Source organism: Peromyscus eremicus, chromosome 4, assembly GCF_949786415.1.
Source record: "Peromyscus eremicus chromosome 4, PerEre_H2_v1, whole genome shotgun sequence".
In the NCBI taxonomy this organism is placed as follows: domain Eukaryota; kingdom Metazoa; phylum Chordata; class Mammalia; order Rodentia; family Cricetidae; genus Peromyscus; species Peromyscus eremicus.
This window is the reverse complement of record NC_081419.1, coordinates 111,534,782-111,678,960: the sequence shown is the minus strand read 5'-3', so window position 1 is coordinate 111,678,960 and position 144,179 is coordinate 111,534,782.

The window sequence follows — 144,179 nt, the reverse complement described above, 5'->3', positions numbered from 1 at the left end:
AGAACTCTGGCTTTCTGTGCCCCTTAGGAGGCATCAGATGGGGATCTCTGATAACATTACTTTGGGAATAAACATGTAAACCACATTGGTTGAGTGAACGGTGATGGTCTTAATGAATGAATCTATCAATCTATCAACCCAGATTCAAGAGTGCTGGTTGAGATCCACCTCCACCACCCACTAATTATGAATCAGTGCTCATCACTTACCTCACCAGGGCTCGGTTTCCCCCTCTGTGAAAACTGGTTCACCAGATCTCCAGTGAGATGCCTTATATGCTTAAATTCGAGGACCCCATGGCCAGAAAAATCTCTGAGATCCCATCTAATTTTAGGATTCCATGAGTCAAAGGGAACAGATGATCTTATCTTGCTCACTCAAGACTGCACTATAGGGGGGATGCTTAATTGGTCTAATTTTACAATGAATCATCATTAAGCCTCTAGGCACTGTAGCTGTAGACTGTGATTCTTCTCTCTAGTGGTTAAGACTCATTTTACTCCTAAAAGCTTTGTAAAATATTATCTTCCTTACTGTTGTGAATATAGACAGCAGAGCCTCAGACAGACTGATTCATAGCTACTGTTTCTCAGGCTCATAACTACAGACGACAATCAACACAGGCCTTCCTTGCCTTCAGCTTTCTTTCTGCCAGCAGACTGTCTGGACCTTGCCCGGACAGTCTCTGAGCATTAATGAATGCTGCATTCACTTCACTGGATACCAGAATGACTAACCCGGAGAGTATTTGGGCAGCCTGCAGTCAATGTCCTCTTATGCCATCTATCCAATTTTTCTCATGTTGGCTTGGACGTGATGACAGCACATCGAATGCACACTTCTCAAGGAGAAGTGTGAATGTGCTGAGGTTCCTGAGCACTGTCCATGGAGTCATGGCTGCTGAATGATTTAGAGAATTGTGCTTCATTGAAACCAATGTGTTAATGTAGTCTTGCAAATCTCTAAAATACCTGTGTATTAAATGTTCTTTTCAGAGAAGGAAAAATTACTTCAGATGTTTCAGATCGTTTACCGATAGGTCACAGGTAATTTTAACCCGAAGACTATTTTTTGTTCATAAAGTTTTATTGGCAACACCACTTATCTACAAAAGTTTTCTTAGTAAAATGGTAGGGCTGATGAGACATAACAGAGTGTTTGAAATGAGGAGCCTAATATATTTACAATCAAACACGTTGACATAAACACCTTTCAAAAAATTGGTTTCTTTTTCTCTGCCCTCTTTCCTCCTATCTTTCCTTCTCTTCTTCCTTACTCCTCATCTTGTCCTTAATCAGTTCATACATATTCAATTATCAAAGCAATGAAATGAATACTGTGAGAAATGCAATGAAACAAAAAATCAATCCCCTTTCAAAACATTTCCGAGCATCAGCAATCATCTTGTTGCAATTGTTTATCTTCAGAACCATTTAGAAGCTTCTCTCCTACACATTCTGGCCTTAAGGAAGGAAAGAGAAATGTGTTAAGGACCTTCTCATCGACTTCATCTTAGCGAGCCACTCAGATACACATAAATTATATAAATCTATTCAACTTCAAAACAACAGGGACCATTATTTCTAGTCTATTCTCTCTAGTGAATACTGAAAAACTGTAGTTTCTGATCAACCAAATTCCATAGTATGCCTCTTGAGCTATCTTTATGGGATATATTATATATATTATTATATATGTGTAGCTATATATATATATATATATATATATCATTGAATATAAAATGAGCTACCTTTATGATGCATATATATCGAATATATACATTTAAACAACCTAATGCATAAATACTTCTGATGGATTTCTAAGTTATGTTTGCAATTTTTTTCCTTTAAAACAACTATTAACTGAAAATGTTATCAATGTTCATATTCTTGGCAGTGACAAAATAAATAAATTACAATTAAGATTTTGCCTGAGATTTCTTCATGTAAGTAAGAGGAGAAAATTCTCATAGCAATTTACTTCCTTAAGTTTTCAAATATAATTTTATTCAATGAATTTAATCCCAGCTGCATGTCTTAAAGCTGTGATATTCCCAGGAATTGGAATGTGACTAATTTTCATGTACAGTAAACATTTTCCCCCACATAGTAGCAAATCTGAAACCTACAAGTTTGAGAAGCAGAAATAACATTTAACTATGCATTACTAATAGTTATAGACCACCTTAAGCAGTACTTTTTCCACAATTCATTCCCAAGGAATGCAGTCATGGAACATGTTTGTTATTCACCTAACGGCTAACACAATGGATGATTAAGCTCAGTGCAAAACACCATAATAATTATTATTAGCAAGTAATAATAATTATATCTCTGGGGAACTGTTTCTCTACTGTTTGGGTGTAAATAAATTTAAGACTGTATTTTTTGCTCATCTGCTGAGAACCGATTCTGTCGCTTTTGTAAATTATTTTATATTAGGATTTTACACACTAGCAGCAGATCAAATATCATTGCTTATAAAAAGTGGCTGGAAAATGCAAACCTCAGTGTGCAATTTTTATTACCATATTTCAGTAGAGTGAACACACGATAGAAGAAGATTAATTAGATTTAAGATAGGAGAGTCCAACTTAATTTTGCCCCATTACTCAACATGCCTGGAAATTATACTTGGTGTGTGGGATTCTTCCCTGAGGGGAATGGCCAGAGCCTCCTCCCCATGCGGGTGAGGATCTGGAGGGGGATGTGTTTGTCTCCTTGTACTCATCCTGTTGTGTACATGCAGAGATCTATTTGTGCCAGAACAGCTCTGTGTTGCCAGTGGGAGTTCTTTTCTGGCATGAGGTTGGCAAGATGAGGACTGGCCCCCTATGTTTAAGATATGTTGGCATGAAGCTGCAGCTTTGATTGGAAAAGTCTGAGTGAATTCCATACTGATTCTGCGGGGGAGAGAGAACCCATTACAACCAACCATATATGCAAGTAGATTCTCCTCAATGCAAATCAACTGTAATGTAACCAATAAAAAAAAAAAAAAATGGGAGGGGGGCTCCTGAGCTGAGTCTGCCAGCATTCCAGAGGAGGCTTCAAGTCCTTTCTTCTCTAAGGAATGTATCCTATCTCCTGAAAAGCCTTCCTTTTTCTTTATTAAAATGCTTTAAACACAAGTACTCATCGTGTAACTCCTCCCTAGTCCTTTTCAGTTGGTAACTTCATAGAACATTCTGTGGGCCACAGAATTTGATAGTGAAACTCTGCAATTCCTAGTTTCCCAGTGTGCAGACTTTGAAAGACATACATAAAACTGTGGGGAGTTAAACTATTAACTGTGTGCCCTACCATCAAAAGAGGGCCTAAGCATTTGGAAATGTGGTCCCATGACCTACACATTTCCTGGCCCGTTCTCAGGGTGTGTCACTATTAGCCTGCCTCTCACAGCAGAGCATGGCTTCTGAGGTCTAGAAGCATTGTTCTTCAGTAGTTTGATTGTATCATGTGCTATAATTTACATCCTGATTTCCTTTTCCTTCCGGTGGCCTGAAGTCCTTCCAACTCATCTTAAATGCCTTCACCCTCATGTGGGTTCCACAAACCTAAGACATCACAAATTTGAGAAAAGTGGACTACATCACATCTATCTACTGCTTAAAAAATTCCCTATAATTTCAAAAACATTAAGGTTTAAAAATAGTCTGTGTAGACTGATGGCAAAATCACATCCACAGCACCAGCACAAAAACCAAAGGAGCTTAGAACTGAGTCTGTGTGCAGGGTTCTCTGATGTCACACAGACTTTGCCCACAAATCCTATTGAACCTATGTGGACTGTGCACATAGTCCTAGGGTCCCAGGGTCCCTGGGCAACAGTAATTCTGCCCGTTGAGATATGGAGCCCACTTTCCCATTCCCCTCTCTCTGTGCACTTGCATACATGTCTATACATAATATAGATATGTGAATATAGTATTGGATCAGTTACCTTCCTCATTGCTGTGCCAGATGAGAAGCAGCTTAAGGGAGCAAGAGTTCTTCTGAACTCATGAGTTGAGTGCACAGTCAAGGGCAGAGTGCTGTGGGATGGTCTGTATGTCAAATTGCTCTGATTGGTCAATAAATAAAACACTGATTGGCCAGTGGCTGGGCAGGAAATATAGGTGGGACTAACAGAGAGGAGAAAAGAAAGAACAGGAAGGCAGAGGGAGACACTGCCAGCCGCCAAGATGACAAACAGTATGTGAAGATGCTGGTAAGCCATGAGCCACGTGGCAAGGTATAGATTTATGCAAATGGATTAATTTAAGCTGTAAGAACAGTTAGCAAGAAGCCTGCCATGGCCATACATTTTGTAAGCAATATAAGTCTCTGTGTTTACTTGGTTGGGTCTGAGCGGCTGTGGGACTGGCGGGTGTCAGAGATTTGTCCTGACTATGGGCCAGGCAGGAAAACTCTAACTACAGCAGAGTGGGCATGGCAACAGAAGTGTGAAGCAGCTAGTTGTACTGCATCCATAGCCAGGAGACAGAGAGAGATGGGGGGCGGGGGTGTTCAGCTCACTTTCTCTTCTTTTACTCTTTATCCAGTTTCAGATCTTACCCCATGAGATGGCACAACCCATAGGGCTGGAGATGCATCTTCTAGATGACTCTAAAATCAGTCAAGTGAAAGGTCACCACTGTGCATGCACATGTGCACCCACCCACCCATCCACACCCACCCACCCACTCACACACACGTATGTGTGAGTGCTCATGAGTTAACACTAGTTGCTATTAAGAGTACATGAATAGTTTAAGATGTTTTCTTTTTACTCTTAAAGTAAGCTGTACTTTTTAAGAACCTTTTCCTTCTTGTGGTGGTGTTCTGGGCTTGTTCACTTACTTATGTTTTTCTCAAGACTTATTTATTTTTATTTTATGTACTTGAGTGTTTGCCTCGTGTGTGTGTGTGTGTGTGTGTGTGTGTGTGTGTGTGTGTGTGTACCATGTTTAGGGAGTCTAGAAGAGGGCATCATATCCCCTGGAACTGGAGTTATGGACAATTGTGGGCTATAATGTGGGTTCTAGGAACAGACCTGGGTCTTTTGCAAGAGCAGCAATTCTCAACCATGAAACTGACTCTAGGGTCCCTTTTTATTTTAAGATTCATTTTTATTTTTTTTAAATCTCCTTCTGTGTGTGTGTGTGTGTGTGTGTGTGTGTGTGTGTGTGTGTGTGTGTACACAGCAGTGTAGGTGGGCTGCAGCTGCAGTTACAGGCACTTTTGAGCCACCTGATGTAGGTGCTGGGACCCTAACATGGGTCCTGTGCCAAAACAGTACACAGCTTGATCGTTGGACCATTTCTCTAGTCCTGTTTTAGTTCTTCTTTATTTTGAAGTGGGATCTTGATAAATTTCTAAGGTCTCTCTCAATCTCACTTTTTGGTCCAAGCTGATCCTGAGCTCTCAGGGTCCTTCTGTCTCAACTTCACAAGTTTCATATGTACTGGAGTTACAAGCATGTGTTACTATATTTGTCTCTTAGGCATTTTAAAATTAGAACTAAAACCTTGATTTTATTTACTAAATGTTAAACAATGTCTGCTAGTATATGGTGGTCTTTCTGTCCTAGTTTTATTTATGCTTCCTTTTTGTCCCTATACTTTTTTTTATCAGTTAGCCAGATTTTTATCCATCTTATCTATCTATTCAAGGAATCAAATTTTGTCAACCTTGATATCCTGTATCTCCTTGTCTTTTTTGGTTATTTTATACCTTGTGGAATATTATTAAACCATTGTAATGGATACTTTTTAAATTTTCAACCTCTATTCTTTACTATTTTTTTCCTGAAATTCCACCAATTAAAATTCTAAATTATTTTGGGTTGCATATTTTAAAGATTTGGAGAGAAGGCTGATAACTTTCCTGCACTAGTATTCTGTGCTCATGTTCCTGCACTAGTGTTTTGTGTAAACTCTCTTGAACTAGTGTAACTTTCCTACACTTTTGTTCTGAGGTAACTCTCCTGCACTAGTGTAGCTTTGCCTGTGTCTTCTGTCTATTCTTTATTCTTCTCTTATTACTTATATCTCCCTATGCTTCTATTAATTGCTGGCTTAAATGGTTTAAACATGTACCATTAGATTCACAGCTATTTTTAATCACATCTTCTGAGTTGAAGTTATTTTTATTATATACTGACTCCATCATGTCCTCTTCATCATATCTATTGTTTTTAATATACCTATAATATCCCTTACCCAGGACATTGGTTCCTCTTGTCCTTGTTACTAAATTCCTGATATGAGCAACTTATAGGATGGAGGATTTATTTGGCTGATGGTTAAAGGGAGACAGTCCATTATTACAGAGAAGGCATGGTAGCTAGGGCTCTGCCCATGATGCCTCAAGCTGCACTGGATCTTCGGAAACATCTGCGCAATAACAAGCAAAACTGAGATGATGACTATCAGTACCTGTTCCTAGGGACTCATTTTTGTTTATCTGCTTCACCTCTGAAGTTTCTGAAATCTCTGCCACCAATTTGGGACCAACTGTTCAAACATATAACTTGTGGGGATATTTCAAACTATAACACTCAACTTTCTTTTCTTTCATATTGTATATGTGCAAACATATACATGTATTCTGATAGTTTCAATAATTGGATCATATCAGATACACAACATAAGAAGATGCCATTCTTATACAAAGCAACATCAATAAGCCCTGTGATGGTTAATATTGTCATCTCTACAATCACCTAGGGAACAAATTCTCCGGGCATTACTGTGAGGGATTATCAAAATTAGGTTAACTGAGATAGAAAGATCTGCCACTGTGGGTGGTACCATTCCATTGGTTGGGGTACTATTCTGAATAAAAAGGAGAAAGCAAGTTGAACATCTTCCTCTATGTCTTGAACACAACAAAGCCAGTTGCTTCAGGTTCGTGTCACCATGAGTTTACCACCATGGAGAACCCTTGGATTGTAATCCAAAGTAAACCCTTCCTTCCTTTCTTAAGTGGTTGTTGTCAGGTATTTTGTTGGAAGAATAAGACAAGTACTTCAGATACTTCTCCTCCAGGAACTCTATATCAGATCTCATTAGAAGTTTCTTTTATTCCAAGCTGATATTCCTAAATTTTAATAGCTCATTCTACTTACATTTAGACAAAATATGTACATTTAAAATATGTTTCAAAATGTTTTTTTCCTCCTACTTTCTTGGGTTCTTCTTGCACACTTTCAATTTTATTAGCATTTATTTGAATTCCCCTTATAGTATCGTGGAAATATACCACAGTATATCCTTATTGTTATAATAAGGATATTATATTTAGTATCCTTATTAAAGTATAAATTAGGTCAACAACTCAATAGCCTTTTAGAAAGTACAAAGTCATTAAAACGTTTTTTTTTCCCTTGTTCATATTCCAATTAGATCTATTAAAGTTTGATAATTGAATAGTACTTATCACCTTTTAGTATACTTAATCACAGCTATTTGGTATGTTTTGTTTGAATTTCCCTCATAAATAATGATCTAGATTTTCAGTTATTTGTCTATTGTCTTGGGCAATTTTTTTTATCTTTTATCTGGGTTGAACTGGCTTCTTTCTTTAGTGTGGATTCACTGGTGACAAATACATTTAGTTTTTGCTAGAAAATATATTTAATTTCTTCCTCCCATTGTCTGATGATGAGAGTTATTTGTCTTAGTATACCGAGGATGGGTCATCCCTCTGCTATAAGCTTTCATTGGCACCATAAAGCCATTTGTCAGACTTTTAAAGATAATTTCTCTTGCCTTTTTGCCTGTTTTCAAGACTTTTATTTTCTCTTTACTTCTTCAATCTCACTGTATCTTTAATACATGTAACTTTATTTATCGATATATAGTTCTTTTAGCTTCCACAATCCTGGATTTTTTCTCTTTCACAAATTCTAAGAAAACTTCCAGTTATGGCCTGTTCAGATACTATCTTTCTATTATATTTTTATTCATTTTTAAAGAATCAATTAAAGGTCTCTTCAAACCATCCTTTCTGCTTCTTCCTGTCTCTCTTGCCTCCACTTGCCCTCTCTTCCTACTACTTCTGGTCTTCTGAAAATTACTCTACTTTACAGCAGAAATCTGCATTTGTCCATTGGGCAATGGCTCTCAGGATAGAGCCAAGCTTTGTTTCCTGCATAGCTCATGGCTTGCAAACTTTCCCTTCAACTATCTTGCATATGAGGAATGACCGCTGTGCCTAACTTTTTTTTAACAACTCAACAACTCCATCCTCTTTATTTGTTCCTCATGTAAGCTCAAGGATCTGATACATTTGATGAGTTTAAAGCATTCATAAGAAGCAATGAAGACATTGATTCAATTTTGACTATCATACTACATAGTCCTTGTAACACCATATGAACTCTACACTGTCATTTTTATATTTTTATATAATAAAACTGGATATTGTAGATAAAACATCCATATAAAAATTAGGAACTGGTAGAGCTTGAAATTAAAATGGCTATTTCTGGAGGTTGAAGAGATGACTCCAAAGTTAAGAGCACTGGGCTCTTCCAGATGACCCAGGTTTGATTTCCAGCACCTACAAGGTCACTCACAATCATCTGTAACTCCAGTTCCAGAGAATCCAATGTCCTCTTCAGTCCTCCATGAACACTGCATGCATGGATTATGCAGATATACACTCAAGCAAAACACCCATATGCATAAAACAAAAATCAGTAGATTAAAAAATTAATAAAGAACATATCCAGCTCCTGAGCCCCCTTCTGAAGCAGAGTACTATACAAACATGTCTAAAGTGTTAAGAAAGACTTTAAAAATATCTTCAGGATAGCAAAGAGGGAATGGCAAAGAATTGATAAGTAATCAACAGGTAAATCAAATAAGTCCTGCATGTTATAACAAAAGAGCAGAACACCTGCACATGCACGTGTGCGTGCGTGTGTGTGCGTGTGTGTGTGTATGTGTGTGTGTGTGTGTGTGCATGCATGTGCGTGTGTGCATGTGTGTGTGTGCATGTGCGTGTGCGTGTGCGTGTGCGTGTGCGTGTGCGTGTGTGTGTGTGTGTGTGTGTGTGTGTGTGTGTGTGTGAAGGTCTGTGCTTGCCACAGTGTGCATGTCATTTACTATTTAGGCATTCTTTCCCAATCCTGGTCTCAAATCACCTTGTCAAGCAGCCCTCCCTTTCTACATGTGCCATTTGACTGCATCATTAAACTTAATGATGGTTCTTGTTAGATGCATGTTCATCATCTATGTGGAGTCTGAACGGCTAGGAAGGCTGTAAGATGGGACTCTTGCTATTTTCCACTAACTTCAGCTCATCAACGCTGCAGGTTCCAAGGTTTACAGTGAGTTTTTCTGAGGCCATGGTTGGGTAGAGAATAAATGGAAGTTCATGGTGGTCTTATTTCATCTAGTTGTTGCAGGGGGCATTTTGGAGCCTTGAAGTATAGCTGTGTCCAATTCCTATGCCATCCTTACATATTGGGGCATGGAAGATGCATAGAAGACTAATACCCTCTTTATTCAAGATAGCCTTTACAAATGCAGAATGCACTTCCTAGTTTCTAAGTGGAAGGCAGGAAGTCTTCTTAAGGAGACAAAAGGATCATTGCCTTCTAATAGTCTGTAAGATGCTTGATTTCTCTCTTATCTTTATTAAGAAGCTACTAAGAATCCATAGGAAACATAATATTGTCATTACTTCTTCCTTTCTTTTTCCCATGAGGCCCAGAACAGGTCCAGCTCTACAATCTCACAAAACCAAATGAAACCCATACCTGGTGGTTTCCTTAGAGTGACTCCAGCTAAGCCTTTGCATGACAGTAAAATCCAACAAAATAAATAAATGATTTTGTCAAGGTCATGTCTTCTTTATGACAGTAGAAACATAAGAATCTAGCTCCCTAGACTCCAGGCCAAACAGATATTTGTGAGAAGTCTGATAATAGGAGGATTAAGCATTCAAAAAGTTACAGGTCCTGAAATGCCTTTCCAGAGTGACAGTGAGGAAATGTACTTCATTGGGTAAGCCCTGTTGATTCTTCGTAAATCTTCCTAGTGGTTTTTCAGTGGGATAGGTGCATGACCTAGGATTCATGGTTAGGTGTCCTGTAAGACAAATTACTAAACGGTCTTATTAATTAAAAAAAAAAACCCAGAGCCAGATTTTGGGGTGAATTCTGAAAGATCAGAGAAGCAGAACAAGCTACAGCGAACCTCACCTCAACAACCCTTCATCTGATCCTGTTTCCACGAATCCTCAGACTGAAAGCTTCTGAGTCCTCACGCAAATGGATCTCAGCTGAACTGCTGCTAAAAGCCTAAAAGCTTAAAAGCCTTGATCCTCATGCCTTATATACTTTTCTGCTTCCTGCCATCATTTCCTGGGATTAAAGGCATGTATCTTTCCCAAGCAAGACATAAGATCTCAAGTCCTGGAATTAAAGGTGTGTGCCACCAAGCCTGGCTCTGTTTCCAGTATAGCCTTGTACTCACAGAGATTCAGAAGGAATGCTAGGATTAAGGATGTGTACCACTACTGTCTGGCCTCTATATCTAATCTAGTGGCTGTTCTCTGACCACAGATAAGTTTTATTAGGTTATACAATACATTGGGGGACAAAATATATCACCACAGTGTTCCTCCCTCGTTTCAGTATTGTTCAGAAAAATAGTAATAACCTTACAATGTGTTTGAAAGTCTCCCTCTATTCATTTCTTAACATAATTTCAAGATTTGCTCACTATTTTTTCTCCAATCAGCAAGCACTCCATGCTGTACTGCATATCTGTATATTTTTATTTATTTTCTTTTTCTGCAACTGTTGGAAATCACCCAAAGTGGCAATCATTCTGGAGATTCGGCTAATGCTAAGTTTGTCCTGCGTTGACTTGAGAGTACTGCATTTCAATTAAACAAGCTCTGAAGAGGAAGAATTAGTGTGAAAATGGAGATAAAATGAAGGCAAAGCAATAGGGGGGCCTAAAAATTCATGTGAAAGACATTAGTCTGGCCTACAATCAAAAATGCAATATGATACCAAAGAACAGAGACCTGGAAACAGAACTTTAGGCAAAGGTATCAGTTTTATTATTTTCAGTAATACCACATAACAAATGTCACCAGACTCTGGCTCAGAACAGTATGATTTATTGTGCTCCTATGTCTTTGGGTTAGAAACTTAGGTTATGCCGACTTGGGCATGTTCATGTTCTCAAGGGACAGTAAGCCACTGGCTGATGTAGGATGGCCTCTTCAAAGACAGCTGGAGAGACATGACACTATTTCCCCTGTTTTATTATCTAGAATGTTCTTCAGGGTGTGTTGTCATGGTTGTGAAAAGCAAGCACAGTGTGGGCAAGTAAGTGCATGAACGCACTGCATGTTTTAAGCAGAATGGTCTACTATCCTTCCAATGATTGTGCATGTCATTCCGAGAACAGCCAAGCATCAAGGGCCCTACATCTTGGTAGGGGGACTTCAATCCCAGAGATGTTGTGAGAAAATAGCAGAAGAATCATTAGAAAGTTCTCCAGTGTTCTAGAAGGAATGAAATATTCCATTGAGGGGCCTAGGTTTTGAAATTATGCATCCATATGTACACATTTAACTCTCTTTTTTGTCATATATGCCTTTCAACACTGTCCTGAAAACATTTCATTAGACTCCAAAGATGATGATTGAGGTGGGCTTCAAGCCCAGTAAAATGAGATCACAAGGAAAATGTATCTTGAGTTCACTCAGAATCATCACCAGGAAAACATGATGGAGCTGTTGTGCATAGGAAAAAGGAACTTCTCACCTCCTTATCTCAATTCCTAGACTTTGTCTGTGGGATTAGAGCACTGATTTTTCTGCTTCAGTTTATCCCACTCAGACCTTTGCCAGTGCCAAAGAAGTCTCTGTTCCTTAAAGAGACTGTGACTACGTGGGTCCAGAAGCAAACCTGGCAAGGGAAACTCAGTCATTCACTTCCCCACAGTGACAGGCATCATGACATAGACTGTGGTTCCAAATGTCTCTCTGGCCACCTTTAAACCAAGCCCAAAACTAATTGGTCCCATCTTTCAGTGGCCAGCATGCCTTAGTAATCCTGTGCAGAGCTGATTGTCACTCAGAGAGGACAAAACCTCATGTGGGCACCTCTGTCTGCTTTCTTCATGCCTATTGGTCTAGGTGCAAAATAAAACATAATAAAGGAAAACCAAAGGCTTGCTCATCTCCTGTGACTCTACAGGGGAATTCCAATCACACAGAGAACACCCTGTCCCTCCCTCCCACCATTTCCACCCCACACAGGAGGAACAAGCCTGGGGGAAGGACTCATTTTCCTGTTCCACTATTTGTAAGCATATTTTCCAGATCAGTCCTGACTTTTCAATTTCATAAGGCTTCCGCATCCCAAGCAGTGCTAGGATTGGTATAAGCTCACAACAGACTTACTCCTCAAAGGTAAAATGCTTATCTGCCTGAAGAGAAATAGAAAATGCATGGGTGACAGAGAGAACTTCTGCACTGTTGGCAGACAAACGGGGTTCCATGCTGATGGTAACTTTGGGGTAGGGGGTAGGAGTTTTTTTCCACAGGTTCTTATCAACAGGAAATCTAACTACAGCTAATGCAGCAGGACAGCTTGGCTAGGCTCTGGAAACAAATGTTTGAGAGCCCTTAAGATAACTGTCGCTCACTTTCCAGACCCATTAATCACTGGAAAGCTGAATCCATCCAGTAAGGAGGAAGCAAAGAGGGGGTTATGGGATACATGTCAAACAAATCATGATGTTGTGTTAGCACCAAACACAGAAAACTCCAGTGAGAGGCAAACTGTTACATCCTTCTTGTTCTGAGTGTGTGTGTGTGTGGTGTGTGTGTGTGTGTGTGTGTGTGTGTGTGTGTGTGTGTGTGATACAGGAGACAAAGACAAGCAGAAACATAGAGAAAAGGCAGGGAAAATTTAAAAAAAAGACAGGAAGAAAGCTAAGGATGCAGGCTTGTAATCCTAGCACTCAGCACTTGAGAGAGTGAGGCAGGGGCATTTTTATGAGTTTCAAGGAAGCCTGGGCAATAGTGTGAGGCCCTATCTCAAAAACAACAACAGACAAACAAAAAGCAGAGTGGACAAGCTTAAGACCTAAAAAAATAGCTGGCTCTGTGATCCCAAACTGTAAACCGTGTCTCTTGATCCCTTTCCTTTCACTCCCATCTCTAGTAGGGATTTATTACCCTGTCTGGAGGAAATCAGAGTGAGAAGGCAGGAAAGACACCCAAAGAGATAAAACTACATATATACCCTTGTATTCCTGCCATCTGCAGAGAGCAAAGCAAATACTGGAGTGCTCCATCTTTTCTATTAACTTTTAAGAAACCTGAAGTGGTTGTAATGTTTCCTAAACTATTTTCCAGCCAGAATTTCCCAAGTGCATCTAATTGCCCACTTTATCACCGGCACTATCAGGTAAATGGTGTTCCACCTCCGCTAGGCCTGCTGAAGGTTGACACCCAGGACTTGTCAGGCAATGGATCACAGAGCTGGCATGGGGGCCCCTTGTTCTGCATTCCTGCAAGAGGGTGACAGTAAATTATGACATCTGCCAGGAAGTTCTGAACAAGGCTGTGTGACCGGATGCACCTACCCTACACATGAGGAAGGCTTTTAGGATGTGACTGGAGATGTGGCTGAAAACTCTTAAAGGGACAAAGAGCCTCTGTCCTCAGCAACAGCAGAGGAAGATGATCCCTGATCATGTACTTTACTCTTTGATGACGTTTAATGGTCTATTTTTATGTTGGAGTGAATAATGTCGCCTGGCAGTTGGAAAGTGTTCCAGATTTTAGATTCTGCTTATCCAGTCTTTCAGAGCTATTAAGAGAGCAGCCAGTATCCTGCTTTCTGTCTAGGATAAAGAAACTGATATTAAACGAGGCTAAGTGATGCCTTGACTTTGGCCAAAGGGAAGCAAAATGACATGCTATAGTTCACTTCCAAAGCCTCTAACAATCCAGTCTTCACTTTACTAAAGTCTTTATCTTCTTCCCCTCCAGAATTGTTTTTGTTCATTGTAACTTAGGAAGCATGAGTTATGTTTTTGAAAATCATGGCTTTTAGCTCGCCTTTACAGAACTTACATTAAAACGTAACATCAAAAGCAAATATGCAACAACAAAGAAATCCAGCACACATGAAGAAAGCAAGTGAGTGACAAGATGTATTTTCAGTGAATTTTCCCAAGGGATGTGGTCTACACGTAAAACCACAGCAACAAAGCACAGACGGTGTTGGTGATACAGCTCAGCAGTTAAGAGCACGTGCTGCTCTTGGAGAGGCCTCTGTCTGGGTTCCAAACGTTCACATAGCAGTTCATGACTATCTGTCCTGACACTTCTAGGATTCTTCTTCTGTGGTCCTCAAGCACTGCATGAATGTGGTACACATACATACAAACTGGCAAAACACTCATGTGCATAAAATAAAAATAAATAAACTTTTGTTAAACGAGGAAAATACAGAGGCAGCTTCATAGGAATAGCATGATACTATGGTTGTATTTGGGAACAAGACACATTGCCCACTGAGAGTCTTATGTTTGATACTCATATCTATATTCATTGTACCAGAGATGAACATTGGTATTATCAGTTTTCCACATAAAGTGGACAGATCAAAAGGAACAAGATTTGGGTTTATTCCCATCTTGGAACTGGTTTATTGATAATGCTGAAGGAGGTTCTGAATTTCTCTCGAGTTTTTGTTTTTGTGTTTTGTCTCCCCACCACACCCTCTAAGCATGTAGGTAAAACCAGTTTGTGGGAATACAGTAGAGAATAAATGAAAAGGATAACCTGAATATTAATGTGTGTTTTGAACAATAAAATAATATTATTTCCCACTACAATAACCTATTGTTTACTGAAATCATATCATGCAATTAAGGATTAAAAAGAAAATATTAGTATTGATTTTATTGATGAAAGACTGGGTAAAAACAATGTGGTGCAGATATACAATGAAGCGTTATTATCTCATAAAAGGAGTGAAATCCAGCCACACAAAGAAACATAAATGAAACTGGAACACAGTCTGCGAAATAAGGCAGGCACATGATGACAGTTAGTGCATGCTCTGTTCCTAAGTAGAAGCTCAGAGTAGAGTTCATAAAGGCTAGGAGTGAAATCTAATGTCTAAAAGTTTAAAGAGGAACAGGAACAGGAGATTAGGTACCAAATACCAAGTTGTGTGTTTGTGTGTGTGTGTGTGTTTGGGGTGTGTGTGTGTGTGTGTGTGTGTGTGTGTGTGTGTGTGTGTGTTAAATTAAGTTATGCCACTGGAAGTGGAAATATTCCTCCCAAGAACCATAGATTATCTAACAAAACCATAGATTATCTAACAAAACCCTGGTACCTGGGGAGTCCAAAAGACTAGCAAAACAATAAAAGTATTGCCATTGTCCCCTTTTGCCTTCTAGAACTTGAAGATAAGACCCCATTGCTGAAGACTCCACATACTTCAGACACATGTCTTGGAGAAGTTGAGCTGAAATTTACCTGGAAGCTTCCTCACTGAAGACCAGATCTCTTTTTCATGATAACTGAAGGTACTATGCAAGCTGCCAAGGGAGGAAAACAACCAATAGTCCTATCACTGGATCAATGCTTATGAATCATAACAATAACCAGTGTGGTAAGATATCCCAAGGGTGAAATGGTGGCACTTACATCATGAGATCACAACTGCGGCCTAAGACTGTCAACTCAGCTGAGTACCTAGGAACGATGAGGTCACAGACCCTAAAAAGAACCTTCTAGTGCCACTTTCCTAAACCCGTAGTATTTCTAACTGCACTCTAAATACTTATCCTATGACCACATGTAAGTGGCTACACCCTTCACCAGAGAACTTTCTATTTCCAGTAGATTGAGATCATTACAGAAAACTACAAGTTGTGAAAATGCAGAGAACAATTGACTATGGGGTTCTCAAACCCACTGATACATTTACAACACAACACTTACACCTAAGGCTCATTATGGAAGGAAAGGCATAGAGATAAGAGCCAGAGGTTCAGGACATTTTCTCTGAAATAATATCTTCTATTTATGAAAAAGAAGCTGCACCCATGAAATTTCAACAGCACAGTCACCAAAAGATTTTCACAATGACAGCACAAGTGGATGTGCCACTGTAGATGACAAAATTTCAACAGCCCTCAACGCTCTATGAAGAGATATAGGCAATTAACAGATGCTGAGAGAGAGAGAGAAAAACTTTCTTCTCCAGGGACAAGCCCCCTGAAATCCTATCCAATCACAAAAAGTCAGCCTAAACACATATATGAGAACACTAAATGGCCTCAGTAGGATGTATATATATATAATATATATGTGTGTGTGTGTGTGTGTGTGTGTGTGTGTGTGTAACAATAATAACTAAAAGCTCATGAATTTGAGAGAGAGTAAGAGGGTATATGAGAGGAGTTGGAGGGGAGAAAGCAAGGAACGGAAATGATATAAACAGTATTTGTTTATGAAATCTCAAAATATACTATATTTGTAAATATACATGTGAATTATGCAAAGTAATGACCAATATGTGCATGTGGTATAATATATACATATGTGTGTGTGTATGTGTATATATCCAAATACAGTTAAGTAAAAAATATACTACACTGTGATACATTTTGACAAAATCATTTTATGAGCTTGTTTAACAAATGATGAAATTTTTTGGAGGGGAAATTCCAGAAACTTTAATGTATGCACTAGTTTTACACCTGGAACTATTTATCTCTGAATGCCAACAGCTTTTTGTAATAATAGTTCAACATAGAATGTCTTGGAAAGTCTTTTCCCCCTCTGTAGTTTTTGGCAGCATTGGAGAGAAGTAAATAGTTACCAAAGTGACCAGGAAATAGAAAAGGTGACCAGTCAGCATAAGTGTACATGACAAGCAGAACAACTCTGCTCACCACAATTAGAACCCTTAATAGCCCTAGAAAAAAAAAGATGAATGGATGTGGCATCTTCTGGCCTTCTTTGCGTCATGGCCAATATTTCAAAACACCAAACAAATGCCATCTATGTGCTCAAATGCCTCGTGGGAAACTTGAAATAAATATTAAAAATACACTTAAAAAATCGAGTGGTTGTCTTACCACCCTGAAGCATGTAAATAAAGGCTCTGCATTTCTTTTCCTCTGTTAGCTAAACCATTGGAGAAGGAACTATTGCCATGGCTTCTTCAGCACTGAGAATTTGTATAGATGGAATGGATGTGCAAATAGAATTAATATGCAGCATTTGGTGCTCTATTAAAAACATTCACCCGTTTGAAGTTCTGCTAAGAAATTAGCTTTCTGGGTCCTTAGTCTAGATAGCTCCTGGGCACTGTCTTCATTCTAAAGCACAGACCTCATTCACTAATAGATTCTGTGAATCTGTCTTTTAGGAGCATGAAACTCATTAGAAACATCCCTCCAGAGTCCACACTATCCACGTCCTTCATTACAGTTGTTAACACATCACGAAAAACACAATAACATGACCAGAATGGACTCTTCGGTTTTTCAAGTGGTTTGAAAAACATTGTCCTTTCATTGTTTTATGAAGGTTCCATAATTTCTTGGGGTTTTCCAGCTGCTTTTTGATGGCTGGCCCTGCCAGCCACTCTTCCCAGACAGAAAATGGGATGCTCGGTGGTGGCTGTGGTAAATTAATAAGGGGAAAAATAAACAGAAGGTCTTTTCCCATGTGCTTTTTTTTAAGTTTGCAAGTCTGTTCACTGTACAGTTAATTTGGAGCTTGCAATGCAGGAGCCCCGTGTGGCTTCACTAATCCATCATTCTCTTCTGATGTTGTTCCTTCCTTGGAGAGTCCACAAGTGGGGCTCACAGCAGGCAAGTGAATGGATAGCCCTCTTTCCAGGTTCCCACATTCTTCCAGGACATCTGGGCAGCTGGATGCAAGCAAAGATCTACCATCTAGTCCCATAGGTTCAATATCATCTAAATTAGTGGTAGGCAAACATTTTCTATAAATAGTCATGTAGTAAATAGTTTTGACTTTGCAGGCCATATGGTCTCTATCACAGTTATTCAGCTTTGCCTATGCTTCAAGAGAGTAGCCATACATAGCACATAAATGAGTGACTGTGGCTAGGTTCCAATAAAGCTTTATTTATGGACACTAAAACTCAAGTTTCATATAATTTTCATGTGTCGTGAAATATTCCCTTTGTTTTGATTTTTCTCAACCATTTAAACATGAAAAAGCACTCATAGCTTTTAGACACATAAAAAGCAGACAGTGACTACATTTGGTCTGCATGGCAGAGTTTGCTAACTCTGAGTCTCGTTTACTTCTTCAAATTTATGTCTCCAGCCAATACTTAAGTTTTGAAACTCGTAATTGGTTGTTGGTTTTTCTACAAATTTATCTCATAAAGCCTTCAAATATGATGTGGAAGTTATACTTCTGGAGCCTCCTATCAGAGAAACTAACATCATAACTTTCTATAGCAACCCTAGAGACTATAGTTAGAAAACAGCTAACCATTCTTGAGTGTTCTTTTTATTATACTCTCTAATATAGCCCATCACCAAATTCTGAGGACAGAGTTTTCAGATCACGTCTCAATATATTTCACTCTCTTCCTGTTGTGGTTTGGATCCCTTTGGTACCTTGATTCCCACTGTTGCAATATGAAGAGGTAGAAACTAACGACAGGTAACTAGGCTAGACAAGTTATGATGGAGGGGGTCCACGACTGGATTAGTGGCTTTATGAGAATGGAAAAAGGGGTATGTTTTCCATGCTTCTGTGCTTTCATGGCACTGATATATGATACGCACATGCTGTGATATTCTGCCTCAGCCTCCCAAATGCTACCATTGCGGGTATGTGTTATTAGGTCCAACTTAAGCTCTTGACTGTGAGGAAGTTCTAACTCTGCAGGTTTCCTTGGGGTTTGCTGTGCCTCATTTTTTTTTTATTTGAGGAGACACTGCTCAGACTCACTATTCTAACCATATGCATTGATTTACTCATTAAAGTGGACAAAGAAACTCACACCAGGCTCAGGCCTGGTGACACTAAAACCTTCACCAGGCCTCAGCACCTTGATGTTGGGTATCTTGGTCTTCAGAAAAACTAACTGAACATAACTTAGAAACACTAAATGATTATAAATCACTCCTGTATGAGATTCTATTTATAGCAACATGAAACAAAGTCACTAACATTCTCACGGTCATACCGTCTTGTTTTCTGCTCTAGCATGATCAACATTTCCTGGAATAATACTTTGCCTGTTCTCTCTGGGTGTGATCTTTCTCCAGTTCCTTGCATGGCTGACTTATACCCATCTGTTAAGTTGCAACTCTGTTGTTATCTCTCTGACTGATCACTCTCATTCACTCTTTTCACCTTGATGATCTTGTTTGTAGACTTTATCCCAGCATCTAGTAGTTATGGTCGTCATTTCCAAAAGCTGCTTCTTTATCTCTTTTCCACAGGGAGCATAAGATTAGTTGAGGATAGAAAATTGTCCTTTAGATTCACTCTATTCATAAGTAAGTCTAGCTCAGAATTGGTGTGTAAAGTAAATGAAGTAATATGTAAACCAACCAATAAAAATTTGGAACCAATCCTGTGAAATGCAAATGATACCCAGAGGAACACAAAAGTCACAGCATAGTATCTATTTTATTTTTAAAACATTATTGTTTTTCTCAACTTTCCAGCAAGTAAAAGAACCCACAACTACTTTCCTTACTAGAAAAACAACAGAAAGTAAAATATTAATAAAAACAAATTCTATCCTGCTAAAGTTTTTCTGTAGTTTTCTAAACTGTGTCCTTGAATTCTGCATGATTACACTGGAATGTGGAAATTCTTCAACATCTAAGGTAAACAAAGACAGGGTAATATACCACCAGGCTGCTGGCACCAAGAAAAGCTGTCGTAGACTCATTTATCCCTCAAAGGGAGCTCTGGGGAAGGCCTGGGGCTTTGGCTGACGAAGTGTATCTTCTCTGTTGAGTCACATTATCCTCCAACCCTATTCTTTTTGCATTTCTAAAACCAAAAACTAATTTGAAGGATAATTAAGCATCAGAGCTAATATTCTTTCCATATGTGGAGAGGGGCTTTGGCATGGTCTGAAGTCTTAGAAGGATAGCCAGTATAACAGTCACTTTATAGTGCCAATTTACTTCTATTTGAAATAGATCCCCCCCAAACAATTTCTTTTTAGGTTATTAGAAACAAACAACTGTGAGGACACTTACAAGGATATGCAATAGTATATAACCAAACAACATATATAAAAATTAAATATTAGGGGCCAGAAATATAGCTCTGCAGGTAAAGGTGACTACTGCCAAGCCCAACAACCTGCATTTAAACCTCAGAACACACATAGTGGAAAGAACCAGCTCCTATAAGCTATCCTCTGAACTCCAGGTGTTCACCATTGCACATATGTTGCTACACACATATAAATGAATACATATATAAACATGCAAATTTACATGGAATATAAGAAAATACATAGTAATTCATATGCCATAAAATTCTTATTACTTTTAACAGAATAAGCTTCAGGGTTTGGCAGGATTTGGGTGCTTGAAAGAGGAAAAAAAGGAGAAAAGAGAAATGAAATGTAACTTGAGCAATTCTTGACTATGAACTCTTCTGATATTCTGATTTTTTTTTTTTTTCGAGACAGGGTTTCTCTGTGTAGCTTTGCGCCTTTCCTGGGACTCACTTGGTAGCCCAGGCTGGCCTCGAACTCACAGAGATCCGCCTGCCTCTGCCTCCCGAGTGCTGGGATTAAAGGCGTGCGCCACCACTGCCCGGCCGATATTCTGATATTTTTCCTCATTATGTTCAGATGCTTTCTAAACATGCTAGTCAATATTTACCAGATTGTACTGCAATGGCCAACATATTCTGTAACCAAGAGACTTAATAGCTATAAAGACTTATGAAAATTTATTTCTCCTTTGTCTTGCTGTGATCCCTGCACTGGACTGCTCAGCATGTGTTATTCAACAGAGAATCCAATAAGAGAAAGTAGTGTTTCTTTGAGATTTATCTCTTCCTAGAAAGAAGAAAAATGGCAATGATAGGCTCGTTTGTGATTCAATACTTCAACATGGTGTGAGTTTCTTAGTCCACTTTAATAAATCAACTCATATTGTTAGAATAGTGAGTCTGAGCACAGTGTCTCCTCCAAAGAAAAGAGAGAGGCACAGCAACCCTCAAGGAAACCTGCAGAGTTAGAACATTTTTACAGCCAAGAGCTTAAGTTGGACATAATAGCATATACCTGCAACTCTAGCATTTTGGAGGCTGAGGCAGAAAGATCTTGAATTTGAGACCAGCATGGATTAAGAACCAAAACTTTGTCTGTATGAAAGTTGAGGAGGAGGAAGGAGAAGAGAAGGAGGAGGAGGAGGAGGAAAGAAGAGCCAAAGGACTGAACATAAAAAAAAACAAATTTTATTTTTAACCAAAATTAAAAGAAAGATTAATATGAAAAATGTTATTTTTCTTTCATTTTTGAGATGATAATGTAATTATATTATTTCTCTCTTTCTACCCTCCAAACCCTCCCATATACCCCTCTTTGCTCTCTTTCAAATTTGTGGCCTCTTTTTAAAATTAATTGCTGTTACATGCATATTGTATATTATAGTTTTTTTTGAATAGTTTAAGATGGATTGAAATTCTGGTAGAATTCTGTTGTGAATCCATCTGGTCCTGGACTTTTTTTTTTTTTTTTTTTTTTTTTTTTTTACTTTTTCAGTCTCCTCATTTGTTATGGGTCTGATTTGGTTGTTGACTTCTTCTTTGTTTAATTTTGGTGGTTTGACTAAATCTAGAAATTTATCCTATTTTTTAAGGTGTTACACCTTAATAGCATGCAGGTTTCTTTTTTTTGTTTTGTTTTGTTTTGTTTTTCGAGACAGGGTTTCTCTGTGTAGTTTTGCGCCTTTCCTGGGACTCACTTGGTAGCCCAGGCTGGCCTCGAACTCACAGAGATCCGCCTGGCTCTGCCTCCCGAGTGCTGGGATTAAAGGCGTGCGCCACCACCGCCCGGTGCATGCAGGTTTCTTAAATATCCCCTTATAATAGTCAGGATTTCTTCAGTGTTGCAATGTTTTCTTATTCATTTCTTATTCTGTTAAGAACAAGAAATTTGGGTCCTCTCTTTCGGTTAGTTGGGCCAATAGTCTGTTTATCTTGTTTATATTCTCAAAGAAATAGCCTTTAGATTTTTTTGATTCTTTGTTGTATTGGTTTCTTATTTCTATATCATTGATTTCTGCTCTGACTTTTATTATTTCTTGCCATTGATTGGATTTGGGTTCAGTTGGTTCTTGTTTTTCCTAGTTTTTGAGCTGCATTATTAAGTTATTTATTTATGCACTTTCTGATGTAGGCACTTGGAGCTATATTTCCCCTTGCAGGACTGCTTTCAATTGTGTCCTGGAGATTTTGCTGTCTTGTGTTTTTGTTTAGTCCCAGGATATTGTTTATTTCTTTCTTGACTTTTTTCTTTGAGCCATTTATCATTCAATAATGAATTGTTTATTCTCTGAGTTTCTGTACTTACTATCAAGTTTTGTTTCATTGTGGTCAGATAGGATACAAGGTGTTATTTCAACATTTTTGAATTTGTAAAGATTTGTTTTGTGTCCCAGGATGTGGTCTATTTCAGAAAAGCTTCTGTGTGCTACTGAGTAGAATGTGTATTCTTTGGCATTTGGGTGGAATATTCTGTAGATGACTGCTAAATTGATTTGATGTATGGTGTCAGTCAATTTTGATGTATCTCTGTTCATTTGTGTGTGTGTGTGTGTGTGTGTGTGTGTGTGTGTGTACCTATGTAGATGTCCTGTCTATTGGAGAAAATGGGATATTGAAATCTTCTACTGTATTGATGTTAATCTATGTCTTTAAATCCAGTAGTACACTTATTTCAACGAAATTGGTGTCCCAGCACTTGGTGCATATATGTTTAGGAATACTAATGTCTTCTTAGTTAATGTCCCTAGTTTTGAATGAAGTGCCCTTCTTTTTGTCCCTTGATTAGTTTTAGGTTGACATCTGTTTTGTCACATATTAGGATAGCAATGCTGCTTACTTCCTGGTACCATTTGATTAGAGAACTTTTTGTTCATCTTTTTACTCTAAGGAGGTGCCTATCAGGCTATCAGAGTCTTTTAGGACTTGGAATGCTTTGTTCAAAGTTCTTCTGGTGTTTAAGCTTCCACAGGGAAATCAGATTTTATCCTGAGAGCTTTTCCTTTATATATGACGAGGAGGTGTTGTTGTTTTCACCTGCAGCTTTCAGCATATTTTCTTGGTTTAGTTATACTTAGTGTTTTAAGGGTAACATGTTGTGGGGATTTTCTTTTCTGATCTTATCTGATGCTCTGTGTCACTTTTTTATATGTATAGGTGTGTCTTTTCTTATTTGGGGGACATTGTCTTCTATGATCTTGTTGAAGATCTGGTCTATGCTATTGACTTGGGATTCTTCTCCCTTGTCTATCTATACCTATAACTTGAAGGTTTGTTTATTTCCCAAGATGTTTCATGCTTCTTCATTTTGGTTTGTTTTATTTTGGCTTTTTTCATATCCTATGCTTATTTGGTCTACATCCTCTACTTTGTCTTTCAGTCCTGGTAGTCTGTCTTCTGCTGGATTCATACTACTTGTAAGGCTTTCTTTGAGGTTTCTAGTTGACTTATTAGATTTTTCAGTTCCATATTCATTTCAGTTTGAGACTTCTTCAAGGTTTCTATCTCCTTACAAATCCTATTCTGAAGTGCTTCATTGTCTTCATCATTCCCATCAGTCTTGTATATGTGTTTTCTTGAGCATCACTCAGCTATTTATTCTCAAGTTCTCTCTTGCTAATTTCATTGATCTTTGTGTGTGTGTGTGTGTGTGTGTGTGTGTGTGTGTCTTCTTTAAACTCCTTGAATTCTGTAATGTAGTTTATGATTGTTTTATAAAATTCTGTGTCTTAGAGTTCTTATTAGAAATTTCATAGAAAACATTTCTACAGAACTTGTGGTTTTTGAAGAGAAGATATTGGCTTAATCTTTCATATAGCTGGTATTTGGGGGATGAAATCTGGGCATGTGAATTTCTTTTGTTAATTATAAATCTTGTATGGACATAGCAGATTGGGGTAAAGAGAAGCTGTATGGGCATATTGGACCTATAGTTTGGAAATGGCTTGGGTGGAGTAAATTCAAGTGGTCAGAGAGGACTGAGCTGGAACATGGAACATGGAACAAGCAAGGAACATGGGGGTAAATTTGGCTGGTTAGAAAGGTTTTATGTGGCATATGGGATATCTATGGATTTGAGAATAGGTAGGGAGGGTCATGCACAAGACTGGAGATCACTAGTGGCACATGCAGGGGAGGCCAGAGTAGGGTGGGATACTCCATGTAGGATCTGAGCTAGATCAGGCTGGTTGGGGAAATGGCATGGATGGGGAGGTCAGGGAGACTAAATTTGCTAGATCTTGGAGAAGAAAGTGGGTTATCTAGATAGATGGAAAGATTGGATGTGGTTCAGAAGGGACCTGTGTGTTGTGGCAGGTAAGGTGGAAACCTAGAAATTGGTTGTGGTACAGGTGGGAGTGGCCCCACTAAGCTGGGCAATGGATGTGGAACCTGGGCTAGATCTGGTGAGTTAGGAAGAAGCTATGGATGTGGAGGTCAGGGGTACTTACTAGAATAGGCTCTGGAGCAAGAAAATGCTCTTCAAAGATACAGGACCTAAATACTTGCTATAAAATAACCAATCTTTAACAATAAAGCATTGCTTTGCAGAAATAATGGCTTCAGATACTTAGATTAATGGAAAATGCTGGTTTTTTAAAGTAGCAAATAAAAAATGTGGTTTGGGGATAGAGTTTCAATGACTGATATGGCATTAATAGGACTGGTCACAAAGGTGGAGTTAGTTAGTGTTAGACTGATGGGTTTGGGAAACAACCACCATCATTCTCCTTAAACAACAAGCCAGCTCCCACTCTGTGATCAACATGATTACACTGAGCCCCAGGCTAAGAGATTCTCAGTCTCCTTTAATGAGACCACAATATAGTGATTAGGTATTTGCCTATAATATATGAGATTTGGCTATCCATAGCTCTCTTCCTTATTTACTGTGAAACTGAATGTATCTTTGAATGCACATAGTCATCAGAACCATACAGAAACCCCATATTCCAAATATTACTTATTTTATCACCATAAAATTTGAATACTTTACTTAAGCATCTAGAAATGTCTCCTGTTTCATTGATCAATAGTAGAGTCTAACAGCATTCCACTAAGAAAGCCATGGAACTCACTAAAGGACACAGAAAATTTGATTTAGGAAAGCTCTGGAGATATGGTCACAGCATGGTTACTAGGGTAGATAATAACATATTTTACAATTGAAAATGTTGAGAGGCCTTATACACTAGCACCACCAAACACTGATCAATATATGAGACATCAACATCAAGCATGCTCATTAGGCTGACTGAATTAATTTACAACAGTACATATATCAACTATAATATTGTATGACACAAATATATACAATTTCTATTTGATTTTACTTGTGTAAAGCTGAGGCTGAGGAGAAATGAAACGTGTATTTTTGTTTTCATTTTTTAAATAAATTGAAACTGAGTGAGTGAGGTTTTGTCTTGTGTAGCTGAACTGGTAAGTGGTGGTAGGCATGGTGATCAAGACTCTTTGCGAAAAAGAGACCATTGGTGTGTTAGCTGGAGTCTTGGTGTCTGTGGCATTCCATGGTGATAGAAACCTGAACATTTTTTTTATTGCAAAGTAACATATTTTCACACATAGAAATATTAAAGTATTTTCCCCCAGTAATCTGAACACTATTGTCCTATTGTTACTGAAGTTTGTTTTGTTTTCATTTCAAAGTACTTCTATTGGTATGAACAATGCAACTGAGTGAGGACAAACTAGTTCAAACCTCTACATGAAATAAGCAACTATTAAAGTAGATGACTGAGACGTGACTGGTTGTTTAATAAAATTTAATAGTTCACTGGGAAAATTAATGACTCATTTGAATGAAAATGTTCAAAACAGTTATGCCTATTTCATGAAAAGCATGCTGAAAAGGTGGTAAGATAAATTCCACATGGAAACGTACACCTTCTAGTCTGAACAACATGAAAACACATAAGAACATGTATTTGTCTCTGAATAAATTTACCTCACATTCAATGTATAAACTGTATTCAAAGAAAGAATAAAAATGGTAACAAATAATATACATGAAAACCAAAGATTTCTGTCTCCTGTTCACTCTGTTTTCTTCCTGGAGTTGCCCATATGGAGAGGTCCAGAAAGCTGTTGCTGCTATAGCGACAAATGGTACTGAAATGGGGTAGGCAATATATACAACTGCAAGGGTTATTATAAAAGACTGTGAAAGAGGGACAGAAATGAGAATGGGGAACCTTTAGAAACAGAAGTGTCACCAAGATTTTAACATCATCTGGGTGCCTTTACAGAATTCATGAATAATAATAGTTTGTTTTCAAATATTCTTCCAAAGCTTCAGATAGGGTAACATGTTGGTGCCATGGATAAAGATCACTTTTCATTTGAAAATTCAGTAGAAGTTTAAACAAGAAAAGGTTTCAGATTCAAAGGGCTTATCTCTGAGGTGGCTAACAATGAATCTAAGCTTGTCTATTCACTCATGTAAGAAAACTTATTGGGTACCTAGTATGTATCTGATATAGAAGATGTGAAAGTAATGTCATAAATATGATCCCTAACACATGGTAAATAATCCATCTTCTGAAAACAATATTGAAAAATTACCTATGGAAAAGCCATTCATTCAAAATTCTTCAAAAATCCTTTTCACAAATGTGAAATGCAGTAGACTGATTATAAAATGACCACTGGGGAAACAAAAGTGTAAATGATGAGATACATTATACGTTTAGTTGAATGGCTAGAAATCATTTCTTTTTAAATTTGACAATGGGCCAAACTGAAAGACATTTGCTTCCAAGCCCTATGGCCTGAGTTTGATTCCTGGAACCCATGTGATGGAAGTAAAGAACCAATTTCCTCAAGTTGTTCTCAGTCCTCCATATATACATCATGGCATGCATGTATCCAACTTAATTAACTGATAGATAGTTTTAAAAATTGATGATGTCGATTTCTGTGGAGCAATAGAATCTTTGGTTCACTGGTAATATTAATGAAAACTATCGTGACTAGTTTTGGAAGAGAGAGTTGGACAGTTTCGTTCCAGTACTTTTTCTTATGGATATTTATTTAATTATATCAAAAACATATCCATATGAAACCTGCATATAAGTGTTTATAGAAGCTTTTTCTTAATTATCCAACAAGGAAGTCAGCTAACATGCCCTTCAGTAGGCAAGTGGATGCCTAACTGTTATACACCCTAGGTGATATAAAGCGATGAAGAGATTGAAAACACATTGTTAAGTGGAAGAAGCCCATCTAGGGAAATTGAGATAGTGCAGTAGTTAAGGGGATTGGTTCTTTCAAAAGACCCAGATTTGATTCCCAGCATTCACATGGCAGCTCACAACTATTGCCTGTACTCTCCACTCCCGGGGGTTCCAGTGTCTTCTGACATCCACAGTAACTACACAAACTTGCAGGTACTTGCAGACATAGATGCAGACAAAACATGCATACACACCAAATGAAAATAAATAAACAAACTTTTTTAAAAGGTTGGTTTAGATAGGATACAGTTTAGGAGTCCATTCATATGATAATGTGGAGATGACAAAATAATAGATTCAGGAGAAGGATCAGTGACTGCCAAGGGTGTGAGTGAGGGGAGAGACAAACAGGTAGAGTGTAAATAGACAACCTAAGCAAATGTTAAAACAAGTGCTAACCTTTTCTTCTTTGTCTAAAATGCAAGTGACTGAGCTCACAGCTTCAGCTGCACAGCCTGCCACCCCATACAGTGTGAGTTAAAGTGAGTCTTCTTTCTCAGGTTGCTTTGTGTCAAGTGTTTGGTTCAACTGATGAGACTAGTAACTACCAGGGAGTTGTTACATAGTAAAAATAATGAGGTTCTATGTTGAGTACATAGTTCAGTGGCAGAGCACTTGCCTAGCATGTAAAAAAGACTTTGGACTTAATATTCTACATTACCGTAAAGAAAAAATAATTAAATTGCTTTTATTTGGTGGATACCCATGAATGGCTCATTTTAAGATCCCTAGATACTTTCTGGCTCACCATGTAAATGGCAACCAAATTGGCTTTCAGAAAATTGATTGCTTGGTGAGTTGTTTTGTCTAGTGACATAAATTTCTGAGAATAGATATCCTGCCCAGTTTTTCTTGTTATAGACAGAAAAGATGTAGGTTCAGGAGAGATAGAACTTAGTTCAGGAATTTTCATGAAATAAGAAACTCTCTAATGTGGCCAGGTATGTGCACTTATCTTTAGACCTTGAAGAACAACTAACCTACATCACTAAAAGGTATTGAAGAAACTTTAGTTTCCCATCAGTGGTCACACTAAGAAGAATTATACTAAACTAAGTTATCATATTTTGTGTCATGGACTTGATAAATAAGATTATATTCCCATTCTCGAGGGTAAAGAAATCTGGGGATTTGTGGAATAGTGTAAACAGGTCAGGGACCACAGTTGGGAAATGGATGGAAAGCAGCTCAGAGCATCTTTGTTAGCTCCACAATGTCAAACAGTGTGAGGAGCACCACAAGCAAGACTGATGTCCTTGGTGTTTTCTTACTGAGTTCTAAGACAGCATCTCACATTCCTCTTGGGAACTGTCTGATGATGTCTGCCTCCACTCTTGGTTCCAGGGCAGGAGAAACTTGAGAGGTGGTGTATGTTATTACAAACAATGTCTTTTGTAGATTGGTATGAATTCTAGATTATTATCTGATAAGAGCACACTTCCTAGAATTCAGAATCAGGCCAGTGACCCAGAATAAGCCCATATTAAAAGCTCAGAGAGAGATGACTTAAATGAAACATAAGGTTTTCTTCCATTGATGGTAAGGCCCTAGACTCTCCCTATTATGTGGGGACAGACCCAGGGACATAACGCCTAAGGAAAAGTCTTAGAAAAGTAAGAAATATTTGAAAGTTTTATAAAAAGTGGGGCTTAGGGAAAATTCTGAAGGGCTATCACAGATGGACTGCTTCATAACACCTCTCTGGCTGCTCCATATTTAATGGACTGTTACAACTATATTAGAAATTTCACCAACTTCAGAACCTGTCTGTGAACAGAGTGTACATCTCCCAATAGCAACATCCCTTTGCTGAATTCAAATACTTTGAACATTTTGATATTTGGATATCAACCTGATGATTACAAGGACAATCCAGAATGAGACAATCCAGATGAGAATAATGAAATTATGCTTAGGATATCTGGGCATTTTATCATTGATTTTCTGTTTATGTCACTTAACAGTTTATACTCAGTGGCTAAGCAATGCAAGAACACAGGGCAGAATTAAATCAAGAATGTTTGGAAGCCATGAATTATAATTAATCTTCTTCCCATCAATAGCTCTGTTTTTGTATGTCTAAATAAAGATGAATAAGTGCAATGACATACATGACATTCTGAGTTTCCACAAATGTCATGTTTTGTTTTTTTTTTTCTGGGAAATTCCAAGTATTAGATTCTTCTTACAAAACCATTTGAGGATTATGTTTACTTTGCTACTGTACTATTTGTGGCCTTGGTCTATCTATGTGACTGTCTATCAGTGAGATTGTTCATTAGTCTTCGCTACTAGTGACATTTTCTGTGACTTTTATTTCCCCAAATCACTGAGCTTGTTTCTCCCAAACACAAGATAAATCTGAATCTAATCAATAACTTTACAAGGTTTGAAAGAAGCTGGAGAGGAACCTGTGTTATTTATAGCCAAAGGGCTCTTGTAGCAGCCTGAATTAATACATAAACCAGAGAGAAAAAGTGCACTGACGGTTACCTGGGAAAAAGAGGCAGTGTAAGCCAGAATCACAATGACTTAGAGATGGGAAGAGGTCAGTCCAATCACATAATACTTGCTATTGTACTCGGGTTTAGTTAGAAGCCAAATTCAGGAAGCACATTCCATTGGACTAAATAAAGCTTCGATCATGTGTAAAATTTCCAACTTGAATAGGCAGTCATCCTATCACTCATCAGACCTGATGGCTCGATGCAGTTAATGGGTGTAATTTCTTCCTCATATTTCTATGCTTTTATTGTTTCATTTTTATTATAGGAATTCAAGCATCTTATTAAGCTTATTATTTTCTGCTAAGTCTGGGCTTAAGTAAATAGAGTTCTAAAGGGTGTACATGCAAATATGTTTCCTTTAGATTGTCAAAAGAATGGGACAATCTGATTTGACTTAACTCTGAGATTAGAAGAAAGGAAAAGTGAAAAAAAATCCATGAAGAACTAAGTAAAAGTAACATGAGAGGGTATAAAAAAAAACTCATTAGAGGAACTGAGAATGAGAATGTTTCTATTCTAGAGATTCTGATTCATCAGTCTCAAAATGGAGTTCAGAAAACTGTATTTTAAGAAAGCACCAACTTTTTTTTTCCTTTTCATAGAGGAAAACATCATTATAATTCTTGGTAAAGTACATTAAAAGTGTCCTTAAATTGTTTAGGGAGAAAGGAAAAAAGAAAACAGATAAATGAATGTTCTGATTAAAGCAAATTAGCCAAAAATACTGAATTTCAGAAGTTGTCCTTGTAACATTTTAAAATTGATCTGCATTTATCCAAGTTGCTATGTGATCCCAGATTTTGGCTGGCTGCTGACCATAGCTAGCTTGGGACCTAAGCAAGTATTCATTATGACAGGAGGGGGGATGCATATAATTCTATTCACTCTGGGAGATTTTCCATGGCAATGATACTCCAAAAACAAATATACATAAGTCCTAGAAATATATCCCAAAGTGATGGCTTGCCACTCGGGAAGGGGAGGGACTTTATTAGCTCTTCTTAGGGATAGCAATCAATTTCCCAAGTGTTTCTATCCCAAATTCTTCAGAATTTCCCCCGATACAGATTTGGAAGTAGAACCTGAAATAAAGATTCAAGAGTAAATAAATGTTCTTAGAAGTGATTAGAAAACAGCTAGAGCAACAGAGAACCGAATGACTGGAAGGAAAAAAAAAAAGGCCAAAACAGTATGGCTGTTTTTAGTCAAGTAAAGTACTTTGGACAATTGAGGCTCAGTCCTGAAAAGGAGTTGTGCAAAGCTTCAGAGCACACGCTCCAAGGTGGGGCGTGAGCTGAGCTGGGATGTTTGCACACTTTCTGTCTTGGTCATTTGTTGACGACTGTTCCAATGGAAATGAATCTCCTGAGTATTCCATCCTACCCCTTCGATGAGCAAACCAGGTTTCTGTGGTCACAGTGATGCCTCAGATAATGGTACATGCAAGGGAGAGCAAGCACAGAAACTACCAGCTAATGGGATTTGAGATATCATCTTGAAGTCAGCCACTCTGCACGGTATAGAAGACCACGTGCAGTCCTGCTAGGCAATAATCATGTCTTAGTATATCAAAATGACTCTTCTGGGAGAAAAACCAAGCTAGGTAGAAAGGTATAGAACTATCTGGCTTTCCTAAATAATAATCCATAAGAAAAACTTGACTTATCCCAGTAATCAGTTTTATTTGGTGCTAGATTACTTGGATATTTATTTGAAAATCTTTCTATAACTATAAAATGCAACTTTTCTTAGTTCCCAAAGTTGAGAACATTCTGTGTGGAAATGTTATTGGCACTTCTTGCTCATATGCCTGAGCTGTGTTGAAGTGCTGTTGGGGGCTTTTCGCTCACACTGTGATACCCCGATTTATGCTAATTAAATAAAATTAACCTTGGGTCAGGAGGCTGTATTATCAACTAGTAGACAGAAATAATCAGAAACCATCAAAGGGCATCTAGGACAGACAGACAGCAAAAGTAGTAGCTCAGGGTTTTTTTTGTTTTTGTTTTTTTTTTTTTTTTTTTGGCAAAGTCGAAGTAGGGGGCTCCCCGGATGCCAGCAAGGAGAGAGGGTTCTGAGCTCACAGTCTTTCACCCCAGCCTTTGAATCTCGAGGGAGGCTTATTCATAAGCAGAACAATAGAGAATTAGTTAAAGCTACCTTTAGCAGAAGGGAGAGCACCAGTGCCTGAGGGAGCAGAATTTCAGCCATGTTGTGGCCTGAGCAGCCCGGCCACTGCTGGCGAAGTAGGCACCTAACCTCAGAGTTGCAATTGTCGGCTGAAATAGCAGTAAATTAAGGAGCAGCCACTGTGCCGAAGCTAAAACAATAAAGGACTCTATTCCAAGTGCAGATTTCATGGTCGAATCCTCAAGTAGCTGAGTGCCACAAGTCAGAGTGGAAATTCCAAAGCTGAATGGCACGGAGCAGTACTCTTTTCATCTGGCACTAGACATTTATTTTCTACTTATAAATGGCTTGATATTACCTCCTGTTAGTTTGTTCACATCTGAAAAACATTAGTAAAAAATTGTTAATTTTTCATTATAAACATCTAAAAAAAGATTATTTCACATGTATGTGTATGCAATGAGCATGTATGTAGCACTACACATGTGAAAGTTCCTGAGGAGATCAGAAGAGGGTGCTGGATCTTCCTGAACTGGAGTTACAGGCACTTGTGAGCTGCCTAATGTGGGTGTTGCTAATCAAACCGAGGTCCACTACAAGAAGGTTAAGAGTTCTTGATGGCTGAAGCATCACTCCAGCCTCCTCATTCTTAAAACTTTCAAAAGTTCATTGAAACGCTTCACTCTCCTTCATAAAACAAGAAATGATAAATATCTAAGAAGCGTCATACACATGTCAATCATTTTAGCACAGCAAGAGGCATTTCATGTAGCTTCATAGAGCACTGGGGAAGCAGTCACATTTGTTTGACAAAGAGAAAAGGAATTTGATGTTATTTTTAATATGCTCAGTTCCTTTTCTTAAAATCTTGAAGGAGTTCCCACAGCTGCACAAACTACAGCTTCATTCATGTAGGTCAAGTCATTATGGTGCTTGTGGATTTGATGGCCTAAAGCTATAGGAACAGACTCACACGCTGATCTTTTTACAGAATATTTGCAAACTCATCAGATGGAGACAGCATAAAAAAAAAAGTATATAGCCAGATTCAGATTTCATTTTACCTCAAATCAGTTAAAACTGCAGAAGACTTCCTCTGGTGTGCTTTGTGGACCAGAGCAAGCTACTTTGACACTTGACACACACAGACACACATTCAAGGCAATACCATACCATGTTTTAATTGTACCTTTAAATTAAATTTATTTTTATTTCCATTTTTCTCTTTGCCATCCAGCAATATTTATAAATTGCAGAAGGAAGTCGTGTCTACAGTCTTGCCTGGGAACATTTTTAAAAGTTACTTAAAATGCTACCAGTTTAGCAATGAGATAATATTAACATATCTAAATTGAGTGTCAGTTTCCTAAAGTTTATCAATGCTGTGGTCTCTGTTATACCAGATGCCACACACTGTCATTAAAATCTATTGTTAAAACATATTTTATAAAATAAAAGTAGTTTGATTGCAATACTGTTGTTTGAAAATGAGAATAATTTTACAGCTCAGACTTTTCAGTTTATTTGGGAACTTTCTGGATTGTTTCTTTTAAAGACTGAAAGGCCCAAAACACTAACTACAGAGATATTTATGTCTCTTAAAGATAAAACTCTGTTAAAAGTGTCCAAGTTAAAAATATGAGATGATAAACAAAGTGGGGACAGAATGAATTAAAAAAGATACTGATTAAAAATATGATAGAAGAAACATTTGTATTTTGCCTCCATACTCAATCTCTACATTTTCTCCATCCCTTTGACTACACAGATTAAGAGCAACAAAAGATATACAGAGTGCAAGACAGAAAATATTGAAAACAAAATAAACCAGAAGATAAATATTTAGGGAGATGGAGATGCTAATTATACCAATTTGATAATAACACATTGCACACATGCATCAAATTGTCAGTAATATACCACATAAATGTTAAGGAACAATAAAAAATGCAAAGAATAAAATATAAATGAAAAAGAATGGAAGAAAATAAAGGAAAGGGAGGAAGGGAAGAGAGTGAGGGGGAAGGAAAGGAGGGAAAGAGTGAGGGAGGAAGGGAGGGAGGGAGGATAATTCTTAGTCTTAATTTTATTACCTATAAAACGATGATATTGGGGAAATGATCTCTAAGGACTCATATAATCCTAAAGTGTTAGTTTTTGCTTTTTAAAGGAGAATTTGGCTTAGCTACTTATTATTCATTGAAGAACGTCTAATATCTTTGGACTAAAAGAGCTCATTGTAAAATAGCTTGTTTCTCTTTTTTTTCTGACACACAGATCAACTTATCAGACCACCAATATTTTATGGACAATCCGAAGTAAAATAGGTTCTAGGTGCCCAGGTTACCTAAGAGTTATTTGTTTTAGAAGCTTAATGGACCACAATATCAGTGGGCCCTTCACCCAGCTCAGAATTAGTGATATTGTCAAGCTTCAGGTGGAATTTGCCATGGAACTTCCTGGGAGCTTAAAGGATAATCCTGTCTCATGGTGCACTGCTTAACTTATATATCAATAAGGGACAACAGAGAAGTGTATTTAGCCCTACCACTAATGCCAGTACAGATTCAGAGGCATCTGTCTTCTGCTTCCACCTCTGAGTTGGGCTGAAATGCAATGCTAGGGTTATGAGACAGCATGGTGCCTTATCCATTTTTATTTAGAGGTAGCAGAAATCATTTTGTCCAAAATTATTTCCTTCTGTAAAACACGGCCCTGAGGCTGGAGTCAACTCGTTCATCTGTTCCACTTAAGTAGCAGAGAAAGTATATCTAATTTAGCATCTTCACATAGAACATTTGCTTATCATAGAGAACATGATAGGACATAAACTGTCTCTCTTTTTAAAGGGGTGTTTAGGTATACTAGAACTTGAACATAGGACCCTTAGCATGCTGGACAAGCACTCTACCACTAAGCTATATTCATTGCTCATTTTTCTCTTTTGTTTATTTTGAGACTGAGTCAGGCCAAGATGTTTGAGCAGGACTTCTAATTCTCCTGTTTCAGCTTCTTGAGCAGGTGGGATTTATAAGCCTATACCACCAGCCCTGGCTGAACAGTTGCTCTTGCATTAGCCCATCAAGTTATGCAAGAATCTTGGTCTGAAAAAAGTCGTACGTGCTCTGCTCTGAAGTATGGATATAGTAATCACCATTTCTATAGGGCTTATAACTCTTGTTGATACTAAAGATTAATAAACTAAGACTATAGAGTAGTACTTAGCTACTTCTGCTCAATACATCCGTGTAATTCACCAGTGCTGCTCGGCATAGCTGCAGTTACTTCTGTCTTATTGAGACAGGTAAAGTAGAGCCATCTCCCCTGGGATACCAGGTAGGAGTTCAATTTTATTCAAAATTTGCTTAAAATCACTAAGTGTGGCTGTTAAGTTCTTTGAGTTCTTATTGACACACCTCATCTGCTTTTCATTTTCTTGTAAAAAGCAAAGATGTTGAGGGATGGGGTAATTTGACACCCTCATTGACTGTTGTTGTACAGTCCTTTTCTGCTGTGGATGCCATAAGCAGCCAGCTGGATGACCCTTAGCCAGCACCTCCTGAAAAGTTCAGCCACAGGCAGTGCTATTTGGAACGGTTTCTATCAGACATTTTGCTGTCACAAGTCATGGTTAACAATAATCACACTGATCGTTTCCACCCAGGCCAGAGGAGAGCACATTCTCTAGGTTCTAGCAGAATGGAAAGACAGTACTAAGAGTGGTATGAGACAACCCTTTGTTTGCCTACCAGGTGTTCTACTGTTGGTGCAAGAACCCCTTCTCTTGATATACAAGTAGACTGTTCAGGCTCATTTAGGGACAACCTCCCATATTGCCTCCCCGGTATTGCAACAGTAAGCACAAGAGGCTGTTCTTGTCCACCTTTAGTACCATAGGTACTAAAGGTAACACGCAGAAAGAAGCAACAGAAGCAACAGCAATGGAAGAGGCAAAAGAATGAGAGTGGTAGTGATAGCCAAGCCGTTGACAAGCTAAACTACAAAAGCAACAAGGCAGCCAGCTAAGAGACAGATAAAGGAAAGGCACAGCTGAGTGCCTAGCAGTCTGAGCTTCCGAAGCAGCAAGGCGGCCATCTTCTTAGTGAATGAAGAAAAGACAGCTGAGCAGTTCAGGAGAATCATCAGGGAAGGAACAAGGTGTAGCTAGAGTTTTCCTGACTGGCCCATAGTCAGGACAAATATCTGACACCCGCCAGTCCCACAGCCACTCAGACCCAACCAAGAAAACACAGAGACTTATATTGGTTACAAACTGTATGGCCGTGGCAGGCTTCTTGCTAACTGTTCTTACAGCTTAAATTAATCCATTTCCATAAATCTATACCTTGCCACATGGCTTGTGGCTTACCGGGATCTTCACATGGTGGCGGCTGGCAGTGTCTCCCTCACCCAGCTTCCTGTTCTCTCAATTCTCCTCTCTGTTAGTCCCGCCTATACTTCCTGCCTGGCCACTGGCCAATCAGTGATTTGTTTATTGACCAATCAGCAACACATTTGACATACAGACCATCCCACAGCAACAAGGGTCCTATAGCTGTAGAAGAAGGCCAGAGGTTGAAAAATAGAAGATGGAAAGAGCCAGAGAAATGAAACTACGTGTCCTGACCACTGGAAGAGTTCCAGAGAGCTTCCAGGTCTACAGAGTCAATGGTCTCACACACCAAGGCTTATGAGTTGTAACACTGGATGGTGTCAAAGGCTAAGACACCTCAATACCAAGGTCTGACTGGAAGCAGCAGTAGTAGCTTCTAGCACAGGCAAAGAATCTTGACTTCTTTGGCTGGCATGAGAGGTGACACTTGTAGAAATGTCACCTGCCGATACTCAGTGCTGTCAAACACAAAGGCATGATAAACCTGTCCAAGGTCAGAGCTTAGAAAGCATCCTCTCTGACAGAGCAGAAGGACCTAGCCAACTCTTTGGTAGCATCATCCCTGCATAGCTTTTTGTTACATGACTGTGTCAAAGTTCTTTTCCCACCCCGCAAAATTATTAAAAGCTACAGCACAGTCTCAACTTTTGTCATTGTGAATAAAGATACACTCTTGCATAATGTATGTATGTATCTGTTTCTGAGAACATATTTAATCCCAATAGAATACCTATTTGCTAAAGAATTGTTATATTTTATCTGTACTAATCATTTCCCATTTCCAGAGTATTTGCATTAATTTATATTCAACTATCAACATGCAAAAATCTGTGTGGCTCAATGTTCTCAACAAGAGTTGATATTGTTTGTCTTTTTCGTTTAGTCATGCTTTTTATGTCATCAAATTACCTATTTGATAGACAGAGTGAATAAATACATATAAAACCATTCACCTAAATAAAAGATATAGTATTTTTAATCAGTGTGTGGAAATCATTCACTTGATCATTCCATCACTACATCAGTGAAATTCAAAAAAAAATCGAGAAATATTTTTAAAAGAACAACTAAGAAGTAGAAGTTTCTCAGGAAAATTTAGAGAAGCCCTCCACAGTCTTATGTTTACCAGAATTACCTTGTTTCTGTATCTTCCTCTAGTGAATGCCACATGTTTTCCAAATGCCCAGATCCAAAGTAATTTAACTACTTTGCTTCTCAACAATGACAATAGCAATAGTAACAACCAATAAAAACAATCTGAATAATTAAGTAATTGAATTACACAACATGATTTAATTCATTTCTTTCCTCTGACTCTGACACTTGTGGAATAAAAGTAGGTTTTATTCTCATTGGTACCCAGTGAAGAAGACATTTGTTTGAGATGAGAAACAATGTGGCCAGGTGATTCACTAACTGCGAACAATTCAAGAGATCTGGCATCTGAACCAAGCATTTGACTACTCCAGCATCAAGCCTGTCTTTGCCCTCTACATAGCTCTGCTAGTGAGGGCACATTGTGCTGTTACAGATCCTTTGTGCAATAACCTATTGATTTTCATTTTGTTTAATTATTGTGTTAGAAATAAGATCAAGATGGTATTTCTCTCATTTTACAGCTAAAGAAGGACAAGCTATAGGAGAAATTAAAATTTCCCAATTTTTACAGTTATCAGTTTACCAGTAGAAGAAACACATAGAGAAACTTTACCACCCTAAATTACTTAATGTTCTAAATTTATGTCTACTAAAATAGTCACGTCTAGGAAGAAAGGGACAGACACAGCCACAAAACGTGTGACACTTTTCCTGGAGTAATGATTGCCACTATACTTGCTATAATCTTAGAATTTCACATTTCTCGGTGTTTAATTTCTTCAATGTAGGCCAAGAAGAAGCTGCATAAATGTTTGTTGAAGACTTACACACAGATGACAATTCTAGGAAGCATTCTGATTTTTAAAATTGAGCAAATAAAGTTTAGACATTATTATAGTTCTTTCTCTAGCCTATATAACTTAGTAAACAAAATATAACTGTATATTTATTAATGGCCATGTGACAAATCCAGACTTCCAGATCATAGGGGCAAAAAATACAGATCACCAATTTTAATGTAACAATAAAATACCAACTTCGGGGAGTTTCAATTGGTGTGCAGACCTTTTATAGCTTATTCTCCTTTTTGTTGTTTGATGGAAGGGAGAGTGACAGGAAAAGAGTTTGCTAAATGTATTCACTGGGTCTTCCTGTGAAAAGGAAAAGGAAGGTAGAAAATCTCCCAGGGTTTTCTGATTCTAAAGCCAAACACAAACTAAAAAGCTTTAATGTTTCTCTTGTTAATCCTTCCAACTGCTGTGGACTAAATATAAGAATGAATAAATCAATAGTCTAGGTAGAGATCGCACAAGAAAAGAACGAGATCTTCAGTATCTCATCAGAGTGAGAGAACAAAGTCAACTGGAACAATATGGCATATCTAACACATCACCATTCCCCAATCTGGACCCATCATTCTGTCAACAGAAATGAATGTATAATGTTGTTTTCCTGATTGTCCATTGTCCATGTGGCTTGAGCCTCCTTGGGGGCCAAACTCCTTCACTTTGTACTGGCAAAATCCTAAAACCCATCAAGTAAGATCTCGATATTCACAGGCAAATTAGTAGATGACAGACACAAGATGTAATTCTTTTTTCAGAATTACACATTTTGATCAATTGATTGTATAAATTAAGTATAACACTTTAAAATATGCCAAAAATTTCTAAATGTTATTGGTAATCTTATCTCCTTATTGGGTTATCTGGTTTGGTTTCAAACTAAAAGATGTCCAATTTTAAAACTTGACATTACAGCAGCTGAACATTATTTTTTAATTATTCCTAGAGAAGTTAAATTTCCTGTGAAGTGAACCATTTTTGTACAATGCATATAGGATTTGACTCATACAATTCTGATTTACATGCATTTTTCAACAACAAAAAATCTATCTCTAACAAATTTCTTTATAATCCAAGTAGAAGTAACTTACATTTAATTTAAGACATGAGAGTACACTCTAAGGAATTGCAAGTGCAATAAAACTTGTTCCTAGTTCCAAATATGTCTGAAAACTTGGAAACAAAAGTCCTTATACACAAAATAACTCTTGCTACCCATTGAGAGAATATTCCTCTGTTTTTGTTTGTTTCTTTCTTGAATAATAAATTTCTTATGGTTTATCAAAGTATGGTCTATCTGTTGAAGACAAGGTCAACTAAATATAAGAATGAATAAATCACTAGTGTAGGTAGAGATCGCACAAGAAAAGACTGAGATCTTCAGTATCTCATCAGAGTGAGAGAACATGATTAGGCAGGAGAAGACATTCCATGCTCTGAATTCTGGAGAAAGGTAATCTTAACCTTTGCTTTGCATGGACTCATTAAAGTCTGCCCTCCCCAATTAGAATGAAAAAAAAAACTGTGACTGTATTTCAGAAATGTTTCTTTGAAGATACTGTAAAGAAGTTGTAAGTGGCCTTTGGTTAGTTGTTCATATATGCATTGAAGCATATAAATTCAGATAAATAAAGCAAAAGAAATGTGATGACTATTCTCCCCAACATTAGGTTTGTCTTTTTCTATTGGGAGATAACAGAAGAGAATAGACAATAAGAAGAAAAGAAAATCTGCTCAAAAAAGGAGACAGTACAAACCCAGACCAACATCCAAAGCACCACATCACGTGGAAATAGTCAATAAGTAATAAGAAACACAAAGTAAGTGCCCCCTAATTTACGGCATTGATTTCTTGTTTGTTTCTTTTTTAAGTAGAATTATTCCCGTAGCTGAACTATAAACAAATAAGGGGTGATATATGTTTGTTCAAAGATGTATTATGAACATCTAGACATGTGCCTGAAACACAGACACTCAAACACATTTATTAAATGCAGGAAAGAATAGAAGACACCATTCAAAGAGTGGAGTCCACATGTTGAACTTAAATTGTGGTATCTACCCATTGTAAAACAAACACATTTGACATTGCTGTACTTAGGAAAGGAGCCCAAAACCTCTCCTCTTTTGGACATCAACATATTTTATAGGAAATTGTTTAACATTAGACAAAGAACTGGAAAATCCATTAGCTCAAAAGAAGTGTCTGAGGATTGTGAATCTCTATGACAACTAAAGATGAATATAGAATTAATCTTTGTGGTACGTGTTCTACACTATGCAGAATTCTCACATCTCCCAAATATAGTATGTTTGAGCATTTAACACATAGCATAGGCTTATGAAACTTCTAGGAAACATCTAGTACACACAGCAATTATTGTCAATTGGTGCACATTCTCATTTATAACACTTCTCAGTCAACAGCAACCAATAGATCATTGAAACATGTATAGATGTTAGGCCTACTCGCTGTGATCTGTAATCAAAAACCTATGCTTTTGTGAACTTGAATTTCCTGAAGCTCAGAGCAAAAAATGGTCAGTGCCTCATCTATACCTTCTCAACACTTACAGTTCCTACATCACAAGAGTTCTCGGTACAGCACACGTATCTCTGATTGCACACATTCTCTGGCAAGGAGAATACACCCAGTCTCCACCTATCATAGAGCAGAGCACGATCCCCACATGACTTCCTCATTAATGATAGACAAGAGCTATAGGAAAATGTCCCACTTTCTTTCTCTTTGGTGCACAATTCCAAGATACGAGTCACAGATTATCTCGGTTTCTCTAAGCAGAATGATGCTCTATTATCAATAGTGATGACCTCCCCCAACAATACACCTTTGAGTTGCCCCCCCTTTTCCTGTCTCATTCCACATTGTTCATAGTCTTGGAATCACACGCCAACTCAGGGGGTAGATAATCCCAACTTAACATAAATGTACTCTATTTACAAGGATAACAGAATCTATCTAAGGGACTGGAGAGATAGCTCACTGGGTTAGAGTGCTTACTGTGTAAGCATCAGGGCCTGAGTTTGGATCCCAGAACCAATGTAAAAAGCAGGGTGTAGCCAGATTCCCACCTGTAACCCCAGGAATAGAGACGGGAAATTTTATAGAGGCTTTCTCACCTTCAGCATAGTGTCAGGTTCAGTGAGATTTGTTGTCTTAAAGGAATAAAGCAGAGATTAATAAAACACTTGCCCATGTATACATATACACACATAATCATGTGCATCTATACTACACAGATGTACACCAACACATACACACAGGCACACATGTATGGTATAGATAGATAGATAGATAGATAGATAGATAGATAGATGTGATATGATATAGACAAAAAGATAGATTACTGAATCTATTTTTAAAAGACAATTACTAGTTTTAAATACTTTACATTGGATTGGATTTTTGTATATTGTATACAAATTATATATATTGAGATTGATATTGTTAGAAAATGCTATATGTATATTTCTAATCTTGTTCAAGATACTGTACTTATACAGTTCATTTAACAATGTAATGCAATTTGCTAATCCTTGAATGTTATTATTACCAACTATTAGGATATAAAGAAATGAAAGTTAGTAGTTAGACATCACACTTGAACTGGTAGTCATATTAGGTATGTTTTCAAGATCGAGCAGATATATTTTAGATAGACAGGTCATCTTCAAATCTTTCATGTTCTTTCAGAACATGGCATTTAAAATGTTTTAATAACTTAGAAATTTTTCAATTTTTATGACTATGAGACATGTCAGCTCCTGGCAGCACCAATCTACTTCAGAGAAGATATGGGCATTGAAGAAACTGCATATGGAATTAACTTTCATTGGGGCAAAAGTTAGCCACTGGACAACAAAGTGTCCTTGACTTGACTGCTGACAAACAGGACAAAATGTACAGACAGGACACAAAACAAAGGATTACTGATTCTTGCCAAGACAAGTGTGGTTGTAGATTTAGCAACAGGCATCTTCTGAGGCCAGGACAATATGGCACCATTCCTGAAGAGGCTTTTGCAATCCGGAAAAGGTACAGAGCCCCTTTCTTCGAAGGCAGCTGAACTGGCAGTGGACCGATGGCTTCTGATGTGCATTGGAATAGCAGCTGAAACAGTTATTCTTGAAAGAGTAACTAAGCTGATGGAATCTAATCTCTCAATGGTGGACTGGCATTTAGTAACAGAGATGAAGCCACCCACAAGCCAGGAAGAATGGGATGCAGAGAAGAACAGGATGCCAAGATAAAGCCAAACACAAGCCAAGAAAAATGGACAGCTGAATTTAAAAAACATCAACAATTTCCAGAATTTAAAACCCTGAATCATGACAGGACTATGGTGATATTGTGTTCCCCAAAATATTGTGTAACCTAATAAACTTATCTCAGGTCAGAGAACAGAACAACCACTAGATATAGAGGCCAGAAAATGGTGACACACACCTTTAATCCTATCACTTGGGAGGCAGAGATCCATCCAGATCTCTGTGAGTTTAAAGCCACATTGGAAACAGTCAGGCATGGTGACTCATGCCTTTAATCCCAGGAAGTGAGCCTTTAATCCCAGGAAGTGATGGTAGAAAGCAGAAAGGTATATAAGGTGTGAAGACCAGAAACTAGCCTGGTTAAGCTTCAGGCTTTTGAGAAGCAGTTCAGCTGAGATCCATTTGGATGAGGACTCAGAAGCTTCCAGTCTGAGGAAATAGGATCAGCTGAGGAACTGGCAAGGTGAGGAAGCTGTGGCTTGTTCTCCTTCTCTGATCTTCCAGCATTCACCCCAATACCTGGCTCTGGGTTTGTTTTTATTAATAAGAACTTTTAAGATTCACACTACACAGGACACTGGTGGAATTCAGGTATTTCTGGCACATGGACTACTCTCACCAAATGTGAGGTCTAACTGTAGGCCTTATGTACATTCTACTTCACAAATGAGTCTGTCAGATATACTAAGCCTATAGGTTGAAGATGATGTCCCAATGCTGCAGAGAAACCTCGAGTGACTGTCTAGGTAGCTGGCTGTTTCTGTCAACTCACAACTTTTTTGGAAGCCACTTGCCTGCACTTCCTGGTTTTTTTGGGTCCCAGAGGGAGTTAAAGATTAGATAGTTATAGTTAAAGATTAGATAGTTATGGTTATAGTTTTCCTTGTTAAGAATTTCAGAAAAGAAACTCACTAAAGAGATGTAAGTGTATAAATTTGAATGACATTAGTTGTAACTTTTTTCCTTTTTTCTTTTTATTAGAATAAAAAGAGGAAATATGGTGATGTTTTACTTGTGTTGAAATGTGATCTTATTTGTATGTTAATAAATAAAGTTGCCTGGAGGTCAGAGCTAAAACACACCATTTAACAGAAGTCCGGCAGTGGTGGCATACCCCCTTAATCTGATCACATGGCAGGCAGAGTCTCTGCATAGTCAAGGACACAGCCAAGCAGTGAGCTGAACCTTTAAACTCAGTATGAACCATAGAGACCTGGAGGTCTGTATAGACAGGCAGTGACAAGAAAATCATGTGGTTGGGTTTAAAGCCAATGAAAGGGTAGAACAGAAAGGCAATAAAAAGACAGGTCACACAGGAGAAGGTCTCTCTCTCAGGGGAAGGACAGCAGCGACTGGTAAGCTAAAGGCTATTTGCTAGTGCTCTGACCTCTTGAGAATTTAACTCTGCATTTGGCTTTGTGTTTCTTATTTAATAAGACCGTTTAGAATTACATCTACACACATGTATACAATCTGCCCTGAACTTAACACTAGACAGAGAAGACAGGCACCAAATAACAAACAGGGTAAACTGGGCTGACTGAGAAAAATATACACTGTATTTTAAAAAGGAAGTAGGAGTTTTTCTAGATCTCATGTGACATAGCAGATTTCCAGCTGGACATGGGAGGGGAGAAATGTTAGGCGTCAGCAAAGAACACAGAGCATTTCTGGACTAGTAGTTGAAGCAGATTGTGTGCACCAGTCCGGGGAGTATTGTCCATAAACCTACTGGCAAGCAGAAGGGTCCACTATACATTATCTTCTGCTATTTTCTGATTGGTTGATTAATGATCCTTCTATCCCAATCCCCTGCAACAAATCAATTATTCTCAGTTTGTATGTAACCAGCACTGTTATTCCCACCTGGCCAGAGTAAATAGCTAAAAGGAAATAACCAATGCCATTATTTTTTTTACTGGCCAGAGCATCCACTGCCTCCCCTACCTCCTACTTGCAACCATTGGCTCTCAGGTCCCATTTTTCTGAATAAGTACACTTATCTGAATGGCAGCTTTTTCCCTTGGAGATTGTTCACAGACAGTCAACAACTAGTGACTAAATGACAAGAACAATGAGTGAGTACAAAATGCAGGGTTTCCCCAGAAGAGCACAACTTCTGTTCCAGAACTTCCATAGGGTCAAGCAAGATAATATAATGTTTGATGTCTTCTACCAGCTTGCCTTGCTTCCCTGTACTTTCTCATGAAAATATAGCCTCAGTAAGACACATACCCTCAAACCATGGATCAGAGAAGATAATGGAGACCCTGTATGTTTAATGGGAGTAGAATATTTTCTTAAGTCCCCAGGAAAAGGCTGATGATGCCCATAGTCCTACTCAGACCATAATTAACTCTGTGGATATCACGGAAGGATTTTTCACTTTTTTCAAGATGCCCACCCGCTCCCCACCAGGCTTTGTCAGGCTCTTTTATTAATCTAAGCCCAATAAACTGGTTCTATCCACTTAAGTGTTGGCAAGCCACTGGCAAATACAGTGAATGTGACCTCTGGCAGAAACAAACCTCCAATAATGGTAGCACAAAGGCATTGGAACTGTTCTTTGGGCCAAACTTCCCCACCCAAATGTGCTGGAAATAATGAGCAGGTGACTTTCGGAGAGACCAAAATATGGATCCTCAGGAAGGCATGGGAAGACAAGAACCATAGAGCTGTTTATAGACTGAATCTCAGGATTAATGGCAGCGATTAACATCTGAGAGGCTCTTGCTCTAGGTTCTGACTACTCATCTGCATCCTCTCTTAAACTCAAAACAAAGCACAGTCTCACCAGCACAGTCTCACCATACCAAATACCAAGTAAGGTCACATAGGACCATTAATAGAACATGGTATTCTTTTATTTTCCTTTTTATTTTCTATCAAGCATTCCATTTCAAACTCCCAGTGACATTTGAGATCCTGTTGCTCCTACTCCTACTTAGGGTAATGAGGATTCTCTCTCTCTCTCTCTCTCTCTCTCTCTCTCTCTCTCTCTCTCTCTCTCTCTCTGTGTGTGTGTGTGTGTGTGTGTGTGTATGTGTGTGTCTAAAATATTAGTGTTCAGTGAACAAAATATGCTTCAACACCAGCTGAAGATGATATGAGCAAAAAAATGCATCTATAGTTTAGGCATACTAATCCAAGAAGCAGTGCTGTGTCCCTTTGAGGAGCCCAACCCTAAACAAGAGGTCAGATTTTGAAGTATGCAGAATGGTATGCTGTACCTCATGACCCTACGATTCCTCTCTTAGAAGTACATACCCAAAATACAAGTTGGCAAAAGGCATGGATCAATGTGTTCATACAAGTGTTACTTGTAAGAGCCCCAAACTGGAAGCTATCCACGTGGTAATCAGCACCAAATTATTTTATACACATACAGTGGATTATTGTACAGAGCTAAGATTGAACAATTTCTACTAATATTACCATATGAACAGATGTCAAACACAATGTTGGCTAAATGAAGAGAAACAAAAAGCAAAAAAACGATCTGTAGCATTACTAGTGTAGATAGTCTCATTTATCACTGAGGAAGTGGAAAGCAGAACTGAAGTAAATGTGCTGAGGTAGATCTCAAACTCATAGTATTCTGGTTATTGATTTGGGCCCTAATTCCATGGGTGTGTGCTGTGGGATGTTCTGTATGTCACATGTGTTGCTGATTAGTCAATAAATAAAACACTGATTGGCCATTGGCTAGGCAGGAAGTGTAGGCAGGACAAGGAGGAGAATAAAGCTGGGAAGTGGAAGGCTGAGTCAGAGAGACACTGCCAGCCACCAGGATGACAAACAGCATGTGAAGATGCCGGTAAGCCATGAGCCATGTGGCAATGTATAGATTAATGGAAATGGATTAATTTAAGCTGTAAGAACAGTTAGCAAGAAGCCTGCCACGGCCATACAGTTTGTAACCAATATAAGTCTCTGTGTTTACTTGGTTGGGTCTGAGCGGCTGAGGGACTGACAGGTGAGAGAGATTTGCCCTGACCATGGGCCAGGCAGAAAACTCCATCTACAAATGGCGTCCAACGTGGTGGCAAGAGTTTCCAACTAAAACCTGAGAAAAGATTCTAAAACGGAGCTAAAAACAGTTCCTAATTGTCTCTCTCAAATGAGCGGCAGCTGTAGGTTTGAGCTACTGGTGGGTTCCAAGCATGTGCACTCAACCTGCTGTATGGCAGGAATGAGGCCTCTGCAAGTGGCACATTAAGCTGCATGGTGGATTTAGCCTTTGCTAGTACAAAACAAAAAAAAGAGGTTTCTGGGCTACAGGCTGCTTGGATAAAAGCATAGACCCATGGTAGCTCCCAGAGCTGGTGGTAAAGTACCAAGGCCATGTTGGGAAGCTGAGGTGGGCGGAGCCAGCAGCCACAGCTGCTGCAGTTTAAAGCAATAAATTTGCAATAAGACAGATTCAGATGTAATAGTTTACAATGTGTGTAAAATATACGTAAGCTTGAAAGAGACAAAAAAGGTGATATATACAGTTATATAAACAAATACATAGTTTTAAAAAATAAAGTCTTTAAAGAGACAATAAAATTAATATAAAAAATAAGCCATGTAAAGATGAATATTACACAAAGAATCTGAATTGTGTTGTCTTTGGGATTTTTAACTGCAGAAAAACATTTGATTACAAAAGCTGTTGAGTTAAACCAAAATGTATATTTTAAAGATACCTTGACTTCAAAATTTGGATGTAAGGATATGTTACTTTGGAAAGGAGACTCTGCTTTTGTTCCCACAGAAAGCCAGAGGCTATGGATTTATTCAAGATTAAGATACATCAGGTTTGACCAGCCAAGACCCCATGAAAGGTCTCCGATGACACCATGGCCCAGATGATCCAACATCCAGAATGGTTTCAAGGCAACTGGCTCAGACGATACAGCCTCACGGACTACTCCATGATCCTAAAATTTTCTTTGTGTCTCCATAAGATACAGCACCCCCCTCCAGCAGGAAGTAGTAAGAGAAGCTACGCCCAAATTCCCAAATTATATGTAATTTTACTTTGTTAAGGTTAAAACCTTCCTTTTTGAAAAAAAAAGGGGGGGAAGTGCTGTGGGATGTTCTGTATGTCACATGTGTTGCTGATTAGTCAATAAATAAAACACTGATTGGCCATTGGCTAGGCAGGAAGTGTAGGCAGGACAAGGAGGAGAATAAAGCTGGGAAGTGGAAGGCTGAGTCAGAGAGACACTGCCAGCCACCAGGATGACAAACAGCATGTGAAGATGCCGGTAAGCCATGAGCCATGTGGCAATGTATAGATTAATGGAAATGGATTAATTTAAGCTGTAAGAACAGTTAGCAAGAAGCCTGCCATGGCCATAGAGTTTGTAACCAATATAAGTCTCTGTGTTTACTTGGTTGGGTCTGAGCGGCTGAGGGACTGACAGGTGAGAGAGATTTGCCCTGACCATGGGCCAGGCAGAAAACTCCATCTACAGGTGTGTTCTCTTTGAAAAAAATCATTAAAATGCATGCAAAATTTCTGTGCCCCTCCATGTATTATTCTTTAAATAGTAATGAAAAGAATAGCTTATGCAACTGAATTGGATAATACATTATTTCCGGTAATTTGAAAGTACCATTCTTATCTGAATGCTGATAATCAAGTACTAAGTACTTAAGTTCAGTACTTGGTGTTAGCAGGAAGCTTCTTGAAGATGACAGTGGGAAGCACTGTGAACCTGTACAGACCTTGATGCATGAGATTCAGCAGGAAGTCCAACAGCAGAGTTTTTGTTCTGGCTCAGCTCAGCTTCTGGGGTAACATTGCCTCCTTAAATATTTTAGAATTATAAAGAAATTTCATATGGTATATCAAAGTATAAAGTTTTAAGTTAAGAGTGGACTCTGAGAATAATTAATATAGCCATATATTTGCAGATAAGAAAACTAACCTCAGAAGGTTAAATAATTGACCCAAGGTCACACATGTGGTTAGTAGAAGTTCTGGGAGGAGATCCAAGGTCCTGATCCCTCCTTTTCTAGACCACACAGCCTCCTTGTTTTCCAGAACTTCTGAGAGACTCCATGAATACATCTGCCTCTTATAGAATTTTTAAAGATCAACTCATTTTACTCCCCGTCGGTACAACATATAGTCTATGAACTGGCTCAGATCCTTTTCTCCAATCTGTCAGCAATCAACAAATAGATTGTTGCCATTTCTGCTTCAATTTAATGGTTGATTTTAATTAACACATTGTTTCTGTGTTCACTAAAATCTATTAGCTTACACAAACAAGCCTAAAATCAAGAAATATTCTCAAGAGCTAAGACAATTGAGGCTTGAGGGTAAATATTCAAAAGCAACAACCCCTTAAGAGAATCACAAAGTCTTCGGGATAAATATTTCCTGTCTTATGCCTGCTACAGATATTACCAAGCCTGGCTTCTTTTCAATTCATTCTGTGGAAGATTTTTAAGTGCTACACTATTGTGGCTCGACCCCACACCTTCTCAAGTCAGAAAAACTGGCCATAATGTCTTGGTATCTAGGTATTTTTTAAGGTTTACACATGACTCATTGTACTTCTATGGGAGGCTTTCTCCATTCTTTCTCTCCATGATCATCATCACACAAATATTTAACAAATAAAAATTAGTGGCAAATAATTGTATGCACCAAAATTGACTGTCTAGTTTTACCCAAAGTATCATTATTGCTCTGTATCATGTATTTGTACCCTGCTCATTTGAATGGCTACAACCAGCCAGTAAACGTTTTCATATTTGTGGGTGTTTAGTATTTCTAATAAAGCCATTCAACTATATACTTTTGAGATATAACACAGCATTTAGTAAATATCCTTAAACACAGGAAAAGGAAAGAAAATCAAAACAGAATGTGAAAAGAGTCACATAAGAGTAAACTATATTTAGTCAATGCTCTAGATAAAACTTAGAGGATGCAGTAAGAGACAGGGAAAGTTACATTTATGATTCAAGAACAGATTATCGAGTCAAATCTCTTATTACTTGAGTCATGGTACAATAGAGAGACAATTTTATTGTTATATCCCCTTTTGTATCCAATAAACATATAGCTTTGCCATCAACAAAGAACACACACACATACACATAAAATCTTGCCTCGAGCAGCTTACCTAGTGAATTTATGGATAGACAAATAGACATCATATAGGATACTATGATAAAATTCAAGGGCGTGGTTTATGTATACTCTGCCAAGTCAAGATTAATCATGCAAAGCAACTCCTGAGGTTAAGTCTTACAGGATAAACAGGAAAACTAGATGCGTAGGAAAAATAAAGACAAGGGGGAGAAAGTAAGCAAAAATGAGATCAAGCAAGAGACAGAGTGGCAGGGTTCATTAGGTGTATGATGGGAAAGATGCTTCTGAGTTGACAGAACTTCCCAAGTTTGACATGATATGAACAAGGAATACATGAATCTCATAAATTACTATTCCATGCTATCTCATGTACACACATAAATCATGAGTTCCTGTATCTTTATAGACACATACAAACATAAAATGATCCCTTTTTAAAGATTATTTAATATATGATATTTTTAGCCTTGCTATGGTACAAAATCTACATGTATTTTGTAGAAACCATATTTCAAATTTGATTTTTCATTTTTCCTGGGCTAGTATTATGCAGTCCAATATTCACATGATACTGGGACCAGACATCAAGTCACACGTCCCACAATCACACAATCACATGAGTAGACTATCATCACTCCACAGTGCACAATGTTTTAGATTGTTTGGTGTATTCAATATATTTTCAACTTGTCATATTTTCAATTTAAGATGGGTTTATCAGGTCATAACTACATCATAAGTCAGGGAGTATCTGTGTATCTATCCCATTTCCTACTGCAAAATAGGTTCTCAGACATGTTTCTGGTTGAACACATTTCTTCTAGTTCTATCATATCATGACTGAGGAAACTGACATCCAGAAAGATAAAGTGAGCAATCCAGATCACCACTATTTATGGAACCAGATATTGAAACAAGATTTTGGGAACCACTATTTACTTTGTCATAAAACTCCATATACCAAATGCTGAATTATAAGACTCTAGCCTCCCATGAATGTATCCTAAGTGTATTGGTAAGGAAAAGTTTATTTAATTCTTGATTTCCTAATCTAGATAATAGCTCCTGTCATTATAAATTCACCAGAAGGAATGATTATGAACCAGTGACTCAATGATTCAGAATTATTAATATAGTAACTAGCCCAATGCAAGTAACTAATGCTTTAATACAATTATGTGTTTCAGTTTTTATAAACACAATTAAGTCAATAATTTACTCTGATTGTAGTGGACATATTGATGCTAAGGACTCATCAAAGATAAAGAGAAGGAATTTAAAACTCCTATGTAAACAGCATCACGGAGCCACAAAGGTATCATCACCAGTGTCCCATCAGCCTTCCGGCACCAACACTTAGACACTATAGTTTATTTCTCTTAGACTCATGCTGTGAGCACAGAGCACATAAGGACTTCACAGAAACAGTTTGATACTACCTTCAAATAAGGAAGACTGACAATAGCCCATAAGTTGTTGCTCACTTCTTAAAGGTTAATATTGAAGCTCAATCCTGTTTCCTCTCAATTTTGAATCTGAAGGGGAAGCTCAATAATTTATATCCACCTCCCTTACTCCACCCTCAAATGAGCTATACATTATATTCTTGTGTCTACACACCACTGGATTAGACACCAATGCAATATCCCAAACATGTCACATGTTCTGGCATTAGTGAAAGTTGGAAATAAACACCCTAGGTTCCCCACTCAGGCTGGACTATGGGGTTGTATTCTTTAGTGCAAGGGCTACTCAAATACCAATCATTCATGGAAGCAAAGGAATGAAAGGCTGGCCAGAGGCACAATCTGGTACTCTTCACAAAGAGGCGTAGTTAATGCTGACAAGAAGTTCAATAGAGTTGGGGGAAAATACCTGGTAGGATTTTAAATAAGGTGCCTTAAATACTAGGTACACATGTTGGGGTCTTTCTAAAAGCTATGAGGAGCCATTGATGGTAAACAACCAGGGTTGTTTCTAGGAACAGCTCTGGTAGTAGGGATGGCTGGAATAATGAAGATAAAAGGCAGAAAGAAGAGCCGAGAAACTCTTGCACACATCTGCAGGCTTTTTATTCAAAGCAGCACCAGCAATGTCAGTTTGTTGAAACTACAGAATTCCAGGATGCTTCCAGACCCACTAACTTAGAATGTCTTGTTTATTGAGATTCCCAGCAGATTAAAGCATAAGCCTTGGATTGAAAATGTTGCATGTCTACCTCTTAGCAAGGTGGAGACCATGGATCTAAAGGAGGCTAGATCGCAAAGAGCTTAGACTGGCCCAGTGCTTTGGTTGAAAAGCAAAGGAAACATAAAATTAGCATGAGAGATAGAGAGAAACTCTGATAACAGGAACTGTTCAAATACTTAGATGCTTATACAACTGGAAAACAAGAACTTCTCAGTACTACGCAAGCACATCTGGATTGTAGCTGAGTTAGAGCATCTGGGCTCTCTCAAAGACTTGGAGAGAAAAAGAAGCTACAGCATAGCTGTAGTGAGGCTGTGAAAAACAAGTGTATCTACACAGGAACAGAAGATACAGACTTGGGGGGAAGTGCTTGTGCTGGGTGCCTAGTAGTTCCAACTTGTGGTATAAAAAGAAGGCAATTTATGTTCCATGATGGAAGGAGGATGTAGAAGTTTGGCTGATAAGTTTTGTGTGGTGAAAAAGAAGGGAGATGCTAAAAACTGTATTTTCATTTCTAAATCACAAAACAGCCATAAGATGGTTCCAACTGTGTAAATATTTTACATCCATAAACCTTAGAAAACCTTACATTGCTGATGAAGCAAACAAAAGGATACTTAATTCAGCAAACATGCCCAGCTAAAACTGGCGATGTTAGTATCTCTCGAGTGTCAGGCATTTAGAAATAAGTAAAAGGTGTTTATGAAACATCTTCTAAAGTAAAAATAATTTAAGCCAGGCGGTGGTGGTGGTGCACGCCTTTAATCCCAGCACTCGGGAGGCAGAGCCAGGCGGATCTCTGTGAGTTCGAGGCCAGCCTGGGCTACCAAGTGAGTCCCAGGAAAGGCACAAAGCTACACAGAGAAACCCTGTCTCGAAAAACCAAAAAAAAAAAAAAAATTTAAAATTCCTAAAATGCCTATTATGAACCTCATAACTGGATGAGACAGACTTCTACTATTCCCTCTTAACAGTGAAGAGACTGGGTTATTTATAGGCAATTTAACTCCACCAGGCAAACGGCAGTGTCAAAACCAAAAGTGGTCCTGTTTGATGATAGCAGAGTCAATTAACATAGCTACTGCACCGGGCTGCATCTTCTCTCTTTACTCACATCTCCATTCCATTGTCTAACTACAAGATATCGCTAAGTTCAAACACATCAAATTTTTACATATACAAAATGTGACTTACAGTATTATTCTGTTCCTTCTGGCCCTGTCTCTAATTCAGAAATTATCATTATTAAATATAATTTTTAAAATATCAAATTTGATTTAATTTGCTTATGGGCACACAGGGTTCATGTACCAAGGTGTTTCTGTGAATGTCATAAGGCAACTTATAGCAATCAATGATACCCTTTCACCCTGTGGGTCTCAGGTATAGAATTCTTCTCAGGAGGCTTAGAGACAAGTTACCTTTGCAAACCACTGAGACATCTTGAGTCCCAGAAATCATTTTTATGAATAAAAAATTATTAAAAGAAAATTTTACTTGGAAATAGCAACAGGGTATTATATATTATGGTAAAACTGGGTCTTGGTCTTCTGTCCTAATATGTAATAGTATTTAACAGATTGACAGTCTATAATAGCCCACAAACTTTACTCTGATGAACCATTCCATTGACGGATTCTCTAATATAGGTTCAAAGATTTTAAAAAATTGTCTCTATGAAAGTAACTATAACAGTGGGTGAGTAACTTGCCTTATACAAACAGCTAGCTAGTGAAGACAAAGACAAATCTGAACAAGGAAAGACATATCCAAGTATCAAATGTACTATAGCCAACATCTTAATTATTGTCTCTTTATTTCTTCTTACCCTTCACATTTTCCCTTTTCTCATTGTTGTATGCAAATCTGACAAAAGCAACTTAAGTAAAGAAGGATTTGTTTTGTGACATTTTTTTGAAGGGTGCCTTTGGCTGTGATAAAAGTAAACAACTTGGGGATGGATACATGGTTTATTTCAACTCACAACTTGCAACTCCATTGACAAGAGAAGTCAGGGTAGGAACTCAAACAGGGCTGCAACCTGGAGGCAGAGCTGATGTAGATACCATGGAGGAATGCCACTTACTGGCATGTCCCTTATCACTTGTTCAATCTGCTTTCTTATAGAACCCAGGATACTAGTCCAGGGATGGCACCCCTCGCAGTGAGCTGGGTCTTCCCACATCAAACATTGCTCAAGAAAATGCACCACAGGTTAGCCCAAAGGCCAGTCTGGTGGAAATATTTTCTCAACTGAGGTTCCCTCATCCCAAATGATTCTGACTTGTGTCATTGACAAAACTAGCCAACACAAAGACAAAAATCTATCTTGACAGAGAAAGCATGGCAGCAAGAGTATGAAGCAACTAGTCACATCTAGTCAGTCCACACTCAAGAGAGGCAAATGCTGATGCTCAGTTCACTTTGTTCTTTTTATTTAGCCTGAGACCTCAGTCTGTGGAATGTACACCCTACATTCAGGATAAATCTTCCTCCTCAAGCAACCTGTCTGGTAACATTCTCACAGAAACAACCAAACATGTGTTCTTTGTGTGATTCCAAATGCAGTCAAGATAATTAACTAACATCCCTACTATGTGTCAGTTTTTTCCATCTATAAACCAATGTCAGGAAGAGCAGGTACCTATGTCTTACATGGGGGAAATAAAGTAAAGTAATATCATTCCATGAAGAACACATAGCAAACACCAAATGATATGGCAATAATTGGATAAGTAATTGAGACCCAAAAGTGAAATTCAAAATGGCAACTCCTCCTTTGTAAATCGTCTACCAGACTGCAGCACATCTGACTCTGTCTCCATCTCTCTCAATTGTGGGTTCAAAGACGAAGCCCAGTTTGGCAGAAAAAAATCTCTCCTTTCAGTTTTCTTTAAATGAGCTCCAGAGGGCTTTTTTCCCTGACCATGATTATTTACTCTGGCACTCAAGAGTTAGCAGCAAGAGCTATGAGCAAAAACCTCCAAATCACATGGATATCAATAGAAAGAAGCCTTCCAAAATTCCATATCCTGCTTATGCCTCAAATCCAGAAACATCCCCTGACCTCCTTTTAACACTGACTGATGACGATGCAGATATTCCAGGCTGCAGCTCCCTGCTCACTACAGCCTGTCTGAGTTTGTTTTGCCCCAGGACTATTTTTGCTCACATGGTTGTTCTCAGCCGCAGACATTCAGTGGAAACCAGAGAGATCCAAATACTTGGGAGGAGCCCATAAACAAATGTAGGAAGAAGTATCCAGTCTGACCATGGCGCCCACAAAAGCTTCTGAGACAGAATAGAAGGGGCTGGGAATTTGATCCCTACTAGTTGAGAACTTTTCTAAATCTTTCATTTTAACTGTTTTACTATATCGTGCTGGGATAGAAGGATGGACACCAAGAATAGGAGGTTCGAGACAAGCTTCTTTATAATGTTTGCATAAATATGTGCAGGTCCAAAGATTTTCGTTTCTGGAGTCTATGCAAATCATTACTTCCCATTATTCTTAGAGAAATGACAAATTATCATTAATTTATTTTCTACTTTAAAGGTCTTGCAAAAAGAAAAAAAAATAGGCCTTTAGTTTAGAAACTTCAGAAAACTATCAACCTAACTTACAGTGTATTTTAATCAAGAAAGAAAGTGTGTGTGTGTGTGTGTGTGTGTGTGTGTGTGTGTGTGTGTGTGTTCATCTAGACTAGCTGGCCAGACAGCCCCAAGGACTCTCCACAGTGCTAGGATTAAAGCTGCTCTCCACCACACCCACTTTTTATGTGCACACTGGGGATCAAAACTAAGTCCTCATGTTTGTGATGAAGATACTTTATGAACTGAAGTGTCTCCTCAGGCCAAGACATGGTTTTAAGAAATCTCTAAACTTCATATGGTGGTACAGGCTTGTAACTCTACCACTAGGGAGACTGAGGCAGGGGAACATATCAATACCAACCTGGGTAGTATAGTATGACATTGTATAAAATAAATAAAACTAGAATTCTAAACATTAATTACTAATATCTATTGGAAGATCAAAGAATAACCTAAACTCCAGTTTACAAATATCTAAACACTAATTATAGAATTAAATCAATGTGTGGATTTCAGAAACATGGGAAATGACATGGCACAGTGCCACCTAACTGTCTCTTCTCTCCCACAGTATTGATTTCTCTCTCCTTTCATCCCCACTCTGCAGCTCACTGGGCAAGAAGTGATAAAAACAAATGGTAATATCAAATAAAGGAGGAAATTCAAAGAACCAGGCTGTTAAAGCTCTGTTTTTTGAACCATAAAGTGAATTTCCCACTGGCTTCATTCATTCCAACACTGGTTTGTCATCTTGGAAGGATGTCCAGCCAGAACCCTCCAAGTCTTGCAACTTAGAAAAATCCAGTGGTGAAATTGACCATCCTTCCTCCCTCACTTAATGAGAAAGTAGGACTATAAAGTTTAAATAAGTAAGTTTTAAAAAAATGTGAGAAAATTTAAAGGAATCCTCACTTTTGAAAGTACCCAACTCTTTAGACATGTGTCTATTAAGTACACCTTTTAAGATGATGAGAAAATAGCACTCATCCCACCAAAACAAAATCAAGTTACAGAACATTTTCACCTTTTTGCCTTCAACAAATGACTTGTTTTCCCATGTGAACAATAACTTCATTGTTTGCACCGAAGTACAGTACATGACTGGTCATGTTAGGAAGTGCATGGATTGTTGTGCTGTCAACATAGTTTTTTCCCACATACCTATTATATCTAGGAATTCCTTCCAAAGTTAAAACCTAAAGAAAATTCACATCAGTTTTTATCTGCTTTCCTTACAGAGTTCTGGTGACATTGAGACTAGGAATGCTTAGTAGTGTGAAATTATTATATTCCTTTTATTGGTACAAGTTTCTGAACTTTCATAAAAGTTGGTAAAAATTCTGACCTGACATACTTTGCAGGTTATATTTGAAGACAGTTACAGTTTTCAATAACAGTTGAGTGTGTTTGCTTGTTTAGAAATATATGAAGAAACTGGAAATCTTTAGGCCTGGCATAAAACACCTGTAACCCACCCTTTTCCTCCTCTTTCTCATAGTACTTAACTATTCAGAAAAAAAGGGAGCCCTTAGACACCAGCTACATGTGATCTGGAAGACTCTATTTTTTAGTTAATCTAGAATTAAAAAAATAAGATAATTTAATTCTAAATCACTGTCTATTGAAGTTCAGTTGGTAGCATGGGACCTGAAATGATGATTCTGAACTCTGTCAAGCATGGCACTGAGACACACCTGTGTTCTGTTTATTGATGCCCACATAGAGCAAATCACAGTGAGGGAGTTTAGGAGTGTAGTACTCACGTCCAGCCTCAGTGCCAAACATCAACACTCTCATAATACTCAGGATCAGTTAACACAACACTCTTGCCATATGGACCAAGTACACTTTAGTACATACCCTTCATTTTTTTCTGCTTTTTGTATCAGTGCTTCTCTTTAGTTTCTTTGAACTTTAAAGAGACAAGGCAACATAAAAATAAAATTTACCTATAGGTCTTTGGTATGCTTAGAATTATAGAGCCAGATCAGATTTTTGTTAAGACTGACACATACGTGCATAAATATGTTTTCTTGAACTCTTGCCAATATCTATACATAAATAATGAGTAAGGATTCTTGGGGGAAATAAAAACTTGTCAATCTGATTATTTCTTCTCCTACGTGAGAGACAGGAATGCACCGAGGTTGACTGTTCTTCTCCACCTCATTCTTCCATTCCATGCTAGCCTGGGCATGCTCTCATAGCAGAGGCAGAGTTGTGTCATTAGAAATGGAAATACACAAGCAGAGTTGATTTTCAACCTCTTATTGGCTAATACTAGTCCAAATGACTATAGCCAGAATCAAGAAGGAAGCATTCAGCTCCATCGCCTTATATGTCAAAGGGTATAGATGCAGGGAAGGGAAAGATTTGGGGCCACTAATGTGCTATCAACCAGTTTGCTGAAGGCTTTTTTGCTCTATCTAGAGAGAAATCGTAAGTAGGCAAGAAATCCATCAAATGGTAAACTCTGGTAGTTCTTGTTTCTTCAGTTTTGGCAGCTGCTAGCAGCAGCAGCAGGCATGTGGAGACAGCAGCAAGAAACAGCCTCCAAGTGTTAGTCTTTGTGTAGGCCTAGGGTATGAGTATCTTTGGCTCTACTAGAGTTGCTTTCTTCATGTAGGTCTTATGTAATGAGGCCTTTGGCCTTTGGCATCTCTTCTTTGGCTTCTTATGCTTTTAATAACCCCTCTGCTTTCTAATTGTCTTTATTTCTCTTCTTCCTGTCCAGAGATGTACTGCTGCTTCACAAACTGGCCAGTGGTATATCAGGATCATTCAGTCACAGGTGTTGGATGCAGGTGGGATGCCAGGCAGATAGGATTTCTAGAAGTTGGGCAACTCGCAACTTGCCAACTGTTAATGAGTGAGTGATTGGGAATTCAGGATCAGAAGCCAAGTAGCATTGGACCTAGACAGTACTGGGCAATATTTGGCCCATGTAATGTCTTCAGCATCTTCATTATGTCAGCTCAAAGCTTTCACTTATTTAATTTTTAATTTCTTTGTCCTTGTGATCTTTCTTTTGCCTGCTAAGTCCCAAGTGCTGAAAGTAAGCGATGAAGGTCACCCTTGAGAGAAGTTTTCCTTCAACCAAGTAGTGTACTAGTATAGGTAAGGCAGGAGAGAATTTCCTACCTGACTCCTTCAGTAAATATAAGCCTGTGTGTATAGGAGTAGGAGGCTTTGAAATACTCTGCCATTTATCTGAACCAATCAGTCATTAGGTTTGTCTAATCACAACCACTTGGTTAGGATAATCACTCACATCCTTTTCTCTTAGCACCAATCACAGTCATTAAATGTTGTGTTTTGGATCAGTCACATCCCTGGCCCTTAGCACTAGATAGAGTAGTTCCTTAACCATGAAGAAAAATATCTCCTCTCCAGCAAAGGTAGACATGGGGCATCTAGGCTTGTGATGCCAAAAAAAAAAAAAAAAAAAAAAAAAAAAAAAAAAAAAAAAAAAAAAATCAGGTATAAATTGCTTCAAATATCCCAGGCTGGGGTTGTACCTCCTGGATCCAAGGCAATCATCTGGAATTTTTATGTAGTGTCTCAAGAAGTCCTTAGAGTATTCAAGATGACTTCTACTGGCATAGGGTTAGTCCAGATGGCTGTTAGATGGATAGAATTTTGGCTCAATGAAGATCAGGTAGTAGGAGATAATCTAATAGCTATTAAGTAAGGAGTCAAATTACTCTATCCCAGTGTTTTCACTTATTTATAGAAAAAATAATTGTTATATTATAAACTTACTGGACACATCCTAAACACAAATACTGACATTAACAGAGCTATAGCACTGCTGCATACCTGGCCAGTACCAGGAGAGTTCCTATGGTCTGCCTTGAATGCAGTGAATGCCGGCCGGTCACAGAAGGACTCCTAGTTACAGATGATAACGCTGAGAATCAGAGATAGAATTGGAGGCAAAACTACATCACAGGTCTCCAGACATACAGCTTGGTCCTTATGTACAATAACCATGGCATTTATTTGACTCAAGATCAATGAAATGGCTGATAAGGTAGTCAATGGCCAACATCAGTATTACAAAGCATAACCTGTACTCTATAAAATAGGGTCCCAGAATACTATATAAAATATATTTGAACAGCTTTGAGCCTGACATGAAAAACTTTATTTTCTTCTGATGTTTTAGGAGTTAAGATTTTATGATATTCAAGAGCCTAATGCAGGCCAGGCTACAGCTGGAAGGAGAGCAGCATAAGTTGTGATATCCAGGCCCTTAAAGTTGCCAGGTTTAGCAAATAAAAACACAAGACACCCAAATAAATCTGAATTTTAAAATCGAAGAGTAAAGTTTCAATGCAAGTATGCCATGTGCCTTTGGGGGAATACATTTATACAAAAAGTCATAACTTACCAAAATACAAATGTATCCTCTATTTTATCTGGCAACCCTAATCTGCTAGGAGATTAAGATGCACACAAACCATTATTAACAAGAGTGACCTGTAAATATATATAAAAATAATAATGAAAAGAACCCATCATCAATGGTGTTTTCCAGAGAATTGCTGTATTAAAATTGAGGTTATTAATTTTGTGATGAAGAGTTTGATAGTAAATATATCAACATCTTCAAATGCAACTTTCTCACAGAATTCCTTGGAGTGCATATAAGGCAATTACTTACCTTCTAGGGCCTCAGTGATTAGGACTTGAGTTTGTAAATGTCAGTGGGGTCACTCAAATTCTGGAACTATTGTAGGCATCTGTACAACTGGAAAGTGAATAAGGGGCAAGAACTGTTTCTCACAGCTCTCTGGGAAGGGCTGCCTTACATCAGGTATGTGAAGGACACACACAGACTTATGGTCCTAACCATTGCTTCTCAAGTCTTTCAGAATGTTCTACTGGCAAGGAGATGATATTGAGTGGATTCAGTTTTATGCACTCTTTAGGACCTCCATCTGCGAAGCTGAGGACTCCTGTATCTGAGCCCAGTGATTGAAGGCAAAATGAATGAATAAATGAATGATGGGTGAGGATAATCCAAAGTTATGTAAAAAATCAACTAATAAATAAAGTATATATAAACATTTTTGTAGGTTGAATTGTAGACAAGATGAAGAGTTAATGTTTTTCTGGTTCTGTCAACAGCTACCAGCAAGAATGAATTTTTTTTTTAAAAAGCAAAGCACTACCAACAATAAAAGCTTCCTCTTAAATCTGGCCAAGCTATTTGTTAAAGCTGGTTCATATTAAATGTTTGTTAATTCAATTTATAAAAGTCAAAGCCCAATGACCACTGTCTGCTGCACACAATGAGGGCTGTATGTATATAGGTGGGCAGTGGGCCAGTTTGCGGTGTTATATGCACTGGTATCTTGTATATAAACATTGTTTGAATCTCTAATAATCAAAAATTTTAAAACTCTTTATGGCTCTAATATCCTTACAATGCAAAACAAATATTGAATTTCCTGTGTTCAGTTCCTGTGTTCAGGCTGTGCGCCCTCTTATTGGCAACCAGATGGATATGAGCAGAGTTTGCTTTTAACATTTTCTTTAGGTCAAAGTTTTCAGTTCTTCTTGGAACAGAGAAATTGCCTGTGAAGGAGAACAAGCTCCATGTTGTAATTTTTTTTCTAAATGACTTGGATGTTGCATTTCATACAGTTTCTCATTTAGATGTTTATTTCTAATTAGATAATGAATACATATAACTGGAACAAACAAGTGTTTCATGAATATTTTAGGAATTACTTATCTTTCATAATATAACTTTATGGAAAATAGTAATAAATCAAAATAATGTTAAAGTATTCAGGGTCAATTATTTCCCAAGAAAAAAAAATCACTTATCATACATATTAATATATACTATAAGGAAAGTCACTGAAGGGAAGAGAAAGAAAGAGAATCTTCATTTTGTTCTCATGGTCTCTGTTTACTCTTGAATTTCTACCACACAATTTTGTTACCTTTCCCTGCATACAAGTCTTTAGGAAAATAAGAGATGTTGATATTAGCTCTTTCTCACACATTCATTCCAGAGAGTCTTATGTGTATCTTCCTGATATCCTCCACTATGATACATAAACTGTACAACAAAGAATATTTGCAAAGTCTTCAGCAGATAACAGTCTATGTCTTATGGACACACAGTGGCTTTTCCATGGATTTTACCATTTGAAAGAAGAAGAGGGGCCTTCTACTTTACAATGGTAGGTCAGTAGTCAGTGTATGTCACTAGTGACTACAGGGAAGGTGATCTAAATGAAGGGCCACTCTTCTTTTTCTTCAAGAATTATTTAACAAGTACCTACTCTATGGCCATGCTTATAGAAATTTTTGTTCTTGATTCTGAGTATGTTTGTATATCTGTGTGTGTGTGTGTGTGTGTGTGTGTGTGTGTGTGTGTGTGTGTGAGAGAGAGAGAGAGAGAGAGAGAGACAGACAGACAGACAGACAGACAGACAGAAAAAAAGAGACAGATGGGCAAACAGACAGACAGATGGGCAGAAGCAGAGAGACACAGAGAAAGACAGAGGCAGATAGACTGTAGATTATATCATCAGTTTAACTTTAATAGCTCCCGCTGGAATGTCACTCTAAATGGCCCACAACTTGGCATTTATTATATAAAGGAAGGGGACAATTAAGAGATTAAAAATCAAAGTAGATGTCTTATATAATGTGATACAACAAGCAGGTTAATGGACTGTTTGCTGTTGGTGGTGGTTCCACCGTTTTGTTTTCCATTGTTAACTGGGTTGCCATAATATTCTGTGAATGTCACTTAGTTTTCAGTTGAGGACATGCCTACATGATGACTTAGGCATGGGGAAAATGTGTTTTGTTGATGAGAAACTTATCTGTATGCAATACTCATGTGGACTTCATTCCTATTAAAATAAGATTCTGTATTTATCCAACAAGTTGGAATTAAAAAAGATTCCTTTGCACTAAAGTCATCCCTATATCTCATTTTGAGATCTACCCAAATATCTTAGAACAAAAGAGAAGCATTCAATCAACACTTTGACAAACTCTGACATGTTGTTTTCTTAAAATAAACATGTCTTCCTTTGCTGTCTTATGCCCACCTTTTATTTAACATTATTTGAACAAGTACTTTTCCCTTTGAACAAATGTCAGAGCCACAATCTGTGACAAATAAGGCTATTCATACCTCTCTTATGAGAAGTTTCCAGTGATCAAAAGATGAGGGCCAGATTCCAAGAGAAGCCATTGTGGAATTGATCATCTGAAGACCAAATTCCAAAGCCAGTTTTGCTTCCTCCATGATTGAAACTGGACAAATTATTAGCTGTCTTAAACCTCAGTTTTCAATCTTTAAGGTAACAGTGGTTTCGGTCTTACAGTTTCCTGGGGAGCCACAGAGCCACAGAGGATGTGTGGAAAGACAACCAACCACTATGTATAAATATCAGAATACTTCTATAAGACTTCTCAGTGGGTAGAATTGTGCCAGAGTCTTGAGAAGGTAACTGTCAAAGAGAGTTAATAAACTACAACATAACAATGTTGAAGAGTATTTCTTATTAAAAAAAAAAATTCTAAAAGGGTATCAATATTCGAAAGAATTTAGATCAATGATGAAACAGTTTTACTCTATTAATTTTAATAACATAAGTTTCTTTGTTTTAAATTACATGCATAATGAGATTAACTTAAAAACAAAAATTATATATGTATATATAAATGTGGAAATTTTAGCATGTATACTAAACAACTAGACTAACAGAAATAACTACGTTTCAGTGTTTAATTTTGCTCTAATCTCAATAATCATGTTAAAATTTTAATAATAAAAATAGCATAATGCTCATTATAAAATATCTCAATATAAAAGTCTGTAAGAAATATTTTTTGTTTCTTAGAAAAAGGCATAAAGGGAGTTTATTTCTTTTTTGAAAGATCTTAATCAAGATATAATGTTATGTTTCTTAAACCATAGTATAAACACCCCCAGGAGAATGGTAATAAGCCAACATGTACATAAGCCACAAATGCTTTAGAAGATCAAGTTAACAATTTCTGGAAATTTTTTACATAAGTTTACATGTTTATAGTGATGGCAATACATATCTTATTAAATATCAAATGTGTATTTACCCTTATAGTAAAACATGTTAAGAAATGTTCTATTCTGATAAGCCTTTTCCTTCAATTACAGGAGCAAGGTTGAACTTCTCTGCCAATAAGCCCCTGTAGAGTGCTTTTTTTTTTTTTTTTTTTTACTAATGACAATATTTTCAATAACAGTGGAAGGGAAAATGCTGACTTTCTCATGCAACCATATATATCCTTCATTCAAGACCAGAATGGAATACTAAAATAGGACTCACGAGACACACATTTAGAAAACCAAGTTGTTAATTGTTCCATTACACTAAAACAAAATTCAGTCTCAAATACGGAACACAGAACACTTGCCTTGGTAAGCCTTGAGAATGCTTATTAAAATAAAGATGCTTGCCTACAACTCAAGGAATGATCACTTCTGAAATGGAACCTTCATGAGAACTCATTAAAGAATTGTTATATCAACACATTAGCATAGTAAATGTGGCAAATAATTTAGGATGTTTGAGGAGTCTGCATTCCTACACAGCATCTTCATACAAAGCAATTTTATTACTTCTTGGAGAATTCCACATAATGTGTTTGGGTCATATTCCCTTGCACTCCTTCCATACAGAGTCCTTTCACTAACTGACTTTTTAACAAAAGCCTAGTGGTAGCTAAACTACTAGCAAATTTTAGAGCCAACTGATGTTCATCATATGTTTGGAATACAAAAGCTCCAGTTATTGTTCTAAGAGGACTGTTGATCATTCCAATTAGAACCTAACTCATTTGGAAAAAGTATGACATCCACCAGAGATGAGCTTTAAGAATTACTATAAAGAGGGTTAAACATTTTCTAAGATCCCTCTTGTATCTGCTTAAATATATGAATTGCTGTTTGAGTAGACACCCCACATTGTCCTGTTCTTTCACAAAAATCAAACTTCCCAGGCTGTTAAGAGATGGGATATTGTATAACCAACTAATTTGCAACCAGCCTTTATCACTACAGATCCTCCCAGGATTGACAAATTGTTCCCAAGTAGAATTTTGAATGGGAAGGTAAGATGCAGATGTTTTAAATTATATTTTCCTCAAACTTAAAGGACCAGAGAATCACTGTTGTAGGTAGCAACTTCCAAGAGTTGCCTCTGTATCCCCTGATCTAAAGTATTCTGTGATCAAGACTGATCAGAATCTTCAACCTCCTGGGAGCATAACAAAAAGAAAAAAAATTCAAATTACCAAAGAGGAGTCTGCAGTTTAAACAAAGCCCCCCAGGTGATTTGTATGCACATTAACATCTTACAAGCAATGCTGTAGAATACATTTTGAAAACCAGAGCCAAGAATAGTGACAGCAATATTTTTAACCTGGAAAATTTCACATATCAGTCTCATAGTTCAATCACCTTGGCCCATGAAAGACTTCAGTGTTCTTTATTTTTTCCCCAAAATCATCTGCTCTGGACCAGAGATTTTTCTCAAGGAAAATTTACATCTGAAGACAGTGTATAAAACAGCATTTATTTTTATTTTTATCTTATTTATCTACTTATTTTGCAACCAAGAGAAGCATAGATCAGTGCTACCGTCTGTAGCTTTCTTGGCCTTGGGACAAATTTTATTTGCACTAAACATGTCCCACAGAATCAGAGTTTTGTCTGCCATTTTAATCTACTCCACTGCAGAGGACTAGCCCATTTCCCAGGGAACGCATCATCACATCATAACTGAAAACTAATCAGAGACTTTCCAAATTGCTATTCCCAAACCACTCAGAGTCCCAAGCACAGATTCTGAATCAGGTGCGTATGAACCATAAGCAGGGCTTGTGTTGTGAAGGAAAAGATGAATCCCAAATCTTAACAAGCAAAGTCCTCATGTTAATAAAAGCCATGCACGGCCTCAAGTCCATGTAAGGTAGGGATCAGCCTGCAAGAAGAAGGTTCCCATCGGAACCTTCCCAGCATACAGCCATGACTCATGCCCAGAGCCATCTTGTCCCTGCAAGAAAACCATAAATCATCACCCGTTCTGAAAAATGATGCCAAAAGTGCATTTTATTCAAATGCATTCCTTAAAATAATTGCTGAGAAAAGAGTACAAGTGTATTAAACTGACAACTGACTCTTCAGCCTGTACATCTGGAGGGAAAATATGTCATGCAGTGACTAAGTGAATTCTAGAGATGTTGGGAATTCCTGTGCATGCTAAGGTCCAAGAACTATGGAGCCTGCTTCATTCTTTTTGAGATGAAACTTTTGTTATTTCTGTTACATCCAGTAAGTGGCTTTCTGAGTTTTCTAACGTAAACTCTACTATATTTACTTTATTTTTATTGTTTATCTTTCTCTCCTTTTAACCAACAGTATTAGGGGGAAATGCATGTATTTGTGCACAAAGATTCCTATAAAAACCTTTTCTTTTTATTCCCCTATTCCCCTCATCAGCATTCACACAGGCCCAGTATATTTCATAATCTTAAAATGTTGTTCTCTTCTTAATACACCTGTTCAGCTATCCTCTTTAAATACGCAACTATTACCTCATCTTGCCTAATCTTTTATACATTTCTTGTTCTCCAGAAGCAGACTCTGAGGAAAGGACACAAAGGTGAGTAATCGTATCTTAAATTATTCTGCAAAATGCTGAGGAAGTAGTGGAGTTATACTAGGGAAGAGCAGAAAGTTCATGAAAATTCTATTACCAAGCCAGTCAGTCACTCTAAGAGATGATGTGATATCTTATTTTCTGTAATGTCAGCTGAGAGTCAAGAGTTTGGGGTATTTAGTTATAAAATCTCTGACAGTCATTGTTTGGGAGCTAGTTCTGGGTATACTTCCTTTTACTATCACTTGACTTGTGCTTAGACTAAGGGTAGTAAAAACATTAGAAAAACAAAACAATAAAACCCCTTTTAGGTATAGTTGTTCATAATAAGCCTCCTCTGGTATATGGACATAAAGGGATAGGGCAAGATGTCCACAGTATCTTCTCCATCTCATTTTCAATTTTTCACTCTGGCCCCCAAAGGAGTTCCTACTGAGCACTAATACAGCCAACACACAGAGTCTTCTCCAGAAATTACCCTCCCCCTCTTTAGTTGTTTAAAGGCCATTAGCCATGACTTGCCTCCTTCCTGAACTCTTTTGTCTCAGGCGTTCATGACAACACATCCTCTGGGCCTACTCTTTTTTTCTGGTGCCCCTCCTTATCATTGTGCTGGTTCATCTTCCTGCAGCCAAACTTGGAAGGTTAGAATCCTCAATTGTACAGAGGCCTTGCTAGATGAGCTCATCTGTTGTCACAGCTCAAGTTACTTTCTAGCCATATCAAACCTGTACAAACTTGTATCTCCAATAGTCCAGAACTCTTGACAAGTGAGGTTGATGGCTCCTGTGTTAGCAGTTGTCTCACAATTGCTTCCATTTCAATAAGCAGAACTAAATACCACTTTCTTCTCATAGAATTAAATAATGGCTGAACACTTCCTATATCTATGAATAATACCACATTCCATCCAGTTAGTCTGACTTTTAAGCTATAGTCAACATTGACATAATATCTCTATATCCCGCCTCCATACTACACATCTTACTGGACTTTACCAGTTGTGTCCCATCAGCAGATTTTTATTAAGTCTATTGACTCAAGTCCATCATCCATATTTTACCAAGTGATCTCCTCATATGAGTTTTTCACTATTATTCAGAATGAATTTTTAACTCTGATGACATCATTGCCTGCAACATTTGACTCTTCTTGGCTTCTGCCCCATTAACACTACTTTCTACCTCCCGTTTCCTGCCCTGTCTGCACTTCCCTCTTCCTGGTTCTGGAAAGTGTCATAATCCTTCTGGCCTCAGGATCTAAATATCTTCTATACATTTTATATTGAAGCCACTTTTCAGCACTTGCTCCCCTTTACTAACTTCTATGTATCCTTTAGAAGGAAGCCTAATATGATTTCCTTAAGGGAATCTCCCTGGTTTTTTGGTTCCTTGAACTAAAGGATCAGTTCTCCTTCCTTTCTACTTTTTTTTAAAGACATCAACTCATACTCTTAGCCCTTACTATAATTAACTGCTTGGGTAATTAGTTGCCTGCTTCAGTGTAAGCTCCCTGAGAACAGGTACTATGTCAATTTAATTCCGGTCTAAATATTCAGCAATTCCTGGCACCTGGTAAAATTCCTTCCTGTATTGTGCAAATGCAACAATTCCCGACATGCAAGATTACAATAGTTACTCAATGAATTTTTTTTTCTAAGCTCATTCACAATTTCAAAAATCTCATTGTTTTTAGATTAGGTTATATTTGTTCTTTGTTTTATATTCTACTCCTTTTCCAGAATATAGGATACTGGGCATCTAATAATAATGGAAAAGAATCTATATTACTTTGTTAGTTTGTTGTAGTAAAAGTCCACAGATCTGAGTAGCATAAGCAACAGAAATTGTTTTCTAATTCTAGAGGTAGAAGTCTGAAATCAAGATTGTTGGTAAAGATCATTCTTTCTAGGAGGTAGGGGAGAAAGATATATTTCTTTCTCCCAGGCGTGTCATTTTTACATTCACATGGCATCCTCCTTAAATGTGTCATTGTATTTCTTTTTATAAGAAGATCAGTCATATTAGATTAGGGCCTATATTAATGAGCTCCTCTCATTAAACATATCTGCAATGACCTAATTGCAAAGTAAGTTACTGAGCATAAGATCTTTTGACATAGGAATTTGGGAACATAGTTCAGTCATCAAAGTGGCCAATGGTTTTAAGCAGGTGAAAGACAAGGATTAGCCTTTGACTACAGATAGAGTGTGTTGGCTGAAGGGTGGAAAAAATACTGGAGGAATAAAGAGTGAAAGTCTAGAAAGCTATTGGATCTTCTAATGACAAGGGAATACCTATGCATACAGTATCTCATAAGCGTTGTCAAGAATCCAAGCCCTATTCTGCTGAATGCCAGTAGAATGAACGTCAATCCATAGGAGTCAGTTTTCATATTGGTAAGATGGTGTTTTTTTAGAATCAAATAATATGTAATGTTGAAGGAAAGTACCAAAATAAGGATTAGCTATGGTTTAACTTACAAACTTGTATCCTCCCCATCTCCAGTACCTTATCATAATATTCGGATTAGAGAGCAAGGAGAAAAAAAAAAAATCAAGTGTTGAGAGTAATTCATATACAAAACAGATTTCTATAAAATTTTGTTTCTATTGATACATTTTGCATCAAAATTAACATAGGTATTATTCAAAATTTACTTCTTGCTGTGGTATAGCTATCTTATTCATCTTATAGTAAATTCAGTTAAGGAGATGCTACATGTATATAAAGGTGAGGCATGTATATTGCAGGGCCCACCAGAGTCATCACATTTAGCTTATTATCATCTCTGTGTCTGTTCTACTTCAATCCATCTTTTTCTCTTTTTAATTGTATGCCCACCCAGTTCTCATCACTACAGACCACGTAACTCTGGGCTTTGTCCCAAGAGGAAAGCAGTCCAACTTATTTTTCACTCCCTCCCAGCCCTTGGCAAGTATGTTGGGTGACCCACTCAGACACCTCAGAGGGCGGCACCTCCCACCCCCTCAAGCCACAAGCAACAAAGCCTTAGTCATTTGGTGCTCTTGGCTTTGTCATCATTTTGATTTCTTGAACATTCATTTAGTGTTAACTCATTGCACTTATGTAAGAACAAGGCAGAGATAGTTAAGAGTGCTTCTTGTTCAGGAATAACAACAATGTAAAAGCTAACATTGCAATTGTCCAATGTCCAGAAGACAATAGTCATTATAACAAAGTAATTATGAATCAAAGGAATACTTGATTAGTTATTAAAAATATTTTTCTCTGTGAGTAAGTATATATATTAAGCCAAATCAGACCATTTTTTAACCTAACATTTCAATAATAATTGTAAGGGTCAACTATCATCTATCATCCAGAAAAAAAAAACTATTTACAAAACCAAAAAGCATATCTGAAATAACTAGAATGAAGCACAATATCAATATTAAGTATTAATCACCCACACAATCACTTTCATTTTCTGTAAGTCTGGTAAAAATACTGTCTCTCTGGACTTGAACAGATAAAAAATTAATGAGGTATACGTGATGCATTTTTTAAATTTTTTACTCACTTATTTTTGAGGTTATAATTTAATTGTGACAGTTCTCTCTTCCTTTTCCATCTTCCAAGCCCTCCCACCTACCCCTCCCTACTCTACTTCAAATTCATGGTATTTAAAAAACTAATTATCAATGCATGCATATATGTATATAAATATGTATATACACATATGTTCTCAAATATAATCTGTTCAGTCCATACATGCTATGACTGACCATTTGGCAGCCAAACAACTAATTGGTGTGTTCTTCCCTATGGAAGGCCTCCTTTTCTGTTCTCAGCTTTCTTCGGTTGCCTATAGCTGTTTATGTAGGGTTGAGGCCTTGTGGGTTTTCCTCCACTCACTTTTTCATGTTCATTGGTGTCCTTCTTGTTCAACTACATTTGGGCAATCATGTTGATAAGACTTTATGGGTGTAGCTCCTTAAATTACTAGGACACACACAGTCCCATAGCAAACTCCTTGACCCCCTGGCTCATGAAATCTTTCTACCCCTTCTCCTACAATGTTTCCTGAGCCTTAGAGGTGGAGCTGTTTTGTAGATTATCCACTGGGACTGGGCTCCTCAACTCAGCATTTTGATCAGTTGTGGATTTCTGTAATGGTCTCCAACTGTTTCAAAGGAAAGTTTCCTTGATGAGAGGTGAAGACTACATTTATGTGTGGATATAAGGATAAGTGTTTAAGTGTTCACAGATTGTTATTAGGAATTATGCTTGTTTAGTAAATTATTGGTTGTAGATTCTCCTCCAATAACTATTATTTCACTAGCATTAAAGAGTTACCTAGGTTTCCAGAACCAGAAATAGTCTACCTTTTGTTGAGTAGGTCTTAAACCTAATTATCGAGCTGTTGGTTAACACCAAGGTATGAATCCTGCTACTGTACCCTTACAATTATTGTGCCATGTTGGTAGTTGATGTGATTCATAGGTGTCACAACTAGGTAGGACTGTTTCCTCTCTCCTTTGGAAGGTTGGATAATAGCTTCCGGTACCATGAAAGCTAGTCCTCAGGGAAAGGGATTCTGTGAGGTATTTTTATGAGAGTTGTTTTGCATTTTATTTAACTGATTTGAATGGAAGCATGAAGAATGGAATAGCAATATCATTGGTATGCTATGGAAAATAAGTATAAGCTTGCTATTCCATCAGAGTAGGGAAAGATTCTTCTGCCATTCAAAGGAACAGAAGAGAATAATTCACACTACTTCCTTCTTCAGAGAACATGTTTTGGCCCATTGAGGGATGTTTGTTTAGTAAGTCATAGTCTCATTCTACTCCAGGGCCAATTACTGCCAAGAACTGACTGATATGAAGAGTATAAAGAAGCAGCCATCTCAAGGTAACTCACACTCTAGATCCCTTCATGGGATTATGCAAAGTCCCATCACCAGAAATGCAGCATCTGAGCCTCAATCTTTCCCCTACTCCATGTTTCATTCACTCCTATTTCTCCTAAGATCACTATCACAAAAAATCACATTCACCTGAATCCCTTCCTCAGGCCCCACTCCTAGAGCCAAGCGCTATATACAGACACATACAGATAGGCACATGTATATGTTGGGTATATATCATTAATAGTGAGGACTACTCCATTTGGGAAAGCCATAAAATTACAAATAGCAGAGAGTGAGATTGAATCTAGGTTTTTCATTACTTTTACCTGTAGTCTACTCTCCTGAACTATTTCCTTACCATGAGATGATTGATTCACCTTTTGTATCTTTCCTATCAGACAGTCCTTGGCAGTAATCTGCCCTGGAGCGGAGTGAAATATGACCTATGGGACAAATATCCCTCACTGGGACAGCAGAAGTTCTCTGGCGAAAAAAATAGGCATTTGCAACCTCCAACACATGTCACTGGTCATGATAATAAGTTAGTTACAAATAGAATGTTCTACAGTATGTTCTTAACATAAAGTGTTGGTTTTCCATTGGGAATAAAGAAAGAGGGAGAAATAAGAGAAAAGAGACAAATAAAAGAAATAGGATGGAGTAAGCAAGAGTAGTATTGGAGGGAAGAAAGGAAAGTCAGAAAAAAAAGGTCCTGACAGATTTTTGTTTTACTAGAATTTATTCTTCTAGGTGATCTCTAGTCATGCACCCTGGCTGGTCATTTTTCCTTTCTAATTCTTTTCAGTGTGAAACAGTTAGAAATGTTTTAATCATGAGCTGAGCTTCAGTGCAGGAGTTGGCTGAAAAATCATTTTTCTACTAAGAACCCTGAGCAGTTTCCAGGGAGAGCTTGTAAACTAGTTATCTCTGGTGATGACCACATCTGTGTGCACATCTGTAGTACAGCAACAAGCCATGTAATAAAGCGTATCTTGTGTTCCATGACTTTCAGCCATGTGGGCTGGCCTTTCCCACCACATTCAAGACGCCCTTCTCTTATGAAAAAGCATTAGAATATAGAGGAGCAACACTCCACCCACGGGGTGAGAAGGAATCTTTTCTGTTTTTCATTTTGTGTTCACACAAGGCAAACATTACAGAATTTATTTAAGATTTCTAAAAGGAGCCCTCCCTGAAGAGATGCAGCCTGTCTATTGTGTGCCAGCCCTGACTGAATGTTTATATCATTCCAATGGATTCCTTCAGGAAACACTGGACTAGGCCTCCTGATGCCCATTTCACAGATGGGAAATTGAATTAATAGGGTAAAATAATTTTCCAAAATCAGAGACTCAGGTTCAAAGTTATGTCTAAAGTACTTCCAAGTACAGGTCTGCTATAGTATAGAGACACATAGCTTCTCAAATTTTTAACCCTATCTGAGTAAGAAAACACTCTCCTCAAAGAAATGATATTCACACAGTAGACCCTTGCACTTGGAAGAGCCCTCTGCCCCTCTTACCCAAGCCTGAAAATATGGAGTGGTCAGTGGTTCTTGGAAAATATTCCAAACAATGAGGCTGAGGAGCAGATTTTTGTATATCAAATAATTTTACATAATGAAAAAAAGTAAAACCAAAGCATGAAAACTGACCTGCTATAAAAGTTTCAAATGATAACTGTATATAAGAGATTTGTTTGTTCATGAAGCAAAGAAATTGGAAATGAATATGATCCCTCCCAGGGAATTTGGGCTGCAAAGCTGTGACTTGGTCTTGTTAGTCATCTAATATCTACAACTGTTGTCTACCTGGACTGACCTTTGGCTTTACCATTGTTTTCAATAAATATGGGAAGATGACTTAAAAGAATTTGTAAAAAAAAAAAAAAATCCCTTAAAAAAAGAGTAGAAAGCACATCAATCAGGTGATTAAATATCCATCTATTTTTGAATTTTATCAGCCAATACTAGGGTTAACCAACAGAACTTTAGTCCATGTAGACTAATAAATACATCAAATAGATGGCAATTGGTTATATCAGGCTGCAAACATGGGCAAAGAGACTGGATGACCTTCTAAATCTGGAGTATTGGCCAGTGCTTTATACTACTTTTTGTACAGAAAGTATTTTTAGTACCTGATAAAAAATTTTCTTTTAACTAAAACAAGTTCTCATCTTCTTCTCACCTTCCAGGACAAAAGCAGATGCATGATTATGGGTCAAAGTACCGTAGAAAATACGTTAATGGGGAAAAAAAAAGTAGTAAGCAAGGACACTTAAAGATTTAAAATTAGTGCTAAGATTTAAAATTCTGCTACTGGAATGCCAATATACCATGCCTGTTATAAAAAAAAAATATTGACAATTGCAACAACATCTCATGGTTCTGGATCTAATTTTAAGTAGTAGAGAAGGATTCATACTTGTTATTTGGCTGGAACTTCTCTCCTTTATCAGAATGACAGACATGTTAACAGGAAAAACTTTATCAGCTACTTGTGAGCTCTAGTTTAAACTGATGACTAATATCCATGGACATTCACCAATCCCACTTGGCTCTAGGAGACTACTAAGAAACCATATGTAAGAAATTTGGGGACAATAAAAGGCATCTTCAAGAGAAATGTCTAAGAAAATTGTCCTTAGCTTCTTCCTGAGACCATTCTAAACATTGCCAATACAAATACACCACTGGTCTTCCAAGGACATAGTAGGGCTGCACCTTTAACCACGTTGCCAAGAAAACACTAGTAGTTTCTCTGTTTGGCTAAGAGGGAATTAAGACACAAAAGTGCTAATGGGTTTACCCTTGGTGACAAGGTAGTATGATGACATAACTATGATTTGACCCAGCTTGTATAACTTCATAGCTTAAAATTCATGGACTTGAACATTTCCCAGATATTTTATACAACTCATGTGGAATGTCAGGGAGTAAAGTATCTTCTCATTGCATGACAGCATTTGCTCACTAGAAAGAAGAATTGCAGTATCCCCTGTAAAAGAGCACGTCAGAATTACAGCCAGGTCAACCTGAAGCAAAGAAATGAATATTCAAAGGAGGATTTGAATCTCCTTCTCTTTCACTGCTTCCAACTGGGCCAAGGTTGGTAACATCACCATGGCACAGTCTTTAGTGCATCAGGAGGACAAATATAAGGATGTCAGCTGTCAATCCTGAGGCACTGAAGGAGCAAGTTTACTGCTGATAACTGGGACATAGGTGTAGTGTTTCTATAATGAAAGTTTCTCATCTTCTCTATGAAAATTAAGGCAAAGGTATAGAATATTGTAATAGGTCCAGTGTTCCTTTCCTTATCAATTAATTTACACATTCATTTATATAACCCTAGTAAAACAATCTTCAGGGAAACATATAGGGATATTTTCTAGTACTCTCACTTCCTTTACTCATAACTTTTACCCCTGAATATTAAGGAAGAAATCAGACCTCAACATAAAACATGAAATTCTGAAACTGCTATAAGAGAAGGTAGCAACTATGCTGCAATATATAAGCACATGTAAGTACTTTATTAATTGGATTCTGGTAGCTCAGGAATTAAAAGAGATAATTGACAAATGTGTTCTCATGAAGCTAAGAAGTTTCTGTCCAGCAAACAAATATTCAATGTGTAAAGAGGCAGTTAAATAATAGAAAAAAATATTTTCCAGATATACATCCCACAGAAGATTAATATCTAGAATACACAAGGAAAAAATCCTCAAACATCAAGAAAGCAAACAACTTAATGCAAAACATGGGCTACACATATGAATAGTTAACTCTAAAATAAGAAATGTAAATGGCTAATAAACACTATTTTTTAAAGTAGGCAACACCAATAGCCATCAGGGAAATAAAAGTTAAAACTACTTTTATATTACATCTCCCCCAATCTGAATGGCTATCATCAAGAAATCAAATGACAATCAATGTGATCATGGATATGGGGGAAATGGAACCTTTATTCACTGCTGATAAAAGGGGAAAACAGCATGGTTACTATGGAAATCAGTGTGAAGTTTCCTCAAAACACTAGAACTAGAAGTACTGTATGTTCAAGATATCCTACTCTCCAGGAATTACTCAAAAGATTCTATGTTACTACAGAGTTATTTGCCTATCCACGTTCATTTCTGCTATATTCACAATAGCTAGGGAATACTGTCAGCATAAATGTTCATCAACAATGAATTTTATTTGGCTCTAAAGAAAAATAAAATTTGTAAATAAATAAAAGGAACTGGAAAACATTATATTGACTGAGATAACCCAGACACAGAAAAAACCTAGTACCAAATGTTCTACTTCACATATGTATTTTCATAATATGTGTTCAACTTAGAGTTTTCATGAAGTTCAGAAATCTAGAAAACTGCCATTGTCAGGGTGAAGAGTTCTTAGATAATATGAAAAGAGAAATGAAGAATACTGGAGAAGGAAGTTTAAGTGGGGTTGAATAGAAGGAAAAGAGAGGAAAGGGCCAGGGAAGGTTAACAAAATGAAGAGAGCATGAAGAAGCCCTATGGAAACCACCAATCATGTGACAAGTTTAAGTTTGGAGGGAGTTGCTCTATATGGCTAGAAAAGTTCCTGCTTGGAACCATGAATTATTAAACTAAAATTCCAGTGTCCAATGTGGGATACCCCCAATGAGTTGTTGGTCAGGAGAGCTCTAAAAAGTCCCTAAATAATGAAGACTCTTGGCATTCTTCTTGGTACCAGAACTAAATGATAGGACCTTGTCACTGAAGATACCACAAACTGTCATTACATGATATAGAGAAATAAATCTGGAACTGAACTGGAAGCCTCCTCCTTGTCTGCTAGTTTTCATAGTACTGGAAGCTGTAACACAACTTTTAATAGATCTTTAAAAAGAAAAAAAACAACAACTCAGTACCAGATATTGGGGTGAAAGCAGAAAGATCAGAGAAGCAGAGCAAGCCACAACCACCACTTCTTACCTTACCAACTCCTCAGTCTGAAAGAGCCTCTAGTTCCTGTCTTCTCACACCTCATATACTTTTCTCTGCCCAGGCACAACTTCCTGGGATTAAAGGTGTGTGTGCTTCTCAAGCAAAGGCATGATAGCTCAAGTACTGGGATTAAAGGCATGTGCCACCACTACCTGGCTCTGTTTCTCTCCTGGACTGGTCAATCTCATGTAGTCCAGGATGGCTTTGAACTCACAGAGATCCAAACAGATCTCTGCCTCCCGAGTGCCAGGATTAAAGGTGTGTGCCACCACTCCCTGGCCTCTATGTTTAATCTAGTGACTTGTTCTGTTCTCTGCTCTTCAGGCAAATTTTATTAGGGTACACGATATATCACCATATTTCCCATTTTCTGTTTAAAACAATAAAAGAAGGCTATAACTAATATAAGAAAAACTATATACAATAAGTACAATAACCATATACAATATATACAGTCAAGAATTATATTAACAATGTCAAGTCCATAAATATTTGGCAAATTTAGAGAAAATACTCCATTATTCATTCTATTGGTGAGTCCAAAGTGTTATACCTAATTCACTTTCTAACCTAACTTGTATTACCAACCAAAAACTATCTTTTGATTTTTTTTCAAACTTATACACTTTACACCTCTTTAGTGAGTTTCTTTCTGAATTTGTTAACAAGGAAAACTGTAGCTATAACTACCTAGTCTTCAACTCCCTCAGAGACCAGAGAAGGAAATAATATTTACTGAGTAAGCAGGAAGTGCAAATAAGTGACTTCCAAGAAATGTGAGAAATGACAGAAACAGTTGGTTGCCTGGACAGTCACCCATTTGCTCTGCAATGTTGGTGCATCCATCTTCGGACTACAGGCCTAGCATATCCGACAGACTCATCTGTCAAACAGGATTTTCTAAAGTGCCTTCCTCCCTTGTTTTGGCAAAGTTTGGCAGTCCCTTCATTGTGTCCTGCTTGTCCATTTGGACAGCATACTGTCAGCAGTCAAGGCAAGGGCACTTTCTTGCCCAATGGCTAAATTTTGCCACAAAGAAAGTAAATTCCATATGGAGTTTCTTTGATGCCCATCATCTTGTGCTGCCAGGAGTAAACATGTCTCACAGTCATAAAAAAGAATCCATGTTATTAAAAAATCTTAAATGCCATATTCTGTAGATCTCTGGAGTGTTTGAAGATGACCTGTCTATCTAAAATATATCAGTTTGACCATGAAAACATACCCAATATGACTACAAGTTTGATTGCAATTGGTGGCTAACTACTAACCTGCATTTCTTTATATCCTAATTAGTTGGTAATAACAACTTTCAAGGACTAGACATTTGCATTACATTGATAAATGAACTGTATAGGTACAATACCTTGAACAGGATTAGAAACAAAAGTACAGTATGCTCTAACAAAATAATCTCAAATTTGTATATATAAAATTTGTATACAATATACAAAAATCCAAGTCAATGTAATATATTTAAAACTAGTAGTTGCTTTTTAAAAGTAATTAAAGAACCTAATGCCTATTGTAAGAAATCATACTGCTCTAGATGATAGAACAGCTTTAGAAAATAAAACACAAATTTAAGGAGAAATTATAAATCAAAATTGATAAAAGATTAGATTGGGAACCTCCCCAATCGATTCAATAATCAACCTTTTTATCTTATCATATCCATATTCTCCCTTTTTTCTCTTCAGAGTAGATTCATTAATCTACCCTTTTATCCTATCATTTCTATATCTCTTTTTTCAGAGTATATTCAGTAATCTACCCTTTTATCCTATCATTTCTACATAATATATTTCTATATCATATCCCCCTTTCTTCTTTTAGACAGAGATTGACTATGACCAATAACAATTTTTAACAAACCCCTAAACAAAGACAAACATCCATAAACCATATTTTGGGAATGTGGGCATAGTTTTCTAGGCTACTTCCTGCTGATCAGGGCACTGGTAGTCTTATGGGAACACAAAGAAAATTCAGTATTATGGTAAAGTCCTGATTGGAGTAGTCTGTGAGGCTGTATCATCTCAGCTAGCCATCTCAATATTGTCCTGAGCAGTTTGTAGTCCAAAGCCAATCTTTGGGTGGTATTTGACAGATTAATGGCATTATCATCGTCCTCATGGAATCATCATTGTGGGGTCATATCATTTTTTCAAAAACTATAAAGATCGCTATTAGGTATGGTCATGGTTCACTGCAGAAAATCTTTTCCATGGGACATTTTTTTTCTGAATGCTTTATCCTTTTTCTTTAAATGTTTCATTTGTCCACTGTTCTTTGGATTACTTAGCCTTTATTCTGCTGAAAAAAATAACAAAATCCTTCCCCAACCCTAAGTTTGGGAAGGTTCCCAATCTAATCTTTTATCAATTTTGATTTATAATTTCTCCTTAAATTTGTGTTTTATTTTCTAAAGCTGTTCTGTCATCTAGAGCAGTAGGATTTCTTACAATAGGCATTAGGTTCTTTAATTACTCTGAGAAGGAGTTTCTTCCACAATGACAGGAAAGGACTGAACAGAATTTGACATGGGCATTTCCGGACAGCAAAGGCAAGAGATTACCTTGTCTGTCCCTTGTTCATCTATATTCCTTAATCCAATATCTGCCTTTGCCACACCTTCTGCATAATCCAGAAGAGAGGAGCATTCTGTTGGGATTATTCCTTGAGAAAACATTATTTCTAGGAACACCCTGTTTACAGTCCCTTTTTTGGTGACCTTGTTTACCACAATCAAAACATCTGACATTACTATTTTTCTTCAAAACTCTGGAAACCACCTCTCCTATCCAAGCATCACCATGGTCATGAGTTTCAATATTAATTGTATCTCTGATCCATTTCTCCAAAGGTGCTGATCTTGTCTTTAAAGGCCTAGTTATCCTTTTGCATTGTGCATTAGCATTTTCAAAAGACAGAGATTCAATTATTATCTGTCTAGCTTCTGAATTCTATTTACTAATGAAGTAACTCTTTGTAAAAAATCAGTGAGGGTTTCTTTTGGGACCTGTATCACTTTAGTAAAAGACTCAATTTTCTTTCCTACTTCTTCAATTTTGTCCCAAGCATTAAAGGCTAGCATTTTGCATAAAGCCAAGGTGTGGTCATCATATAAAGATTGTCTTTGTATATCAGCATAATCATCTTCTCCAAGAAGTTGATCTTGGCAAATTTCAGTACCTCTAGCCCTACTCTATTGTTCAGTCGTCTTAGCCTCATCTTTCTACCAGATCCTCCATTGTAACTGGGGACCAGCCTCTACTGCTGCTCTAACCAAATTTCTCCAGTCTTGAGGAATAATTCTGTTACAGGTTGATCACAAGTTTAACATCTGCTTCATGAAAGATGAGTGGATGCCATATGTGATTATTACTTTTTTGAATCTCGTCAGATCTAACATTTGCACAGGAGTTCAGTCATCTCTTACACAGCCTTGAGGCTATCTATCACTGTGTAATTCCTGTAAGGTTACTGGATAGAGTAAGGTTGGCTGTTTGAAAGCCTTAGGCTGTTTCTCTGTAATCTTATAATGCAATGTTGAGACTGGTTCTCCTTTAATTTCTTCTGTCTGGGTCTGAATATCTCTATGATCTGTTTTAACAAGTTTTTCTAAAACTTTTTTCTTGACACTCATATTAGTCAACTTTTTAATGATAAAAAAATGATCAAATAATATTTATGATTGATATTATATCTATCCCATCAATATTAATTATCCTCTCATTTAATTGTTCCATTTTCAGAACATCAATTGTATTGTAATACAGAGACCAAATTCTCTCCATTGTAAAACTGTTTCCCATTTTTTAATGTGGGAAAAAAACTTTCTTTTAACTAATTCCTCCTTTCAAGAAATCCCAATTGACCCACCAAATCTGCTGACAATGACAATTCAGATGATGGTGTGGTAGCAGCCCTAGGAGGGGGCCCACAGAAAGCCAAAATCCACAGGGAGAGGGAAGAAGCAAAAGAGCCAGCAGTCGGCACAAGGGGAACGTGAAAAAGCAGCTAATTCCAGTGTGTTTGGAGCCTGAGCCTACAGATTTAATGCAATCCACATCAAAACTCCAACTCAATTCTTCACAAAAATTGAAACAATAATCTTAAATTTTAAATGGAAATACAAAAAATTTAGAATAGCCAAAACAACACTGGTCTACAAAGCGAGTTCCAGGAAAGGTGCAAAGCTACACAGAGAAACCCTGTCTCGAAAAAACAAAAAAACAAAAAAACAAAAACAAAACAAAACAAAAAAAAAAACAAAAAACTGCTGGATGTATTACCACTTCAGAATTGAGTTATATTGTAGAGCTATAGTAATAAAATAGCATAATAGCATAAAAGTCAGCATCATGCCCATTGGAGTAGAATGGAAGACCCACATATAAGCTCCTACAACTACCTGATTTTTAACAAGGAGGCCCAAAACACATTGGATAAAGGACAGTATCTTCAATAAAAGATGTCAGTCAAACTGGATAAGCATGTGAAAAAGAATGAAAATGGATCTGAATCTCTCATTCTGAACAAAGCTCAACTCCAAATGGATTACCCACTTCAACATAAGACCTGGTAGTTCAATGTGATAAATAAAAAATTAGAGAATACATTTAAACTCTTTGGCATAGGAAATAGTTTTCTGAATAGTGCTCTGATATCACAGGCATTAAGGCCAACAATAGACAAATGAAACAAAATGCTTCTGGACAGCATAGGACAGCACAATTCACATAAAGAGACATCCCAAATAACGTGATAAAGATTGACTAGCTATACATTTGAAATAAGATCAGTATCTAGAATATACTCATTACTTAACAATTTTTTAAAAAATCATCAAGAAAACAACCCCATTAGAAACGGGGCATGGAATTAAATAGAGATTTCTCAAAAAATGAAATACAAATGGATAAGAAATGCTTGGAAAAATGTTAAACATCTTTAGCCATTGAGGGAATGCAAATTAATATTCCTCTGAGAATTCATCTTACATCTATTGTAATGGCTAAAGCTTTTTTAAATGATTACATATATTGCTGAAATGGATATGGGGAGAGGGGAATAATTATTCATTATTAGAAGCGTAACCACTATGGGAATCAGTATGGAGGTTTCTCAAAAATCTAGATAGAGATCTTCCATATGATCCAGCTATACCACTGTTAGGCATATACCCAAAGGGTTCTATAACCTGTGATAGAGATACCTGCTTACTCATGTTAATCTTTTTGCTGTTATATTCGTAATATTCAGGAAAGAGGAACTGCCTAGATGTCCATCAAATGATACATGGATAATGAAAATGTAATATAGTTACACAACTGAATATTAAACTATAAAAAATATTTTAAAATTCGCAAGTGAATCAATAGAGCTAGAAAAAGAAATCATTCCAAGTGAAGTAACCCAGATTCAGAAAGACAAATGTCATGTGTTTTCTATCATTTGTGGATGTTAGCTTCAAATCTTCAGATATGTATTTTGTTTGGATTATCCATAGAGATCACAAAATTAGTAAGAGATCATGCATTGTAGCTGGAGAATTTCTCTCCAGCTCCTGCCAAGCTCCGGCAGTCCAACAGCCCACTTATAAAATAAACACACAGACGCTTATATTATTTACAAACTGTATGGCCGTGGCAGGCTTCTTGCTAACTGTTCTTATATCTTAAATTAACCCATTTTTATAAATCTATACCTTGCCACGTGGCTCATGGCTTACCAGCATCTTCACATGCTGCTTGTCATGGTGGTGGCTGGCAGTGTCTCCTTGACTCAGCCTTCCACTTCCCAGAATTCTCCTCTCTCCTTGTCCCGCCTATACTTCCTGCCTGGCCACTGGCCAATTGGTGTTTTATTTATACAAAATGATATCCACAGCAATGCATGGCAATGGTAAAGGGAGCTTTCAAGGGAGGGGAGATAGAACATGGTGGTACAGAGAGTTAAATGGGAATAGTGGAACAGGAAGGATTAATTTGAGAGGGAAGGCAGGGTAAAGAAGGGAGTATGAGGAGGAAAAAATAGCACTCAAGCTTCTTTTGAAAAAGTCATATGGAAATCTACAACTATAGAATTATCAATATCTACATCCATATATATCCATACATAAGCTGCTACTAGACATCACAGTGCTAGGGATGGGTTGCCTCACTTTGTCAGCCATGGAGGTCTAATAGACACACAAACATTACAGGCTATATTGCTAATGATATTGGTTACCTCCACAGACCTGACAGTAAGATACTATTGGTGAAGACACATATACTGGATGCATAGGACATAGATACATCAAGATAGTGCTTATCTTTATCCCTACTGGCTAGCTTTCATAGTGCTAGAACGTGCTTTCCACAGTGTGGAGAAAAGTAATTGTCCATCTTACCCAGCTGTAAGCCGTATGAGCTATACAGTAAGGACTAGCCTGACAAGACATGCCCACTGGTGCAGTAGTGGTAAAACATCATGGGATTAACAAACTTTTTGATTAGATTTAAGGCCCACTCCACAAGATAAAACCTAAACCGGGCACTATTATTGAACCAAGAACATATGGCTATATATGTCATAGATCCTAGCAAAGAATCTACTATTATTCTGATAAATGGGCATAGTATCAAATGGATTCCAAATAAACTGTTTTTCAACTCAATAAAGTAATGTATTTCTCAACCCCAATCTGAAGTTTATGTCTCCAATGTGTATTGATTAACATGGAGACCCAGTATTGGTCAAAGTGAGAGAAGAGGGATTGAAGAATTCTCAGTCCTAAATGGGATCTCTCTATCATATCCCGTCCTCCCAAATTTCAGGTGTCATGGCTAGAGAGGAGGTTGAATGACTGTGAGAGCTTAGAGTGATGGATGACTGTAAAGAAAGTGTTTTCTGCACAAAGCAGGGAAGTTCCACATATGAACTCATAATGATTGTAGCAGCATGCAAAAGACCTGTTCAAAATCAAGCTGGACAAAATCATCATGGAGGGAGTTATATGCATAAATTATCACTCCTACTTGAGGAGCTTTTAGCAATTGATAGCTATTTGGATAAAGAACCTTTAAGTGTGTAGCCCTTGGTAAGTCAACTACATTCATAATTGTTAAAGTGACCCATCCATGATGTATGAGCAGCACAAATTATGCTTGATTAGATTTTTTTTAAAAAAAGATGATACAAAGGTGGATGGCTAGGGAAGGAGGGGTAGATCTGAAAGGAGATGGGGGAGAGAGGGTAATATTCAAATCACATAGTAAAAAAATTCTCAAAAGCTAGTCAAAAAGAAAGAGAGGAAGACAGAGACAGAGACAGAGAGACAGAGAGAAAGATTGATTAGTGGCTTGCTACCCAGTACTGGGGAAAAGAAGACAAGCAGATTCTGGGGGTTTGTTCCCTGTCAGTTGGTCTCTCCCAATTGGTCCATCCCAGGCTAGTGAGAAATTGTTTCAAAAGCCAAGCTACAAGGCACCATAAGGAACAACATTGGAAGTTGTCCTCTCAAGTTCTCACAGACATAAACACATATACAAGCCACTACCCAACATGCTCATACACAATACAAAATGAAGCTGAATGTCATCAAAGATAAACTGCCTACAACAGGCCAGCAAGGGAGTTTGCACCTTGGCAGCAAAAAAGCAGCATGTCCTTGACTCAGAGAACCGAGGCAAAAACAAAACAATAAAAGCAAAAAGTAATAAGGGGAAAAGTTGGGAACGAGTCTGGACCCAACTAAAGAAGAAATTGAAGGAAAGAAAAAAATGTATTGGTGAAACTCAGCAGTTCTTCACCCCATCCAAAGACATGACGTATGAAGGAGCACCTTCATTTCTTCAAAAAGTCTCTGGTGGGAAAGTAGTGTCTGTAGACAGGGCTCCTACTAGCAATGAGCACTTGCAACAATGATTGAAGGTTCCATTTCTGCCCACTCAGATCATGCTTCTTTTAGACCATTTAGGGTAGGTCATCTTGTTGAAAACGCAATTTACTGCTGTCCCATTCCATTAGTTTTTCAAGGAAAGAAGTAACTCCCAGTGGCCTAGAAGTGAGTTAGCTTGCACTCGGGAACAGAAAGAGAAAATTGTCCAAAGCTCTAGGAACTGGATGTTGGGAAGTGAACAAGGAAGTAAAGAAAAGGCTGTCTTTCTGGTTGTAGCTAAAAGTCCCTGGGTTCATAGACACACTAAGTTCATCATCTGTTTGAAGATCTGGGACACCAATAGAAACTCAACCAACATAACTTGAAACCCAATCTAAACATGTTTTAACTCAAGTAGGATATGCCCCTTCTGGATCATACCGCTGTGCAATTGCTAATCTATTTTATTCATGTCATTCATTTATACAAAATCTAGAGGATTAAAAGGAAGTGAAATACACTCTGACTAACCTCCTTCTCTCCCAAGGGACCTCTCTACTATAGCCTCCCATTATCAACATGCGATTTCCTGATGCCCTGAGTAGAAGCAGGCCATGTGTCTTATTTCCACCTAGTCTCAGGAAACACATTAACAGTCACTTGACTCACCCTGAATCCCGCTGGAAATCCCCAGGTATGCCTTTTGCAAAACTAAAAATATAAAGAGGAAATCAAGTTGGTTTTATTTCATGATAAATAACAAGTCATTATTTTGCTTTGTAGTCACAGGTGATGGCAAAGTCTACCTCTGACTGCATATATGGCTAAACTCCCCCCTTACACCATCTATGAGAAGAGTTAATCATTTCTACTTTCTTGCCAACACCTCCTACCAAGTGTCTCTAACATTCCATGGTCTTACTATGCAGGTATCAGGTTTTTACCCAGTAACAACAGTCATGTAAACAAACTATAGTCTTTTCCCCAGGATGCCCTTATCCATGTTCTTTTCCTATATGGCTTGTAGGTTTTTTAATTTTTAATACACATCAGTAGAGTGATGAGACTTCAGTGGGTATTAATTGTCTTTTCTCTGCAAAATGTATAGCCCCCTCATTTTATAGTACTGGAGATTGAAGCTAGAACTTGTTGTACACTAGACAAGCTCTCTACCACTGAGCTATACCCGGGTTTGGTTTGCTTTATTAATTTTGAGACAAGGTATCATCAAGCTTCCCAGGCTGCCTTGAACTTGTGTTTTTCCTGCCTCAGTCCTATAAGTACCTGATAATCATGGGCTTGTATTACCAGGACCAGCTTCCCTGTGTTTTTAAGGTAATAGAATTTTGAGATTATTGTGGAAAATAATCTCAATAATCATCTTACCATGAAGCTTGGAGAAGCAGTTTGTCTTATATCTGGCCAATTAGCATCTTCACATAAACCATGTTTACTATCAAGAAAAGGTGACTGAAGTCAGTCCCACTAAAGTGAGTCGTATTAGTTTTCTTGGTAATTCCTGAAGTAAACACTCTACTGAAATTGATTAAAGCATGAGATAGTACACACAGAGGTGCTAGAATCCATCTACCACTATAGAAGAACAGTCTCTGAGAGAATGGACCCAACAGGGAAGAAAACAGAGGTGACAGTGGGGGACTTAATCTTGCTGACTTTGTTTCATCTTCAGCTCCAGCCATGCCTAGAGCCAAACTTCCTTAGATCTCTTAAGTCCTAAGCTGGTACATCCTCTTCCTTGACTTGATGTTTTGAATTATATAATTTCAGCCACCCAAGATACTCTGTCATTTGCCACCAATTTCATTCCATTTTAAAATCTTCCATTCCATGCCAAGACATCACTCCATCCAGTCTTTATCAGTAATGTTCTCACTTTGTCACTTAAGAGTTTGCCTAGAAACCAGGTGACAGCAAAGAGAACGGCTTACACCCTAAGGGATCCATTGTTATTTGAACTTTAGCTTCCAACAAGTACAGAGTTGGCTCACAATCAAAGAACAATGAAAATCATTTCCAATGTGAATAATAATCTCTGGGACAACTCCATTCCTCTTCACTCTGGAGACAGATGAGAGTCTCTTCTCATTTGCTCTGATAGGTTAGCCAAAACATAACAGAAAAAGACTGTGTGGTTGAAACTGCTACAGAAAATAATTCCAATCAATGAGTAGAATAATAAATTAATATTTTCTGGATCTTTGTAAATCACTCCTTGAGTGTTTATTAAGTGTTGGAGTTAAGTTTGATTATAATGTGCAAAGAATTTCCATGTGGTAAAAGTGAGTCTCGGGTAGCCAAGGAGCAATTGGAAGTCACACAGAGCTGTTCTTGGCTTTCCAATGGGTGTGGAAAGAATAGACAGAACTAAAAACACAACAGCAACTCTGGCCCAGTTCCTAAATATTAGCATAGAGAGGGTTGTGAATGCAGAATAAAGGGGTGTCATCAAGTAACAAAAAATTATAATAATAAATAAATAAAACAAACTTGGGAAAAGAAAGGAGGATGGAAAAGAAGGTCTTTCACTGTACTCCTCTCCAGTGTCACGGCTGGCTGAGGACCAACAATGATCCTCTAAGAATGCTTCAATTTCTTGGATTTGAGCCATTTATTCAGAGCAGATGTGAAACGTTTACTATGATTAGGAAATATTTTACATGTGAGAATGTGGATGCTACAGTACTCAACACAGCCAAGAAGATTTAATAAATGGGGAGATTTTTACATCTTCAGGGAGGACCCACATATTTTTTGAAAAGTGTTGGTTAAAATAAACACAGAATTCCCAAAGAAAGACCGAACTCTGATGATGTGCAGCCCTGATCATTTTATTACTGTGGAAAAATGTACTCAGAAAGCACAGCCCACGTCATCCTTTTGTTAATGTTCTCATTCTCCCGTTTAAATGGCATATAAGCTCTCCCCCTTCACTATTTCACTCTTCTTCTGATGAGCCAAAAGGAGACTAACAGGATATGCTTTTGTTAGCTGCAGAAGACAGAAAAAATGGCTTTAAGTCACACAAAAATTGAGAAGCCTTTTATTTTACAAATGAAATCAAGTGCAAATTGATTATACTGTGTTTATTAGAACATACAACAACCTACTTCTCTCTGCTTCTCCATGATAGCCAGCTGGCTGACCCTCAATAACTGTTTTTTCTGGTCGCCATTTAATTGTGAAAAACAGAACTAAACTGGAACAGCATTTCTAGATGTTCACTACAGATACCAGCTTTGTTAAATGTTATAGAATTATCAAAACAAAGATGAGAATTCACTGGGCAATCAAGAAAACTGAAGGCCTTACTTAGGATGATTTTTTTTCTAGTTGTATCCATTTCCCTGAAAATTTCATGATGTCTTTTTTTTTTTTAACTGTTGAGTAGTACTCCATAGTGTAAATGTAGCATGTTTTCTTTAACCATTCTTCAGTTGAGAGACATCTAGGCTGTTTTCAGTTTCTGACTATTATGATTAAAGCCACAATGAATATAGTTGAGCAAGTGTCCATGTGGTAGGATGGAGCAGAGTCATTGAGGATGGAGGATATCAGGAGCACATGGCTCACTGAATCAACTCTGCAGGGCTCACAGGGACTCATAGAGCCTGAAGCATCAAGCAAGGGGCCTGCATGGGTCACCAGGTCCTCTGCATATATGTTATGGCTGTTAACTTGGTATTTTGTGGGACTCTTAGCAGTGGGAGCAGGTGTATCTCTTACTCTTTTGCCTGCTCTTGGGACCCTTTCCCTCCCATTGGGTTGCCTTGTTCAGCCTCAATGTGAGGTGTGAGGGCTTTTCCTTGTCTTACTGTATCTTGTTTTGTCCTGTTTGGCTGCCTTTTCTTGGAGATGTGTTCTTTTCTAAAGATAGGAATTAATGTGGGGAAGAGAGGAGGTAGGGATGGGGATGTTTAGGAAGAGTAGAAGGAGGGGAAAATGTGTTTGGGATGTATTGTATGAGAGAAGAATATATTTTCAATAAAAATTTTAAAAAGAAATAAACACAAATCGAATAAAATTTTGAAACAAGAAAATTAAGGGCGTTTTAAGATTTAGAAGAAATACTGGGTGTGAAAATAGAGATACTAAAACCTTTTTAACTATTTAGTTGAACAAATATTTCTTGCCTACTTTCTCTGTGCACAAGTAGTAGTTGTTCTGAGTTGAGGATTCAAAAGTAAGTAGGAGAGACAATAATCATTCCTTCAAAAATCTTGTCTCCTTGCATGGTAGGCCTATGATTAAATAAGAAATTAAAATGAAAAAAATAAAATAATGTATTCTGAGGATTATGAAAAATACTAGTTTCCTCCCGGTATGAGGATAAGAGTCAAGTACATTCTGGGGAAAGAAGTTATATCTAAACGAAGGCTTGGAGCTAAATAGATTTGACCCAAGCAAGCAATAAAGAATGAAAGAATCCAGAAAAAAATGAATTATGCATAAAAGTATGAAGGTGGTAAAAAGTTTGAAGACATTCACCTTGAAATCTAGTATAACTGAGTGCAGGGGCAAAAAGTGAAAGGATGAACATGGACTTCAGGGAGCTTATGTCCATGAAATGCCATAATGATGCTGAGCATTGTGATTATTCAGCTTCCTCCTAGAAGCAGCAGAAGAGCATATTCACAGTTTTAAGCAGCTGAACAAAAGGAACATCTTTGTAGCTTTTCAGGGTGGCAGTGGCAGAATAATATTTTATTAGATAGGATTAAAATTAGAGGAGATCACAGTAATTGGGGAACACTTGTCTTCCTGAAGTAAAGAAAATAGGCAGAATACTGTATCAAGCTGATAACAGAAAAATAAATAAATAAATAAAATGGGGGGAAAAGAGCTTCCCAAGTCTTACATTGGGGTTTTTATTAGGTGGTTTATGGAAAATGGAGAAAGTGTTGTCATCTCTTTAAACTATATTTGCACATTTAGACACAGAATTATGTGTATCTATATAGAATTATGTTTTTTATAGATTTTTAGATTAATATTTAATAATATGAGTCTGTGTGACTTTCAGCATCCTTACTGTTATATTACCTCCCTCCAAAAATGCCTTTTTAAAGGATTATTTTATTTATAATTCTTGATTGCAATGGCATGGACACCACACTTTTATATTTATGATAGGTATACATATTTTATTTACGTCTTTATGGACCAACTAGGTAAATAATTGCAAACTCCCATAGCCCATTCTGCAGAGTCATAATTACACATACTTCTTGTTCATGGACACTCATCCTGCTCTGCCATAGCCTAGGCTCCTCACCACTTAGTTCTATGAGAAACCTAGAAGCAAGCTGAACAACTAAATGGCTAAGTAAAGGAAAGACAGTTAATTGAAACGACCAATGCATCCAGAAAATAAATAACACACATCTGAAAACTGAAATGGTTTTCTCTCATGTAACTGAGCACATTTAGTTTTAAAAGAGCTACAACAGTAAGGTCCTGACTTTGGAACCCTTGGTGCCCTTAGTCCGTCTGAGTTTCTGACTAAGCTACAGTCTTCTGGAGTTGATTTCATCAGTGGCTGCTGAAGCATGACTCTGTTTTTATTATAAGCTTTTCTTCTTAAAACAACATTTTGATGAGCTAAGCATAAATTAATCAGAAACATATGGGTTAAATTGACTTCAAAATACATATGGGTTTAAAAAACAAGAAAAGTACTTGGGGAAAAACACACTTAGGGTTTTATAAGCCCAATATGTTTAAGAGGGGGAAAAAAAGCAACCTGTAGCAGGCAAATTCTACAATGTGACCTCTCTTTATCTCTCTCCTGGTCAGCAAAACTTGTGCTATCTTCTCACAGAAAAAGGAAGTCAAGAAACAGACACAGTGAGCCTGCTGGCCTTCGTGGTGCACAGTCTAAGGCCAGACGTTGTGGTTTCAGTCTGTCTCCATGCTGACTTGGGAGGGTTTGGGGCTCTTCAAAGACATCTCTCAGCTTCTGGGATAGTGGTGCCAATCACGGTATTTCCAGGCTCGTCTTCTTTCAAGACAAAACTCCCCCATTTTCCACTCCTTCCAGTGTCTTTCTATTCTGCTGCATGTCGCCTCACCTCAAAAATCAACAGGTTTTTTTTTTTGTGGTAAGTGTGGCCAATGCATGGCCTCTCTTCCTTCCCCACCTATCAGCCTTCTGGGCACACAACTTTGGGGGACATCTTTGACTCATTTGTCATCTTAATCCTTCCTATCCTGTCAGTCACCAATTCTTGACAGGCTGCCTTTGAAATCCATACCTCTGCTCTCCTAGCTGTCATCAGCCTCACCTCGCCCAGGTCACCTCGTTCGGGGATCACAGAGCAGGCTCCGCAATGGTTTCACTAAGCCAAGCGTTCATCCTAGCCTTGAGGCCAACCCCCGTCCTATCGGCCTTCTCTCCCCTAACCTGTGCTCTCTCATCACACTGCTCTCCCTTCCCCATCTACAGGTCACATCCAAACACTTGCCTCCTATCCAGTTTCTTAACAACCTAACTCTCCCATCCCTCTCTCCAGATGATTTGCCTTGCTGTTGGATCTTGGCATTCCCCACGTCTAGCGAATTAGCACTGTACTCTAGGGTTGCTCTTATTCCAGTTCATACCCTCCCAAAGCATTCCCTGACTACTGACTCCCTCAATTTTCTTTTGTGTTACTATGTCATGATATTTATAGAACACAACGTGGGAAACTCACATAATGTCTTATTTAGGTGACTACCTGAAGGATGAAAATGACTCAGCTCAGGGAAAAAAAAAAAAAAAAAGATCAGAAAAAAAGAATGGCTTCTAGAGAAACACTCTGATGCATAATATAGGAGAAGGATCCACTAAAAAAAAATACTGTAAAGAAATAACTCATGTCTATGAAAATGTAAATGATGTGGGGCCAGGGTAGTTCTCTCACTCTCATGAGCCTGAGCCAGATCTCTCTCCTGCCACAGGTAGCAAGGTGTGGGGAGGGGGGCATCTTTCCATCACCTGTGCCACTGCATGGCAGATGAAGGACGGGGGTGGGTGGGACAAGGTCAGCTCTGTTGCTCTCTGGTCCTCAAGGCCTGCTCACCTGTGTTCCTGACAACCGACCGGGTCAGCTAAAGTGTGCTGCCCAGATGGGAAGCAGAGGCTGCTTTCTCATGCACTGCAGCCAGTGATGGTCAGGGATAGCTCTCTCACTCTTGTGACCCCAGGGCCAGCTCTAGTGTGCTTCCCAGGTGAGGTGTATGCCTAGGGTGAGGTGTGGGAACATCTTTCCCAAGTGTGGGGGAAATGGGAGCAAGCTCTCCCCTGAAGGGTAGGGCCAGTTTGCCTGCTGCAGTATCCAGAGAGGAGCAGAGCCAGCCATTCCAGGGCTAGTGAAGTACTGCATGATTCCAATGACCACAGTGCTAACATGGGCCAAAGGAGAGCGGGCATTGCACCCTGCCTGAGCAGCATACTAGATTAACCCTGTTGTCAGCAGCACAGGTGAGCCAGCCTGAGGATGTGAGAGCAGGAGAGCTGACCCTCCCTTCCCTGTATGTCCCTTACAGTAATTATGAGAGAGGGCCCTGCACCTTGCCTAGGCAAAACAATAGAGCTGGCCCTGGCCATACGAGTGAGGGGGACCTGGATCTGAGGGTTCCAGAGCACAACTGGAACAACTGGCTGCATTGGGTAAGCTAGATGAATCAGTTCTGGAGCGCTTGTAGTGAGGATGAGGTGGAAACTAGCAAGTCAACCAACCCAGCTACCGCCCAGGCCAGGGCTATGAGCTGGCCTACCCCAACATCCACCTCATCTATGAACTACTGAAGCACGTGAAGGGGATGAACCTACAGAGCCAAAATAACAGGATCTCCATGACACAGGACAACAGGATATCCAAGAGAAGCCCCCAGCGAGAGCCCATTATCGGTGGTGCAGCAGAAACCAGAAGCCTGGAGCCAGACCAATGACTAGTGACAATGAACACTTGCAAGTAAAGATGAATGGTCTAAAGGGTAAACTGTGTGTCTCAACGGGCCACACTACAGCTTCCACGACAAGATTCTTTTTTTTTTTTCTTTCTTTCTTTGTTCTGTTAGGTTTTGGGTTTTTCTTTTAAACTTGGTTTTGATTTGGGCTGGAAATTGTAAGGGCAGAGGCAGATGAGAGGAGATGGGGAGATAAGTGGGATCAGAATACATGATGTGAAATCCACAAAGAATCAATAAAACTGAAGAAAGAAAGAAAGGAAGGAAGGAAGGAAGGAAGGAAGGAAGGAAGGAAGGAAGGAAGGAAGGAAGGAAATGGAAATGACCATGGCAGCTCCATGTAAATGACACTGGAGCAAACAAGCGAGGCCAATGTAATCCCAGTGCCAGAGAAGCTACCTCAAGAGCATGGAAAGTTTAAACCCAGGCTTAGCTAGAGAGCGAGATCTTGTCTCAAAAACAAACAAACAAACAAGCAAAGAAAGAAACAGCAACAAAAGGTCAGGCATGGTGGCACCAGCCTAGAATCTCATCTACTCTAGAGGTTAAGGGAGTAGGATAGCAAGTGTGAGACCTACTTGGGCAATTAGGGAGATCCTACCCCAAATACAAGTATAAGACTAGGGTTTTGCCAAGTGGCAGGGTTCTTGCTTGGCACAAGGCCTAATCTCTAGCACCAAAAGAAATAAAATAAAACAAAACAAACGAGCAAAAAGAAGAAAGCTTAAAAAGAAACAAATGATCTGGGTGTGAGATAAGGTTGAACAACAGGGAGAGAGAGCCCAGATCCAGGGAGGATGAGGAGTACATGTCATTGTGAATGCAAAGTACAATTATTTCCTGGAAACTCGTAGATGACAAATAACATCACATCACCACATCTCTTAGAAGTTCAGTCAACTTTATGCTAAATTTATACTATCATGACCTGGTAAAGTGCCTAACACACCGTAAGTCTTGATTTCTTGCTGGGTAAACCTCACATATCAGTGAGCAGAAAGTGTAAGTTGAGGAGCCTTAAAGACAGCCAATATGAACTCAGAACAATAAATCTAAAATCAAATTATGTTTCAATATGTAATGTCATTACAGAGTTTACTAAATCTTGCACAAAATAAAACTAATCACATTTTCACTGCCAGGAGTAATAAGTACATTGTCCCACAAAGAGCTAACTCGTCTTGAAGTTCATGGTCTGCCAATTTATGAGATGGGTTACTATAGTTTTGCTTAAACTGTTGAATGTACTCCAATGAGCTGAGAATTCTTTCAAACCCCCATTTTTTTCAGAGCCAGCAGGCATTTTAAACTCAAGATAGACTGCCTTCATTTCTTTCTCCACCCAAACTCATGAGCCAACTCTTTCCATAGTAACCAAAAAGAAATGGAAAGATGTGAAATAGTCCATAAAAGTTAACACAATTAGATCCATGGACATGAATAAAATTGGCAATAGAAGGATTAGCATAAATTTCAGTACCATGTCTTTTGGATGGCTTGCACTACTCTATCATTGCCTCGCCACTTGTGAATGATGTAGTCAGTGCTGGTCTGTGGCTTTGAATAAGCTTCATAGCACCCAAGCACCATCAGAGGTTCTATATTTACCTTACATTTGCCAGCTACCCATGTTCTCGCATTTTCTGTGCAAAAGAGCTCCATGTGGGCCAGATTTAATTTAATGCAGAAATACTACATGTCACTTCCAATAAAAGAAAAATAGAAATAGAGATTCACACACTAGCCTATCACTGAGGACAGCACATTCTGTCATTTGGAATAGTATGGAGGCATTGTTTTGTTTACAGGGAGGTCAAGTTCAAAGCAAGGTGAACCAGCCTGATTTAAATGGTGGCCTTATAGATCTGTTTTTCAAATAGAAAACATCTGCCCCTGGATTGTAAGGCCTTCATTTACAACAGCAAGTGAATCTGAAAACAGCTTGACTTTGGGGGAGAAAGAGCAGTATGCAGTCTTCTCTTAACATATGACTGTTTTGAAGTGGATCCCATCGAAACTTCTGATGGCCAACTTAAAATGCATGCCAACAGGGACTAAATGCTTTTACCTGATATTCGTGCCAAGGAGAGCCTTAGACATCACTGCATTCAATCCCCTGTAGATTCCTTTAGGTGCTGATCCTGACGCCTTCATGAAGATTATGTGATTAGAATAAAAACCACATAGCAAATCTGTGGCCAAACTAAAGCACGAATGCTGGCCTTTTGATTTATGCCTCAGCCCTCCATATTACCTCATACCGGACATCAGAATACATTTTAAAACTTCATTTGGAGAAGACAAGAAGGAAAAATAAACTATCAGACTCAAGGGTAACAAGACTGAGACAGTATATAGAGAAGTAATTTTCCACTCAATACAGAGGAAATCCTTATAAATGAGTCAAATTAATATTTTTTCTATGATTCACACAAGACTCCAGGTGCAAGTAACATCTTGCCTCTTGTATCCCATTAGAGTACTTTTATTTTTCTCCATGTAAACATGTGGGAAGTAATTTAAAATTAACTGAATTGTTTTGTTTTAGCTAACTGTGGAACTATCATCTTATGTAAGCATGTACTGCAAATACAGAGAGAGAGGGAGAGGGAGAGGGAGAGGGGGGGAGAGAGAGAAAGAGAGAGAGAGAGAGAGAGAGAGAGAGAGAGAGAGAGAGAGAGAGAGCTGTGCTTGCCTACACAGAAATGACTGTGCTTTGTTTATGAGATGTGGTTTTTGAATAACAAACAATAATTTGAAGGAGTTTAAATGCTTTAATTCTGAAAGGAAGATTCAAATCTAGGCTTCAGAAAGTTAGGCAACTGTTTGCTACCTTTGCTTCTGTGAGACTCCCTCTAGCCCATGTCCTTATAGGAATAAGAGAGCCCCAAATCTCTCTCTCTGGATCTGTAAAACATTTGTATTATGCCTATAGATATCCTAAGGTTTTTTATATCATTATTTAAAAATTAGGAGCAAAGAGGACATTTGAAATAAAGCTTTGTTGCTAGAGGACAGTCTTCTGCTTCATTCTGTCTCTCTGTAGCTCAACAGCCCACAGAGTAGTAGACAAAGGCATACCAGATAAAAAACATCACATGCTGAAACTATACCTGATGAAAATCCAGAAAAAGTTTCAGCCAAAATTTGGGGAGCTAGGAAATTATTTTATTTTAGTGTTTTTCTTCTCTATTTAGAATTTGTATGAAAATCCCTTTATTTAGTAAATATTTTAAGCTAATCAATGTTTGACTTGTTTAGCATTGGCCAGAGACACATTCTGGGCTTTCCCCCCACTTAGATCCTGTACAGATTAGAGCAGACTCAAGAGCCAACTTTCCTTGGCACTTCCCTGACTGGCCTCAGTCTTTGTCTCTGCCAGTACCCCCTGGCCCACACTGATGATCTCACTGTGAATCATGCCTAGGCTGTACCTACATGGCTCAGACATAATAATGATGCTGCTGATGACAGCAACTTGTTAATAATAGGAAGCATTACCTGCTTCTGCACTTTAATCATAAAAGGTACTTGGTTTTCTCTTGGAATGAACCATCTTGAACTAAATCCCAGGGACTTTTGCTTCCTTTGTTCTATCTCTTTTTCTACATTAGTTTCCAGTGTAGGATGAGAAGCCCCGTGAGCATCTTAAAATCTTTGACTGCATCCTTTTGACAAAATGAACAAGTCTAGGGAAAATATAGCATCTGTTTGCTTCACACTGCTTCCCCTCTGGGTAGCCAGGATGGCAAGAAATAAACAAACCATATCTTGAACAAGCCTTCTGTTAAAGAGGTTCTAAATTCATGTTTAACTTTTCCTGATAATTATAATGCTACAAGGTTTTGCTAAGAAACTTCAAAAAATGTTCATGTCTATATTATTTGTATGTCCATTTATCTCCAGATAGGAGATGACACTGATATTTTCTAAAACTCTGCTGCTGAATGAATAGAAGTAAGTATAGGATTATATGTGATATTTGCCAAAGCTCTAATGCAACTTTATTGCACTAAGTAAATGCAAGAACAAGAAATTAAGCTTAGGTCATTGTTTAAAAGAGGCACTAACTGAAAGCTTTGTAGAAAAGTAGAGCATTCAAGTATATTCTATCAGCTGCAAGATTCAATCCCATGTTTGTGCCTGCTAAGATGTCAGGTATCTTAGAGGGATCAAGTTAGTGGATAAAGCAAGTTACCAGCAAGCCTTGAGAGTCAGCTGATGTCAACAGACAGAGCTGTGGCTTGACCTCAGTTCACAGTCCTCACTATTCAAAAGAACTAAACACTACTGTAATGCAAATAATTGCAATTCAACATTAATGTATAAAGTGGATAAAGTAATGCATTTTCACATATACAATAATTACTATGTTTATGTGTAATTTAGAAATGTAAGACTTGAAAAGTATAATTAGTTTAAAGACTTGAAAAGGACAATTTCAGTAAGGGGCATAAAAATAAACATTGATCTCTATTGATCTTTTAAAAAATGTGTTCACCTCTATACATATCACTCTAATAAACATATCCAATACAATAAACCACACATTAAAACTATATATTTGCTATTGTGGGCTGAAGTAAGAAAATAGAATAAATTTTTTATTATATTAATTGCTTAGCTTAGCTCTTACATAATTGTATTATGTAAGATAAAATTTTCATTTTCTGATACTTGGAAGAAGCCATTACCATGTGGGAATATGTGAGTGACATGTGAACAAGTATGGGCTTCATGTAAGATATGCAGATGAGTTGAAAAGCAGATAAGTAAACAGTTAACTGTAATATAAAACATTAAGTTTTTTAATGGTGATTTGTTAGCAAAATTAAATATGAGAAATTACTTATTAAAATCCTTTGGGAGATTAAAGCAAAGTTGCAGAGAAACTGAGTATTTGATCTTAGCCTTTAACAGCAATAACAATGACAATAGGGGGTATGTTGTCATGTATCTTACCTGAGACATAAAGTTTGGATTAGCAAAGTGATATAGAGAAAGAATTTTAAACTGGGCCAAAGCATGAAATGGCAGGAGAATATTTACAAGTTCATAATTGTGTGTTTGGGAGTCCAGGGGAGGGAACAAAGGTGAGGCAGATAGAGGAAAAGCAAAGGGAGTTGATAGCCATCAAATGGCATTCTCATTATCAACAGCTTTTTTAAAAGAACAGAAAGAAATGACACTTACTAAGGGCAACTCTGGAGACTGTTTGGAGGACAGAAAGTTTCATGAGTGAGAATCAAAAGGTACCAGTAGGAAAGCACAGAGCATGAGGATAAGAACCAAGACCTTGGCAGTTGGAAAGGGTGGAAAAGATGCAGAAATTGTCAGTGTGTGGCCATGGAAACATCAATTAAACTTCAAGTAGCCAATTAAATGTGGGAGGTAAAAGTAATAACGAATCAAATTCAGGAGGTTTTTGATTTAGACATGAATTAATATTATTGTCAGTAACTAGGACAGAAAATATAGCAAGAGAAATGGGATCATGGAGAGAATATAATTAATTCCATTCAGAACATCTGGTCTTCAGATGCTATCAAAACAAGCAACATGAAGGCTGACACTGACATGTAGTAAATATTCCTGTTTACACAGAACAAAAACTTGAATCACAGACAAACATCTTAAAAAACTCCTGTTATGTGTAAAGTATTAGAAGAGCTTTTGTGGGGTGAACAAGGGAGGTTAGAGTCTCCTGACATAGCATTTGATAATCTAGATAAAATTGCAACAAGAAAACATGGTGATATAACTACAGTTGTTTAGTGTTGTGGAAGGAAAATAATGAAACTAAGGGTTGAAAGATAAGCAGGACCAAGGAAGAGACCAGAGAAGGGCTTCTCATGAAAGACATGACGGAGCCATTGAAAAAGATGCTTCATGAGACAAGGACTAGCTGGACTGACTGAAACCCTAAAACTCAGAGGGGATCCACAAGGACTACTGAGGTAGTATCTGAGATTCAACTGTGTTGAATAAAGTTGTTTGAATTTGAGTGAAGCAGCAGAAAGGAGCCTTTGAAGATTTCCTAACAAGAAGTAAAGTAGTGAGCTCAGCCGCTGTAATATGCTTGCATCCATTCTGCCTCTCTGTTCTCTAAACAAATGTGTTTCATGGGCAGCTATGGAATATAAGATGACAGATACAAATCCAAAATATGACAAAAATTCAACATACTCATTCAAGACGTGGCATGGGATTAAGAAATCATGTAACATCAGGGAGATACAGATGGTTTAGGGATGAAAGAAATTGTCTTTGCACTCCAACCCTGTCATTTTATAGCAACAGCCTTGACCATTCATCCTTCAGTCCCAAATGTTTATCTTGTTATTTTATTACTTTATTTTACTTTCATTTCCTATGTTAGCCACTCTTGTAAAGTGGGTACTTTGTCTTCCTTTTGCATTGTATGTTCCCTCTTCTTCCTCAAGTATACAAACCCACAACTCTTGTTAAATGGATCGTATTGACAGATTTCTATGTACCTTGGTTGTTTTATTTTCTCCAGAGAACATAATTATTGAACTTCCCTTTATGATAAAATCAACTGACATTTTAAATCTTCTTCCCTAATACTAAATAAATTCTTTCAATGATTTTGTTACACTTCTATTTGTTTGGGGTCTTTGTATTTAATCAAAGTTGCGATAAAGACCCTTGTACACTTGCCTTTATTTTGTAATTTTCCTTCCTATGTATGAGTTTCATATAGACAGGAATCTTAGCCATTCTGGAGGTATTTTAAATAAAATTACTCTTTTTATTTGGTTTGTCAGCTCACTTTCCCAAAACCCTGAAATAATTCCCAGGCCTCTGTAAGAGCAGACGTCCTCATCTTGAAGATGTCATAACCACCTGGAGATGTTGTTAAAACACACCTTTCTAAATCTCATCTCTAGAGAGCTCTAATGTACTCACCTCCACTCGGAGATAGTGCAGTTTTCAATATAGGAAATGGAAGAGGTAAATACCATCTTGTTGCTTTCATTTGAATGCTGTTGACTACGGTAACTGGCATTTCCAGTGTTTGTGGGACTCTTCATGTTGTTTCACACATTCTTTTTCTATTTGATTTTACTACAAAATTCTTACTTTGAACTTATTTCCCACAGAACATCAATGGCTTCTCTGGACGACTCATATGTGCAAACAGGAGACGGTTAGTCAACTTTCCTACCTAAAGGGAATTTCCCCCCAAATCATCACTTCAGACTATTAGTAGTCAGTGAAAATCCAAACGAAAAGTCTAGAAATGAGTTTCAAACCTTGAAAATGGTTCAGGTTTTGTTTTGTCTTCAGGTACATATAGGCACAGAGTTGCAGACTTACATTGTCTGGGTCAATATCCCCCTGTCCTCATGCTGACCACTACTGCATAGAAGGGCTACTACCTAACAAGAACATCACTCAAGTTCAGAAGCTGCCAGCAGTTTATTGCACAACCATCTAGTCACTCCAAGCAGAAGTGTCCAAACATCTGAGGAATTGTGGTCAGTGTGATATTCACTTGACAGTAGTTCTTTAAAATGATTATATATTGAGACAAATTGTTGAGCACCATAGTCATGCCTCTGGTATAGAAGTGTCCATTTGTTCATTCTGTGTAGGCTTGTCTTCCCTTTCAAAAATCTGGAAATGAATTTAAGGTCACATAGGACAAGACTTCAAGAATAAGTGCTTACAGGCATAATATAGTAGATTGAAAAAAATACTATTTAATTGTCCCTTCCAGAGCTGGAGTCTGTTTCCACACCTTGACTCTCCATTCAGCTTTGTCACTTGCCTTGGGTGACAGAATATAAGAGCAGTAGTACCACTCAATTGTCGCATCACTAGCAGAGACCCAGGGGCTGTCACAGGATGATCAAGCTAAATTGCTGAAGGATAAATTTTCTCAGAAATGTTTATTGCCCTAGGTGACAGATGCCCAGGCCTAGAAACACAGCTACCTTACTAAATGACAGTTGACCACAAATAAGTGATCCCAGAAAACATCAACAGGTTTGTCCAACTGTGTTTGTCAAATTACTAACCCTACAATGTTGAACTAAGCTAATAGTCATTAAGCCTATATTTAAGTCAATTAAGCATAAATTTTAGAGTTGTTTCTCATGTGGCAAGAACTGAGTGATATACAAGTGTACACACACACACAATCAGAGAAAATTGGAGTACCAAGGCCTGTAGAAAACTGAGAAAGCTTAAATAAGTCAAATAAAAGTTTTAAGAAACTCCTCCTGCCACCTGAAATATCATTGGACACTGCCTGCCTGGTGAGTGTTAGCCTTCCGAAATACCCAATCCTCTTATGCCTACAATGAGAAGATTGGTCCAGAAGGTGGTTGCTCACTCACTTTGCTGTGGTTAGTCCATGCCAGAAAAAAATAGAGCCAGGTCTTCTGATGGCCTATATGAGATTTTGTCTTCAACAAGGGATTGGCACTTTCTACCTGACATGGGCAGAGCCTGGAGATCAGGAAAGGATAACAGATAAGACTGTAAATGTTTTTATTGGGGAGTCCTCAAAAATTCTTTTTAGGGAAATTGCTCCAGTGGACAAGAATGGATCTTGTGATTTAATTTTGACAAAAAAAAAAATCTTTTGAAATGTTTTCTTTTCAGCTTCAGATTTTGTCCAGTAAACACATTATCCTTGCTCATTAATTATATTTTCTGTACATTCTGGAACCCAGAGAGAATAAGAAAGTTCCCAAAGTCTTAAAACAGAGGGGAAATGGTTAGGTTTCATAACTCTTTGAGAAACTAACTCCTGTTGAGTTATGTAAGAGGATAATGAAACCCATATTGTAGGCCCTCTGAACACATAATGCCACCTTTTGTAGATATGCGAATTACTACCTTTAAAAAATGAATTTCATCACTGATGATATCCATCATTTTATATAGGACAAATAGATGTTTTGACACATATCAGGCACACATTCAAACACATAAGAAAAAAATGTGTTACAGAGTCAATTTTCATTCAGTCCTGTTTCTGTGAAGTTAAACATACACCAAATGATTTCTCATGCTTTGTGTTTACTTGGCCTCTCTGCATTACTCTTTGCCTATAAAAAAAGCCTGTATGTAAAAGCCCATCAGATAGTGTTAGGTAAGCGGATGGGTTTAATTTAAATGTTCCTATTCCCATCTGGCATTTTCCCATCCTGACAAGGTGATATGCTCAATACCAACCGACAGAAAAAAAAAAAAAAAAAAAATTAAAGCCATTGTGGTGCTGGTGCCCCAGGTGCTTCGCATCCAGACACTGTGAGATATTTACAAATGCCTTTGGGAATGTGAGTGTAAGCGGCTGTCCACCTCTGCACATACTGGTGACAGGGGCTGAGCTCTGGAGGAGAATGGGGGGGGGGGCAGGCAAGAAGCAGAGAAAAAGAGCACAACCCAATTCCCATTACTTAATAGAACATTGTGAGGCCAGAGCCTCGTGGGAGCCAATCGCCAGCTGACAAAATTAGATTCTGAATCATGCTTTGTAATTCTTTCTAATGCCAGCCAGAGATGAGAGGCCTGCCTGGGAACAAGTCACTCCTGGGATCTGCACCCTCCCCCACCCAGCATTCCTTATCAGTCCCTAGCCAGCTGCCAACTCTTAAGGTTGCTGGTTAGAGCATTTCATTCTCAAGGTTGCACATTAATATTCAAATTCCTTCTTATCCATAGACTGGGAGTTAAGCTGAACTTTTATTTTCCATCCCCACCCTCTTTCCTGCATGAATTTCCTTCCATAGATTTTACCCAGAACCCTTTGAATTGAGTAGAAATTAAAGAGAGAGTCATTTATCAAGTGTCCTCAGTCAGTTCTTCTACAACACAGGCAAATTTTCAGATCAATGCTCCTGATTCTCAACTACAAAACACATCTTTTTTTTTACATTCTTAAAAAGATATTTGCACCCAGTAAGTCTTTTCCCCCTTGAGCTGATATTTCCAGTTGTTGGCACATCCAATGGAATTTCTCACAGTAGAAACATTTATCAGAATGCAGCCAGATGCCTCATGTTGCTTAAGATGGTCCTAGTTTTCACATGGCTGCCTTGAAGAATATAAAGATTAGGGGATTTACCAAGAAAATTTTCTCAAAAGATGTCTCCAACAAAAACATACCTGCATGCTTCTTTAGAACCATACACCTGAAAAAATGTGCATTGTGGGAGATAGGAAATGAGTCTGTGTTATTTCATGGCAGATGGCAATTTAGCTTCAACCATTAGACTAACTGAATGAAACATGATGAAGTTTGGGTTTGTTCTTATTAGCACTAGTGCTTCCTCACTGTGTGAAGCATCTTAATTGTCTACTTCCATTTGCAATCATTAGACAAATCACACATGCCCAACAGGGAAAGTCCTCTAACTGATGGCAATAAATGCATTTTTGGAGTAAAGTATACAAGATACTTGAAAGGACACAAAGCTATAAGGAAAATGACTACTCTCATGGCTTTTTTTGTGATGGGGGATGATTTTCTGAATTTACATCTAGAGTATATGGCTTTTAGTAAGTTATTTATACTTTCTACAACTCAGTTTGCTCATCTAGAAAATATTTAATTCAAATGATATTGTTAGACATAAAAAAGTGTATGTACAAAAGCCCCACTACATTGTCCCCAACAGAAATAAAAAATAAACTTTATCTCATTAGTTATTTTGATATGGAAGATAAAATTATCTTTTGGAAAGATATGTTAGACCAGATACTAAAGATACAATAGCTCTAACATATATTATAAAGCCAATATGCTGCATCTCCTTCTAGGAATTCTACATACTGAAGAATGACTAGAAACTTGGGTACTTGGATGATCTCTTAGAATGATAGCTGAATGTTGTACTCCTAAGAGTAAACTATGGGAAATCGAAATCCTTTTGTTGATTCTATTTGTGTTTTGCTGAACTGAAACCTTCCATTTAGAAGAATAGAAGCAATCATGCAAACATAATGGCCTAGAACAGAAGAGACAGAATTGTCTCACTTTTATTAAGTATAATCCCCCTGCAACTTGGTGAAGAATGACAGTTTAAAATTGTCCTACAATTTTTACAGAACTGGAGCAAAAAAATCATTTGCCTTTTCCGTTCTACCAGTATATAAGATAATAGGCATGGACATAGTCTTGGGGTTATATGTTCTCCCATGCTGCACTCCTCTTAAACTAATGTAGCATGTTTTTCTCAGTTCAGCTACCTTGATAACAATTTCTCTTTCTGGGTCGTAGAAAACCTCACTCTCTGTTCTTCTGAATGAGTTTGCTGATTTTTTACAATAAGTTATGAAAACTGCCATTTAGAGTTTTCTTGTGCCACACTATGCTTTTGTAAATAGTTGCTTTGGGAATGGCCCTTTCTTTAATTGCCCTGCTCTGAATATGTCACCTGTTTGCTGATTGATAACCTGAGTGACAGTAATTACCACTAAAACCTGTAAAGATTTAGTACTGGGTTATATACATATGAAGTGAGGAAATGGGACAAGGAACATCAGAGTGTCCCAATTACTCCCTTTCAAATAAACTGCAGAGCATGTATAAGGCAAAGCATTAAGAAGGAAGACTTGCATTGTTTACCACTGTGCTAACATTAGTGAGTATGACAATTGTAGAGTCTCTTCTCTTTTTATGCTCCTACAGAATAAACACATGGAAAACGAAATTTAAAATTATGTACAAAGAATTAAGGACACACAAGGAACCCAAAAACTCTTACTGTAGATATGAAGGGGTTCTTTATTTTTCTTGATCACAAAGCAGATCTAGCTGTGAGGGTTATAAAAACTGAAGTGCCCCCTTACCTTTTCGATTTTTAACCCAACAAAGTCATTCATGCTAAGATGTGGGCAATATTTTATTAGAATCCTGAGGCATGGTGTGACAAAATTTTATTAGATATTTATAAAGCTACAACTCTTGAAATTCCCAGTCCCATTGAATTTCCATACCAAAAACAAAAACAAAAACAAAATGAGTAAACCAAAATATCTACCATATTCCGGAAAATATCACAGAGGTATTTGAGTACAAAATCATCTGAAATGCTGAGATAATACCTTCAAATACAAATGCTTAATTTATATCTGGCTTATCATAACAGCAACAAATGGATGTTAATCAAAATAACAGACCATTAAATAGCCAAAAGAACAGACCATAAATTGTCAAACAGTGAATATCCATTGTAGTAATATGGCATGAAGTCTAGTATCTAGTATGCAGTTTTGACCTAGTAAATATCTTCTTCCCTTTCTTACCAAAATAGGAATCTCCTGTCCCAAGACTGAGAATACCCTCACATTCTTTAAAATGAGGGTCAAAATTCTTCAACTGATAGCTACTCATCTCATTGAGACAAACAATATTTGGGAAATTTCTTTATCTTTAGAAGGCAAAATATAGAACATTTAAATGTGCTATATTGAACCATTTACTCATATAGCCCATTCTGAATGGACTCAAACTACAGGGGAAAAAACCATGCAAATAATTAAGGCTTTAGAGAAGCTTCCTTCCTACTTGCACCTATTCCCCAGAAGATAGTTGATTAATCCATAGAAGAGTTCCTGAGGCTATGGGCACTGGAGAGAGGATATGCTTTCTTTTTCCGATAAGCAGATTCTACTCAAATGCTATTGTTAGATCATAGGTAGATACAAATGGAAAACCACCACAAAGGCTATGATTTTTTTCTCACCAAAGCATACCTGTATACTGCCATGCTAGGCATGGTCAACATTCAAAACAGATGAGAATAATCTAACAGCCCATTATTTCCCATGAGAACCCAGCCTGTAGCCTATTGGCACCTTATGCAAAAATACAACCTGAAAGGAATAGATATGTATTTAGGATGCTGACTTGCTTTGACTGTCTTCCAGAACTGCACACACCAGCATTTGTGGAATTACTATGTGACGTATCTGTTGCCATGACATTGTGAAAAACACTGTCTTCAATGAGGACATTCATCTTGCAGCAAAGATCATAGGACAATGTATTCACTCCCATGGAATCACCATATGGCCTGTCACACAGAAGTAGTTGGCTTTATGAAAGCAAGAGCTGGCCAGCTGAAAGAATAATAATTTTTGAAACAACAGTTGAAATCAATACCTTGAATATTTAATGCTATACCATAGACGAAGTATGTCTTTAGCATCTGGCCAACACATTTTGCATTTTATTTAAACAGTTCTAATATCCAATAGCTCAGTTGATAAAGTTTTCTCCTCATCCCCACAACCTAAAGCTCAGTATCCTTAAAAGTCTCGCTGTTTGGAGAATGCATCCATGAAACAGGATCAAGGATGCAATGATATAAACTAAAATCCTCCCTGGTCCATCCATTCTTTGCATCAGTGAGCCAGCAAGAGAGAATGGAGCCCCTAGAGTATCGAGAGTGATTGACTGTACCTGATCACATGGAGTGAAATAAGATGTTACTATACTATGGGTGCAATAAGATTGCTTTAAGAGCATATGTATCTACTGGAGTACATGTTCATATCTTTCTGAACTAACATCATTAACTAGAGGAAAACTGTGGCAACCTTCAGAAGATAAAACCACTGCAGGTCCAAAATCCACAAGTAAAGTTTGGGATCACCCTGTGTGTGATCCCAAAGAATACTAATGTATGGTGTTAGCCAAGTGTAAGGGAAATAAACAGAGACCTGTACAAGATAATTATGATTACAAATTTCAGTATATGACTGAAAACAGAAGCAAAGATTGTCGTTTCTGCGCTATATGACACAGGTCTATTTCTATCCATATTTTCTGCTTGATTTAAGTTTTTTTCATACAGTATATTTTGATCATGCTTTCCCTTCCTCTAACTCCTTCCAGATCCTCCTTATCTCCCTACTCACCCAATTTTATGTTCTCTCTCTCTCTAAAAATTTCCTACCAGGCAGTATAGGCAGCGGCAAGTAGATCTCTGTAAGTTCGTGGTCAGCCTGGTCTTCAGAGAGAGTTTAGGACAGCCAGGGCTACACAGAGAAACCTAGTCTCTTAAAAAAAAAATTTCCACCAAGAAAAAAAAAAGAAATTAAAACATAGAACCAATAAGTTAAAAATGCCAAAAAGCAAAATTAAATAAAAGCCCACTAACAAAAAGAGCAAAAATCCTCGAGTATGGAGCCTGCCCTGAAGTGTTGTTGATATTCTTGTGTGGAAGGCACATGCTTTTCACCCAAATGAAAGAAAAGGGGAAAGAGGAGGAAAGAGAAAGCTCACCTCGAGAAAACATCATGATTCTCTTGCCCATGACCACTGCTTGGGTTTGACCAAGGGGGTGTGACTATGATAGGAGTTAGGATGGAAGGAGGAAATTGTTGAAGTCACCAAGTCAAGTGTTTGCACTCACTCTGTGAGTTCATCTGAGATGGCTGTGTCCCGTGCTCCTCTCTAGGGAACTTCTCTACATAGCTTTGTCCTTTTGTCAAATTCTGGAACTACAGTCTTCTCTAACCTTTTGAATCTAAGGAGAGTAAAAGTGACTCACCCTGGATTACTACAATATCCCTTGTGGTTCCTCTCCATTCCACCCACACTTCATAATTAACTTTGTATTAAAAAAATAACCTTCAGTTCTCAGAAATTTTAAAGTGCCACATGCTTGTTATTGGGACCTTGACCAACACTTCTTTTTTTTTTTTTTTTTTTTTTTTTTTTTGGTTTTTCGAGACAGGGTTTCTCTGTGTAGCTTTGCGCCTGTCCTGGAACTCACTTGGTAGCCCAGGCTGGCCTCGAACTCGCAGAGATCCGCCTGGCTCTGCCTCCCGAGTGCTGGGATTAAAAGCGTGCGCAACCACCGCCCGGCGACCAACACTTCTTATTAGTCCAATCCACTATCCTTCCTATCAGAATTATTGCAATTGCTTCATAACTGTTTTCATTTCTATTGTCCCCATCTACCTGCAGTCCAATATCAACACTGCAATTGTAGTAATTGCTTTAAACCATCAACAATAACAGCAGTTTCCTATCAAAATACTTCCAAAAGCTGCTTCTTCATTTCAGAGTAAAAATTGAAGTCCTCTCAAGGCTGCACATGACCTGCTTCCCCACCACTACCTGCTCTTGCTGCGTTTTTTCACTCTGCCTTGCCAATAGTTCTGCATTGTGCCAGTTGCTTCTTTGTGACTGATTTCCTCCTTACCTTCCTTGAGCCCTCAATCAAACGTCTTCTCTGAGTGTTCCCTTCACCATAGTATCTGAAATTGTAAGCCTTCTCCCACAGAACCTACTTTCCCTTTCTGCTAAATTTTTTTCATCTAAGCTTTATCTTCTGTATTTATCCTATTTGTCTTGTTTCCTTTTAGACTAAAAATACTGAAGTTCAAAGATCTCTGTTTACAAGGGTAGCCTAACAATCAGAACTGAGCTTCTCACATTTTTGGTATCCAACCAATACTAACTGAATTCATTTTTCATTTACAGTAAATGTTAATGCTTTTGGGGGTGTCAAATACTGGTTGAACACCTGATCAGTCAGTCAATCAAATTATCAAGCATCTCACTTTTCAGCTAGGAAAACACACACACACACACACACACACACACACACACACACAAAATATTAAATTATAAAATATCAATTATCCCATTTGATCTCATTTACTAGGGACTAGACTTTTCATTAATGTCACTTGTTTTTAAAAGATCGCACTTTCCTTTCAGAATGTAATCTTCACCTCAATTTATTAATGATAAGGTGATAAAAACTTAAGCAAAATATATTTTCTTAAAAGAAGTCAGGATTTTTTTTAGACAGTCCCAGAATGCTTCAAATTCATGTAACTGGCAACTTGTATGGGAAGCACAAGTACAGAAGTAAATCAGAAAAAGTCTCACTCTTTTTACTATCGTAATGGTATCAATGTCCAAATTTTTTTAACGTATTTCAAAGTGGATATTCTTACTTTATTTTCAAAGTAGTTTTGAAGTCTTTAAAGGAAGAAAAAAATCTAGTGTTGTGAATTCTTCCTTTGTCCTATAAGAGAAACTCAAACAATTATATTTGTAACCATGGATGTATATATTTCCTAAACACCTTCAAACCATCTTGGAGTATGTTTTATACCCCCAGTACCCACAGGCCTATTGCACAAAGAAAGAACTTTGAACCAGAGATCGCTACTGGTTTTGAGGAGTTGTGACATCAGGCTTATTTATCATTTCAAGTTTGGCTCTAACTGTGTTCATGTTGTTGTGAAAACTGGAAAGCTAGGTAGTCCACCATGACTTAGTTGCAAATGTCAAATCTCAAGATGGACATTTGCCCCACACTTTGTTTCACTTTGACTCTTGTCATATAGGTGGGGCTCTGTAAATTTTTATTAGTCCTTTGAGAATTCCATGTGTTTTGATTATATCCCCTTCTCTTTCTCTAACCAACCAAATATGTGGCCTCTTTTCTTTTGACCCACTATTTCCGATACCTTCTTTGATACCTTCTACTGGAGTTTTGTCAACTTACTAAGGGCTACATTCTTAGAGAAAACTGACCCTATATCCCCCTAGCAGATTTCAATTGTCCAAGTTCCCCAAGCTAGAGTGGGAACCTAGCTTTGGGTACAATCCCTACCCACTGTCTTTCTGCATGCAGGGATTTTGACTGGCTTGAGGTGCACAGGTCTTGAGCACACTGTGAGTTCACAGGTAGGCTATCTTCTATGTACAGAAAACACTGTTTCTTTGTAGTCATTTCCGTCCTCTGGCCCTTACACTCTTTGTGCTCCCCTTTCCACAATAATCTCCGAGCCTTGAAAGTAGCACATATGAAATAGATGTCCCATTTAGGGCTGAGCATTCTCCATTCTTTTACTAATTATCTGTCTTTGTTAATCACCATCTACTGCTAATAGAAGCTTCTGGAACTTCTTTAACTAAAGAAGAATTAGTTGTCTTTATTCTCAGAGGAAAACCATGAAGTAAATGTGTCAGTCCATCAAACACTTCCTGGAATTGTAATACATCGGCAATGGTGGCTGATTTACACCTTGGACTCAGCATTGACTCTATTGTCTGTGTATATCATTTTGTTGTTTACTGTCTTTCTAGTAATGAGATATAATGAATAATGACAAGAGAGTGATGCATGTTCTCAATGGCCTTTTTCAACTAAGTTATTTTATTCAAAAAGCAACATTTAGAATAAGAAAATGACTACAGCGCAGACTGAACTATTCACCTGTCACACTGAGCTTGGGAAAATTGACCATTATTAGGACTCTAAGAAAGAATTTCAGTCTAGAAAGTAAAAAATATAGTCTTATTTACCAGGAGCACATCACAGCACGAATCAGGAATTTTGTCATTACAATAGAGATACTGTATAATTTAGTATAAATAATAGCAAATATCTAGTTTAAAACTGTACCCATCAGAACCAAACACTATTAGCAAAAAAAAATCAATGAAATGATTCCTAATGAGATTCTGCTATACTCATAGATTGCTGCATTGTCTGGTCATCATCAAAGAGGCTTCCTCCGGCAGCAGATTGGAGTGGGTGCAGAGACCCACAACCAGATACTGTGCAGAAAGAGAGTCTAAATTGGAGGGCTCTATAGGGTCCCTCCTTTTGGAGCTCAGGGAATCCTGCAGAATTGGGGGAGGAAACATTGTAGGACTCAGAGGGGATGAAGAATACCAGGAGAAATTGGCTCAGCAAATCAACTAAGCAGGGCTCACATGGGCTTACAAAGACTGAAGCAGCAGACATGGGGCCAGCATGAGTTTGCACCAGGTCTTCTGCATGTATGTTACAGCTGTTAGCTTGATGTTTCTGTGGGATTTCTAACAGTGGGAGCAGACATGGGGCCAGCATGGATTTGCACCAGGTGCTCTGCATGTATGTTACAGCTATTAGCTTGGTGTTTATGTGGGATTCTTAACAGTGGGAGCAGACATGGGGCCAGCATGGGTTTGCACCAGGTCCTCTGCATGTATGTTACAGCTGTTAGCTTGGTGTTTATGTGGGATTCTTAACAGTGGGAGCAGGTATTTCTCTCTTCTATCTACTTTTGAAGCTCTCTTCCTTCTATTGAGTCACCTTGTCCAGCCTCGATAGGAGGGCTTTTTGCCATGTCTATTGTACCTTGTTTCATCCTGTTCGTTGTTTGTTGCTCTTTTCTGAAGTGGAAACATATGGGGAGTGGATCTTGGGGACAGAGGATGTGAGAAGGGGCCAGGAAGTATTGTATGAGAGAAGAATCTATTTTCAATAAAAATTAAAAACAAAAAAAAAAAAAATAAAACCAGATGGTGGTGGTGGTGGCACAAGCCTTTAATTGTAGCACTTGAGAGGCAGAGGCAGAGGCAGGCAGATCTCTGTGAGTTCCAGACCAGCTTGATCTACAAAGAAAATTCTAGGACTATTAAACAGAGAAATCATTTCTAGAAAAAAACAAAATAAATAAATAAATAAATAATAGAAATAAAATTAAAATTGTCCCCATCATCCATGAAATGTTCTTTCAGTTGAATAAAATATGATTTTATGATTCAAAAAAGATGACTTTGTGTAAAATGGTTTTCATAAGTCCAGAACCCATGAATTCAGTGCTTTCAGCCCAATATCACCATGAAACTACACAGATTTCTGAGATGCTTCCATGAAGGACATCCACATCTGGCAGAGCTTTGCTGTTGAAGGCACCCTGGATGTTCACTTTGCTGTAACAGCAATGATAGGCTTCAGAGCTACTTATGCAGCTTGAGCATGTAATACTGTGATGACTGGCTGAGGAACAGAATATTTTTCAATGATCAGTTAGTTTAGCACTCTCCCCCTTAAATCACATGACTAGTTATTATCACAGTCATTCTAATAACAAAACTCATCTGCAACAATTCAGAAATATAAGGTATTAATTTGCCTTTTTATCCACATTCTCAATAAGACTATAAATTTATGAATTTTAGATTTGCCTTTTCATATACTGGTAACCCAACCCCTTTATGTTCCTCTTTTTACAGTAAGGTTTCAAAATATGAACACAGAAGGTAGGTGAGTGTGTGTGTGTGTGTGTGTGTGTGTGTGTGTGTGTGTGTGTTTGGGTGACCCTGCAGAAGATTTCATTGTGAATTTCATCCAGAAAAGATAAAGAAGAAGAAACAATGATACCATAAAAAATCGAAGATAAACTTAATGGTGTGATGATGAGGAATTCTGTTTGAAAATTACTACTGTGGATGTCATACACAATGATGAAACAGTGCGTAGGCACCCTCTGGAAGCTGGATAAAGGGGTTTCCTAATTCCAGCCCCACCAAAGTCCCTGCCTTGTGTTTAGATGTTAGTTATACCCTGGTTTCTGAGATCCAAAGTACAGAACCTAATATTTAGGTTTTATTTACTATCAATATTTGGTTCAAAGGTCTTTTTAACTTTCTCATTTAAAAATTCTCAAAGGATTTCAGAGGTTATTAAATGGCCCTTTCAAATGGCACTTTTATTAGGTTCATGGAAAGAAATCAGAAACAGATGGGTTAATTTTTTCCTTCAAATATATATGGTTTAAAAGTACTCTGCAGGACTAGCTATGAAGAGCAGCTATGTAGTATGTGTAAGAGTTTGGGTTTGATCTCACACACAAATGCATATGCACACACACATATACACAAAGAGATACACAAATCCACAGACATATATTCACACAAAAAAAACATATACACCCATTTACATACATGCAACATACATACAAACATACATACATGCACATACATACAGGTGTATACATATATACACAAACACATACACACATATTCACACACAAACACATACACACTAAAAAAACAAAATCATTGCCTACTTATAACAGTTAATTTTTCTCCCATAGGATAGTTTTTGAAAGAAGCAAAGAAAATGCTAGTCATTAGCAAATAAATATGAATTTAAATAAAAAATTGGAAGTAAATATAGATTTGATAGAACCCTGCTGAGCTATAAGATCAATGTAGACAACCCTTCCTTTAAGACAGTTTTAATTTTACAGATTTTTAAGATATAGACTCATGTTCAAACTGTATCCATCTTCTAACACATAAATGTCAGAAGCAAATGAAATCTACTCTTTGGTGTGTGTTTGCTTGTTATATCAAAGTGAGAAAACCATTAGCATAATTCAGTGAAGTTACTAATATAAAGAGACACAAACTGATGTACACAGTAGAATCATCATCCAAGAATAATAATGTCTGTTATTATTCCCTCAACAAATAAGGTAAACAGGGTGTTTCTGTGTGTGTCTAGGTCCTAAATCATCTGAATGCTATTCTTACCAATCCAACCACATTGAGGAGTTCATAGGACCTAAAATAAATTGAAATCTGAAAGCACTATTGGGAAAAGTAAATAAACCCGAGGCCAGTTAAATTTAACACAGTTTATTTGAGCAAGAACAGTTCTCAAATGGTACAGCATTTCAAAACATATATGCCTTACAATACCTGCCTCCAACATGGTAATCTGTATTTATAACCAGAAAAACAGGAAATGATTTGCCAGGATTAGCTGTTGGTACAGTTGTATGTTTGGGTTATGTGAATCTAGTTTGGCAAGCATCAGCCCAGTATTAGCTGGGGGGTTTGCAGCGATAACTAGTTGGGTTTCAGTTGCTTGACTACAAGGGTATATTCTCTTAGCTAGTTTACAATTTGTTTATACATCCAGTTAAGATACAATACCGTACACATGAAGGTCACTTGGGGCCAAAGTTTATTACCCAATTACAAGATAAAGTTAGACAAAATTAACTAAATCTCACAGCATTTCAAGCAGTAGTCCCAAACTTTGATAAGTAATAAAATTACCCAAAGATCTATCATTCAGACTCCTCACAGTAGGATGAGGTTTGAGGTCATGGTCTCAGAATCATTGACTTCAAGTGCATATTGAATCCTTCCCTGAAATTAAGTTTCTGTATTTTATCTATTTTATGCTGTAACTAGAAATTTATCTATCTCTTTAAATTTTTCCATATTAGTGATATGGAAACATTTTGAAATATATTCTTCCGAGTTTTCTGAATTTCTTTAGCATCTGTTGTAATATGTCCGTTTTCTTTTTTTTTTTTTTTTTTTTTTTTTTTTGGTTTTTCGAGACAGGGTTCTCTGTGTAGCTTTGCGCCTTTCCTGGGACTCACTTGGTAGTCCAGGCTGGCCTCGAACTCACAGAGATCCGCCTGGCTCTGCCTCCCAAGTGCTGGGATTAAAGGCGTGTGCCACCACCGCCCGGCTTCATTTCTAATTGTATTGATTTGGATTGTTTCCCTTTGTTTAATTAGCTAAGGGTTTGTTAGTCTTCTTTACCTTTTCAGAGAAATAAACAACCAACTTTTTGTTTTGTCAATTCTTTGGTTTATTCATTGTTTGTCTATATTTCATTCATTTCTGCCCTGATTTTGGTTATTTTTTCCTATCTACTGCTTTGGGTGTCAGTTTGTTCTTATTTTGCCAAGGCCTTGAGGTATATCATGAAGTTCTTAATGTGAGATTTCTCAGATTTTTTGATATAGCGACACAGTGTCATCAACATTCCTTTTTGGACTGTCTTCGTTATGTTCCTAAGATTCTGGTGTGCTGTGTTTCATTTTTGTTTAATTCTAAGATATTTTTAAAAATACTGTTTTTACTTCTTTAGTGACCCATTTGTCTTTCAATAGTATGTTGTTTAGTCACTAGGACTTTGTATATTTTCTGTGGTTTTTACTGTTCTACTCTACTGTGGTCAGACAGAATAGAATATAGGGCATTATTTGAACTTTTCTGTATTTTGGGGGACTTGCTTTTTGTTCTAATACATGGTCTATTTTGGAGAAAATTCCATGGACTGCTGAAAATAACATGTATTTTTTGTGTTTGAAATTTTTTTAATTTTTAAAAAATGAATCTGTGTGTTTTCACATCGTGTATCTTGATCCCATTCATAACCCATCCCTTAACATACACCCTCGGCCCCTGCACTCCCCCCCTGCCAAATAAAACAAAATTCAAGAGAAAAAAAAGGGAAGAAAATAAAATGGGAAAAATAAAAAAGGAAAGGAATTAATAATCTCATTATGAAAGTTGCAGTGCGACCCAAGTCACCGCCGTATACCCCTTGGTCCATACATCTCTACTTACAAGTGTTCATTGCAGAGTCATTGGTCTGGTTTGAAGTCCTTGATGTCCACTACATGTACGATGCTGGGTCCCCACTAGGACTCTTCCTGGATATTCCACTGGTACCCTGTTATGGAGATCCTGCAGCCCTGGGTCTGTGGGTCAGGTCCCTTCACATGCTCCAGCAGATCATAGACAGTGTAGATGTTGGGGCCGGCCAAGTCACCAAGCCATAACCCTGAGTCTGGGCCTGGGCAATTATAGGCTTGGTCTGCCAGATGGGAAATGGAGATGTTTATCCTTCTCTTCAGTCTGAAGTACACTTTCCAGCATCCTCTGTAGAGCCAGATTAGTGCTCATGAATTCTTTCAATCTTTTTGTTGTAGAAAACTTTATTTCTCCTTCAATTTTAATGGAGGATTTTGCTGGGTATAGTAGTCTGGGTTTTCAGAAATCCATTTTTCCAGTCCTTTCTGTATTTAAAATTTCTATCAGATAATCAGAAGTTGTTTTGACGGACCTGACTTTGTAAGTGAACTGAACTTCTTCTCTTGTAGCTTTCAATACCGTTCCTTTAATCTGTGATTTTAGTGCTTTAACTGCAATGTGTTCGGGTAGTTTCTATTTTGGTCTTTTCTATTTGGTCTTACTTGGGCCTCTTGTGCCTGGATGGGCATCCTTCTCATTGTAGGGTATTTTCTTATATGAGCGTAAGGAAACTAGTTTCTTTGCTTTTAGAATAGTTTTCCTTTTACTATGCCTAAAATTTAAAGATTGTTTTTTAATGATGTCCCACAGTTCTCTCATGTTCCATTTTTTTTTTTAATTTAATGTTGACCGTTTTTTGAAGGGTCCAGTTCCCCTACTTTGTCTTCTAGGCCTGACACACTATTTTCTACCTAATCCATTCTATTGATGAGTTAGTATTATTTATTTGTTTGTTGTTTGTTTGTTTATAGTTTTTAGAGACAGGGTTTCTCTGTGTAGCCCTGGCTTTCCTAGAACTCATTCTGAGGACCAGGCTGATCTCAAAATCAGAGATCATCTTGCCTCTGCTTCCCAAGTTGGGGCATTATATGCATTTACCACCATTATCTGTTAAAACTGTGCTGTATTTTAAATTTGACTTATTGAGTTGTTTTGATTTCTAGCATAATTTCAGTTTGAGTTTTCATCAACTATTTTCTTTCTTTATTGAATTCTATTTCTACATCTTAGGTTAACTTTCCTCTTCAGTCAGCTCTTCGTTTTTGTAATCTTCAAAGATATTCATATCTACTTAGAGTTACTTGAACATAGTTATAATCATTCTTTTGGATTCTTTATCTGGAAGTTCTTGCAGGCCATTCTCATTCACTATGAGTCATTGCTATAGGATTAGTCATTTGCCAGGGAGGGGGCATGTTGTCATGGATTTTTTGTTACTTTTTTTCTATGCCATGACTTGCACATTTGAAAAGTTTCATTGGTTGAATCTTTGCTTCTTTCTTTTTGTTTAAATCACCTTTCTTCTTTCAGTGAAGGTGTGTTCAATGTTCAGGAGAGAACTAAGTTGTAAGAGTTTTGAAATGATATTTTTCCTCTGTGTGACTGGTATTGAGAACTATAGGTTTTATCCTTAATCTTCTTTTAGGAGTTCACTACTCTCTACACTTACAGTCACTGTTGAAACATCAGCATACATATTGTTGGCCCTTTGTTTCTTTCTTTCTTTTTTTTTGTTTTTGTTTTTGTTTTTCAAGACAGGGTTTCTCTGTGTAGCTTCGCGCCTTTCCTAGAACTCGCTATGGAGACCAGGCTGGCCTCGAACTCACCGAGATCCGCCTGCCTCTGCCTCCCGAGTGCTGGGATTAAAGGCATGTGCCACCACAGCCTGGCTCTTGTTGGCCCTTTCTTTCATATTTTTTTTTCTAAACCTGAAGTTAATTGGCCTGTGTTACTATAAACCTCATTGAAAGTTCATGACTGGGGACATCATAGGCCCTATGAGAGAACCTACTGTTGTTGTTTTGCTAAATATTCATGCTTCAAGCTTCCTTTAAATGTCTGTGTTTGTGCCCATAGATTTTATTGCTGTCTATTTTGGCTAGAGAAAAATTATTTTACAGTAGTTAATGCAGAGGCTCATAACTGGTCAAAATTCCAAGAATAAAAAATTGTGAATGCTCTGTGGTGATTGAATCCATCTTAGTAACTTCCCATCATCCAAACCTCAAAAAATATCATGAGAGAGAGGTGGAAAGAATACAAGATCTGACAGATGAGGACAAAAGCCATGAAACATTGACTTCAGAACATGACATATCTGTTGAAAACATTAACTCAAATATCAAGCCAGTCAAAATTTCAGCCTGGGTGGGTGAGATGCCCCTGAAGCCTCATCTTTAGAGGTAGAGATACTGGTAATTGATAGCTGATGAGAAGGGAGAATCACACTCTTTTGGGACCATGGTCACTGGTAGGTTGCTGGTGCCATGGTGGATGCACCACCTATGAATGCATGTATGGACTCAGATATTACTAACAACAACAACAACAAAAAGAACATCTAAAGTTATGAGGGAGGGGAATAGAGACTGCTTCAGGGAGTTGGAAAGAATATGATCAAAATATACACATGTCTAGCAATTTTAAAAAATAAATAAAACCATCATTTAAAAAATATAGAATGGAAAAATGTTTAAGTGGTTAAAATGCTGCTGAGAAACTCTGAGTACTGATCCCCATAGCCCAGGGAAATGTCTGGTTGGTGCGATGGCCTGCACCATTCAAGCCTAGAAAGATGAAGACAAAGCCCCCCAGAGCAAGTGGGCTAACAAAATGAGTCACACTGATGATCTTCCCTATGTTTGATTGAGAGACCCTGCTTAAATGAATGAGGTGGAAGAATGATAAAAGATGATTCCCTACATAGACTTCAGACATTCACGTGCATACATGTACACATGTACATACACACACACTTACACACACAGGCATGATCTCACACATGTACAAAATATGCACACCATATACATACACATGAAAATGTATAGAAAAAATATCAGTTGGCTATCTGCCAGAATAAAGGGCAAGCAATGTTTATAAGAATTTAATATATGGTCGAGGCAGCAGCATTGAGAAATTATGAGTTGTAGATAAACAAGCTGAGGGAATTGGCATGGATGGAGAATATATCAACTTAGAGCCAGAGTTAGTCCCTTATCTCTAAAATAAATTGCAGACATATTAAAAAAATTTTAAATAAGTTAAAAAATAATTCAAAATAACAGAAAATATAGAGACATAAGTAAATAAGTTTGCTACAAAAAATTATCAAGGGGAGGAGAAATGCCTCGGTTGCTAGACTTTTTGCTGAAAGGCCAGAAGAATCTGAAGTTGAATTCCCAAAACCCACAAAAGAAATTGGAAAAAAAAAAAAAAGTTCCTACATCCCAGCGTTCTGGAGGACAGAGACAGGAGGAGTTCTGGGACATGCTACCTGCCAGACAAGGAAAATACCAGAACAAAATAAAAACAAACAAAGAAAAACTCTATATAAGTTCTAGTTTCAGGCTTCTCAAATTTTTGTTTAGAGCAGAATCTCATAGAGGATGTCAAAAATGTGTACTGGTGCCAGGCGGTGGTGGCACAAACCTTTAATCCCAGCACTCAGGAGGTAGAGTCAGGCAGATCTCTGTGAGTTCAAGGCCAGCCTGGTCTACAGGGCGAGATCCAGGACAGGCACCAAAACTACACAGAGAAACTCTGTCTCAAAAAACAAAACAAAACAACAACAACAACAAATGTGCACTGTGGTGTCCTGTCCCTGAGTGTCCAACTTGATAAATCTGCAGGGGCCTAGGAGTCTCATGCTTCTGACAAGCTCCTGGATGGTACCGATGTGGATCACCTTTAGAAGAGCACAGTTCTGGAGCATCTTCAGTAACTGTGACAGCAAAGCTTTAGAAACTGGCAAGTCGGTTTCCCACTCCTGTTGGTCTTATTCCTCTCATTAACTCCATCGGCATCATTTTTCAAGTATCTCTACTGCTCCTGTTTGAAGTTCCTCCATGGGATTCCAGGTCTCAGGCTTGCAGCTAAGTACTTTCTCTTAAATGCTTGGAATATGCTCCTTTTGGAGCCTAGCCATACTTACTGTAGAACTCAGCTTTTATCACTTTCCCTCCTCGGTTTTACACTACATCCACACTGGCTTGCCTCCACATCCTGACAATTGACAGCTCACTTAACTTCTGTTCTTTTGCACAGGTTATCTCTCTCCTCTCTGCTTGATGTACTTGCTGTTTATCCTTCAAAACACAGCTCAAATACTGGTCTTTATTAAGAAAAATCCTGCTGATGGCGTTAGGGCTCTCTGACCTTCCCAGAATTTTTTAGATGACATATTATAGTGCCTGAGATATTTAAGCCTAATTATTTGTTTACATATCAATTCCATTAAAAGATTATTTCAGCACAGGACCATTTCACATGCAAGGTCCACGAACAGTCTTGTCAATGTTTAATGAAGGAATCAATGGGTCAAAAATACAAAGCAGGACTAGTGAGACTCCATGGCTTATATGCAAGGATTGGGGCAGACCTCTTTTCAGATCTATCTGCTGTGTTACAGAACCCATTTCTGTAAGTTGATTACAGGATCTGATTAGGCCAGGAATGATTAAGTCATCTTTCAGTGACTTGACACAGAAATGCCCAATATCATGCTACATGAGAATATGTCACATATTTTCACATTAATATAAAATATTGTTTATGTTTATATTGATCAATATTAGTATATAGCAGGCCAAAACAAGAAATTAGAAGAATAAAATTAAGAGACATTTAAAGTTGAGATATTGTATACACTTTGAAAAAGTACATTATTTTAATGGAATTTTTGAAAAAAAAATCAATTTAAGTGTATTTATGTGTTATTCTGTAACTTTTATTTATTTGTTTTTATCTGTATGGATTTTTTGCCTGAGTATACGTGAATGCCTGGAGCTCATGGTGGTCAGAAGAGAACCTCAAATCCCCTGAGAACTGGAATTACAGACAGTTGTGAGCTTCCACGAAGATATAAGGAATTAAACCAAGATCCTTCAGGAGAGAAGTCAGTGCTCTTAACCACTGAGCCATCTCTCTAGCCCCTTACATTAATTTTGAAAGGCTCAAAGAGTCTCAACCTTAAAAGAAAGTTAGAAATACTTCATAGGTCTATAGAAGTGAATACAATAAAAATTTTCTAAAATTTATTCATCATTGCTCTCTGTATATTAAAAATAAAATTTCCTATAAATGTCTATTTAATAAGAGACATTTATGAAAACAATAATACTGAAAATAAATTTGTGCCCCTCAAAAATAATAAAGAATTATTTTATGTTTATAATGATAGCATTTAAATAATGAATAAAAGTTTAAAGTGTAGAGCAAAGGAGTTTACAAAATTTGCAAGACTTTAGTCTATAGAGTGAGAAAACACTGTTCTCTTACTTACTGAGGCAGCTAAACCAGAAACAGGAGAAGACTGAAAGGCTGTACTCTATGTAGTATCTTTTTTAAAAAAAACCTGTTCAGTTATCGGGCTGGAGAGGTGGCTCAGTGGTTAAGAGCATTGGCAGCTCCTCCAGAGGTCCTGAGTTCAATTTCCAGCAACCACATGGTGGCTCACAACCATCTATTATGTGATCTGATGCCCTTTTCTGTCATGTAGGTGTACATGCAGATAGAGCATCATACATATAAAATAAATAAATCTTTAAAAAAATCTGTTCAGTGATCAAGAATTATCTCCATCACTAGCCTGCATCTACACTTAGCTGCACACACATTACCCTATGTATATTCCAGAAACATCTGTAGTGACTGATCCTTGAGGAGTACTTCTTAAACTATATTCCAAACCAATACTTATTCCAGGTGTTTATTTAAAATGCATAGAGAAGCTACTACTGTTTGTCTTGTTAATGAACACATTGTCTAAACACCTTTTTAATGTTTGCATTTATACACACAGATTAGTGTTGTCCTCGACCACCCTCAAACTCATAGAAACTGGGGTATACCTGTTCTTCTTTTTATTTTTACTAGTCAACTTTGTATACACCTTGTCTCTTTCACTCATACAAGCTGATGCTGACTCATAGATTCTCTGTCCTCTCCCCAGCTATCTGCAAAATCTCCCAAACTGGAATGCCATGGAACTCAAATATGTTTCTATCTTTGACACCTTTGTGGCTCATTTGATGTGGTATTCTGGAATCTTCGATGTCACTGTGCTGTTTCATGAGCACAGTATCTCTGGCAACAGTAGTGACTTAAGCCTCCTCTTCAAGGCTTGGCTATCCCCAAGCTCAGCTTTCTAGGCAGAGCAGTTTATGATTCTAGAAGCATGCTGATCAAGCCCTGAGCCTCTAGCCTGCTCCAGTACCAAGGTGCCCATGGGCACTGCTTAAGCTCCATAGCTTCCCCATTCAGTAAGACACTGGCTCCATTTTAGTTGCCCTAAGGTATTTTTCAGACGAAGGTTTAGATAAAGGATGGATTCAGCCAATAGCTACCCTTCCCTGTGTAAACTCACTGCTCTCCTAATATCCTTAGATGACTAATACTTTCTTCCCAATGTAAATTCAGCATTGTGCCACCAATCTGTGTTCTCAGGAACCTATATAGCTCAAACAAGTCCCTTAACTTTTCCAGGCATTTGGGGTTTTTATTTGCAAAAGGGGACTTACTGCCCTGCTAGAAAACAGTAGACACAAATTACCCTACTTAGCAGTTTGGCTAGGACATATAAACATTACAGCCTAGCTGTATGACTTCAAGTTATTATCCTAGTTTTGTATTAAAAATACCTCCCCACGGACACACACATACACATACAATGTCCTCTGCTGTCCCATGTTGTCATCCTCTGAAAGAAATTCCAGCCATATGCCTGTGATAAATGCACAAATATAATTGCTGACATCGATTTGTTCCCCCAGAAAGCATATCACGATGTTGCAAGTGTGTGCCCGCTAATAAAGGATATGACAATCACGGATATAGGTTCAGGCTTTGGCTTGCAGGGGTTACAGTAACCTCATATTTAGACATCAAACAAGACTTCCAACCGAACAGGAAAACCTAGAGCACTCAGCGTGAGTGCGCTGGCTCCAGTGGGTCAGGAGACCGCTGCTTCAGAGGATGGAAAAACCCTGTGCTTCCTGTGTTACAGGAAGAACCTGGGTCCACTTGGCAACGTAATGCTCCAGGTTGAAGAAAAGGCAGGGGCGGGGGGTGGAGGAAGAAAAGAAAACGCAAAGGAAATAAATGCACCAAGGTGAAGGAGCAGGGAGTTAGGATGGCTTTAATTAGCCCATCCTGGTTTCTCTACTCAGCTTCGTTCATAGACTCATCTTGGGTCATTTGCTAGTAACCAAATAGTTTTTTGACTTGTTTATATGTTTGTTTTTGAAGTGAAGTTTATACTCCCCTAGAGTTTAAAGCAAAACTTTGTCAGGATGTCTTTAGGTATACAGCTTACACAAGGTATTGTAACACAGGCTACCTATATGTAATTATAAAGCACACATGAAATAAACAAAATAAAAGCAGAATTAGATGCTCTAGAATGACCACTAGTTATTTATGGAAAAAAAACATTTTGTAATGAACATTTCAACTTTAAAATAAAGTCCCACAGACTAAAGGAACCAAGATATCTTTAACAGCCACCGTCCATTGTAGACCCACTGCAGACATTTTTGGTGTTTTAGATTAAGCCATGCAAAGTTTAGCTGAGCCTGACAGCAGTGTGTTGGGCATTTTTGAGCTCATGATGCCTTTTCCCCTCTGTTGTTTGTAGCTGCTATAAACTTACCAAAGGGAAAATTGGGCAAAAGTATGTGAGTGTGTGGGTGTTTTCCCATGCCCTCTATGTGTTTATTCACATAGTCCAGTCCCTAGGGAAATTAAAAGGAAAAAAATTTAGTTTCACTATAGAAGATCCAAAGAACTTGGCATTTTACGAGCTCTGGGTCATTAATTCTTATAGGAACTCCCTATGACGTCAGCAAGTGAGAAGTGTTATTATCCCCACTTCACAGATGAAGAAACTGAGGACTTTCATGATCAAATGTCTCATCCAGAGCCAAACAGCGCTGGCAAGAGAATGAAGGACTTCCAGTAAAACCAACCCCCTTAACTCCCAGACTCGTGTTGTCCAGTAAGTGTATGATGTGAATGACCTGTGATTTTTCAGCCATCAGGTTAAAAAGAAAGTAATTACAAGCAGATAGATTACATTTTTTATAACAGGTTATATTTATGTCAATGTGTAGAAAACACTGTTCCAATAAGTAATGCTTTTTTAAAAAAAATTATTATGAGCTAGTTCGCTTTCTGAATTTATACCTTTCTGAATATATACTTCAAAGCTAGTGCACTTCAATTTGAACTGGCTGTATTTCAAGTACTGTGTATCCATGTGTGGCTGGTACTTGCTATAAGGATCAAATGGCTCCTTGATTCTGGAACTCTAAATCCTGACTTCCCCTCTCATCACACTATACTTCTCCCACTAGATATCTGAGGTAAGATATGCCCCTGCCTTTTATTGTCTGTATCAGATACCTTCAATTGATTTATTACTGCTTTGGTCATGGTTACTGAAACTAACGGAAATTCACATCCTGAATTCAGGCCTTTGGAATTTCAAATGAGTACAAGACAAAGGCAAACCAAATACCCTGAACATTTAAGCCAAGAATATAAAGTACATTAAATTAAAGTTACTATAACTGAAATGGATTGATAAAATTTTGTATGAGTGTGTAGCAGATAAGCAGAAAAACATTTGAATATAGCAGAAGAACTGTGGGACTATGGTTTTCAGTATTGGTAACAGGCAAATACTTAAAATATCTTTTTTTCTGTTGACAATTTGATAAATTCTACAAATAAACCTAGAGACTAACATAATTGCAAGGGGAAAATATCCTGTATTTAACTCAGTTCTTTGTGGTATGAATGTAAGTGCAGAGCTTTGTCTTTTACCTAGTTAGAATGCACTTCAATTCCTTCATGGGAGGGGCCACATCGACCTTTCCATATCATGCAACACAAAAGCAGAGTCATATGAAGTTTTAGTTCATTTGACTGGAGATTCCTGAAGCTGTACTGACATTAAAGAAGAGATATGATTCTCAAAGTATTTCTCAAACCCCCAAACCATGTCCACCTAAAAATTAAGCTTAACATCCAGGCCAAAAGTACACGATCCAGCATCAGTCACAGACTATGACTCTAGTCTATATTCCACCTTAGTCTGTCTCTGGAATGAGCCCCAAATGAGACAAATAAAGCTGTGACAGACAGCAGCAACACAAGCTCTATAGTGAATGACTTTGTTGTTAGTTAAAGCATTACATATCAAGAAATGACAGACAAATGAATGGCAACCACTGACTGGCGACTTTTGAGAATTGCTAACAATTAAAGGAGCTAAATACTAGCATGTCCATATGGAGTCATCAGTTATTTCAGAGAATTCTCTGATAATCATACCCAAGTGTAAAGAAGTAATCCACAGGTAGATGGTTGATATCATGTATGAAGAAAGTAGCTAGTTTAGAAGAGATGGCCCTGTAAATACACTGTGATGAAACTCAAGAAAGGCCTTTAATTGTATTTACATGTTTGTCTATCTACTCACCTTCCTACCTACCTATGTATATTTTTCTCCAGAATAACAAATCATTAGGAATTTTCCAAAGGAAGACATTGATAAATAAAAAATATTAATATATATTAGTAAAACGGAAAAAATACCCCATGCTAAATAATAACTCATTTGAGAGACAAGTTTTAAAAACATCCTTCTTTGGGAAAAAGACTAGTTTTAAAATTTGTCAAATACGCCGGGCAGTGGTGGCACACACCTTTAATCCCAGCACTCGGGAGGCAGAGCCAGGAGGATCTCTGTGAGTTTGAGGCCAGCCTGGGCTACAGAGTGAGTTCTAGGAAAGGCACAAAGCTACACAGAGAAACCCTGTCTCGAAAAACTAAAAAAAAAAAAAAAAAAACCACAAAAATTGTCAAATACTCATTTTTATTCACATAGCCATAGTTCCAAAGATGAACATTCATATGGAAGGCCTGCAATGAACTGTGTAATTACTTGACATTCACATTTAAAGCTAATCAAGGAAGAATTTCACCTCTTGCTGCCATGGCTCAATCTGCTATCATGCTTTGGTTCTGATCCCCCAGACCGCCCCCGGGCTTGTCTGAAGACTTTCTCATTATCAACAAATTCATTTGGCTTTACAAGAAGAATGAAAAACATATCCCACAAGAAGGATGAGGACCCGCCCTTGGACATCAGTACCCCTGGAGCCGCATAGGAAGCCAAGTGGAGAATGACAGTGAAAGCCATGGCCCTGTTGTCAGGACACTGGCCAGTGAGACATGACAAATGACCCACACCCGTTTCATTCTTGCTCCCTGATGCATCGGATTGCTCAAGCTTTAAAACAGGTTCTTCCAAAACTTCTCTGTCTCCCACTTTGACATACTCCAACACTTCATAGACTATCTTAGTATCTGTGGTTCTTTGAATGAGAAATATCTCCCATAGTCTCAGGCGTTTGAAGACTTGGTTCTCAATTGGTGGCACTGCCTAGGGTGTTTTAGGAGGGATGGCCTTATTGGAGACATCATTTCACTGGAGGCAGGATTTGTGGGCTGCAAACACACCACTTTCACTTCATGTGCTCTGCTTTGTGCTAGTGACTCAAGATATGAGCTCTCAATTTGCTGTGCTAGCTGTCATGCCTGCTACCTGCTACCTGCTCCTGCCACCATAGACATTAACCTTTTGGGACCATAAGCCTAAACAGACTCTTTCACAAGGTTTTTTGGCCATAGTGTTTTATCATAGCAACAGAAAAGTCACATATACAGCATCTGATAAGCAGATAAGCAAAAACTGTTCCTTTCTAGATTTTAATAATAAAACCCTGTATCAACTTATGCCATTAACATGATATATTCATGTTTGATTGTGCTTTGTTAAAAATAAACTTGCAATGTTTATTTTGAATTTAGTCATGGTAAACCAAGTCATTGTTTTCTTTAAGTACACATATTAATACAAAGCTATAAAATTTTTACTTTGGGCTTTTATTAGATGTATAGATCCTAAAAGCAGCAAATAGAAGATTCTTGACTCCTTTAGAAAATTTCTAACACTGGCAGTTTTACTTCAGGTCTAGAATGATACCCCATATTTAAGAGCACAGCTGCTCTGACAAAGGATCCATGTGGCAGCTCACAACCATCTAAATATCTAGTTCCAAGAGATCCGAAGGCCACTGCTGACTTCCATGGGCACCAGGCACACAGATGGTATAAATATACATATGGAGGCAAGCACTCACACAGAAAATTAAAAAAAAAAATAAGCAAATCTTTAAAAATCTTTGCTTCCTTTTCTTTCACATATATTTCATAATGTGAGGGTAGGATATGAAGGGCCAACTACTGACATTAGGATATTAGACAGCTTGCTTGGTAGCCTAACATTTCATTTGGGTTGAAAAATCTACCTCTAGAAAACTTTTGCACTCAGACACTAGGTGCTTTCAGAAAGACCACCAAAATATTGTCTTAAAAGGTCCCTGAACTCTCAGTAGTCACTGAAATCTACATAATTCAATGCAATCATCTGCAGTGGGATCATCACCGTGGTTAAGCGTCCCTAAAGATTACTGTGCAATTATGTTCAGGAGACAGAAGATACAATTGCTTGTAACTTACGCTGTGGTTGAGAAGCCATAAATAATCACGTGTGTACAATGTAATCATGTGTGGTTCTTTGGCCACCACTGTGTCACAGATACTGCATGTTAGAAGACCACCAGCAACCACAGAAGACAAAAGCCCTTGTGAGGTTTGTGTGTGTGTGTGTGTGTGTGTGTGTGTGTGTGTGTGTGTGTGTGTGTATGTGTATGTGCAAACCAAAATTTAGAGAGCTGAAGCCCTAGCAACCACACCTTACCTTATTAGAGGAAGGCCTCAGGGATATTTGTGTGAGTCCCCAATCTCCACTCACAAGCAAGAGTTAGAAGTGTGCAGTGTTCTGAGTGTGAATGTTGCTTGGGTGTTTATTTTGGTTTGAACCATCTGATTGATATATTTCCAAAGCCACATTTATTTTCCTTATGTCTAGATAAACCTACACAAGATGAGAAAATTGTAAATCAGTGCAGATCTGGTGATTAAGAATGTGTTCTTCATTTTTAAGCCTTTACTTTTAATTTCATAGCACACTACCTACTATTGGCTAAAACTAAATCATAACTCACCTCAACAATTCCCTAGCATTCTTTATTATGTTTTAAATTAAGAAAAAATAAATTCTGAATCAAAATTACAGCCTGTAACTATGCTATATTAAGGTACTTTATCATCTCTGAGTGATGTAGGCATAATTCTACAGCAGCCATAAATTTCATAACCTATTTCAATACAAACTGTAAAATGCATGTAATTTTACACATTTAAGCTCAGTATTGTGTAACCTCTTTGCTGCGTCAGGTCATCATCAATAATCAAGATGGTTAGAAAATAATTCTTACTGTAGAAAATCCATAGCTTTTAAAGCATACATGGAAATCTATTTTTACGATTTGTTATTTATAAATAATGATCATCTCACTGGGGAAGCCAACATTATATTTGTATTAGAAGTAGTAGTTACAAAATTTGCTACAAGAAATGTCAGCTTAATCTCTTTATAATAAAGGCTGCAATAGACACCAATGTTTGTAAGAATCATAACTTTAATTAAGAAGATAACATTGTTAACTAATTTCTGAGGTACATAGCTGGATATAAATAAAAAATTAACCAGAAATGAAACCTAAATTTAAAAGGTATTGTTAACTGGGGTTTGCAAATCTTTTTGTGTTGTGAGACCTCTGGTGATCCATTAAAGCTTATGGATCATCTCGGAATGTGATCAAAGGCTTGAGATAAAATGCTTAGGAATCTATAGAAATAGATTTCTATGAATATAATTTTAAAAATCCGATTCATGATACTATAGAATATACTTTTATCAATGAATTATTATGCACTTATTAAATTTAAATCAGCTGCTGTAACACTGTAAGATATTGCAATAACTGTCATTCACTATGAAAATATATGTGTCTTCTGTGGTTTGATGCCCACATCCATTACTGAAATAAATGTTCTGTTTGAGGTGAGAGTAAAGATATAATTTTTTACTGTTCCAACTCACAGGTTGGCTGAATTCTATCCAGGGATATTTTGAGAGTGGGTGGTCTGTAATTATTTAATATAAGTATCCTGAATATGTGTTGGCTTCTAATATACCCAATGCATGACTGTTCATGATACTGTTCCCCTCTTATTATTCTATTCATTTAGAAACATAGAAGAACCATTTATTTGTTATAAAAAATATGACATAAAATAAAACATTTTACTGCAAAACCCACCAGTAGAATCCTTCCATTGCTGAAGTGTAGGTGATATGTGATATATAAAGTCTCTGTTAAACAAGTACATGTTGGACAATGAGTAATATAACAGTTCAGAGAATGTTTTTTCCTTCATAATTCTCATTCTCTTCATATCTAAAAAAATAAGAAAATATGCTTCATAATCCTTGATTCCTTCTATCTGCATGAAGACTATTAGGAAATCATTTGCCCATCCCTATAGTCCACATGGCACCAATTTGCTTATTTAAACAGCAAACAGATATTTAAATAGAAGCAGATATTCCTGGGATATTTTTGTCATTACTCATATGTAACTGCAACACAAATGTTTGAACTTTCCAGTCCTCTGAAAGATATAAAATACTGTCTGTTCACACAGTCACTTTTGTTGAAAGGCGAGGAGAGTTAATCCCTGCTCCCAAGTATAGATAGCCCTTCCCCTGGGATCTGTTCTCATGAAACTTCTAAGTGCCCATCTCTCGATGATTATGCCATTATTATTTATTGGGCTGTGAGAAATGGTTCTCAGCACACACAGCAGAGAGGAACAGGCTTACCATTTTAATAAGGCCCACAAGATAATTAAGACATACAATTTCTTTTTCTAATGCCAGGCCAGAGGACCTTTTTCAGCCTTTAATATGAGTGAGTAACTGCTTTCATGTTTGAATTTATACATGGCTATAAAATATATTTTTACTTTTTTTCACTCAGCCCTTTCATTTGCCTTCATTTCCTCAGGCAAAAATGAAACATCCCACATCGTGTCCCTTTAAAATATAGGGAGCTTCCCAAAGGCAGCAGCTTTGACTCTTTCTTCTCTAGTGTATCCTAAACACTGCATGTCTATTCACAGATCTGGTCATAGAAAAATAAAACAAAATCATATATTTGAATGGCTCTATATATCTATGCAATAATTCTTCTAGATAATGCAGACCCATGCCCTTGTGCATAAGCAAGTGTGAGAGATACTTGCTTCCTTGTACAGATTCAGTCTTATAGGAAATATGATTCTGTATTTCCCACAATTTCAGTCTCATTGAAACATAAACAACAAGCATAGAAAACTGCTTTTCTCAAAGAAGATTCAGTGGTGTTACAAGGGGCATGCTCCATTGAGAAAATGGGTTTTAATTTTAGTGATACAAATACATTCTTTTGTAATTTAAAAAGATTTTATGGGTACGAGTATGTTTTGGTTTTTGAGGTTTTTTTTTTTCTGTGTATATTTATGTGTGCCTTGTATCCGTAGAGGTTAGAAGAAAAAGCCAGAGTTACAAATAGTTTTGGGACACCATGTTGATGCTGATAACTGCACTCAGGTTCTCTAGAGTAGCAGCAAGTATTCTTAACCACTGAGCCATCTTTCCTTTCCAGCCCCAGAATGTAATTTTCTTCATGATAAAAGTCAAAGGCCCAAAACAACTATTGGGGGAGTGTGAACTATAGGAGAAAAAAGTATTCATGTAAATATAAAAGCAAGGCAAAATGTTTTCACAGGTGGCACAGATTGAACACTAAATTTCACACAAAAGTGGGTGTCTATTAGTTCTTGTTATTAAACATATTCTCCAAAGAACAATTCTGAATGAATTTAAGACTCTTGTAATCACAACCCATTATTTGGATCTACAATGATCACAAGTATATTATAAACACATATAAATGAGTTTCCAACTCACCAGAAAGGCAAAGGACTATTGGCTAAAGATACAAAACAAAACATGAATATTAATCTGCTATTTCTAAAATGACAGAAAATGCAATTAAGGAAATTAAATGGAGCAATGGGAGAAAATGGAAGTAAAGTAACATAACTTACATTGACAGAATCAAGACATTCTTCTCATAAACAAGCTCAGCAGCCTAGCAATGGGAGGATGTCCTCCTGACCTGAGAAAGTAAATTCCCTTGGTCCAGAAGCCACCATCATACTTACCACAAACCAAAAGAGACATACGCTAAAACACCAGGAAAAGGGCAGTAGTATCTGTCTTTATCATTACTGTTTACTAGACATGGGAGACCAATATAAAGAGGAAAAGTAGCCACTCAAAATTGAAAAATTAAAAGGGTAGTTAAAGCTATTAGATAATATGACAAGTGTCAAGTGATTCCAGAAGATCCACCTGAAGAGATCACTTCGTGAAGGAATGTCGAATGTGAGAGGCAGTGAGTGCTTCCACATTCACAGACAGCACACTTAGGACATAACGTAGGTTTTATAGACACAGCAGGGTGACATTCTAAAGAAATTTGCTTTATAACAAATCCTTTGCAAAGAATTTGCTTTTATACTTGTTTTTAGAATTCCTGCCTAAAATCAAAAGGGAAATCAAGAACCATTGCTGACATTTGAATGGAGGAGATACGAACTAGAAAAACAAAATTCTTGTACATGAAATTTCCTGCTTTCAGGAAAGCTTTTGCATACCTGTCTAGTAATATCCTAAGACTCTGTAGTTTGAAAACCCTTACAGGATTAAGTTTATATGCCAATATTAGTAATTACTCTCATCTATTAGGCAATTGCTGTACACCAAGACCCTGTATTTCTAAAGGTTCTGTATGTTTCTACATAAGATTCTTTTAGTATCCAATATAAATGCCAAGAAACCATTATTTGCACTTTGCAGACAAGACCCACAGAGCTCTGGAGGATAAATAAACCCCTTGTCCAAGGTCATAAAGCTGACACACGGCAGAGCCTGAACCCGGGTCTCAATCTCTGCCATAACACCTGTGTTCCTTTCCCAGGAACACTGTTCTGTTACAGGTCACATCTCCAGACCCCCACATTGAAAACTCAGGTATTAAAGACGAGAGAGTGAAAGTAAGGTTCCTCTGATACCCATAGGCAGTGAAGCCCTCAAGAAGTATAAGATACTACAAAGCCATAAAAGGTCTGAGAATGGTAAGCACCCATGATGGTACTAGCAATAACACTTCTTGATCTTACAATAAAAATTGAGGAAATCATATAGTTTGTTGGAAGTCTCCTTCTTTACACAGTCTTTGTAGAGCAATTTAAACACTTTCTTACGTAGAAGAGAAATATGATCTATAGGTCACTCTATTTTTCCATTATGACAGAATAACACTTCCTGCATGATAGATATGGCTTAAATCAAAGGAGCCTTTGGATTGGAATCCAAATTACATTTCCAAGGAAATGTTCTTTGCTAGATTGGGAAATGATCACTCATTTTATTTTTTCTTACGGATAATTGTTCTGGATGGGAGCTGAAATCCACACAGCATTTACCAACTATGTTTATAGGTAGTGTACTTAATATGTAATAATATTTGATTTGATTTTTATCCTCCTTGGCTCTTTTAACCTCTAAACTGTAATGACTTCCATATGGCTGGTCAAACCTATTTTTATGTTGTTTAATTCTCTGTCCCTATTTTTAGCCCTTTTCTTTCTTTCAATTGCCAATTATGGTAAGATCTAATACACCTTTTCAGATTTTATTAATGTTTTTCTGTCAGATGAGCAAGCCACTCAATCACCAAGTGTTAGAACTTCCCTCTCTGTACCAATCCCTTCGACCTCTCTTTTTCTCATAATACATCAGAGTGATAGTAAGACTCAATGTATTTTTCAGTGAGCTCTGAGGGACAAGATGCTTTAGGTAATTTACATGCAAGATGCACAGTTTCAAAGGGGTTTTTAACCATGTGGCTATCATTAGCTATAAAACATTAAAATGCTTTGAGAAATTTGGATTAAAAATTAACTTTTACACGTGTCGAACCACCTATTTAAGATTCGCATGCCTTGCCTAAACAGATTTTTCTTATTTTAAAATACAAATATGCAATAAGAGATCAATGCAATGCTCCGATTACAGTCTTTAGAGACTTTATTCTTGCTTTTGAAAATCCCTGAGTATAATAACATCCCAAAGCGGCAAGCTCTAATCTGTTCTTCATCATAAGAAGTTTCTTCCTCCCTCTCTCTCTCTCCCCGCTCTGTATGTGTGTATGTGTGTGCATGTAAGAAACAGTACAGACATATAACTTGAGCTGAAATGAAGAATTTTTTTCTAATATGTGCTTTTTGCACACAATAAATTAAAAACTGCTAAAATTTTGTTTTAAGAATTATGCTGTACCATAATTAAGTTGTTTGTGAGAGATTATTTTTTCAAATAGAAAGTTTCAGGGAAGGTTCCTGCCTCAAAATCACTTTGTTTTGTTTAAATTAAATCCCCTTTGTCAAAGGCAATCTCAGCTCTTTATCCAGAGAACCTTTGTTCTATTTGAAGGAAAGAAGAAAAGGGGACTGGTATGTTTTGGGAACAACTGTGAAAAGGTGGAACTAGGCACCACTATCATTTGTTTATAAAACACTTGAGTTAAATGCTTTCTTTATAGCTATTGATATTTTTAGGTAAATGCCTTATCCTCTGTCATTTGAAGACAATTCTACATAAAATATATAAAAATGTTTTATGTACTTTAAAACAATTCATAAATGTAAAAAAAAATGTTTTATCCTTTTAAGGTCATAATAAATAAGATAACAACATGCTGACAAAGCACATTGAACCAGAATGCCTATTTCACTGTCAGATTTTCAGTACAAATCTGTCTTCATGTGTATGTGATCAATTCTGGGGACCTTAAAAGAATGTACGTCCACAAAACAAAATAATTATGTACCTCTGTGTTTTTTTCTTCTTCTTCCCTCTCAAAACAGGGCCTTACACTGTAGCTGAAACTGGCTTGAACTCTCACTTTGAAGCCCAGGCTGCCTGAAATTCACGGTAATCCTCTGGCCTCCTCATTCTAAGTGCTAGAATCCTAGCACTAAAGAACTAATGCATCTGGTTTTCTGTGTTCTTTTATACAACATTCACCACTAGGACAGATGGCATTTTTAGAGTCAGTCCATGCCATGGGTTTTAGATGATAAAAACTTATTTGTCACACTTGGGATTTGTGTGGGTTATAATTTGGAAACCCTCTCTGTGTAAGTCTTCCTAAGAAAAACATGAAACACAATCAATAAGATCTTACTTCGGTTTTATCATGCAAAACAATTTTTCTGTTGTTCAGGACAGATCTGCATTAAAACCACATAAGGCACTGGTGAAAAATAAAAAGGGAAATATGGAGAACTGAAATTCTAACATTGCTGTTTGACACTGACAGGAACAAACAGTCCATATTTTGAAATCTCAAGATTTGCTGTGAAAAATTGCTTTCATATAAGATATCTTAATATAGTATATAAAAATGAAAACTTAAATAAAATCTCTAGGCTCTCTCATATATATATCAAAATGTGAAGTTTAGGGCTGGCAAGATAGCTCAGTAAGAGTGCTTATTCTGCAATTATGAGGTCCTTGGTTCAAATGTCCAGCATTCATGTGAAATAAGAAACAGGGCTATATGTGAGGGATAGGAACAGCCAGAGTCCCAGAACTCATTGACCAGCCAACTTAAATAAATGGTGAGCTTCAGGCTCAATGAAAGCTCTTATGTCAAGGCAATGAGGAAGAGAACAGCAGAGAAAGATATCTAATGTGTTGCTTTGGTCTCTGTATTAATTCACTTGCATTCACACCCATATACCCATGTGCATATCACACACACACACACACACACACACACACACACACACACACACACACGGAAAGTTTACTAAAGCTGAAGGCAAAAGGATTATGCAAAGGCCAGTTTGAGCTACATGGCAAGTCTCTATGTCTAATGATAGCAATAGTAATGATGAGGATAAAATACAGTAGCAGAAAGGCCTTGGATGAAAGAATGCCTTCCCTACATCACACTGGTCCAAGCATATCAGGGGTATGCTCAAAGACTCTTAAACATGGGCTGTGTCCTCACATCCTTCAGTTTCCATGGTAACTCAAGCACTCAGGCAATTTATTCTCCATCTGCTCACTAGCCCATCTCCATCAACTCTGCTGCTCTCAGCATTAGCTATCTGATAAAGACTTTCCAAAAGGCTTGCCTGTGAATCCTCCATGAACTCATTCATTCAATCCTAAAAGGTGTCTTAAGAGAAGGTTGCACCTATTTATTATTTTTTATTATTTTGCATGTATATATAGATATATTTCTTTACAGAAATAAAATGTCATATATATTGTCTTTTATATTCATGTAATATTCTGAAATTATTTTTTCTGTTTTATAAACAAATACATAGATTCACATTCTATGTATTTATTCAAAGTTTATTAATTACAAGCCATGAACTTAGGACTAAATTTAATTTGTCAGAAATCACAAAGGCATGGCTACTAACTTTTCTGTACTTCCATCTCTTTATTTAACAAAGTTAAAATACACCAATTTTCACCTTTTCAAATAACTTGTTCTACTCATTAGCCTCACTGTCACTTGCATTATCTTTTAACACCACACTGTCTAAATCCTCTGTTACAAGAATATTAACACATAGATTCATTATTTAACAGGTATGCAGTAAAGTTCCACACTCCAATACTCCACAGAAATGTCCCCATTGGCCTACAGTCACTTAAAGGAGAACAGCAGCATCCCATTCAATAATGTATCCTTGAGCTCCAGAAAATGGGTGGGCATCAAACAGAAGCTAGGCAAACATTTTTTTAAAGACTTATTTCATTTTATTTTTATGTGCATGGGTGTTTGGACGCCATGCATATCTCTGCCGCACATACATGGAGGAGCCTTTGTAAGCCAGAAAAGGGCATCAGACTTCCTGAACTGATGGTGGTTAGCCACTCTGTGAGTGCTGGGAGTTTAACCTGGGTCCTCTGGAAGAGCAGCCAGTGCTCTTAACTGCTGAGCCATCTCTTCAGCCCTGGATCTGAGAACATTTTTTCCCAGTATGTAGGATAGAGAGATTTGACTACAACTAGACAACCATGGTAGTATTCATTAAGTTGTGTAAGAAGAAAGATCTCTTAGAGTTTTGCTTTGTGGTTTAATCCAGAAAGCACAGCCCAAATCAAGAATCTATACGTGAATTATTTATTTGAGGAAACCATACCAAGAAGACTAAAACTGTACATTTGAATCACCACTCTGGCCCAGGTTCAAACTCATTAAGAAATGTTGAAGAGCATTGTATGAGCTTTAGCATTGCCTGCTCAGAGGATGCAAAGTTCTTGTCACTTGTTGATGAAGTGTACCCCCTTGACACTTACAAAATATGGTGTTTGAGTAACCTGAGGTTCTTCCTGTAAGGCAAAAAGCAAGAAACTCAGAATGCACCTGCAATAGTCACCATCGGATTGAATCTGGACAAAGGTAAGAGCCCTCAGAAATGACCAATCACAAGGTCAGACAGAGTACAGCAGGAGAGAGGCCCTAAGATGAGGCTCATTGTTTCTCTTTCATTTGCACCTGACATGCGTTGCCCCTTGGCAAGACTTTCCTCTGAAATACAAACAGCAGAAAAGAATTTTAGAATGATATTTGACAAATAGTTTCAGCAAAGGAGTTGACACTTGCAAATTCTAATCCTACATCGCAAATCCCATTCCGTGAGATAGTTGACACACCTTATGAAAAACACACTCAACAGCAACCCTTATGCATGTTTGCACAAGATTATTCACCAAATAATTTACAAATTAGGCTTAAAAATAAGGCTACATATCAAAGGACCTGAGCCAATGCAGAAATTACTATGAGCTTGTTGCAGAGAGCAGCTGCTGGTAACTTCCCTAAGCAAAGAGGAAATGGTAGAGTCTTTACACTTTCTGAATGCTGCAAAGTATCCAGTGAAGCAAAAAGCCTCTGTCTGGATGGCAATATTTGCTCCATAAATCTTTGTTAGTTTGAGTGGAGAAGGAGCTAAATTGCCTACTAGTCCATGTGCCCAAGTGGGAAAAGGTGAGGGGAACACAAATATTTTCTCTATAAAAGGCCAAGGAAAAGGAGAGGAGAAATGCCCCCAAAAAGAAACACCAGAGACTAGTAGATGTGACTAAGGACCCTAAGGTACAAGAGAAAGAAAACTTGCCACTCATCCTTAATCACAAGTGACTTATTTAAATAGACAAAATGACAGGCTGACCTCCATCTATTTTAACTGCCAAATCCTATCAACAGGGTGTGATTACGGCCCAAGACCACCTTCTGGGTGAGGGGCTCCCAAACCCTCCCTGAGGATCCCTGACATTCTTTCCTGCACCCAGAAATCCAGAATTGTCTAAGAAAACATTTGTGGCCATTAAAGCTATTGGAGTTTAACCTGTGTCCTAAAGGTTGACAGGACAATTTATTAATGTGCTCTATAACCACATTGGGATTTAATGAAAAATCTTCTACATTCTTTTTGCTTCATTTTTGTCTTCAGAGCTTTAACAAGTTACTATACTTGACCTCTGTATCATGGAAAAAAAAATACTTTCTGGTTAAGAATATCCTTTTCTTAATTTAAAGATATTTACCTTTAATTTCAAAACAAAATTCAAAGGAATTAATCTTCATAAAAAGTTCAATAAAATTGTGTTTCAGGTTAAAAGAAAGATATAGAACCATATAAAATTTCACACATAATATATACTTCTGCAATTATATAACCAAAGATATCTAGATAAAGAAGGCAAATTAATTAAAGTTAGAATATATTGTAGCTCTGTATGAAATTCTCAAAGAACAAATGAAGATATTTTTAAAGTCACAAACTTATGTGCCAGCCTTTTATAAACAGTTGAGTAAACAGCTAAACTTTTAAATGTTCCTGTTTGATTTGTTAACTTACTTTATCTCAGCCTGCTACAGCCCTAGACCTCTAATATAAAATGCAAACTAAGACAAATTGTTTCATAGATTAATAGAAGTCTCTTGAGTTAAATTTCCAATAATTTTCTCTAAAAATAAGAACTTTATTTTTTTCAGAATCTAAATTTGAGTAGCTAAATTTTTTTGATGTAATTCTATCACTTCCAGGCAATAGTTATACAACTGACCTCTTCAGTCAGTGATTAGGCCCCCTATATGTTTACAACTGTCCTCTAGATCAAGCTAAGCTCTTAGCTTCATTCTTCTCTAAAATATATTACTCATGGATCATCATGATTCTTCCCCAAAGCCCACAGTTGAACATTCCACTTATTAATCTCTGTTGGATTAACAAAGAAAACACTCATGAAAAGTTGTTTTTGTTCAAAATAATGAAAAGGAAATTCTTCAATATTTTAACTTTTCACATCCCTGGTTGGAAAAGAAAACATCCTAAGATAAAATGACATTTCAATTACCCTAAGTTAAAAGAGAAAAGGGGAACACACACACACACACACACACACACACACACACACACACACACACTCTCACACACCGGGAAGTACAATGTATCCCATGTAGCCTTGTGGTGATTTCTTTGTTCTTTTCAGTTCAAGATGAAACAGCTGTTCATTGTTTAAAATAGCATCTCACATTTAGATCTTTTTCGCGTCAAAAGGAAGACATCTTATCCTTCCAGTTTGCTAACATTAGAGAGGCGTAAACACTCATTTCCTACACGTATTATTTATAATGCAGGCTTGTGAACTTTTGTATCCACTGTCAGACTGACCTTTGTCCTACTAGGTTTTGAACCTTCCTTCCCCTGACCTCATTGACAGACCTGAGTAACCTGAGGTCAACTTTTCCTTTAATTCATTTTTTAAACACACGTTTCCTTATGACAGTCTAGCAGTTCTGACTGATCCAAGAACTAATCCTGTCAAGGGTAAGAATAGTGATTGTTTTTTAACACTTTGCCAGTAGGATGATACCAGTATCTCAAGAGTTGCCTTGCACTGCCACCATGATGAGAATTTCAGGTTCCCACTGCTTTTGTTTAGAGTTCCTGGTTCTGTACCCACCAGTTTGATCTGAGCACCATATCTTAGTTTTTGTAGAGGAAATAACTTTTCTAATAGATGTTTCTAAGCTATTTAACCTAAGTAACTTGAAACATGCTCAGGGAGCCTCAGGAAAGGCAGAGGTGGATATCTTTCAAAGGGTCCATCAAAAAAACTCTTCTGTCTTCAATATGTGAGATTTTATAACATAAAATTGAATGGACCATTTAGTCTCAATGCAAGCTTCATATTGTTTCACTAACTGTTTCCCTGATTTAAGACACACACACACACACAAAAAAAGGATAGAATTTGATGAATTAAGATATTTACTTTGGACCTGAATATAGATCACAACTACTAAGGTAAAACCCATGTCCTCCCCTACATAGTCAGATGACATTACAGAATAGTAATAATGAGACTTGCTGTGGGATGGTCTGTATGTCAAATTGCTCTGATTGGTCAATAAATAAAACACTGATTGGCCAGTGGCCAGGCAGGAAGTATAGGCAGGACTAACAGAGAAGAGAACAGAGAAAACAGGAAGGCAGAGGGAGTCACTGCCAGCCGCCGCCAGGACAAGCAGCATGTGAAGACATTGGTAAGCCACGAGCCACGTGGCAAGGTATAGATTTATGGAAATGGATTAATTTAAGATATAAGAACAGTTAGCAAGAAGCCTGCCATGGTCATACAGTTTGCAAGCAATATAAGTCTCTGTGTTTACTTGGTTGGGTCTGAGCAGCTGTGGGACTGGCGGATGACAGAGATTTGTCCTGACTGTGGGCAAGACAGGAAAACTCTAGCTAAAGAGACTATTATTTTTTTCTTTTATAGATGAAAATTTTCAAAACTGTCAACCAAATTACAAGAACCTTTTACCAAGCTTTTAGAGATGGAAACACCATACAATGTAAAGAACCAAATTTAGTCGTTAGCTTGTCAGGTCATGCTGTCAGTTTTCAGATAAGGAAATGGAGGCTCAAAGAGACTAATGGACTTGTCCAAAAATTATTAAGATTTTGCTAGTGTTTTTTGAATGAATTAAACAATTGCCCTATCACTGTCTTGAAGGCGAGAGAGCTTGGGGCAATGGAAAAAGCCAGCCTAACCACAACCATCAAAACAAGTTTTAGAATGTTAACATTGATATTGAACTACAACTGCTTATCGTAGCTCATTAAACCAAAGCAGCCAAATGATGAGTCGTTGTATTCATTTGTCAATTAGCATTTTGAGGTTTGTGTAGAGGGCCTTCAAGCTCCATGCAACTTTCTCAAACTGCTAAAGGAAAATGAATCTTTTCTATTATTCAATATTTCTTGCATACCTTTGAATAGTCACTTTCCACATGCAGATTTCACATCCTTTGATCTCCTTAAAAAACCATTTTTCCCCACAACAGATGTTGTGATTTTAGCTCTAGACACACTAGCAGTTTGTGAAAGATGAATATGACAATAATAAAAGAGAATGGGAAACTCATTTCAGGGCCAGTCAATAACCTTTCCCTCCTCCCCATCTCTAAATATCACAGTTCTTTCCTTTCTACTAATGCTGGACATTTATCCTTTGTTTCTCATTTTGACCACTAAGAAAATGGGGAAGAAACTAAAAGAATGGGCCATGTCTGGATCGGCCTGGTTCCCACCCTATGGAGACCTTGTCTCGCCCACGCATGTGGCACTCTGTAACCTTATTTCCACTGACATTTTTTTGTGTATCTTAGAAAAACTGGACACTAGGAAGTATGTACACTACCAAGATTGTGAATTTATCCAATCAGGCCTTACTCAGCTTCTCAGTGTCTTAACTACCCTGGCAAAATGACATGGGTCATATTTTCACATCGATGGACTGTTCTTGAACAATTTCTCCAGTGTGTGAGACACAAACAGGCTTTTCTTCAACATCAGGCATGCATGTCTTCCCCGCCTCTTGCTTTTTAACAAACATGTGTATTGTGACTAGTGCTAGAGAAATTCTATTCCCTGGTAACTTTGAGTTGCCCCAACCCATTTTGCTGCCCCTTTCAGAATCCCCACCTCACTCTCCCGCTCTCTTTCTTGCTCTTGTTCTCACTCTTGCTTCCTTAGCATTTTAAGCTCTCCAGAAAGTGAAGGATCACTATCCATAATTAATAGTCACATCATCTGCAATGACAGATATATTAGATGGGTGATTCATTTTCCCCCAAATACTTTTCACATGAGAATTTAAAGCAAGAAGAAATATCAGTTTTTATACACATCTTGATACTAAATACTTGTTTTCACCCTCAAACCCCTTGAAAAAGTAATTACTGTTTGGGGGCCATTCTATTTAATGAAATTCCAAATTTGGAACTAGAAAAGTAGTTCAATACAAATCAAAATTCTAATTATAATAGTTTAATCCACTTAGTCAGATACAGCAAATTGCCTGAGACTGGGTAATATACAAATTAGAAACTCCTCACAGTTTAGAAGCCCCAGGTCTGGACACTAGTAGGTTTGGTGTCTAATGAAAGCTGGAGGCTTCTTCCAATGTGCTTCCTTGTTCCGTTGTCCCATGGAGAGGACAAATAGTGTCCTCACAAGACAGTAGGCAGAAGAACAAAGGGGCTCAAAGGGGTGATTCTCCCCCATTTTCTGAGGATGTTAATCCCATTCATGAGGGTAGATCCTCCATACAAATTTTAGGAACATAGTCATACTAAAGCAATGCCTGTATCAAAACTGTTGCTTGTTCTTCAAAATAGAAAGAAAGAAGGAAAGCAAGCAAGCAAGAAAGAAAGAAGGAAGGAAGAAAGAAAGGCAAGAAAGAAAAGAGAGAAGAAAAGAAAGGGAGAAATAGAATCTCCGAATAATGTCTGTTCCTACCTCTTGATATCTAGTAAAATACCCTGTATTACACAATGACACAGAGTAGGTAATTAATAAATATTGATAAAGGAATTAATAAATAAATGAAGAACAGTCAAAATAAGAGGAATTTCAATTTATTTTTTAATTTTAGTTATATCCATGAATAATTTTCAAATATTTATGTGACTTTAAAACAGTCCTTGACAGAATAAAAACCTGTCTTTTCTTTGTTTTTATTTTATTTGTTTCATTTGTTTCTTTGTTTTTGCCAGTGCCCCACAGGTGCTAAGCAAGTTCTCTAACCACTGAGCACATCCGCAGTCATTTTTTCTTCTTTTTACTTAATATGTGACTTCATTTAGTTGCCTAGGCTCTCCTTGAACTTGTGATTCTCTTGCCTCAGTCTCCCAAGGAGGTGGTATTACAAGCTTGTACCACCATGCCTTGCTAAAAGTTTGTTTCTTTACAGGAAATAATAACATAAAAGTTGTCCCAAGGAGTCACACTGTTTACCTCTAAAAGCAATTCCCATGCTGTCGTATTGATAGTGTGTTTCAAAGTATCATCAGTGAGCCATTGGGTATTAATACACACTTCATGTCATGAATTGGCTGTCACTCAGCAACTCTTCTCAAAAGACTTTCCTTCATTCTGAGATTCTGCCTCATATCAACACGATCAGGAAGAGGAACTTGGCCTATAGATTTATTGATCTAACTGGAAGGGAAAAGATAGTTGTCAGTTACATGAGAAATTATCAATGCTTTCTCCAAAATACCTTTTTGAAACAATTAGAAAATCTCACAGGCCCATCTCTCAGAAGAAAATTACTAATTTTAGTATCCTAGTGATAATACTGGAAACTGAGACTTAAGAAAACAGAGTTTCTTCCCTCTCTAAAAAAACACACTCACCGGTGCATTCTGTTTGAATATTGACCTCTCCATCTGTATTCAAACTATTATTAGGAACTAAACTTCCTATCACTTAAGTGGTATAAATCTCTGGGAAACAGAATGGTAGAGTTGCTTTCATATCACTTGTGAAAAAAGAAGGCAACAAATCACATTTTTCTTAGCTCAGACAAAGAAAGTCCTTCAGAGCACATCCTGTTTTCTTGATACCAGACCTATCAATGGGACTTTCTGGGTTTTCCAGAAAAGTGTGAGCATGACCTAATTCTTTCTCCATGATAAAAGCAAAGTGAAGTTTGGCTGCCAAGATAATAACTAGATCACTCAAGAACCCAATGTTCTTCATCAGACTTTTCAAAAGAGGGGTGTAGTCATTCATCAGGAACGTGCCTCCAAGGAGTCAGTCCTGGATTCTGGAGATAAAGAGAAAGCCCATAGCTGTGTTGATTTCAGTTCCAATATTTTGGTGTTTTGTTTTATTTAAACATAGATTTGGGGTTCAATTCCACTCCACCAAGTAACTATGGTTTGTCACGGGAGGGTAGAGGCAGGTGTAATAGAAAAATTTCTGATATTTCTGTATCTTAGATCTGGGTATATCTTAGTCAAGATAGCCAGGTTGACTTTGAATCAAAAAAAGAATGAAGCAGTTATTTTGTAAGAGCAAGAAGAAGCCCAAGTGATAGCTTCATGGGTGCCTTTTGTCATTATGGCAGCCCCCTTGCATCCATTAATCTGAACATGTACTCAAAATCCCTTTGTTCAATAAAATGAATCTGTTCACTCTCTAAATTCACTCTCAGCCACTCTCTCAGTCCCACCACATGGATCAGAATACCTTATTTCCTATAGGTTTGCATAGTGGTTACCACAGTCTTTATAGATGTTGCTTGCAAAAGTATTTCATGACTAGGACAAAAAAGTATGTACAGAAGGTCTTCTGCAATAGGACTTTGCAGGTAGACATCAACTGGATGTCTATTAGGTGATGGGGACACCTGAACAACTTAGCAGCTGATCTTGAGAAAGTCTCACTGTAGTCCTGTCTCCTCTTGCATATGATGGTGACTAGACTCTCCGGTTATAAATGCAACATCTTAGGTGTAAAGTTACCAGCAGAAGGATTTTATGAAGCGTACAGCTTCACTTCCCTCTCAGAAGTCATAAATGAGGATATGTCACGCAAGTCTTGAAAAAAAAATCAGACTTAATATTATAAAATGCTAGTGATCTTAAACATTTTAGCAAAAATTACTTAAAGCCACTAATCTAGGAGGTTTCCAGGACATGTTTTCCATTAATAAAAAAGCTTGACAATTATTTTCCAATGTGAGACACTCTCTTCAATATTCTACATACTCGTAAGCCTTACCGCACGGCTTTTGAAAATGAAGATAGGAGAGTATATATCAAATGTACAGAGTGGGTGATGAAAGAGGACAGTGCAAATTTAGATAAAAAATGACATATGACTATAAATATAGCAGGGCTGCTTTACATGTACTGTTCACAAAAGCCTGAGGCCAGTTCCAAGGGGGAAGCTTCGGATGGGAGGTTGACCTGACGGGACAGCTGTCATCCGTCATCCCATTGACCTTGAGGTTAATTCACCTGATCTGGCTGGCTGAGTAAAGGTCATCTCCATCCGACCTTGCTACCCCATGGGCATCCCCTTTGAAACTCCTTGAATGATAATCAAAAAAGGAGAGAGAGCCTTCCCCTTCACCAGTAGATATTCACTGTCTCAACAAATGTTTACTGAACTTCTATATAGCAAACATCATTTAGAATGTGCTAGAAATAACAAAATCGGAGTCCTATGCTGAGGAGACCAGAGAATTAGAAAGAAACAAAACTCAGCAAAAAAAAAAAAAAAAAAAAAAAAAAAAAAAAAAAAAAAAAATCATCACTAAATAAAATGAAGGGAAAATGGGAGTGTCAGATAAAGAAAGCTGCTATATCAGGGAACTGAGAAAGATCACTGTCATTAAGAACGAATGATACAAAGCAACAAAACAGCAGGGAATAGATTTCTGTGCTAAAGAAAGAGTAAGCTTAAACATTCTAAGAGAAGATGAGCCAGGTGACCACAGCACTTGGTAGGGTCAAGTACCATGAACCTGAGGACAAAGTGAACAACACCCATTATATACCAAAATAGCTTTATTCTTCCTCCCCAAACGTCAAATCACTGGAGGCCAAAATATTTTGGTCAGAAGCAGAATCTGAGCAATGAGAAACAGCTATACTATATGGCCACTTCTAAGAACACAGAGTGGTCCTCTGATGTTCAGGTGTTAGAATGTTAAGACACTCTCTTTACAGTTGTAACAAAGGAACTTAGCTCTTTTTTAAGATGCTGGCGGCCAGCATTTCATTCGAGATTTTTTTTTTCTGGGCCTACATTTGCTTCCTGCTCAGGCAAGCTTGAGAAGATGAGATCAAGGGAGTTTTGTGGTCCAGTGAGCAAAGGATGGGAAAATCAGAAAGATTTTGAGTTATAATCCCAGTTGAGCTACCAGGTGACCTTTAGGCAAGTCATTCGACCTCCCTGTGCCTCATGCTCCCAGCTGGAAAATTGGATAAGACCAGCAGGATATCACTGAAAACCAGATGCTCCTCAGAACCCAAGCTTTCCCAGCTAAATAAATTACCACCAAAGTGGGGGTCAGACTGTTGGTCTGGGAGAAACACCCAATTAATGACATTAGGTCACTTTATACTGAAAAGCTATTAATTTCTCCTATATTCATCAAAACTCTGTAGGAAGACAAGTGGTTCAGACACAAGTACTATTTCCTGTGCTATTTAAGGGTGTCACTCTGTGTGGCACTGGCGTTGCTATAGCATATTTGTAGGTTAATAATTGCTACAGTCCTGG